This window comes from Durio zibethinus, chromosome 9 (assembly GCF_047325235.1).
Source record: "Durio zibethinus cultivar Kanyao isolate XHJ-2024 chromosome 9, ASM4732523v1, whole genome shotgun sequence".
NCBI classification, from domain to species: Eukaryota; Viridiplantae; Streptophyta; class Magnoliopsida; order Malvales; family Malvaceae; genus Durio; species Durio zibethinus.
Window position 1 is genome coordinate 26692538 of NC_143170.1, and position 117210 is coordinate 26809747.

Below are 117210 nucleotides of genomic sequence, written 5' to 3' on the forward strand. Positions count from 1 at the left end.
GGTAAGAATCGGATGCGTTTACTCTTATTAGGACTAGATTACAGTTCAAAAACATTCAGCTAGCAATCGCTTTATATGCAAGCATTTAATCGATTTATGGGCTTCTATTCTTGTCAAACAATTTACTTGCCGCTGAGTCTACTAATTCTTCTTTAATTTCTTCGTCTCTTTGCTTATCGATTGGTTTATAACTTTATATGCGAGCATTTAAATGTTTGATAAGCTCTCCTTTTGATTTGTGTTAGGCTTTATATGTATCGGATTTATATCGTATTAAATATATGTTAAAATATAAAAATTATCATGTTAAATTAATATCGATCTATCAAATATAAAATATATTTTTTGATTTTATTAAATTCATACAGTTTTAATTTTTATTAAAATTTTAAAACGTATTACTTCCGTTTTTTTCATATTATTTTTATATTATATTATTATATCGTATTTAAAATTATTAAATTTATTCATTTATGTCCATGCTTTAAGTGGGAAAAAATGCTCCCATGACAAGCGCCCTGTTAAAGAAGATGATAATAGATTATAAATCCAATTCCACAACTACTGCATGACAATGATCTTCTCTATTAGGTTAATCATGCTAATCAACTTATATTTTTCAAGGGTTGGAATTTTTCTCTTGTTTACATTTATAAAGACAACAATTTTTATGAAGATTTTTTTAACAAATTATGCTCACGATAGTGAATTTAATGTTGGTAAGTTATTTTATCCTCCTCTACCTTAGATAGACTGTTTAAAAGAATACTTCAAGATGTTGCATGGATAGGGCCCATGTAGTATCTGCAACGAAAAAATTATATATCTAACTAATATAATAATAATAATAATATTATGGGTCAAAATAGAAAGTTTAACAAGCTTAATTAATTAAATGACTGATGATGTAATTTATTTTATACATTACCATATAAACATAAACATAGAACTTGAATATTATAATTTTAAAGATTTGAATTTCAAAATAACTTTTTAAATTCTAAACTTAATAGATTTGGAATAACACTGTTAATTTAATAGTTGGAATGGTATTTAAATGAGTAAATAATAATTATTAGAGCTTTCTCAACATGGGATTTGTTGATTGTTGGTTTTTGTTTGTTTTGTGGTAAAAGCAAGAGTTTAAATGGTTTAGGCTATAGAAAAAAATGCAAGAAATGTTCTTTAATTTCTCAAGTCATACCCATAGTAGTTTTGGAGTTTATTCCAAAATCTGGTTTATAGTGCAAATGCATATGTTTATACTTAGCTTGTTGTAATTCCGATGAGAAATGATGGTTATAGGAGTAGAAGAGAGAACAATATACCATACCTTTTTATAGCTCTGAGGTCAATTTATTTGTTTGAAATATTAAACTGCAAAAATATTTTTCTATGAATATCACAGAAAAAAAAAAAACATGGAGATTATATATCTTTTTATAGGAGTAGTGATAATTAAATTTAACTTTTATTTCTCAAATGCACAAAGATTATTTGGTCTATATACATGATGAAGGAGATTATATTCTACTCTTCAAATTGTAATTGATGCTTTACGAACAGAGTATTTTGTAAGGCAAGATCCTTTGGAATTGACTGAGAGCATACATAATTCTTCAGCCAAAATGCAGCAGTCTGTTCCTAAGGCAAGTGGGTCAGGATTGCCCAAGCTGCGAAAGGAAGAAGAATGGGCAGCCACAGAGATCCATTTAACGGATGATAAACATAAAGTCTCTGAGCTACCAAAATCTCCAAGCTGCGCTTCATTGATTGCATTTGTATTTGAAAGGGAATTATGAGCTGACAGCTATTCCTCCCCTATTCTTTCAGCGCATGGCCCTTCTCCAAGTATTAGATTTGTCCCATACTAGCATCAAATCTTTGCCAAAATCTCTTCCCAAGTTGGTTTCGTTAAAAAAGCTCTTGCTAAGAGGTTGTGAACTCTTCATGGAACTATCACCTCAGGTTGGGAAACCCAAAAATCTCGAGGAGCTTGATCTTGATGAAACTCAGATCATACTTCTGCCAAGTGAAATTGGAAAGCTAGTCAAGTTAAGTCATTTGAGAGTATCATTTTATCATATCTGTGGCAAAAAGAATTCGAAATCAAACTTTGTGATTCACCCTGAGACAATATCAATTCCCACGCAACTTGCTGAATTAAGCATTGATGTGAATCAGGCAGACAAGAGTTGGGATGATTCTGTGGAAGCCGTTGTGAAGGAAGTATGCAACTCAAAAACATTGAAGACTCTTAGCTTGTACCTGCCTAAATTCCAACTTTTAGATAATTTATCATTGATATGTCCTTCATTGTCACACTTTAGTTTTACAGTTGGCCATCATAAAAGGAGAATCATATCTCGTGTACCTCATGAAGTTGAAGCAAAATTCAGAAATTGGGATAAATGCTTGAAGTTTGTGAATGGTGGAAACATTCCAATCGAAATAGAAGCGGTACTCAAATATTCTTCTTCATTTTTCTTGGACAACCATGCAACCGCTATGAATCTATCTGAATTTGGGATCGAGAATATGAAAAGGCTAAAATTTTGCTTGTTGGCAGAGTGTAATAACATGGAAACCCTTATTGATGGAGAGATGCATGACGAAAGAAATGAAGATGATCAATCTGAATCTGACGCTGGTTCTGCAGAGCATGTGCTTGAATCTCTAGAATATTTGAGCATTTATTACATGAAGAATTTATGGAGTATTTGGAGAGGACCAAATCGTTGTGGATGTATGTCCAGGTTGAAATTCCTCGCGCTGCATGCATGCTCCCAACTGAGACATATTTTCTCTCATACTTTGATTGAAAATTTTGTCAACTTGGAGGAGATTATTGTTGAGGACTGCCCCCAAGTCACCGGTCTGGTAAGCCATGCATCTGTCAAGCCAAAGATGTCAAATAAATTTCTCCCTAGTTTGAAAAGATTGCTGCTTCTTTACCTTCCTGGACTGGTCAGCATTTCTAATGGTCTATTAATAGCTCCAAAATTAGAAAGCATAGGCTTTTATAATTGCCCGAAGCTTAAAAGGTTATCAAAAATGGAATTGTCAAGCAAAACTTTGAAGATAATCAAAGGAGAATGTCAGTGGTGGGAAGATTTGAATTGGAATGAAACAGAGTGGGGAAATCGGCTAGATTATCTGATGCATATCTTTTCCCCTATCAGCAATGAGAAAGATGTTATGACCCAATTGACAGAAGACAGGGATCTGCTTGAAGCTACCATAGATAATGAAGGCCAACAAAAAGGTAATATATCTTTTGAACTTTTTTTTTTAATTTTTTATTAATCATCTAATTTATTAGCTTATGTGAACCTTTTTTTTTTTTTTCTTGTCTGGATAAAATGAGTCCTGAACATTTTTTTTTTTCTTGATAACATGAGTAAAATTTTATTATCCTAAAAAAATCTAATTGGAAGAGACCAAAGCCAAGTCACAACGTAAAAAAAATGTTTGCTAACATCTGATGAGAAGCGAAGATTTTAACATTGCTTATTTTGAATATTGGTAGATGATGAAAAGTAGCTCGAAGTTTCAACACAAGATCATAAAGGCCAGTGCTCAGGTAATTCTTCTTTACAACCCTTATGAGACGACTCTTCTAGTTTTTCGTGTCTAACTCTTTTATGTAATTACGGTTCATTACTGTTAGATTATAAGGAGGAGAAAATAACGGGGACAGATGTGACAGAGTTTCCTTCGTCATGCATGCTTCTACTCAATCCATTGATGGGGATAGACGTGACGTCGGCACGCATATTTCCATCCGATCCTTTGAGGACGTTGGATGTAAGTATATATCAATATACTGAGCAGCCAAAGACAACATTCATAGTTTTATCTTACAATCTTTTGTTTTGTTTGGGTTTTTAGTTTTACTATCTTGACGGTCCGTTATTCTGACCGGAAATGCTGGGTCTCCTTATACCACGAAATTAGAAGCCTTAACTTGACAATTTGCTTGGCCGGTTAAGAAATGAAACCCTAAATATTGTTTGTGTACAACTTATTCAAAATATTCAACTTAATTTAGCAATTGAACTATTTTGATTGTTTTTGTTTGTCCCATTGTAAATTTTTTGAATACTTTGGTCTTAATGACTTTCTTTTTTTTAAATGTAGATTACCTCTTTCTTTTAAACAGAAAAACTGTGTAAATGTTGGATATACATACCCATACAAGTATCATAGCCAAGCGGCCAGAATTTTGTTATATTTTGGTCCAAAGTCTAGATTTGATCTCTCATATTGAGGCCAATCTGGCCTACAAAAGGCGGATTGGCGCCGCATTCCCTTCCCCTTCTCAATTTCTCTCTTTCCTTCCTCTGTCTTTCTTTTTTTATTGCATTTTTTTAAATTTTACATATATTTTATGCTATTAAAAATTTTTGAACCCAAGACTTAATTCAATTGCTTCATGACTCTGGAACTTAAATTCTTTTTTGTGCCATTTTTTGTGTGTTGTGGGGCAAAAAATTTTTCAAGATAGCATGGCATGTCAGCGTCAAATCGACCAAATCAACAAGTTAAGGCCTTTCCTTAATAGTGTTAAGGATTTAACTGTAATCAACATTTTATATAAGTAAATACTTGCAATTGAAGCAGAGGACTAAATTTAACAAAAATAGAGGAATCAGAATGGGGATGTTAATAGTGATGTTTTGTTTGCTATGATGGCAATTGGAGTTTCTGGATTGATACAATTTTTTATCCATGGTTTTAATTACGCACAGGTAGTTATATCTAATTACAACTCTAAAAAATAAATTATAGCAAAATTCTCTGATTTTATAAACAATCCTTATAGTGACGAGCTTGATTATAATTTATAGTTATCCTCAAGGATATCTTAACCTTCAACAACCATAATTTGAAGTGTATGTAATTTGATTTTATTAATTTGAGTTAAATCTTATTTGTCAGCCTTGATTTTCCATTATCATTACACTTAATTTGTTCTAATTGCAGGCACCAAAACAAGCATTGAACTTTTTTTCATCAGAGAAGAACAAGAGGCTAGAAGATGGTTACTTTGATCAGGCTTCAGAAATTTGTGAAGTAGACGTTGATGAAGATGAACTTAAGGCCAAAAGAAGGTCAGTTAAGCATTTCTATTGATGTACTCTGTGAAGTAGACATTGCTGTTCTCTAGTGTTACTTATACCTATTACTATTTAAACATTTTTATCCAACAGTAGTGCCCTTCACTTCCTTAACCAGAAGGGTTACTTTGCTCTGTTTGTAGTCCACGTTCCTCCAATGTAAAACGCCTTTAAATGTCTTTCAGTCCTCACACCTAGGATGAAATTGAACTTATGGAAGTCTATTATGCAAGTGGTTGGTCAAATATAATTAAGCTTATGGGCAAGGTTTTATGAAGGAGAATTTTAATGGAGTGGTTTAACATGTTGCAGCAACTGTACTGAGAATGAAAACAAGGGTGTCATAGGTTCTGTGAGCAAAACCACGAGAGGGCATAGAGTTGCAGTTCGAACCAAAGAGGTACTTGATAATGGTTATAGATCGAGGAAATATGGAATGGCATTTGGGAAGGGAAGTCCCCATCCAAGGTGATTACTTCACCTAATATTGTTAAGGAAGTTCTGAAGTTGCTAAACAGTTTTGTTGATTTAATTATTACTTTTTCCGTGCCTTTATCCACTCTGTATAGGTTCTACTACAAATGTTTGACAAAGGGTTGTTCAGGGAAGAAATGGGTTCAGCGAGACTACCAAGATACAAGATTTTTGATCACCACCTATGAAGGGGTACATGTCCATGGCTGTTATAACATGGGAGTGTATAATTTGCACACTCCACTTTGTAATGATCATATGCCCAATTACGTGGAAGACGCTGCTGATTTAGCTAAGACTATCAGCCCTACAAAAGGTGGGGAGGCAGTATCCTTCCTTGATCATCATATAATCAATTTTGATGCATATTAGAGATCAATGATGTTCATTGAACCTCGAATCCTACATTACTAGGGATGATTTTATCCTTTCTGTTTTGTAATTATAAGTTGATGGTTAATACCTAAATCGGAAAATTTCACAGGCATATCCTAAATCATGGAGTTTACAATTTTTGCGACCTGATACATCATTTCTTGCTAGTGTGTGCATATAAATGCTTAGGGAGAAATTAAATGTAAATCTGAAAAAAGAATAAAATATCGTAAATTGTATCATAAAGAAGATAGTGGTGGAGGAATGTGCTCAACTGTTCTGTTTCTCTCATCTGGTTGCGCTCGAAATTATATCAGAAACATTACATATTCAATGCCTAAAAAAACGGTTGTTTGAGAAAAACTGTTAGTAATGTCCGGCGCATTTGAAATTGGCAGGATATGAAGATGTATTTGAAGCATCAATACAAGATATGGTTGCACAACCAGGTAACTAATTCCTCTGAACTTTAAGGTTTCTAATTTTTTGTTTTTTGCTGTCAAATAAGTCTAGATGCAGATAGAGAAACACAGCTATATCTGAATGATGAACATTTCTTGAAATATGAATCTCGCATGTCATATTACAAGTTGAGGGTTAATATTAAATAACAAACCAAAAGGATTGCATGCACTTGAATTTGTGTAGGGCCTCGATAATCCAATCCACATATTGACACTTGCTAGATTTATTTATCCTTATTTTGTTGTTTATTTGGAAAGCCAGTGTGCTTCTACTGATGCATTTGAAATTGGTAGAATATGAAGGTATTCCCGAAGCTTCGATTCGAGATGAATCCCAACAATCAGGTAATCGTTCAATTCAAGCCTTTGAGAGGATGTTTTATTAGCATTTCCTAGTTTTATCCAAAGGTACTCTCATTTAGTCAAAAGCAGAAAATCAGCCGATGCATATTCCGCCATTTTAGAAAGTTTATGCTACACATTTTAGGAAGTATTGCTGACTAAATTATAAAACAACATCCTATGCATGTATGTATGCCTGCCGTTAGCACCAGTGGAGTCTGTACACTACAATTGTCTCGCTAAATAGTTGGTACCTTTGCTTTTTCTTGTTTCTTGATTGCTAATCTTAGTGTTGTGCCTTCGTCTTTTCTTTCTCTCCGGTGATTTTCCTTCTTTCTCAACATTGATTCAGATATGTTTTCTCTCTACTTACTTTTTGGAGATTGAAGTTTGTTTATAGCACTTTCGTAAGTAGTGTAATGCCTAAAATAAATGATTGTTTCCAAGGTCCAAAACGTAGCACTACAACTCCATCTCCATCGACCACTCCAAGCGACTATGAGAGCCAGAAAAGAAGAGATTGGAACACTTTTTGCCAATACCTGAGAAACCATAGGCCTCCACTGTCTCTTTCAATGTGTGGTGGTGATCATGTCCTTGAGTTTCTTAGGTACCTCGATCAATTTGGCGAGACCAAAGTTCATATCAGGATTTGCCCTTTCTTTGGCCTCCCTAACCCTCCCGCTCCTTGCTATTGCCCTCTTGGACAATTCTGGGGTAGCCTTAATGCACTCATTGATCGACTCCAGGCTGCTTACAAGGAACATGGAGGTAGGCCAGAAGTGAATCCTTTTGCAGCTCCAGCTGTCAGGATTTACTTAAGGGAAGTTAGGGATTCACAGGCCAAAGCTAGAGGGGTTAGCTATGAGAAGAAAAGAAAGAAGTCTAAGCAGAAGGTAGCACCATCAGCAAAATCACTGGCTCCACCACCAGCTACACTTGCCGTGATGCCACTATTGCAAGTGAGTGACAAAGAAGTTTAATTATCTTGATTGAAAAATGAATCAAATATATGGTGAAAATGATCAGTATAAACATGTTATATTATTCTCTTTTTTCTTGTTGGTAACTTTATTTGTATAGGAATGGTAATTACTTACTAGTACTGATTAATTTTATGTTGTTTTTTGTACTTTGGGCTGTACCCTCTCTGTATTTTTGCTTTGGTTTGAAAACAAGGTAAGTGGGTACTCTTCAAATTGCTCTTTTAGGGGACAGTTTGGAATGGTAGTGACTGGATGATCAGTTACTAGGAAGCAGAGGTAATTGGGAAGGAATATTAGTACCAAAAAGAAAATGATGGTAGCAAAAGTGATGCTATTATATGTAATATATACCCAACCAGTAATCAACTTGTTATGTACTTTGAATTATGTGTGTAACTAAGTTAGTGCTTTAGGATTTCTGATTCATATTTCTTATCTATTCATCTTTCTGATTAATATATATGCTTCTTTCTATTTTTGCTACCTGCTTTTTCTTTGGACATTTTTTATCACAATTTTTCTTTTTTGGCTTGATGCTAATGTATACATTTTTTTCTTTTACAGAAAGTACTATAGAACTGGATGAAGGATAGGGTCCTTTTGCAATCAACAAATTGTCTGCATGATGTGGTATTATGGTTTTTGTTTTTGTAAAGTATTACCACTTTGATATTTCAATGGCTTAGTTGATAATTATATATATATATATATATATATATATATGTGATGGTATAAGCCAATGCCTATACTAGTAGTTTTTGTAATGTAATGATCTCTATGTTGTTTCATATATAAATATGAAATCTATTAAAATCATTTTTCTCTTTCTCTCTTTTCTATCATGAAGCAAGCATTTCCCTATGCTTAAATAATATCTAGATAATTCATTCTAATTAAAAAAAAGTGTTTTTATTGAAAGACAAGGCATTGGGGAGGTTAGCTATATTAGTTTATATATATATATATATATATATATGTATATATGATCGTTATAGCCCATGGAAGAAGGGGAGGGGGTTTTGGTTCGAAACCAAGGCCCGTGTCCTCTTTAAGAACTCCTTATATAAGGAACTGAGAACACCTATTATAAGGCAAAAAGGCAACCTAGATTCATCTTCTCTAATATTAGTGACAGCTAAAACAAAACACCCACGTCATATAAAGTACTATTAGATATACAAAAAATTAGACTAATAAAACAGATGGAATATTGAGGGTTGAAGCCTAATTGAAGGGCACTATTTGCTAGTCCACTTGGCAGACAAACTTTTTGAATATTATTAAGGATAATACTTCTTTGCCACTTGGCTGATGTTTGATTTGTCCTTTTGATTATCTGATTTGGTGTCATCCTTTTGAAGGATTATGAAATTACTATTTTCAAAGCCTGAAGAAGGAAGCCTCCCTAAAATCTAAGTTAATTTAATCATTCAATATTGTGTGTATTTTTGGACTGCTGACATAAGCTAGAGTATAGTGCTACAGCTCTTGTTTCTCTAGACTGAATCTTGTGGATTATTACAGTCTGCAAAGAAAATATAACAAATATTGGTTCAAGCTACACTAATTAAGTGGGAAATGATTGAAGATTGGATGGATATCAAATTTAATCTGATTTATTTGCTTACATCTTTTACATTTTGTATCCATATACTTAAGTAGGCTAGCTGTTGCCATAATCATCACCAGCAAACTTTATAGGCGAAGTCTTCCGTCATGACTTTCCAACTTTCCTCAAACTCCTTACCTCATGACCTGTGGCTAAATATTATGCCATGAATATCTTCAAATCCCTTTCTTCGCAAGCCTTTCTTCTCAGCTTCATATTTTGGGAGAATGACAAATAGAGGGGTCTACTACAAATTTTTGTTAATTGGTACTAGGTGAAGAAATTATTACTTGGAAGGAAATGACAAGTTTTAAATTACTTGGAAGGAATTACAATGTTGGCTTTGTTGTCTTAATGTTCCAGGCTTCCCTTTTTAACTTTGATTATTATTGCATCTTTTCAAAAAAACTAACTTCTTGATCATGGGTGCTTGCAGATTGCAGGTGGACTTACTTAACAAGTGTAAGGATTAAGTGCAAGTGGATCTCACTTTAATAAGTTAAACCTTACAAGGTTTACTGGCCACTATAGTTTTATATAAGGTATTTAAAGGTTGAGTTTGTTTTTATAAGTACTAATAGGGTACTCGTGCTTTCGCTGCGAGTTTAATATGTTTTTTTGTAATTGACAGTTGAATAATAAGATATTTGATAATAAATTTATAGTTGAGTAAATTTAGGATTCTGACTAGAAAAAAGTAATAATCCTATCCACATATTCTTAAAACATATGAGCATTTTTTATCATTGACAGAATTGTTTATTTTTCCACAAGTAGAAATAAACTGAAACATAGAGTTATAAACTCAATTCATTAAGATTGATTCTAAAGAGTAATAATAAAAAACATTTAAGCTCAATAACCCACATATTTACAACCCATAAAGCCCCCAAAAAAAAAAAATAGCTGTCAACATATAACACATTATGGGATACTTTTTATATAGTGTTGTATATGTTGGGAATATTGACCCAAATCCCATAAGAGATTTGTTTGAGATTTGTTAGAGATTTGTTTGAGATTTGTTTGAGATTTGTCAGATATTGCTTGATGGACAAGAAGACTTGCAAAAGAAGAATTCCAAGAGAAAGAGAATTCTTAATAGGTAAGTTTGACTTGTAAGAGAAGAATTCTAAAAGGAAAGGGATTCTTAATAGGTAAGTTTGACTTACAAGAGAAGAATTCTAAGAGGAAAGAAATTCTTAATGGACAAGTTTGTATGGTTATAAATAGGTGAAGTCTCTACAGGGTTAGATATGAGAAAAAAATGTAAGAGAGTTGTAGGGTTTTATAGGATAGACACCCCATAGGAGTATTGGGGCTCTACGTCTTATGGGTGTGTATGTTTGTTTGTGAGTGGACTAGAGGAAATTGAGAGGGTTCACATATAGGTATGATGTATGAGAGTATATGGGTATGTGTTTGGTTGTGTTGAAAAGGTGCACAAGAGTTTGTGTTTGTGTTTGTTTGGGTAGAGAATACTTCATAGGACTAGAGGAGATTGAGAGTGTCTTATGAGTATTGATTGTTGAGTGAGGTTGATGATTTGATGTATGTTTGTAATTCTCTACAACTAGTGGATCTTGTTTCTCATCCGTGGATGTAGGTCAGTTGGACTGAACCACGTTAAATTGTTGTCTCTTATGTGTTTGATTTATTGTTTGATTTTGCTTTCGCTTGTGCAATTGGATTGGAGGCTTCTAGCCCAACAAATAGTATCAGAGCTGTGGTGTTCCCCAACAAGTGGTATCAGAGCTGAAGGTTCGAAACGTGAGAAGAGTTGAAGATTCAAGATGTGGGAAGAGCCGATGGTTCGAGACATGGGAAGAGTTGACAGTTCGAGATATGGGAAGAGCTTAGTTTGAGACATGGGAAGAAGTAAGCTTAAAAGAGCTCAATTCAAGAGAAGAGTTCGAGTTCAAGTTTTGAAGATTGAGGATTGGTTTGTATGAAGCGTGAAGACACAAGAGAAAAGAAGATGATTGTAAGACTTCCATTGCAAGTGGAGCCAAGCATGTCTAGCATGGAGACAGATGATTGATGAAATTTGAGTCAAGGTGGAGATTGTTAGGAATATTGACCCAAATCCCATAAGAGATTTGTTTGAGATTTGTTAGAGATTTGTTTGAGATTTGTCAGATATTGTTTGATGGACAAGAAGACTTGCAAAAGAAGAATTTCAAGAGAAAGAGCATTCTTAATAGGTAAGTTTGACTTGCAAGAGAAGAAGAATTTTAAAAGGAAAGGGATTCTTAATAGGCAAGTTTGACTTACAAGAGAAGAATTCTAAGAGGAAAGAGATTCTTAATGGACAAGTTTGTATGATTATAAATAGGTGAAGTCTCTACAGGGTTAGATATAAGAAAAAGATGTAAGAGAGTTGTAGGGTTTTATGGGATAGACACCCCATAGGAGTATTGGGGCTCTACGTCTTATGGGTGTGTATGTTTATTTGTGAGTGGACTAGAGGAAACTGAGAGGGTTCACATATAGGTATGATGTATGAGAGTAAATGGGTATGTGTTTGGTTGTGTTGAAAAGGTGCACAAGAGTTTGGGTTTGTGTTTGTTTGGGTAGAGAATACTTCATAGGACTAGAGGAGATTGAGAGTGTCTTATGAGTATTGATTGTTGAGCGAGGTTGATGATTTGATGTATGTTTGTAATTCTCTACAACTAGTGGATCTTGTTTCTCATCCGTGGATGTAGGTCAGTTGGATCGAACCACGTTAAATTGTTGTCTCTTATGTGTTTGATTTATTGTTTGATTTCGCTTTCGCTTGTGCAATTGGATTGGAGGCTTTTAGCCCAACAATATAGATGTATAAAAAATAAAAATACATGTAAACTAGTTTATGATTCATACGGTACACTAATTAATTTTATTTATTTACATTATCTAAAAAATAAATCATTTAACTTATTGGAACCATATATATTTTTCTATAGTTTGTGACTTTTTCCTTTATCCTTTGTTTCGATAATTAAAATTAATAAAGGAAAGGAAAGAAAAAGATCTCTAACAACCATTATTTGGATAAATAGTGAAAAAGAAAGAAAATTATTTATTATAATAATTTTTTTCAATTATACCATTTCATTGTCTGTGATTTTAGAGCATTTTTAGACTATAATATGTTTGCTATCTTATCTCGTCTCACAATTACTTTTATATTAATGGTTTTTAATCAAGTGAAATAAGAATATGTTTTACAAACATGCATTGATGAGTTTTTTTGCTATTGCCAAAATTTTAGCACACTATCACTTTAATGATGGATTCATGTAAAAGCAATTATATATAAAAAAAATGCAATCACAAAAAAATATTACATACTAGCGAATTATTTGTCCTTTTTGCAAAACAAAAAGTAATAACATATCACTATATAGTTGTCCAACATAAATTTATTTACCAAAATAAAAAGAAAATATTTCTATCCTAACAAAATTAAACCTTTTTCAACGAATTAAAAACTTATGTAGTAAAAACATTTTTGACATCTTTAATGATTAGATGAACCAAACACCAACCTTTCAACGAACTCCTTTCTTTTATCCCATGGGCATCCAAGTATTACTCTTTTATTTTCTTAGGATTATCAATAAAATATAAGTAAGCAGTAGTGATTCATTGTAAGTCAATTCCTATCTCCTCCAATAGCTTCCATATTTTATTTTCTAAAATTCGATCAACACGAGTGTTGAGCTTTTCATAAATAGCATTTCTGACAGTAAGTGCATTAGCAACCATTTCAAACCCCTTTCGAATAAATTCATCATCTTTGCAACAAGTAGACAACTGTCCTTCACCAATTTTTTCTCTAAAACACTCAATCATTGTCTCATTTCTTTGTTTATCTATCGATACAACAAAATATTATCAATAATTATTATTATCATAAAAATAAATACACTAACACTTGTATGAAAGAAAATAATATTAAAACAAAATTACATTAGAAAATTTTGAGACATGAGGTATTTGACAATAAATCATACATACTACTAATAATAACACTAATATTTATCAATTACTCACATATATTAATTATTATAATACTAATATTACCAATTAAGTTTGTGTGGAAAACGTATTAATATGTTTATAATCATAGCCAAGTTAATTGTATTTTAATGAAACATCTCCCTTTTCCCACTTTTCTTTGTATAATGTCCTAGAATTTCCATATTATTCTTTTGATGCCCTCGTAGAGAAATCCAAATTTACTTATTATTATATTTTAACTTATCACCCACATTTCAGTTGCTATATTTGGTTCTTAGGCTCAGTAAATTGTTGGACTCTGTTAAAGATATATAATAGTTTTTGCAATTGATGATTAATGCAATGTAGTTGTAATTAACTGTTCTGTACACTTATTTATAGATGACCCAAGAAATCAGTATAATGCCACCACTTTTTGACCAAAGAAATCAATATGATGGAGTTGTCTTGTGCATAATAAGAACTCTAGTCAAAATAGTACTTTTTGACAAGAAAGTATGTATATCTTTTGACTGAAAAGCATGTATATTTTTTGTATCATCTTATGGACTAATCAAACTCAAATTATAATATACTATGTAGACACCCTAATTGGTCTAGGCCTAAGTTCATTGGGCGTGGTTCAATAGGATCTAGGTTTCCAAGTCTAGTTATTATTTTACATCTTATTTATTTATTTATTATTTATCTATTTACTTATTTATTTATGGGTTTATCTTTTTGGTTGATTATTATTATTATTATTATTATTATTATCTCTGATTTTTTGTTGATTTTTCTTACCTGATTTATCTTCAATTTTTCTAGTGTTAAGATAATAGGATAGTAGAAAAAATAAAAATAAAAATAATGAGGATTTTGGCCTTGAATTGGGGTTGATAGAGTTTTAGGTGGATTCAATATGTATGGGATAAAGTTTATGTTTATGATAATATTGAAACCCTATCAACAGTGGATTTATAGTTAATCAAAAACTCTTATGACTACACTTTATAAATACGAGGTTGAATCCAATAGAGGGGATATACCAAAAATACAAAGAAAAATATAGCAATATAGATACAAAAAAGCAGAAAGCAAAACACTAACAAAAGCAGTAAAAAATTTGTTAGGGAATTTTTGGAGAGAAAAAAGTTTTTTTCTAGGAATTTTTTAGAAAATTTTCAGATTCCGACGAAATTTTTTAGCACAATTTGAATTTTCTAGCAATTTTTTGGTGAGATCCCTAATTTTCGATAAGGTTCCCAGTTTTCAATGTTCCTTTTCCAGAAATCGATGAACTTTTGACCACATTCCGATGAACTAACCCAGATTTTGACAAAAATCTTAGAATTCGATGAAGATTCAACCGATGTTCTTAGGGAGTTTAAAAGGAAAGAGAGAGAGAGAGAGAGAGAGAGAGAGAGAGAGAGAGAAAAGGGGAAAAGAGAGAGGAAATAAAGGAAGTTTGGTGAAAAAAATTGAGTTCGGGCTTTTACCCCCTCACAAAAATGACGTTGTTTTGGCCTTAACAAACCCACAAGGATCCGTATGTTTGTATTTGGATGACTCGACCCGAGCGTAACCCACTTCTACCGACCCGCATTCTAGTTGATTTTTTAGGCTGAGCCAAGTTGATTCGAGCCTTCAAGCCGAGTCATTGAGCCACTTTTTATGCTTGGAGTCGAGCTATTCCAGCTGAACCTTTTTTTTAGTTTTTATTTTATTTAGTTATTTATTTATGTATTTGTTTATTTTTAGGGGTATTTTTGCATGATTAAGTTTAGGAAAAATAGAAAATATAAAAAAAGAATAAATTTTTTTTAGAATAAATAATAATTATCCAACGATGAAATTTTTAGAAATTTCAAATGGTAAGTTTCTAAAAAATTCCTAGGTGAAAAATTTTCTCTAAATTTATCCTAATAGTGAAATAATTTGGAGAAAGTTTCAATATCAATAATTAATATTTATTTTTAATTAAAAATAAAAAATTAATAAATTAATAAATTTTTTGGAATTAAATAGTAATTACCAAATGATAAGATTCTTAGTACTCGCAAATGGTAAATTTTTTAAGAAATCTTTAGGTAAGAAATTTATCTAAATTTGTCATAAATAGTAGAATAATTTAAATGAAACTTCAATAAAAGTAATTATATTTTGTCCCAAAAATAAAAAAAATAAAAAAAAAATTTCTAAATTCGTCCAAATGGTGGAAAATTTAGAAAATAATAAATAAAAATAAATTTTGAGGATGAAATTCTTAGTAATAGGAAATAGTTGATTATCTAATAAATTTTTAGATGGAAAGATATTTTTAATTTGCCTCAAATGGTAAAATAATTAGATATATTTTTAATAAAATTCTTAAATATAAAAATGATTGAACCTTTTTTCGACGATGGAGCCTCTTTAAGAAAACAAATAGGATTCTTGAATACTCTTGAGGTGATGAAATATTTTTAAGAATTTTACTAGATTGATGGAAGAATCTTAAAAGTTATTTTTAATATTTAACATTAAATTTTAAGACCATTAGAATCGAGAACATATGATGAAATTAAAATAAAATGGTACCATTCTTTGGATGAGCATATGGGGGTGCTATAACTTTTCTCATACATAACCGAACTCTCGAACCTTGTTTTGATTAGTAGATCAAACATATTCTTTTAGAAACCTTTAGTCAAGCTTAGAAACTCCTTAAAATGATAGATTCTTTAAGTAGCCAATCACACCTAATTAAAAAAGATTTGTGGTGACTCCATTTGTTAAGTCTAGCTATAGATTTACATATTTATATGTTATGACAGTTTGGCTACTCTACTGAGGATATTATAGAAAGTTAGGCTATAATATTTTAAATATATCCTATCTTTTGATCTAATGGTTTTAAATTGTAATTATTAGTTTACTAACATTTTTCTTTTTTTGTCTCTCATGTGATTTATGAGGTTGTTGAAATTATATGTTCCTTCACACATACTATCACATACATTTACATCACTTGGGCTCTATACCCAGCCTTCATCCCTCTTAAGAGGGAGTAAAATACCTACGCTCTTGTAAGATGATAATCTCCATAATGGCTAACAAAATATTCCTATTCAAATTGAATCTTTTTTGCTAGTAGCCTATAATGGGTGAGGATTGGAATGCCTTACTAGTTTATGATAAACCATGATGTAAGGAATAATTTAAGAACCTTTAGTGGTCAAAGTCACTTAACCCAGCATATAATATACACTTAAGAGGCTAACCTTAAGATAGAGCTCTTCCTATTTATTGATAAATGTAACCCAAAGTTAGGACACAAGAAGAAATAGTTTATAATCTGATCATTTTGTTTGTTTGACTTTATGCATGCATCATTTTCATTGTTATGTGTAACATTGTGCATTTGCATCATTTTCATATAGAAAATATTTGTCACATAGTAGTTATTGATAACTTAGATCTCATACCTACATCCATGAAAATGTATGTTACATGCATTACACATAAAACATATCATTTTTTTTTATCATAATTGTGGTATTCAAGGTTTAAAGATAGCTTCACCAACTAAGAATCTCATACAATCAATTCACTAATACAATATAAGAGCTCAAACCAGATAAATGAAATAAGAAAATTTTAATCTTTTTGAGAGGATAAAGAAAGTTCAAAAGAAGCTGGAAAGGGAGTTGAGTGAGATTTTGGATGCTCTGAATAAGTTAAACAAAGAAAAAAGAATAGAAAGAAATACTAGCTAATAGGACCATTAATCACGAAAGGTGGATGGCCCTCTATACCCTATTAGTTTTGGGCTGCATCAAGCCCAATCCACACAAGACCCACCATCATAGCAGTTCACATATCTTAGAGGGTATACATACCCTAGAATGCCATCAACTTCAAACCCAAAGTAGTACTAGAGTTATGTAAATCATGTTTTTACTAAGAAAGAAGTAGAACCAGTACCAATCCCTAACTTGAATGATCTAGAAGAGAAAGAAAAATTAAGGCCTAAAGAGAAAGAGATTTTAGAAGGTTCAAAAGCTAAACAAAAGATGAACTTGTTAGAGGAAAAGTTACGAGCCATAGAGAGAATTGGTTTTTATAGTTATGTAAATGCTACCGGGCTTTATTTAGTCTTGGACATCATTATCCCTCTAAAGTTTAAAGTTTCAGAGTTTGAAAAGTATGATGGTACAAAGTGTCTAAAGACCCACATTACTATATGCTGTTAAAAAATAGATGAAAAACTATTAATGCACGCTTTTCAAGATAACCTTACGGGCTCTGCCGCTAGGTGGTATGTTCAACTGGACAATACCCACATTCAATCCTAAAGTGATATGGCCTATGTCTTTATTAGTTAGTATCAGCATATCATAAACTTAGCCTCTGATCATTTATCTTTGTAGAATATGAAAAAAAATTGAATCATTCAAAGAGTATGCCCAAAAATGGAGGTACATAGTTACTAAGGTACAGCCTCTTTTGACTAAGAAAGAAACCATATGTTATTTGTTAGCATTTTAAAATCTTTTTATTATGAAAAAATGATAGGAAATGCCACAAAAAATTTTGTTGACATAGTAATCTCTGATGAAATCATTGAGAATGTCATTAAAAATGACAAGTTGAAATGAAGAAAAACCAAGAAGGTGCCAAAAAAAAAAAGAGACTGAAGCTCAAGTTGTGAGCCTTGACAGACAGTTTAGGGGATATCAACCTTATCCATCACAAGGTTATTCCCCATACTATCCTGCTATGAACAATATCTCACTCTACCGATATTAACCTTTTCTACAGCTATTTTACCCATCAACATATCAGCCTACTCTCATATATAGCCTAAACATTCAACTTCTTGTAAAACCTCATATTCGTTTTGCTAAGCTAACGAGTGATTCATGAGAGTTACAAACTACCTAAGAAAAATTGATATTTGACCTAACCTCATGACTTATACGGAGTTATATTGAAAGCTCTATAACAATCACTTGATTGCCCCTAGTCATTTAGAGTTGCTCAAGCCACTCCCAAGTGATATGATCTTATAGCTCACTATGACTACTATTATGGAGTTGATCATTTTATTGAAAATTGCACTACTCTAAAGCACAGGGTGCCATGTTTGATCAAGGATAAAATAATAAATTTTGATACATGAAAGATAATAACACCTAATGTTAGTGGCAATTCATTGCCTAATCACAATGTCAGTGCTTCGAGTGAAGATCGATAATGAGTGTGATTTGAAAAGACTTGGAGAGCTATAATGAATCAAAGGGCTAGATTGTGTGAAGGCATAATTTTGGAAAGGAAAAGGTTGTTAAAGCTAGTTGGATGTTGCTTGTCATTCTAAGGTTTCTTTCAAAGTAATGTTAAAAATTCTTTTATGCAATAAGGTTTTATTTTTTTATCATTTCAATAAGAAGCAAGGATGATGTATTTCATTACATTTTCTCTTTCATCCCAACCGCTATTCCACGTTTACTTTTTTTTTTTCACATGTCTTTTTATTCCCATTCTTAATTATGAATGTTTAGACAATGATGACAATAATTCTGGAATTTAATTTTGAAAACTCATTCATATTGATCTAAAGAGATCGTTTGAGCAAAAGAAGCAAGCTGCTAGTAGATGTGAAATAGATATGTCTTGAAGATATATAGTCCTTTTATAAAGATTCATGAGTTTATTTTTGTTTAATAGATGATTTTCAAGAAAAGCATTCACATTTGAGATGAAAAATTGTCATTTTCCTTTTACCATTTGAAAAATCATTCATTACTACCCTTTTAAGCCTATTATAATTTTTTTCTAAAGAACCCCCAACCAATGATCACCTTTTATATTGGGAGACAAATTTGGAGAAAAACATACTTGAAAAAGGAAAGACGTAAAAGATTGCAAAAGGTCTCAAAGACAGAAAGTAAAAAAAAAGGAAAAAAAACCATTTTAAAAAAAATGAATGTCATAAATGAGTGGGGACAAAGTAATAAGACTCATTTTGTGAGGAATAAGATGAATGAAAAAAGAAAAGATAGGGAATGGGGGCAAACTACCAAGTATCAAATGATGGGAAGTGATCATTTGGTTTTGAACCTTTCAAACATATGTTTTTAGCCTATTTTATTTATTTCTTTCATGACCCCTCGCTATGGTCTACGTTACAACCTTTAAAAGTTTGTTTTGATTAAGTGTGAATGCTTGAATTGAATGATCATATATTAGGCTAAGGCATGCTTATGATGGAGTAATGAAATTGTGCTATGCTATGTGTTTTAGAGATTGATGTGTGAGAGATATCAATAATGAAAAAAAAATGAAAAAATAAAAAAAATGAAAAAAAAAATAAATGAAAAAAAAGAAGAGAAAAAGAAAAAATGAAAGAATGGAAAAATGTAAAAATGTAAAAAGAGATAAAAGAAAAACCCAAATTGAAAACCTGAAAGGGCGATTTGGATAGAAAAATCTCTAAACTAAAAGTTGGATGAATAGTTTAAATATATCAAAGATTAAAGACATTTAAAGATCCCTCAAAGTTGGGACAAAGTTCAATAAGCTCAAAATGATCTTAAAAGTTAAAGGAATGAGTTTTTCAAAAAGAAATCTAGATTAATGTTAAAAATTGTCTAAGTATTCATTGTTTGAACATTGTTGTACCATTCAATACCATCTCTAATGACATGCTTTGATTTTTTTCCTTTGCCCTTTTATTTTTGTATCAAACTCGTTCTTCATTGATTACCTTTCTCCTAATTCACTTTGTGCTCTCTTATTTTTGCATCCGTAGAATAAATCAAGGAAATATATGATTGCATTTTATTCGTCATGATTTTAACTGATAATGAATAAATGATAATGTGCATAAAAGATTCTTGTATTCCTTTTGAAAAGAAATCCAAGGTGATAAAGGGCAAAAAAAAAAAAAATGAAGAGATGGCAAAAACTTGAAAAGATGACACATGGTGTAACCAAATGAATATAGTGATAGAATGGTAGATATAACTTGTGAAATGTGATCAAATGATGGAAATAATATGGATCAGTGGATGAAATTCATGGTTAGTACTGAAAAGCCTATGAATGGTGATCAAATGATGGAAATAATGTGGATCAGTGGATGAAATTCATGGTTAATGTTGAGAAGCCTATGAATGGTGATCAAATGATGAATATAATGTGGATCATTAGATGAAACACATGACTTGTGAGGGGTGATCAAATATTAGGGATCAATTGATAGAATTTATTCTGAGATAGCTAATGCTAAACAGTTGAAAGGAAATATGGGATGGGAGAGTCTTAAGTACCATATTACCACAATTAATTAGAATTTCATGACATTTATCTACATTACATATATGTAACTTGGTTTGGACATGCATCAGCCAGAAACATTTGAATTATGACTTAGAGTATGACATCTACATTATTATAAAAATCTAAATTGTTGCATTTGCATCATTGATCATGACATTCATTACATACAAAATTTTAACTTTGATAAAAGTTTGAAAGTCATCTGAAAAATAAATTTTGAATCTTTTGATGAAGTCTCTTAAGATAAAATTATGAGTTTTCAAATAAGAATCTCTGAGATGTGACAACCTGAAATTTGTCGGATGTGAGTTTTCAAACTCGAATAAGAAACTTTGAACTCTTGGATGCAAATTTTTAAATTTTTGGATGAGAACCTTTAAACTTAGATGTGAAACTTTAAGATTTATTGAATCTATGAACTCAAATGAAGAGTTTTGAAATTTTGGATGAAATCTTGAAGTTTTTAAATGAGAAATTTTTGAATCAAAATCTTTGAAATTTGGGAAGTGAATCCATGAAGTTTTTCCAAAAAAAAAAAAAACTTAAACTTTTGGGTGTGAATCACTAGAATTCGAATATGAATCTCCAGAATTCAAATCTGTAAATGTTGGATGTGAGTTTTGCAATTTTCATGTGAATCCCTGAATTAAAATTTTGGATATGAATCTCACAAATGCGAATTTTAAAATCTTATGAATCTGAATTCTTGTGAAGTTGAAAAATCTTGCAGGTCTGAAGTTTTACAAATCTTTAATTTTTATAAAACTAAAATTTTGATAATCAAATTTTGGTGAATTCTTACGAAGCTAAGGAGTTCTTGTGAATTTGAAAATTCTTGTGAATATTTGAATTGCGAACATTTGAATTTCAAACTCAAATTGTGAATTTTTGAGTTTCCATTACAAATTTCATCAAACATGATCTATGACTCTTTTGGACATGATTATCGAAGAGCTTTATTTATTTTTTCAAAGTTGTTGAGCCTTCATTTAGAGAAACCTTTATTTTTCTAAAGTTTTTTAGACTCTGTTTATAGGAGCTTTGTTTATTTTTCAAAAGTTGTGAGCCTCTGCTTAGAGGAGTTTATATTATTCAACAAGTTTGAGTGTCCAACTTAAAACAAAAACAAAAAAGAAAATAGAAAAAAATGATGAATATGTTAGGATGATTATTCGAATATGAATGGCGTCTACATCGTTGCACAATTTTTGTTACACAGAAAATGTGCAAAGAGGGGCAGTTGTAGACACCCTAATTGGTCTAAGCCTAAACCCATTGTGTCTGGTTCAATAAGGTCTAGATTTTCAAGTATAGTAATTATTTTACATTTTATTTATTTATTTATCTATTTACTTATTTATTTATTTATTTTTGGGCTTATCTTTTTGGTTGATTATTATTATTATTATATCTAATTTTTAGTCGATTTTTCTTATCTGATTTATCTTTAATTTTTCTGGTGTTAAGATAATGGGATAATAGAAAAATTAAAAATAAAAATAAAAATAATGAGGATTTTGGCCGTGAATTGGGGTTGAAAGAGTTTTAGGTGGATTTAATCTATATGGGATAAATTTATATTTATGATAATCTTGAAACCCTATCAACAGTGGATTTATAGTTAATCAGAAACTCTTCTAATTACATTTTATAAATACAGGGTTGAATCCAATAAAGGAGATATACAAAAAACACAAAGAGAAATACAGCAACATAGATACAAAAAAATAGAAAGCAAAACACTTACAAAAGCAGTCAGAAATTTATTATGGAATTTTTGGGGAAAAAATAAAGTTTTTTTCAAAGAATTTTTTGGAAAATTTTCAGATTTTGAGAAAATTTTTTTGTGCCGTTTGATTTTTCGATGACTTTCCGACGAGATCCTTAGTTTCTGACAAGGTTCTTAGTTTTTAACATCCTTTTTCCAGAAACTGGTGAACTTTCAGCTAGATTTTGGAGAACCAACCCAGATTTTGACATAAATCTCAAAATCTGATGAAGATTCAACCGGTGTTCTTAAGAAGTTTAAAGATAGAGGGAGAGAAATGAGAGAGAAGAGAGAGAGAGAGTAAATGAAATATGGTTAAAAAAATTGAGTTTAGGCTTTTATACCCTTACCAAAACGTCATCGTTTTGGCTTTAACAAACCCACTAGGATCTGCGTGTTTGTACTCGGGTGACATGACCCAAGCATAACCCGTTTCTGTCGACCTGTATTCCAATTGATTCTTAGGCTGAGCCAAGTCGAGCCGAGTCACTAAGCCATTTTCTGTGCCTAGAGTCGAGTTGTGCCAAGCCATTCCAATCGAGCCCTTTTGTTTGGTATTTTTATTTTTTTAGTTACTTTATTTATGTGTTTGTTTATTTTTAGGGGTATTTTTTGCATGATTAAGTTTAGGAAAAATAGAAATATAAAATAAGAATAAAAATGTTTTTTGAGAATAAATAATAATTATCCAATGATGAAATTTTTAGAAATTTTAAATGACAAATTTCTAAGAAATTTTTAGGTGAGAAATTTTTTCTAAATTTATTTCAAATGGTAGAGTAATTTAGAGAAAGTTTCAATATCAATAATTAATACTTGTTTTCAATTTGAAAAAACAAAAATTAAAAAATTAAAAATTAAAATTTAATAAAAATTTTAAAATTAAATAGTAATTACCCAATGATGAGATTCTTAGTAATCGCAAATGATAAATTTTCTAAAAAAATTTTAGGTGAGAAATTTCTCTAAATTTATCTCAAATGGTGAAATAATTTAGATGAAACTTCAATAAAAATAATTGTATTTTATCCTAAAAATTAAAAAAATAAAAAAAAATTTTAAATTATCCCAAATGGTGAAAGATTTAGAAAATAATAAATAAAAATAACTTTTGATGATAAAATTCTTAATAATCGCAAATGATTGATTATTTAAAAAATTTTTAGGTGAAAAGATATTTCTAATTTGGCCAAAATGGTGAAATAATTAGATATATTTTTAATAAAATTCTTAAATATAAAAATGATTAAATCTTTTTTCGATGACAGAGCCTCTTCAAGAAAGCAAATAAATTTCTTGAATACTCTTGATGTGAGAAAATATTTTTAAGAATTCTACTAGATTGATGGAAGAATCTTAAAAGTTATTTTCAATATTTAACATTAAAATTTAAAACCATTAGAATCGAGATTTTAGGATAAATTTAAAATAAAATGATACAATCCTTTGGATGAGCATGTGGGGGTGATATAACATTTCTCATATGTAACCGAACTTTTGAACCATGTTTTGGCCCGAACTTTTTTTTTTTTTTGAGACCTTTACTTAAGTTTAGAAACTCCTTAAAATGATAAATGCTTTAGGTGACCAATCACACCTAATTAAGAAAGATTGGTGATGATTTTATTTGTTAAGTCTAACTATAGATTTACAGATTTATATATTATGACATATTACATATAAAAATAAAGAAATTTGAGTTAGTCCAATATCTCATAAACTCAAAAAATATGTTTATTCATATTCAATAATTCATCAAAATCAAATAATCAAAAAATTATAAAAAAATTTTTATATTAGAAAAGACATATGAAACTTGAAAAAAGAGATGACTTTGAAAAAATTACAGAAAATTGTGATATAGTTAGGTTTTTTTGTTTTTTTTTTTACTAGGTTTTAATATTAATAAAAAGATAAATATAATAGTCTTTTTATAAAAATAAAATTTTTTCAAACTTTCCTTTTTATAGTTTTCCCTCCAAATTGGGATATTAAAAAAGTGAGGATTACAAAAGAAATCAAAGGTTAATAAGTTTCCATTTCTTTTCTTTCTTTTAAATTAAAAATTTATCCAATAAAAAAAAAGGTTTTTCTATTTCTATTACTTTCTTTTATTTTCTTTTCCTTTTCTTCCCCTCCTCTCAATCCAAACATAGTGTTAGTATCTAGACTTATACTTTATGGATTTTCCATAGAAAGCAATATGCATTATGTGGTGAAAAAAAAAAAAAAAAACTGATGTCAGAATGCAGGCCTGATAAAACCAATCAAAATTAGCGAGATAAAATACAGGAACCAGATCAATCTTGGATATGTGCCATCTCACATCTCATTTAGTACTCGTCATGGTTCAGCCTATTATCTTCAGAATTGACATAATATGCTATAAATTTGGTATATGAAGCGAACTACAAAAACTTGTTGCATGAGAATAATTAAACTAAGCAGAATCATTTAAACTCTAAAACCCAACACCCTATATATTCAGAATATTCTTAATTTTCTTTTTGTAATTTCCCAGATTGTTGCATATAGATAAACAATTAGTAAAAGATGCAACAAACTAACATATTTCAATAGGCTTTACCTGCTTAAATGTAGCCGATTGGTAAACCGGTGTGCTTGTATTTATATAGACTTATATATGTGTTAAAGTATGGATGCAAAATTACATTCATTGAATTATAAATATTTGTTCAATATAAAAGTAAAATTATATGTTTAAAGTTGTGAAAGAAAATATATTTTTAAATTTTTTATTCTTTAAAAATATTATTTGCTTTTTATTTCTCAATGCTTATTTTGATTTTAATTTTAGAAAAAAAAAGTAAGTATAAAAGTAATTATCAAAGATCTTCAAAAAAAATAAAATTATCGATGAAATTCGCTAAGATTTTTATGTCTCTTAAGCTAAAAAATTGCTAGATTTCATGATTTATAAATTTGCATGATTATAATATGTTAATTAATACAAAATTAAAAAAAAAAAAAAAAACTTTCATCACACATTTGGCATTTTCCTAGCATGCTATAAGTTCGGTATATGAATAGAAATACAAAAGCTTGTTGCATGAGAATCATTAAACTAAGCAGAATCATTTAAACTCTAAAACCTAAAATCCTATATATTCAGAAAGTTCTTAAATTTTCTTTTCGTAATTTCCCAGAATGTTGCATATAGATAAACAATTAGTAAAAGATGCAACAAGCTAGCATATTTCAATTGGCTTTACCTGCTTAAATGTAGCTGATCGGTAAACCGGGGTACTCATTGCACCGTAGGGATCAAACTTACTATCAAAATTCATCAATAATGTCGAAATGCTAGGCTTCTCCTCAACATCCAGTATAAATAAATAAAATAACAATTATATGCACCAAGATAACCATAAATTTAGAAACCATAAAAGAATAGCACAAGCCGGTTGAACCCTTTGTTACATAATCAACGAAAACTAAAGCACTCATATTGACACAAACCCCGAGCTTAAATCTTTTTTTGTGCCATTTTAAGTGTGTTGCGGGCAAAAAAAATTTATGGCATGGCATGTCTGGTCAAATTGACCACATCGACAAGTTAAGGCCATTTCTTAACAATTTTAAGGATTTAACTGTAATTAACATTTTATGAAAGTAATGAATACTTGTAATTGAAAGTAGAGAGACTAAATCTAGCAAAAATTGAGGAATAAAAAATGGGATGTCAACCGTGATGTTTTGTTTACTATGATAGCAATTGGCGTTACTGGATTGATATAATTTTTTATACTTAATTGTTAGTTTTCCTCATGCCAGTAAGACTAATTTCTTTGAGTGAAGATTGTGATAAATAAAAATTAAAATTAAAAGTTAAAATTAGACATGAAAAAGTTTGGATGAAATTATTTTGAATTCAAATTATTTTATATTTAGATTTTTTTTTTAATAACAGTGTCTTTGAATTCAACTTAAAATAACTTTGTCAACTAATAAAAACGAAAATCCCTATGTTGATTTTGTCAATCTCCAATCAAATCAAATTGATAAATGAGAAAAACTTATTAAGTAAATCAATCATATGTAAGAATTAATTACACATAAAATTAATCAATAATTGATTAACAATAAAAATATAGCTACATCATTAATTTTTAAAAAAATATTAAAATTTGTTAAGAAATCTTTTGAATTTTAACATACGTGATTTATTAATTGAATCTTATAATTAATCCATATATGGGTTTTGATCTTGACTTTTTATTTTGATTTTACCACTTGTAATTGAGAAGTTCACAAATTCTTTGGTGCTCTTCCAACTAAAAATCAACGATGATGGACGTCATGCATGTGGAAACAGTGGAAGTCATGGTGAACTGTTGAATGTTAAGTTAATTTAAACGGTGGATATAGAAATTGTAATGTGAAATTGAATTAATGTGTGAACAAAATTAATTGTGTATGATATAGATGTTAGATTAATCAACTCACATAAAATTTCTACATTTTAACGTGATAAATGTGTTAACATCATCATCACACAATTACGATTGGACATAAATTCAAATCCACTTAATTCCATAAGGCGTTGATATTTGTGTCCAAAATTGTCCGTGAAGGAAGGAATGACCAAATAATAATAGCAATTGAAATCCCCTTAATGACAGGTGTTGGTTGGAAGGAGGTTTTTGGGCTGCAAGAACCACTGTCTTCTACTGCATCTTAAACCACTGTCTTCTACTGCATCTTAAACTCTAATGGCAGCTGTTTCACTGGCAAGGCTTTCTTCTTGCCTGCCGCTGGAGGTTGCAGCTCACCATCAGTCATGTGACCAATTAAACGTTTTGAGGGAGTGATGATCAATTGCTTTTAGTTGCAACCTGAAAAGTTCTCAAACATTTGTGTCCTGTGAAGCATAAAACCTAGACAAGAATGTTTACATTAAAACAAACTATCAAATGCCTCTAATTGTCCACGTAGTGTTTGACGAATAACCCTAGAGAAGATCAAGTTAAAAGTAAGAGTGAGTTACTTGGTGGTGACACAACGATGGGCAAGGATGTTGAGCAAGAAGAAACTAGAGAAGAAAAGAGACAGTGGTGGGATTAAAGAGGGGAGAGCCATTTCTGTGAACTCTCGTTTTGGATAAGCACTTACTCCAGAGCAAACAATCAGGTTTTGGATTCGAACATTCTCTCTCTTCTTTCTTTTTAGTTTTGCCATATCATGTTCGATGCCAACTTGGCGTGTGGGATGATATCACCGTACCTGGGACAAATGAAAGTCACCTCCATCAATTCGTAAGAGTTAATAAAAAATTAAATTTTATAAATTAAATAATGTTTTTTCACAATTGAACTAATCAAAATAAAAATCACAAAAATCGATATGTAGTTCTTAAATTTCTAATTTTTGACACTCTATTGTTTCTCTTAATTAAACTTTATAACATAAAGTCATTGAAACTGTCATATTTGCATCTTTTTCCCTACTAATTTGATGCTAACATACAAGAAAATAAAAAAAGTTAACCTTTGCAAATTAGAAAAGATGAAAGCAAAGAAAATCAGGAAAATTAATACAAAAATCATTTATAATTTCTTTAAGAGGGAAAAAATGCTTACATGACAGGTGCCCTGTTAGAGAAGATGGTAATAGATTATATATCTAATTCCACAACCACTGCATGATAATGATCTTCTCTATTAGGTTATTCATGCTTATTTATGTCTATTCTTCATGGGTTGGAATTTTTCTCTTGTTTACATTTATAAAGATAACAATTTTTATGAAGATTTTTTAGCAAGTTATGCTCAAGAAAGTGAATTTACTGTTGTTAAGTTATTTGATTCTCCCTCTACCTTAGATAAATTGTTTAAAAGCAGACTTCCCGGATGTTTCAAGGATAAGGCCTATGTAGCACATGCACCAAAAATTATATATCTAACATAATAATATTATCGGTAAAAATAGAAAGTTTAACAAACTTAATTAAACGACTAATGATGTAATTTACTTTATACATTACCATATATTTAAAAATTGATAGAACTTGAATATTATAACTACTAAGATTTGAATTCCAAAATAAGTCTTTAAATTTTGAACTTTAATAGATTTAGGATAACACCATTAATTTAATAGTTCGAGTCGTATTTAAACGGGTAAATAATAATGATTAAGGCCTTCTCAACCTGAGATTTGCTGATTGTGGGGTTTTGTTCGTTTGCTAGTAAAAGGAAATATTTAAATAGTTTAGGCTAAAAAATATGCAAGAACTGTTCTTTAATTTCTCAAGTCATACTCCATAGTAGTTTTGGAGTTTACTCCAATTTCTGGTTTATAGTGCAAATGCATATGTTTATACTTAGCTTGTTGTAATTACAATAAGAAATGATCGTGATAGGTGTGGAATAAAGAAAAATATACCATACCTTTTTATTTCTCTTAGGTCAATCTATTTGTTTGAAATATTGAACTGCAAAAATATTTTTCTATGATTATCACAGAAAAATATACATGGAGATTACATGTCTTTTTGTAGGAGTAATGGTATTTAACTAAACTTTTATTTCTCAATTGCTCAAAGATTATTTGGTCTATATACATAATGAAGGAGAACATATTCTATTTTTCAAATTGTAATTATTGCTTTACGAACAGGGTCTTTTGTGAGGCAAGATCCTTTGGAATTGACTGAGAGCATACATCATACTTCAGCCAAAATGCAGCAGTCTTTTCCTAAGGCAAGTGGGTCAAGATTGCCCGAACTGCGAAAGAAGGAAGAATGGGCAGCCAAAGAGATCCATTTAGCGGATGATAAGCATAAAGTGTCTGAGCTCCCAAAATCTCCAAATTACTCTTCATTGATTGCGTTGTATTTGCAAGGGAATTATGAGCGGACAGCTGTTCCTCCCCTATTCTTTCGGCGCATGGCCCTTCTCCAAGTATTAGATTTGTCCCATACTAGCATCAAATCTTTGCCAAAATCTCTCCCCAAGTTGGTTTCACTAAAAAAACTCTCGTTACGAGGTTGTGAACTCTTCATGGAACTATCACCTCAGGTTGGGAAACTCAAAAATCTCGAGGAGCTTGATCTTGATGAAACTCAGATCATTGATCTGCCAAGTGAGATTGGGAGGCTAGTCAAGTTAAGTCATTTGAGAGTATCATTTTATCATATCTGTGGCAAAAAGAAGTCGAAATCAAACTTTGTGATTCACCCTGAGGCAATATCAGTTCTCTCGCAACTTGCTGAATTAAGCATTGATGTGAATCCGGCAGACAAGAGGTGGGATGATTCGGTGGAAGCCGTTGTGAAGGAAGCATGCAACTCAAAAACATTGAAGACTCTTAGCTTGTACCTGCCAAAATTCCAACTTTTAGATAATATATCATTGATATATCCTTCATTGCCACACTTTAAATTTACAGTTGGCCATCATAAAAGGAGAATCATATCTCGTGTACCTCATGAAGTTGAGGCAGAATTCAGAAATTGGGATAAATGCTTGAAGTTTGTGAATGGTGAAAGCATCCCAATTGAAATAGAAGCGGTACTCAAATATTCTTCTTCATTTTTCTTGGACAACCATGCAACCGCTATGAATCTATCTGAATTTGGGATCGAGAATATGAAGAGGCTAAAATTTTGCTTGTTGGCAGAGTGTAATAAGATGGAAACCCTTATTGATGGACAGATGCATGACGAAAGAAATGAAGATGATCAATCTGAATCTGACACTGGTTCTGCAGAACATGTGCTTGAATCTCTAGAATATTTGAGCATTTATTACATGGAGAATTTATGGAGTCTTTGGAGAGGACCAAATCGTTGTGGATGTATGTCTAGGTTGAAATTCCTAGCGCTGCATACGTGCCCCCAGCTGAGACATATTTTCTCTCGTACTTTGTTTGAAAATTTTGTCAACTTGGAGGAGATTATTGTTGAGGACTGCCCCCAAGTCACCAGTCTGGTAAGCCGTGCATCTGTCAAGCCAATGATGTCAAATAAATTTTTTCCTAGTTTGAAAAGATTGCTGCTTCTTTACCTTCCTAGACTGGTCAGCATTTCTAATGGTCTATTAATAACACCAAAATTAGAAAGCATAGGCTTTTATAATTGCCCGAAGCTTAAAAGCATATCAAAAGTGGAATTGTCAAGCAAAACTTTGAAGATAATCAAAGGAGAACGTCAATGGTGGGAAGATTTGAATTGGAATGAAACAGAGTGGGGAAATCGGCCAGATTATCTGATGCATATGTTTTCCCCTATCAGTAATGAGAAAGATGTTATGACCCAATTGACAGAAGATAGGGATCTACTAGAAGCTACCATACAAAATGTAGGCCAACAACAAGGTAATATATCTTTTGACCTTAGTTTTTTTTTTTTTTAATTAAAGCAAGAACTGTTCTTTAATTTCTCAAGTCATACTCCGTAGTCAATGGTAGTTTTGGAGGTTATTGCAATTTCTGCTTTACAATGCAAATGCATAGGTTTATACTTAGCTTGTTGTAATTCCGATAGGAAATAATGGTGATAGGTGTGGAAGAAAGAAAAATGTACCATACCTTTTTATTTCTCTTAGGTCAATTTATTTGTTTGAAATATTGAACTGCAAAAATATTTTTCTATGAATATTACAGAAAAAAAATTTACATGGAGATTATACTCTTTATAGGGGTAGTGGTAATTAACTAAACTTTTATTTCTTAATCGCTCAAAAGATTATTTGGTCTATATGCATGATGAAGGAGATTATATTCTACTCTTCAAATTGTAATTGATGCTTTACAAACAGAGTATTTTGTGAGGCAAGATCTTTTGGATTTGACTGAGAGCGTGCATCATAATTCAGCCAAAATGCAGCAGTCTGTTCCTATGGCAAGTGGGTCAGGATTGCCCAAGCTGCGAAAGGAAGAAGAATGGGCTGCCAAAGAGATCCATTTAACGGATGATAAACATAATGTGTTTGAACTACCAAAATCTCCAAATTGCTCTTCATTGATTGCATTGTATTTGCAAGGGAATTATAAGCTGACAGCTATTCCTCCCCAATTCTTTCGGCGCATGGCCCTTCTCCAAGTATTAGATTTGTCCCATACTAGCATCAAATCTTTGCCAAAATCTCTTCCCAAGTTGGTTTCACTGAAAAAGCTCTGGTTACGAGGTTGTGAACTCTTCATGGAACTATCACCTCAGGTTGGGAAACTCAAAAATCTCGAGGAGCTTTATCTTGATGAAACTCAGATCATGGATCTGCCAAGTGAGATTGGAAAGCTAGTCAAGTTAAGTCATTTGAGAGTATCATTTTATCATAGCTGTGGCAAAAAGAAGTCGAAATCAAACTTTGTGATTCACCCTGAGACAATATCAGTTCTCTCGCAACTTGCTGAATTAAGCATTGAAGTGAATCCGGCAGACAAGAGGTGGGATGATTTGGTGGAAGCCGTTGTGAAGGAAGTATGCAACTCAAAAACATTGAAGACTCTTAGCTTGCACCTGCCAAAATTCCAACTTTTGGATAATTTATCATTGATATATCCTTCATTGTCCCACTTTAGTTTTACTGTTGGCCATCGTAAAAATAGAATCGTGTCTCGTGTACCTTATGAAGTTGAAGCAGAATTCAGAAATTGGGATAAATGCTTGAAGTTTGTGAATGGTGAAAACATCCCAATTGAAATAGAAGCGGTACTCAAATATTCTTCTTCATTTTTCTTGGACAACCATGCAACCGCTATGAATCTATCTGAATTTGGGATCAAGAATATGAAGGGGCTAAAATTTTGCTTGTTGGCAGAGTGTAATAAGATGGAAACCCTTATTGATGGAGAGATTAATGATGAAAGAAATGAAGATGATCAATCTAAATCTGACCTTGGTTCTGCAGAACATTTGCTTGAATCTCTAGAATATTTGAGGATTTATTACATGGAGAATTTATGGAGTATTTGGAGAGGACGAAATCGTTATGGATGTATGTCTAAGTTGAAATTCCTAGCCCTGCATACATGCCCCCAGCTGAGAAATATTTTCTCTCATACTTTGCTTGAAAATTTTGTCAACTTGGAGGAGATTATCGTAGAGGACTGCCCGCAAGTCACCAGCCTGGTAAGCCATGCATCTGTCAAGCCAATGATGTCAAATAAATTTCTCCCTAGTTTGAAAAGATTGCTGCTTCTCTACCTTCCTGGATTGATCAGCATTTCTAATGGTCTATTAATAGCACCAAAATTAGAAAGCATAGGATTTTATAATTGCCCGAAGCTTAAAAGCCTATCAAAAATGGAATTGTCAAGCAAAACTTTGAAGATAATCAAAGGAGAATGTCAGTGGTGGGAAGATTTGAATTGGAATGAAACAGAGCGGGGAACTCGGCCAGATTATCTGATGCGTATCTTTACCCCTATCAGTAATGAGAAAGATGTTATGACTCAATTGACTGAAGACAGGGATCTACTTGATGCTACCATACAAAATGAAGGCCAACAACAAGGTAATATATCTTTTAATCTCAGTTTTATTTTTTTTTATTTTATTAATCATTAGCTTATGTGTGAGAGCAATTTAATTAGTGCATGAACTTTTTATTTTCTGGATAACATGAGTCCCCAACTTTTTTTTTTTTTTCATGATAACATGAGTAAAATTTTATTATCATCCTAAAAAAACTAATTGGAAGAGACCAAAGCCGAGTCATAACGTAAAAGAAAAAGTTTGCTAACAACTGATGAGAAGCGAAGATTTTAACATTGCTCATTTTGAATATTGGTAGATGATGAAAAGTTGCTTGAAGTTTCAACAGAAGATCATAAACACCAGTGCTCAGGTAATTTTTCTTTGCAACCCTTATGAGACTGACTCTTCTTATTTTTGGTGTCCTTAACCGTTTTAGGTAATTGCGGTTCATTACTGTTAGATTATAAGGAGGAGAGAATACCGGGAACAGACGTGACAAAGTCCCCTTCGTCATGCATACTTCCATCCAATCCATTGACTGGAACAAACGTGACAAAGTGTCCTTCGGCATGCATACTTCCATCCAATTCATGGACGGGGACGGACTTGACAAATTCTTCTTCGTCATGTATACTTCCATTCAATCCTTTGAGGACGTTTGATGTAAGTATATATCAATATACAGAGCAACCAAACACAACATACATTGTTTTATCTTACAATCTTTTGTTTTATATGGGTTTTTAGTTTTACTATCTTGACGGTCCGTCATTCTGACTGGAAATGCTGGATCTTCTTAAACCATGAAATTAGAAGCTTTAACTTGACAATTTGCTTGGCCGGTTAAGAAATGAAACCCTAAATATTGTTGTGTACAACTTATTCAAAATATTAAACTTAATTTAGCAATTGAACTATCTTGATTGTTTTTGTTTGTCATTGTAATTTTTTTGAATACTTGTGTCTTAATGATTTTTTTTATTTATTTTTTATCTAGATTACCTTTTTCTTTTAAACAGAAAAACTGTGTAAATCTTGGATATGCATAACCATACAAGTATATATAGCCAAGTGGTCCGAATTTTGTTATATTTTGGTCCAAGTCTAGGTTTGATCCCTCATATTGAAGTCAGTCTGGGCGACATAAGTCAGATTTGTACCGCATCCCCTTCCCCTTCTGAATTTCTCTCTTTCCTTCTCCTCTCTTTGTTTGTTTGTTTTTATTGCAACTTTTTAAAATTTTACATATATTTTGTGCTATTAAATTCTTTTTGAACCCGAGACTTATCTCAATTGCTTCAAGAATTTGGAACTTAAATTCTTTTTTGTGCCATTTTTTGTGTGTTGTGGGGCAAAAAATTTTTCAAGATGGCATGGCATGTCAGAGTCAAATTGATCAACTTAACGAGTTAAGGCCTATCCTTAATAGTGTTAAGGATTTAACTGTAATCAACTTTTTATGAAAGTAAAAGGATATTTGCAATTGAAGCAGAGGGACTAAATTTAACAAAAATAGAGAAATCAGAACGTGGATGTTAATAGTGATGTTTTGTTTACAATGATGGCAATAGGCTTTACTGGATTGATTAAATTTTTTATCCATTGTTTTAATTACATACAGGTAGGTATATCTAATTACAATTTAAAAAAAAATTATAGCAGAATTCTCTGATTTTATAAACAATCCTCGTAGTGACAAGCATGATTATAATTTATAGTCATCCCCACAAGGATATCTTAACCTTCAACAACCATAATTTAAAGTGTATGTAATTTGATTTTGTTAATTTGAAACAAATCTTACTTTTCAGCCTTGATTCTCCATTATCATTACACTGAATTTGTTCAAATTTCAGGCACCAAAACAAGCATTGAGCTTTTTTTCATCAGAGAAGAACAAGAGGCTAGAAGATTGTTACTTTGATCAGGCTGCAGAAATTTGTGAAGTAGACGTTGATGAAGATGAACCTAAGGCCAAAAGAAGGTCAGTTAAGCATTTTTATTGATGTACTCTGTGAAGTAGACATTGCTGTTCTCTAGTGTTACTTATACGTATTACTATTTAACCATTTTTATCCAACAGTAGTGCCCTTCACTTCCTTAAACCAGAAGGGTTATTTTGCTCTGTTTGCAGTCCCTGTTCCTCCAATGTAAAACACCTTTAAATGTCTTTCAGTCCTCACACCAAGGATGAAATTGAACATATGGAAGTCAATTATGCAAGTGGTTTGGTTAAATATAATTAAGCTTGTGGGTAAGGTTTTATGAAGGAGAATTTTAATGGCGTGGTTTAACATTTTGCAGCAACTGTACTGAGAATGAAAACAAGGGTGTCATAGGTCCTGTGAGCAAAACTACAAGAGGGCATAGAGTTGCAGTTCGAACCAGAAGCAACAGTGTGGTACTTGATGATGGCTATAGATGGAGGAAATATGGAAAGAAAAAGAAATCTGTCCAGGGAAATCCCCATCCAAGGTGATTACTTCACCTAATATTGTTAAGGAAGTTCTGAAGTTGCTAAACAGTTTTGTTGATATAATTATTACTTTTTCCGTGCCTTTATTCACTCTGTATAGGTGCTACTACAAATGTTCGACAATGGGTTGTCCAGCGAAGAAAAGGTTTGAGCGAGACTACCAAGATACAAGCTTTTTGATCACCACCTATGAAGGGGTACATAACCATGGCTGTTATAACATGAGATTGTATAATTTGCACACTCGACTTTGTAATGATCATAGGGCGAATTACATGGAAGATGCTGCTGATTCAGCTAAGACTATCAGCCCTACAAAAGGTAGGGAGGCAGTATCCTTCCTTGATCATCATATGATCAATTTTGATGCAAATTAGAGAGCAATGATGTTCATTGAATCTCGAATCCTGCATTAATAGGAATGATTTTATCCTCTCTGTTTTGTAATTATAAGTTGATGGTTAATACCTAAATCAGAAATTTTCACTGGCATATCCTAAATCATGTTGGAGTTTGCAACATTTATGCAACCTGATACATCATTTCTCGCAAGTGTGTGTATATAAATGCTTAGGGAGAAATTAAATGTAAATCTGAAAAAAGAATAAAATGAGTTATCTCATAAATTGTACCATAAAGAGGGTAGCAGTGGAGGAATGTGCTCAACTGTTCTGTTTCTCTCATTTGGTTGCACTAGAAATTATGTCAGAAACATTACACATTCAATGCCTAAAAAAACGGTTGTTTGAGAAAAACTGTTAGTAATGTCTGGTGCATTTGAAATTGGCAGGTTATGAAGATGTATTTGAAGCACCAATACAAGATATAGGTGTACAACCAGGTAATTAATTCTTCTGAACTTTAAGGTTTCTAATTTTTTTTTCCTGTCAACTAAGTCTAGATGCAGATAGAGAAAGACAGCTATATCTAAATGATGAACATTTCTTGAAATATGAATCACCCTTGTCATATTACAAGTTGAGGGTTAATATTAAATAAAAAACCAAAAGGATTGCATGCACTTGAATTTGTGCAGGGCCTGGATAATCCAATCCATTTATTGACACTTGCCAGATTTATTTATCCCTATTTTGCTGTTTATTTGGAAAGCCAGTGTGCTTCTATTGATGCATTTGAAATTGGCAGAATATGAAGGTATTCCTGAAGCTTTGATTCGAGATGAATCTCAACAATCAGGTAATTATTCAATTCGAGTCTTTGGGAGGATATTTTATCAGCATTTCCTAGTTTAATCCAAAGGTACTCTCATTTAGTCAAGAGCAGAAAATCAGCTGATGCATATTCTGCCATTTTAGAAAGTTCATGCTAAACATTTTAGGAGTATTGCTGACTAAATTATAAAACAACATGCTATGCATGCATGTATGCCTGCCAAACATTTTAAAGTATTCATAAAACTTGTTCTCATGAAACTTATGAATTCTTAGTCCAATACCTCTTTGGCAGCAGACCCACAACCCTCAGAACTAGCAATCAGAATGTCAGAGTCACCACCTTCTCCTATTGGAAGTACTCCCTGGAGTGAGGTCTATGACTGTGATTTCAAGGAACAAGAGCTCAAAGATGATTCCGATAAAAGGTATAGATAAAACACAAGCACTTTATAATACAACTCAACTCAACTCGTTAATCAAGCGTTGTCCCAACTCCCAATTCATTTCATGCAATAGATTGTTATGTTGCAGAAGAAATCTGTCAAGATGGAAGGAGCTAATCCGAGTTCCGTCTACAGGCTTGGAGGTACCTCCAGACGATGGCTTCTCTTGGAGAAAATGTGGACAAAAAGAAATTCTTGGTTCAAAATATCCAAGGTTTGAGAATTTTCCCTTTGTAATGAATAAGAACAAAAGCATGATGCATATCTATGCTCTATATATGTATATAAATTAACTAATACTCCAGGAGAATAATAGCAATTGATATTTGGTCCATTTCAATTCTAAAGCATGCAGAGCCTTTTACCTGAGTCCTAAGTCATAAAGCCTGACCTTATCTGTTGTCAACATGTCACTGATTAAAGCTTTCCTGCCTGCAATATATAAATGTTCTGCATATTCGTGCCATTGAGCTTTGCCTGACGTCATATATACTAGAGCATGATGACATATTTAGCTGGATTTACATATTCTTTTCTTCTTCTATCATTGAACGGTTAGATGTATGACCATTATTATACATGTAAAATCCTAGGTTAACCAATAACCATCCTTTTTTTATTACAGAGCCTATTACAGGTGCACCCACCGAAATGTACAAGATTGTATGGCTACAAAGCAAGTACAGCGATCAGATGATGACCCAACAATATTTGAGATCACTTACCACGGAAGGCATACTTGTACTCTAGCCTCACATGTAGTGCCTTCCCCAGGACCATTGGAAAATCAAGACCATGGAACCTCTTCTGTACGGTCCACGTATTGGAAAGTATTTTCAATGCTGAACTGCAATACCTCTTTGGTGGCAGAGCCACAGCCCTCAGAACAAGCAATCAGAATGTCAGACTCACAACCTCCTCGTATTGGAAGTACTCCCCGGAGTGAGGTCCATGACTGTGATTTCGAGGAACAGGAGCTCAAAGGTGACTCCAAGAAAAGGTATAGATAAAACACAAGCACTTTACAATACAACTCAACTCAACTCAACTCAACTCAACTCGTTAATCAAGCCTTGTCCCAACTTCCAAGTCATTTCATGCAATAGATTGTTATGTTGCAGAAAAACTCCGTCAAGATGGACGGAACTAATCCGAGTTCCGTCTACAGGCTTGGAGGTACCTCCAGACGATGGCTTCTCTTGGAGAAAATGTGGACAAAAAGAAGTTCTCGGCACAAAATATCCAAGGTTTGAGAATTTTCCCTTTGTAATGAATAAGAACAAAAGCATAATGCATATCTATACTCTGTCTACATATATATATATATATATTAACTAATTCTCCAGGAGAATAATAGCAATTGATATTTGGTCCATTTCAATTCTAAAGCATGCAGAGCCTTTTACCAGAGTCCTAAGTCATAAAGCCTGACCTTATCTGTTGTCAACATGTCACTGATTAAAGCTTTCCTGCCCGCAACATATAAATGTTTCTGCATAGTAGTGCCATTGAGCTTTGCCTGACGTCATATACTAGAGCATGATGACAAATTTAGCTGGATTTACATATTCTTTTCTTCTTCTATCATTGAAGAGTTAGATGTGTGACCATTATTAAACATGTAAAATCCTAGCTTAACCAATAACCGTCCTTTTTTTATTACAGAGCCTACTACAGGTGCACCCACCGAAATGTACAAAATTGTTGGGCTACAAAGCAAGTAAAGCGATCAGATGATGACCCAACAATATTTGAGATCACTTACTGTGGAAGGCATACTTGTACTCTAGCCTCACATGTAGTGCCTTCCCCAGGACCATTGAAAAATCAAGACCAAGGAACCTGTTCTGTATTGTCCACGTATTGTAAAGCATTTTCAATGCTGAACTGCAATACCTCTTTGGTGGCAGAGGCACAGCCCTCAGAACAAGCAATCAGAATGTCAGAGTCACAACCTCCTCGTATTGGAAGTACTCCCCAGAGTGAGGTCCATGACTGTGATTTCGAGGAACAGGAGCTCGAAGATGACTCCAAGAAAAGGTATAGATAAAACACAAGCACTTTACAACACAACTCAACTCAACTCAACTCGTTAATCAAGCCTTGTCCCAACTTCCAAGTCATTTCATGCAATAGATTGCTATGTTGCAGAAAAACTCTGTCAAGATGGACGGAACTAATCCGAGTTCCATCTACGGGCTTGGAGGTACCTCCAGACGATGGCTTCTCTTGGAGGAAATATGAACAGAAAGAAATTCTCGGATCAAAATATACAAGGTTTGAGAATTTTCCTTTTGTAATGCATAAGAACAAAAGCATAATGCAAATCTATACTCTATATATGTATATATATTAAGTAATGCTCCACGAGAATAATTAGCAATTGACATTTGGTCCATTTCAATTCTAAAACATGCAGAGTCTTTTGGCAGTCCTAAAAGCCTGACCTTATCTGTTGTCAACATGTCACTGGTTAAAGCTTTCCTGCCTGTAATTCATAAATTTTTCCTCATATTCTTGCCATTGAGCTTTGCCTGAACTCATATATACTAGAGCATGATGACAAATTTAACTGGATTTAGCTGTTCTTTTCTTCTTCTATCATTGAACAGTTAGCTGTATAACCACTATTCTACATGTAAAATCATAGCTTAACCAATGACCATCCTTTTTTTTTCTTTATTACAGAAGCTATTAGTGGTGCATATCCGGAAATGTACAAGGTTGTCTGGCTCAAAAGCAAGTTCAGCGATCTGATGACGATCCAACAATCTTTGAGATCACTTACCACGGAAGGCACACTTGTACTCTAGGCTCACATTTAGTGCCTTTTCTAGGACCGTTGGAAAATCAAGACCAAGAAACCCTTTATGCTTCGCCCACGATATCTGGTATTACATATTGCTCCACGAGCCCAACTCCAAATCCGAGCTGGATGAGCCCTATCATGCAGGAAAACATTGACTTTTGAACCTCCGAGCCTAAGGTCATTTAGTGGCGTTTCACTTGCTAAAATATCTGTTTTAGATTTGGATATTTTTTAGTCGGATTGTCTTGAATTTGACTTAAATCAAATTTGGCAATTAATAAAAGTCGATAATTCTAATTTAGATCATTGCATGTTTTGGTCAAATCAATGTTATGGTGCAGATTGTTTTGAATTTGAGTTACATATAATTTTGAATATTTTAGATTTTTGAATCAAGTGAATTCAAGTTTTATTAGGTTCGAATTGTTTTGGTTGAGTTTTTTTTTTCTTGTATGTTCATTTTGGCATTTCTAACCAAAATTGATAGATTAGTAAAACTTATTAAGTAAATCAATCATATTTGAAAATTAATTAAACAAAAATTTAAAAAAAGTTAATCAATAATTGATTAACAATAAAAAAAATTTACCATAACTTATAGCTACATCACAAATTTAAATAAAAATATCAAAGTTTATTAAGAAATCTTTTGAACTTTAACACCTATGGTGAATTAATTGGATCTTATAATTAATTTATGTGGGTTTTTTTATTTTTTATTTTGATTTGACTTTACAAATTTTATCTTGCTGTTCCTGTTAATAACTAACCCATAATGAACGTTTTGCATGTAGAACAATGAAAGTCACGATGAGATGTGAATGTCATGTTTAAGTGTCAGATATAAAAATCATTATATAAATTAACATATATACAAATAAGATTAATTTTGTGTGATGTATATGTTAAATTGGTCAAACTCACATCAAATTCAAACATTTTTATGTGATAAATGTGTCGATATGATTATAACACAAATACAATTGGATCAAAATTCAAATATTCCACATGATTCGTATTTACGTTTCAAATTGCTCATTAAAAAAGGAAATATTTTGATTATTTATTGTATCAGGACGAAATTTATAAGTTAAATTTTATCGATTTTGATTAATTTTGAACATTTTTAAAGCCATTAAGTAAGCATTATCAGCTTCTTTCTTTCATTTGTTTTAACTTTCTTCATTAAAAAATATAAAAAATAAAGGAGTTTTTTTTATTAAAACTCCTTTTAAGGTGGTGGGATGCTCAGTCACAATGTACCTTTTCTTCCACTTTGGGTTTTTCCACGGTTTTCCAGAGCCATGCTACCCAGATCTATCTCAGAAACTTTCTCAACATTTTCCACATCTTCTTCTATCCAAGTCCCATTTTGGATTTCAGCCCAACACTCCTTGCTATTTTCTGATTTATGCTGGCCCGCATCATTCTCTTTGCCTAATTCAAGCCCAAAACTAGCATGTGACCCAGTTGTGGAATCTGGGTCATGAGCAGACCTATGATCATTACCTATTTAGACTTTAACAGGAGAATGTATGTTCTCATCAGAGCATAATCTTTCTTCACCAATTATTTACTTATCATTGGCATTGATAATCCACCCAACCACTTCAGCCTTGTCTTGGGCATATGACTTGTTTGAATTTGACTGCTTCTGACCGTCAACCACAGCTGTGTCATCCATTCCCAAGGTTTCATTATCTTTTCGTTTTCTCAGGCCAACGAGTTTCGAAGCAAGTTGATTCGAGAATGCATTCACGTTTTGTCTGTTCGGAGCCCCATGCTCCCAACCTGACCATTCTTCTTCTTCACGGAAACCTGTCACTGTGTTATTTTCAAAAGAACTGGAGCTTGATGATGATGATGCACTAGATTTTAGTTGAACAGTTTGTTTCACCCCCGAATTCCGTAGGAAATCGTAACATCCTTCCAACGTGACTTTAACTTTATAAGAGCTTCCTTTTAACAGAATTGTGAATAAGTTTGGGATGAAAACATCTTTCCTAACAAGGGTTAAAACTCTAGCAACATTAAAATGCCTTCTCCTCATGGTACTATCATCTACTGTGATGAAAGTGCCCCACTTATTCCTTACCTTCTTGAAGAATTCATAGCACCATGCATAGAACGGAATGTTTTCCAGCTTGAGCCAAATAAATTTATCATAGCTTATTAAGTCATGGCTCCAAGGCACTGTCCAAAAGAACCATTCTTCAAGCCATATTCTGCCACCCTCAAGCATGCTGAACATATCTTCTTTGGATTCAAACTGTAAAAGTACCATACTTCCTCCCGTCAATGTGATTGAAAAGGAGTTTTTTCCAACGGCAAGGTTTTTTAAAATCTTTATTCTTTAACAAGAGTACTTTTAACTTATTTCTTTAAGAAAGATATTTATGCCATGTCAATGACATGTCAGCTTCATATCATATTTTTTTAAATAACAATTTAAATAAAAAATATATTTTTTAAAATTGAAACATTGAACGTGTAAGGTTTTTTTTTTATTAAATTATAATCTCTTATAAACCCTAAATCTATTTTCTCCCTATATTTTACATTTTTATTAAACATAATTTTCTCTACAAAATTTTGGAGCACAAAGGTTTGCAAAGGGAATTATATTTGGCAGTATTGTTCTTGATCTCAAAAATTTTTTCGATCATGTAATAATCCTAAACCTTGCAGTTAAGGTGTTGAATTGTAATATAATCTCTATGTTAATTAGGCAAGCAAAATTAGTAGAATTCATACCAATAGACTTTGTTTTTACATGTATAGACGATAATTTATTGAGTTATTTTAATTTAAAATATTTTTGTTATCAATTTTTTTCTTGATAGAAAGAAATTTGTTTGTCATTATTGCATCATTGTCCCTTTTTTTTTTTTTTTGTTTTTGGTGAGAATTTCATACATTTTGATGAACTCAAAATTTGAACTTGAGCTAAGATAAACCATATAATTAAGGACATAATTGCTTATGTAGCTTTCTTCATGATCAGGCCATACAAGGCTTAAGACCAGAGTTTAATATTTCATAAAGTTTACAATGAGCATTAATCAACATGTGAATATTGCTTGTTTATGGACTTCTTTCATAAATGAATGAAAAATCATACTTTTAGCTTATATTTTTGTTTACAATTTCTAATTATAGGTAGAATCTCTAGTCAAAGATATATGCAATACAACTTTAATTGCATTGTTTGAATTAAAAGTAAGTTGATTTTAAATTTTTTATGTCGTAAATAGCTTGGCAAAGTGAATGGCTTTTCTACTTGAATTGTTTACTTTTGTATCCAAAGCAATTGCAAATGGCATATTTTATATATTATTGAATTCTTATTATTTATGATATTGAGCTAATAATTATTTTTTTATTATTTAATGCTAGATGGTAATGTCTGGAAGAGAAATTCTAAATTTTTGTTATTGGAATGGTAGCTTCATTGAAGGATCAGATGGCTTGTGTCATGATGGTCCTTTTTTAAGAGCAATTAAATTGAAGCAAAAAACAAAATTCAACACATTGATGGACAAGATGTATTGTATTACAAGATTTGATAGAGAGCGAGCACGACTAAATTTGGTTTTTCGGTATCCAATAATAGTGCAATCATCAATGATTAAATATATTCGTTTACCTATTATGGATGATGCCAACATAGATATCATGTTGGAAATTCCATTTATTCATCCTTCTATTAGCAATGTTGAATTGTATTTAGAAATGGAATCAATTTTTATTGGACCTGCCAAATATAAGGATCAATCCATAAGTTTTGTTCCATTTGCTCAATTGCCAACACAAGACAATGACACTTCATTAGATCATGCTAATGCCCACCATGCTAATCATCCAATTTTGCCAAGTTGTAGTGAACCTACCATGGAAAGGCAAGTATCAGTCATAAGTAATATTTTTGGATTTTTAAATTACAAATGTATTAGCCAATATGACAAAGATACAAGTGTAAATATAACTACAGTGGAACAATTGATTTATTCTAAATCTAACGATATATTCAAGGATATGAATGTGAATAATGAAGTACTTGAAGAAGAAAATGAGGAACGTGAAGAGTAAAAAGATTTTGAAGATGTCAACCTATAAGTTGATAGTACCACTATAGAGGTGCCATTTCATGAGCCAAACATGTCATTTTTCACCAATATTATCAAGCTGATGATGGTATTACTAGTAATTGGACACCACAAAGCCAAAGTTTTATTTGGAATCTTGATCTTGAGTTGAGGAAAGGTTTAATTTTCCAAGATAAGGCAGAATTGAAAAGAGCTGTACAATTGTACTCCATCAAGAGACACCAAAAGTATGAAGTGGTGGAAACAAAAAAAAAAAGATATGGTCATTGAGGTGTAAAAAACATCGGAACAATGGATGCAAATGGAAGATTCATGCGTATCAACATAAAAGTCATGGACTTTTTAAGATTACTCAATATGATGGCCCTCACACATGTGTCTACCTAAGGTTAAGTCGTGATCACCCATAACTAGACTCAAATTTGTTAGCACATGAGATTAAAAGTTAAGTGAAAGTTGAACTTTCGATTACAGTTGTAACTTTGAATGCGAAGGTAAGAGACAAATTTTGTTATGATGTTTCATACAAGAAGATGTGGCATGCAAAACAAAAAGCCTATACAAATGTTTTTGGTGATTGGGACACATATTATCGGGTATTACCTAAATTTATTGCTGCACTTGAAAAGTATAATGGAATGATTGTTATATGGCAATTTAAGCAGTTGCGTGATTCTACTGTTAGAGTATTTGAACTATTCCACCGTCTCTTTTGGGCTTTTTCACCTTTCATTGAAGGGTTCAAGTATTGTAGACCAATTATAAGTATTGATGCTACTCATTTGTATGGAAGATATAAAGGTAAAATGCTTATTGCAATTAGAGTTGATGCTAATAACTAGTTTTTGCCACTTGCATTTGTTATTGCTGAGAAAGAATCTTTTGATAGTTAGATATGATTTTTTACTTGCATTAGAGAGAAGGTGACTCAACAGAAAGAGATCTATTTGATATCTTATCATCATTGCGATATCCGTGCAGCAGTGAATGAGCCTGGCTCTAGATGGCAAGAACTATGGGCTTATCATCGATTTTGCTTATGACATATATGTAGTAATTTCAATGATAAGTTTCATAATAAAAACTTGAAAATACTTATGTATAAAGCTGGAAATGCACGTCAATTATGAAAGTTTGATACCATAATGAAAGAGATAGAAAAAGATTAATCTTAAAGCTTGAAAATGGTTAGATGAGATACCGGTGCAACAATGGGCATTGGCACATGATGGTGGTCGACGTTATGAAATAATGACAACTAATTTATTTGAGGTGTTCAATAGCGTGCTAAAAGGGGCTCGAAATTAATCTATCACAGCACGTGTACAATTAACCTTTTATCGATTAGTTAATTTTTTTAGCACCAAGCGGGGCTTTGCACTGGAGGCATTGACAAAAAGAGACTTGTACACTCCTCATGTTATAGCTAAACTTCAAGGTTATCTGGCAAAGGCCAACACACATGATCTTGTTCCATTTGATATACAAAAAAGAGTATTCGAAATAATAATTGCATCTTACGGTGAGAGAATGCAACGAGGTCATAACAAACAAGTTGTTTAACTTGATAAAAGAACATGTACATGGGGAAAATGTCAAATTTATAAGTTTTCCTATTTACATGTGATGGCTGTATGTGAAAGGTTCCCTATTCAACAGTAATGTTAATCATGAAGCAACACTATCCTACCTACCAAGCATAAAACAATGGAGTTTTTTCCTACACTAAGATAGAATAGAATCTTTATTCCCTAATAAAAGCATTTTAAGCTTATTTTCTTAATAAAGGTATTTTATGACACATCACCATTTTGATTTTTTTCTTTTTCATTATCATTGTTGCTCATATCTCTCTATAACAAAAATGAAAATCTTTTATAAAAAATGGAAATTAAAAAAAAAACTTTAAAACTCATATCTTTTTTAACAATGTTAATCCATTTATTGAGAATAAACTCAATTTCTATTTAGAAAACAAACTTAAAAGAAGCTCTGCAAATTTTAGGTTATATTTTGGAGTTGAACTGTAGAGCAAAGAAGGGTACAAAATATTAAAAAAGTATTTGATACAATAATACAATAAAAAATGTTGAAACTAAATTTTATTTATAACGAACAACATGAATGTAATCTATCCATATATAAGCAAAACTTGAAAACAAGGGTTTAAACGTGAGAATAATAAAGCAAAACGTCTACCTGACAATCTTCTCAAGAATTGCATAGTTATCTAATTGATAGCCATCTGTTGACTCAACAATAGCATGATAAAGTCTTTGAAGTTCTATTGAACTGCCTACCTGCAACAATACTATCACTCTGTCAAAATAACTTCACAGCCCTAGACCTAAAAATTGCCTAACACAATGCTGGTAGAACCCACTTAATCACAAAATTTTCATATAGTTACAAAGCAAATCAAATGAAATTCCCTTTCAACTTTTAGCATGTGTACATAATTTCATGAATATGAAGCTATATTCAAAGTTGTGCATTGCTTTCGATTAATGAAAGATCAGTTCACACAAACAACATTTAAAATAACATCAACTATAATACCCTTTTTTAATAAAAAGAAAGGTTACCCCGTCAAATCATCCCCTAAAGCAGATCTTTCTCAATCCCATGTTCTAATAATAGAGTCGAGCCTTAAACAACATATGCTTGAGTATGCATTGGAAATTCTTACAAATTAATTGATTTTTTTAAAATGGCACAATGGAAACAAAAGCAAATATACCAAAAAAAAAAAAAAAACAAGATATAGTAATGAGTCAGAGTCAAAGTAAGAGCAGTACCAATTATGGAGGATGATTCCCCATTCTGTAATCGGGATTTACCTTGCCCATTAAGACTATGCACTCTTGAATGCCACCCATCTTTCTTCTCAGAAATCAATTTCTCCGAACTTGACTATTATTGGCACTACTACCACTGCAATTTGAACCTCCAAACCTGGACAAGTCGCACTTTTCCTTCAAAAATTGAAAAAACTCTTTTGCAACAGAAGGCTGTAATGGGTTTTCATCTGAATCAACCCCAAGGAAAAGGCTAATAAGGAAACACAGAAGGTTCGTTCTGGGCATCAGCTTCTTGAGAGGTAGAAGAATAGAGCTGCAGGGGTTTAAGGTTTTGTTTTAATTTGTTTATTTTTTACATATTTTTCTTACTGACATGGAAATTTTTTTATTTTATAAAAAATGACATGGAAATGATGTGGCTTAGACAACCTTATTTAGAGAAATAAATTTAAAATAACTTTCATTAAAGAATAAAGAGTTTGAAGGACACCATCTTGAGAAAAAACTCGATTGAAAAGTGCATAACTCCTTCACTAAGAATGTACTGCTAAAGCCTGTTAATAGCGTGAGGGTTTTTGACTTCTGCCACTGCACACTTTTCCAACCATGCTGTATCTAGTTCTTTCTCTTCCACAACAATCTTGTTTTGTGTTTGAGTCTTGTCACCTAGTACCGGTTGTACAATCCCTTTTGGCTCGTTGCATTGGCATTGCCTACCATCAGTGTTTTCTGCTGGGTTGGAGAATGCCTTTTTGTTACTCTTGCATAGGTAGGTCTCGCATCCTCCTTTAACTTCATACGCGAGATAGGTCGAGTAAGGAATGTTTTTCGTTGCACATGTTTTGTTGCTGGGGTGCCATTGTAACCTTTCTCATATTTGGCCAGGCTCACCCTTAGCCTCCATCCATTCCACGCTGAACCATCCAAAGCCCTTATGACTAAGAGAGTCTCACGCAAATCTTTAAAGCGAAAAAAGCTAAATTTGCTACGCCTAAACATTTTCCTCGAGGAGAATGTAGAAGTCAAGGATTCTCCTGGGTTGCATGATCTTGCCCCACAGTTCTGTTTCCCTGCCATCAGGGTGGATATTATCAACAAAAACTGTTACCAACTTCCTTTTTCACTAATCTAACTCTGAACGTGATTGCCTGTTCTCCATTGATCGGTGCCATACCCATTCATTTTCTCTCTCTACCTTTCATCTCTCTAATTTTTTTTTTTTAGCTTCATTGTTGATTCAATTGTTATACATAAAGTTCAAATTGAAAAAGTTTCAAAGTTCATGGGAAAATGTTTATTTCATTATTCATCATAGATTCTTTTAAGAAATAATGATCTAATGCATAATTTTTTCGTATAATAATAATAATAATAATAATAATTATTATTATTATTATTATTATTATTATTATTATTATTATTATTATTATTATTATTGTTATTGTTATTATTATTATTATTACCAATTGGTTTATTTGAATTTGGTAGAATTTTTATTTAAGTTGTATGTATCAAATTTTATGTGATTAAATATTATATTGTTTTGCATTGCATTTTCTAACATTAATGATATGCAAATGATATATCAATTAAATCGTTAACCAAACATTTAGATCATGCATTTTTATTAAAAAAAAAAAAGCAACCTAAAAATATGGATGCATGAATTCCTTCCAGCATATGTCCCTCTTTCAAAACAACAATAGACGTCCACCATTTCTTATGTTTTTTTTTTTTGCTTTGGATATTATGACTTTATTATTTTTTTTGGATAAACTGAATTTTTATTCATCTAAAGTCAGCAAAAATCTGCTACAATATAACTATTCTACAACTCAACAAATAGAGGAAAAACAATTTCGCTAACAGCTTATTTTAAAAATTCTACATTCAGATTCCAATCTTCACTAAGTTTTTTGCTTATCATATCTCTTACAATATGTTTTATCCATGCAGCCTGTATTTTACAAATTCCTTGACTTTGTCCACCATTTGTGCAGTCGTCATCTCCCTTTGCTTGAATATTCTCTTATTCCTTTTCCCTTATATGAAATATATACATGCATTCCAAGCAATTCTCAATAGAATTGATATCAAAACTTTTCCTTTTAATCTGTTTTCTGTTGGGCTAAAAGCCTCCAATCCAATCACACCAGTGGAAGCGAAATCAAACACACAAGAGACAACAATTTGACGTGGTTCGGTCCAATTAACCTACATCCACGGACGAGAAACAAGATTCACTAGTTGTAGAGAATTACAAACATACATCAAATCATCAACCTCACTTAACAATTAATACTCATAAGACACTCTCAATCTCCTCTAGTCCTATGGAGTATTCTCAATCCAAACAAACACAAACCCAAACCCTTGTGCACCCTTTCAACATAACGAAACACATACCCCATATGCCCCAATACATCATATCTATGTGGACCCTCTCAATCTCCTCTAGTCCACTTACAAACAAACATACACACCCATAAGACGTAGAGCCCCAATACTCCTATAGGGTGTCTATCCCACAAAACCCTACAACTCTCAGTAGAGACTTCACCTATTTATAACCATATAAACTTGCCCATTAAGAATCTCTCTCATCTTAGAACTCTTTTCTTGTAAATTAAACTTGTCTATTAAAAATCTCTTTCTTTTTAGAATTCTTCTCTTGCAAGTCAAACTTATCTATTAAGAATCCTCTTTCTCTTAGAATTCTTTTTTTGCAAGTCTTCTTGTCCATCAAGCAATATTTGAAAAATCACAAACAAATCTCTAACAAATCCCAAACAAATCTTTTATGGGATTTAAGTCAATATTCTTAACATTTTCTGCCAGTTCAATTCTGTGTCCTAACTTCCTACTTTATTTTTATGTCTTAAAGACCTTTAATCAATGTAATATAGATGCATTTTTTTTTAATCAATGGTCAAATCAAATAGATTTGATATTATATTAACTTTTTTATCATCTTACTTATGCTTTTTCAGTTATAATTAAGTATGCTTGCAATCTTCATTAGATATTAAAATAATTGTGACATTATTCATTTAATAATGAATCAAATGGATTCTCGACCACAACAAAGTTAGCTGGAGACTTATTTCATTTTGTTTATTGGAGGTGTAATTGAGATTTCAAGGTATCAAGAGGATTTAGTTTGTCATTCTTTGTATGCATGTAGATTTTGTTGTTGGATTTTATTTTTTATTTTTCTTTATGCTTAATGTGAAGTTTATTGTACCTTTTGCTATGTTTCAATGACTTTGCTCCGATTTAGTTTTAGTTTGTTCTTTTTTCCTTACTTTTGTCATGCTTTTTGAATAACATTTTTAAGGTAGGGCATCGTATTGGATTATTGTGAGTTTGGAAAATATCTAAAATGGATTACGAAGAGCAAAGAAAAAAATGCCAAGAAAGTCGTGGAACAAATTTTTAGAGTTATGGTTTTAGATATTGGTGATTACTTTAAGCTTAAGTTGCTCTCAATTAAAGGTATTATTTTCTTGTCTCTATTAATTTTCGTAAATAGGAGTTAATTCAGTCATTCTTGATAAAAAATAATTTCATTTACGAAATTATTTCATGCACAACAATTTACATGTCTCTACTCCAAGCTAATATATTTTCGTAGTTGATTTAAACTTTATAATACTCTATTTTATTTTATTTTATTCATTAATGTTTTTAATTATTATATTATAATTTTAAATATTTTATTATTTTTAAATTAAATATCTCAAAATGAAAAACATGTACCCTCAGCAAAGCACAGGTATTTTTCTAGTATATATATATAATAGAGCTTTTTCTTTTTATTGAATTCAAATTTATCAAAAGATTGTTAAAAAAAAAAATTTGAGGAATGTAATTTTCCAACAAATTTTTACTATTGTCTCAGCAGTCTACGCTGGATATTAACAATCATAAATGATTGAATAGCATCCAACCCTGGGGCGAAGCCAAGGCCTTATTTTTCACAACTAGCAATATCATTTTCATTTTAATTTTTAATAAAAATTGAATCATGTTGCAGTCAATATATAAAATTACTATAACTCATAGCTACATTACTAATTTAAATAAAATATTGAAATTTGTTAAGAAATCTTTTGAATTTTAACATATATGATTTATTAATTGAATCTTATAATTAATCTATATATGGAATTTTATTTTAATTTTCTATTTTCATTTGACCACTTCTAAATAAGAATATCATAAATTCACTTTTGTTCTTCCTACTAATTATTTTTGTGAAGATATTTTCTTTTCTTTTTTCTTTTAAAGAAAACAGAATTATGCAAATGGGGTATTCTTTCATACCCCAACTGCGGCTTGCATTATAAACGGAAGTTGGATCTAGGGATCATCTATTCTTTACATGTATGTTCCCTAGACCAATTGGGCTGCAAGTACTTAAGTTCTGTGGGATTCAAAGGTCAGTGCATGAGTGGCAAAATAAATTCAATTGGATCAAAATTAATTTCAAAGCTAAATCCCTCCTGCCTGTTATCTTTAAAATAGCCTGGAATGCGTTTATCTATGGTGTGTGAAACGAAAGAAACAAGAGAGTTTTCTGTCGACATAAAGACTGCAGTAGCTTCATTTCGCAGTTTGTCAACATAATGACGTGTTTAAATTCTCTCAAATCTGCAATCTCCAAAAATTTGTTCAATCCTTTTGTTATCTAAACTAATACTCAATACATTTAATAGGTCATTTTAAAACTTGAAATTTGAACTCTTCATAAAACAAACTTGAAACTTGAACTTTCTTCTTGATACGATCATACGAACTAAACAACTCTGCTTGGGACCCAAAATTTGGGATGAATATAATGCATGAAACAAAACAAGCTTCGATAGAGGAATAATTCTACACTTCAACAACAAATAGGATAGGATAGGATCTTGGGAACATACCTTGGCTTACATCCCCATCTTCATGAATTATATCGAAGATCTCCATGATCTTCACCTTGGCCCTGATAAGATAGAGGGTAAAGTTGTTGAAGCAACAGACTCCACAGCTTCAGGTACTGTCAATTCATTTAGAAAATTTTCGTTCAAGGTACCAACAAAATCAACTGAACCCTCAAAAATCTTCACCACTGTGGACATGGAAGGCCTCCTGACATGTTCATTTTGTAAACACCATGTAGCAACCTTCATCATCTCCATGACTTCGGCTGCATTTGCCTGCATATCTTCGCTGCACTTATCGATTAGATCCACAAGTTGCCCTTCTTCTTGCTTTCTCCTAAAAAGCCTCAGTAAATGCCTATCTTCCTCCTGTAGAGATCCATCCACATTTTTTCGCCCACACAGAATCTCTAGGACCACAATACCAAAGCTATAAACATCTGCTTTCTCAGTGATGACAGAGCTTAACCATTCAGGAGCCATATAGCCAGGGGTTCCCCTCATGGTTGTTATGACTTGGCTTTGGTCTCTTCCAATTAGCTTAGATAATCCAAAATCGGAAACTTTGGCATTGAAATTCTCATCTAAAAGGATGTTTTGTGGTTTGATGTCTAAGTGGATTATCTTTTGGTTGCAGTCTTCATGAAGATAAGCTAGTCCCTTGGCTATATCTAAAATGATTTTCTTTCTAGTTTCCCAACCAAGAGCAAGCTCTTGATTTTTGTGGAAGATCCATTGATCCAGTGACCCTTTACACATGTACTCGTAGACTAAAAGCCTGGTAAATTTTTCAGCACAAAATCCAACCAAACTTACCAAATTGAAATGGTGAATGTTTCCTATAGTCTGAACTTCTGCTATGAAAGATTTCTTGACTGGACCACAGCCATCAAGATACTTCACTGCAACTTCAGAACCCGAAGGTAATGTTCCTTGAAAAACAGACCCAAATCCTCCTTCACCGAGCTTGTTGCTAAAATTCTTCGTGACACTCTTCAACTCTTCAAAAGAAAATCTAGTTGGCATTCCCGATATGCCGTCCAGATAATCCTCCTCAACCTCTTTGAACCCTTTCTTAATTCGTAGAAAACAGAAAGTGCATATAAGCAACACACCAGAGATACCTCCAAGAGTTGAACCCAGAATAACTGCCATATCCTGCCTTTTCCTTTGAGAGAACTTCTGTGATAAAGGATTGTTAGGATTCTCTGCACTTGGAAAATTCTGCACCTTTATAAAAACAGAGGTGTTGTAAGAATCATAAAAACTAGACGTCTTGAGGGACAATACTTCAGATAGAAAATGGCAGTAACCATCTATCTGTATCACAGCTTTGCAAGAACAGTTCTTTAAACAGACTTCCTTACAATCTTCTATACTCTTGTTGTTATCATTACTCGTGAAAAGAAATGCGTCATACTCATAGATGCCCTGGAGTTCGAGAAGACTCTGATGAACAGAAAGCTCACAAGAAATTGGTAAAATTGCAGAACACCCAAGATCCCGTCTATTATAATTTATTGGCTTAAAATAAGTTATTTGGCTTTGATTTGAAGCTTCAGGGCAATCGCATCCCACTTCTAAACAAACGCCATATTTTCCACATGCCAATGGATAACTACATCGACTAATTCCAAATAGATCAATCCCTACCCATTTCGATCCTCTCCATTCATATGCCCTCAAGTAACCGTCACTTCCCAACTGTATAAAATTAGCCGAGTCTGGCACGGAAAGACTCCTAACCTTTAAAGTCTGGTTGTATTCAACAGAAGATGTTCCTGAATTGTTTTCTTCCAAGAAAAGTGTTCTGTAATAGATTTGGGAAGGATATACATCCATGTAAGCAGTGAATCGACCATCAATGATTGCAAATGCATACAAACCTTCACTTGAATTGAATGGCGATACACTTGCCCTCAATGTCTGCCCAGGCACTAGCCTTTGACCAAGAACTAAAGAGTCTGTTGGGTAGTCAAATGACTGCCAAACCATCTTGTTGGTTTTGTCAAACAGCATGAGGTTTCCCTCTGCACTTAAGTTTAACCTTGAAACAGACTTACCTGATGCGTTTGGGGACCAAACCACAGCACCATCTCCATCTTTCAAGATAAGACTACCTTCTGGAGTGAGCTGCAATAGTGCCTGATGCTCAAGTGGATTGTTTCGATTAGCGGACCACACCACTTGCACAGAAAAGCTGGAGGAACTATCACCACCATAACTGGTCTTGAAGATGGAAACAGCAAATAGGCAACTCTCACCCACCAAGCTGCAGTGAAAGCCACAGACAAACATCCCATTGACAAGGATCGGCTTCACACCGGCGAACTCCCAGGAACTGAAGTCAGATGAGAAATTGCTTCTCCAGGAATTCGGTTCATTGACATATGATGGGTAGTTTATGATTTCAGCGTTGATCAAAAGTGATGATGGAATGATCAGTAGAATCCGAAGTATGATCAGAAAGTAGCTACAGGTATTCCCATTCATGGTCATTGCTCGGAGGAGGCCAATGGCTTTCTAGGGAAGAGTAAATTAGCTTCAGAAATGGCGTCAACTCAAGCTTGACTAAACTAAACAAAACAATACAATTCATGCTATCAAATTTCTTAATAAAGCACCTAGAAAGAGAACGAAAGTTTGAATAACTACTAGTAATTTTGTTTGGAAAATTCATAGAAACGAGAAGAATGCTGTTACTATCTTCATGAATTGGAAAAGAAAGGAAAATGACATTGATCTGCAAAACGTGTACGTTGTGTTGAAAGAAAAAAATCCCTTCTTTTCTGGCCAAAAGGAGTTAAGGAAAAACTAGAATTGCCACTTCAAGAACGCTTGGATAAATCCTTTTGACTACGGATGGATGTTTTACTATGGACCAGAAGAAATGATATATGTAACTAAACATACACCTATGAATAAAATTTAAATTAACTAAAATTTTATGAAAGAAGACTAAACATGTTTTTTTTTTTAATGATAAATAAGAGGAAAAAAATATTAGAATGTTAGATCTCAAAATTCATGTATTTACATTGTTTTTATAATTTGTGTATTTGTATTTTTAAAACACCAAAATTATCATTTCAAAATTTCATTAACAAGCTAAATGTAATATTTTTTATTTTTATTAAAATTATAAATCATAATTCTGTTGTGACTATTTCTAATATTTTAATAAATTTTTTTGAAACATTTTCGTGTTTATTACATTGTGCTTAAAAATATTGGTCGATAATTCCAGGCCAGCTGCGTATGCATCAAGCAAAGAGATATTAGGATGATGAAGCATTAAAAGTACTAAAAACTTCGGTCGGGTCCACCATTGTGAGCATTAATATTCGGACGGGATAAATCTTTTTTTGTGCCATTTTATGTGTGTTGCCGGGAAAAAATTTGTATGGCATGGCATGTCTGGTCAAATTGACCACATCGACAAGTTAAGGCCATTTCTTAACAATTTTAAGGATTTAACTGTAATTAACATTTTATGAAAGTAATGAATACTTGTAATTGAAAGTAGAGAGACTAAATTTAGCAAAAATCGAGGAATAAAAAATGGGATGTCAACCGTGATGTTTTGTTTACTATGATAGCAATTGGCGTTACTGGATTGATATAATTTTTTATACTTAATTGTTAGTTTTCCTCATACCAGTAAGACTAATTTCTTTGAGTGAAGATTGTGATAAATAAAAATTAAAATTAAAAGTTAAAATTAGACATGAAAAAGTTTGGATGAAATTATTTTGAATTCAGATTATTTTATATTTAGATTTTTTTTAATAACAGTGTCTTTGAATTCAACTTAAAATAACTTTGTCAACTAATAAAAACGAAAATCCTTATGTTGATTTTGTCAATCTCTAATCAAATCAAAATTGATAGATGAGAAAAACTTATTACACATAAAATTAATAAAAAATTAATCAATAATTGATTAACAATAAAAATATAGCTACACCATTAATTTAAATAAAAATATTGAAATTTGTTAAGAAATCTTTTGAATTTTAACATACGTGATTTATTAATTGGATCTTATAATTAATCTATACATGGGTTTTGATCTTGACTTTTTATTTTGATTTGACCACTTGTAATTGAGAAGTTCACAAATTCTTTGGTGCTCTTCCAACTAAAAATCAACGACAATGGACGTCATGCATGTGGAACAGTGGAAGTGATGGTGAACTGTTGAATGTTGAGTTAATTTAAACGGTGGATATAGAAATTGTAATGTGAAATTGAATTGATATTTGAGCAAAATTAATTGTCTGATGTATATGTTAGATTAGATAATTCACGTAAAATTCCAATATTTTTGCGTGTTAAATGTGTTAACATCATCATCACACAATTACGATTGGACACAAATTCAAATCCACTTAATTCCATAAGGCGTTAATATTTGTCCGAAATTATCCGTGAAGGAAGGAAATGACCAAATAATAATAGCAATTGAAATCCCCTTAATGACGGATGTTGGTTGAATTAGCAAATGTGTTTTTGTTTTATTGTTTTGAGTTCGAATTTATTGAAAAATTATAAAAAAATAATATTTTATAGATTCATTAAACATGATTTAAATAAATTTATTTATATCAATTTAAAAAATACATTAAATAAAACTTAAAAATTGAAGGGGTTTTCAATTGTTATTGTTATTACTGGGTTACCCCACTCCGCCTGGATGCAGGGTATTTTTCAGAAGTGCCGTAATTGATCGGGTTCCTTGACCTATGAGAATGAAAGATTGACTCGGCATTGTTACGAGCAAGACGTGAGGAAATAGGTCTTGACAAAGCTAAACAGTTAATAAATGTTGTTTTCTTGTCTATTTTTTCTTCTTCTTTCTTCCCAATCTTATGTATTCCTTCCATTAAAAATTTTCTTCTTAAATTCCAGCTTATAAACGAATAATATATAGAGAAACAAAGGCGTGATTAAAGTTAATCCTACTATGGCTTTACAATGGGAAATTAGAGCTGCAACCATACTAAAATCTCTTTTAAGAAAGCATGGGAAGGAGAAGAAATGATTAAGGAGTAATTTTTGTTATGAAAAATGAGAAAGAATCCCATTTTTTATAAATAAAAAAATTATAAACGGTTATTTAAACCAAAATTTCACTTTTTAGCGCATGCCATTGAAGTTATCATTTCGATTATTTTTTGAATTACATACAGAAATCAGCATCAGGGTCATATCGTCATGCAATCACTTGGTGGTTGACACGGATGGTGAAATGGTGTGTGGGTATTGCTTGGTAGTTTCTGATATTTCATTTTTCGAACGTTGGCTAATAAGATGTTTCATGACAAGTACACGTGCATGTATAAATGTATTCATGTATTCATGTATGTATATTATTTTGTTGCTCATAATTCTGTACGAGCATATTAAACACATAATTAAGGTTGGAATTTGGAGTTGTCTGCTTGTCGTTGGTTCCTTCTTGGAGATATCAGAATCACACTCACTTTCCTGGATACATGGAGGATCCTAGAGAAGAAATTTCCTAACCATCTAACTGAAACGAAGTTATGGTTTTAACCAACGTGACAGAAACAAATTACTTAATTTTTTGTATATTTTATTTTCATCATTCAATTATAAAAAAATTATAATTTAATCATCAATATTTATAAAATTTTAATTTTTATTCAATTATTAAAAACTATAAAAACTAATTGAATGACTTTTCACATCTAATATATTTTACCAAAAAACATTCATATAATTTCACATGTCAAAGGACATGGACATGTGGCATTATCAAATTAAAACAAAAATTTTGAATTTTATCAAAGAAAAAAAAAGTTTAAAGGGAATATCCTCTTGCAATTTTTCCTCACTCCTCTCACTAGAGAAATTTGCCCAAATGACTATATCAAACATTTTAGCTACTTCATCATGGTTATTTAAGTTCTGCATTCTTGTTGTTTTCCCAACCCCCAACGTGCCCCAAATCCCAATTCCTTTCAATATGTCATTTCTCAACAGCTCCATTAATACTTGCTCCAATGGCCTCTGAAGGCTAGGAAATCCTTTGATCTCCGGCGCATTCACCTTCAAGAAGGGTTCTATAGGTTTATCAACCAAAAAATCTCCTGTAAATTCCCCCTTTTCCACAAGCTCTTGAATTTCTTCACGCATTTTCACCAGTTTTGCACTATAATTTGATCGTTGCTTCACATGTATGTATCTGGATGATAGCCTTCTATGATCTTCTTCAATTCGAACTTCTAATTCTTTTGCATTGTGAAGAATCTTGTTAACACTCCGTAGCCATACATCATAACAGCAAGTAGTTGTCTTCATTTTATGTTTCTTGACTTCCCTTTCATAATCATCCCTAAGAGCCTGCAGCCTTTCTACTTCATGTCTCAACATTTCGTAGTTGTTCTCCATAGTCTGTGATAAACTGACTTTGCTTTTAGCATAATCAGTTAAATCTGCCCCAGCTTGGCTGATAGCTCCCACGAGACAAGAAGATATTATGTTATCGGCCATGAGGAAATTAACTTGATCCTGTAAGAGCAACAAGGAATTCACATGGTAATAAAGTTAGATCAAGATGGACAAGTGTTACTTTCATAAGAAGTTTTGTTTGGTCCTGCACACCTATATTGATATTTGCTATTCCTTTAACTCCCTACCTCCAACCAGGTTTTCAGCCTATGTACGCATTACTCCAAATATATATAATTCAGGGATGGAAACTGATTCATGCACCTTTTTACTTCCTTCCATAGTTTTGCTGTTAGTTTTATTTCCTTTTAATTTCTCATTTTCATTTATTGATATGAAACTACTATGTTCAATATATTCCCTGTAAAATTTGCTAATAATATAATTAGATTAACCTATAGGACCAAACAAAAAGCAACACCTCATGGCTTAATTATTGCAGTAACTTTTAAAATTGCAAGCAGCATCTCCACAGAAAACAGATGCAACCTAGAACAGAGTTGAGATAGATTAAGGATGCAGCTAACCACCTAAGGCTGGAAGACTCAACAATTGGAAACTATATATACTTGCTTGCCATACTCTCTTCTTCCTTCCGCCTTGAAAAGCTGCAAAATATGAATCCAACAATTACAAGGGTTACAAATTTGAAGCCTTTTCCAGCTCTAAATATCTTCCATTCAAGAAGCCTAGAGAGACAAGATGCCACTAACTTGTTGAATTTTTGTTCTTGTTCAAAAACTGAGTTAACACTGAATCAGAATAACAGTGACTCAAAGAAAAAAACCTAGAGAAGAAAGAAGGTTGGTTTCACAGACATGCATAGAGAAAGAGATGAGTGAAGTAAAATCACCTGAAAATCGTCGTGGGAACTGTTGTAAGTTCTGCTCAGCGATCAAGTCACTGTTGTGAGAGATGAGAAGGTACTGTAATTGGTCCAGACTGCCAGAGTTGACTTGGAGGTTGGCACGGATGGTGGGATGGTGTGTGGATAGTGCTTGGTAGTTTCTGATATTTCATTTAAATGCATGTATTAATTTCTTCTAAGGATCCACCATGTCTGCTTGTCGACTCGTTGGTCCTTTTACGGAGATATCAAAATCACAATCAGTTCCCTGGAGACATGGTGGATCCTTAAAAGAAATTTCTTGACTATCTTACTAAAAGGAAATAGAAAGGAAGCGAAGGCTTTTTTATTAAAGAAAAAAAAAAAAAAACACTCCAAATCTAAAGAGGTTCTATTCGCATTTCCTTTTTTTTTTTTTTTTTGTCTCTATGTCTTTTTTTTCTTTTTAATTTTTTTTAGGTAAAATTATTTAATGATTTCTAGTATAATATTTTTTGAAAAAACCTTTTAAAAGTGTTTGAATCAAAATTTATGAAAAATTATAAAAAGATATTATTAAAATTTTTATGAATTAAAAAAGTTATTATTAAAAAAATTATATTTTTAAAATTAATAAAAAAAGTATTTTTATTATTTTGATTTTAGAGAAAAATAAAATATTATGAAATCCTAATTAAATATTTTATCTTTTGATATTATGAAAGGCAATGAAAAAATATCAAGTTTGATCAACACATAAAAGCTAAAACTCTTTAAAATTGTACAAATAATACAATTGAGTACTACATAATTTTGTTAAAATTTAATATGTTAATTGAAAAAATCTATCATGATATGTAAATGAAGAGACTTTTTCAATAAATTCAATTTAGTTAAAACTAGTATAAAACTTTAATTATCGATAAAAAATATTTATTAAAAAATAATAAATTTTAAATTTATAAAAAATTATATTTATTATTATTTATTTAATTTAATTAGAGTCTTATAAAATTTTATTTTTTAAAAAATAAAAATAATAAAAATAATTTTTATATTAATTTTAAAATTTATAATTTTTTAAATAATTTTTTCATTACATTAATTCATAAAAGAATTTAATAAAATTACTATAAAATTTAATAAAATTTCTTTTTTTTTTTATTTTTTTATAAAGGTTTAACTTTTCGATGATAAATTTTTGAAAACGTTTGAAAAAGACATTTAAATAATTTTATTTGTAAAAAATTTTGAAAAAAAAAAAAAAGAAATTTGAAGTGCATTTAAAACCCCTCCTAACCTAAACCAACCTAAGGGACCCCCAACTTGTTAAAAGTCAAATTAATTATTGTTACGACTAAAAGAACCCTTCAATTCTTGGGCTATATTTTTATATACCCCAGTTTCAGAGTTTGAGGATAGGAATTGGATTCTCTTCCATGAAGTTCAAAAACATTCAGCTAGCAGTCTCGACTTCAACTCCGCTCGCATCTTCTACTTATCTCTTCGACAACAACCAAGACCCAATTGCTTTATATGCGAGCATTTAATCGATTTATGGGCTTCTATTCTTGCAGGTGAGTTTACTAATTCTTCTTTAATTTCTTCATCTCTTTGCTTATCCATCGGTTTATAACTTTAAATGCGAGCATTTAAATGCTTGATAAGCTCTCCTTCTGATTTATGTGTTAGGCTTTATAATCTATTCATCTTTATCCTTGTTGAAGATAAAACAGTTCAAATTTACAAACAAAAAACAAAGTGCAAGACATAAAAAAGAAAAAAAGAAAGATGCATGCATATATGTATGTTATGCATTCAATTTTTAATCATCATAATTATTTTAAAAAATTATTAGATAGATTGAGAAGTTTTAATTCTACGAGAGAGATTTAAATTATGACATATATCTTTTTTTTAAAATTAATTTTTTATTTATTTTTTTAAATATATATTAAGGAATATGTGTTATTATCTTAATTTTATAGGTGAAATTAAAAAGCTTTACTATCAATGTATTTGATAAAATTTTAATTATTTAAATAAATATAATAATTCATTTATTTGTATCATATTTATTTCGTATTAAATATGTCTTAAAATATGAAAATTATAGGTTAAATTAATATCAACATGTTAAATATCAACCTTTTTTTTTTTAGATTTTGCTAAATCCATATATAATTTTAATTTTTATTAAAATTTTAAACTGTATCATTTTTTTATTTTTTTTCATATTATTTTTATATTTTATTTTTATATCATATTTAAAATTATTAAATCTATTCATTTATGTCCATGCTTTAAGTGGGAAAAAATGCTCACAAGACAGGTGCCCTGTTAGAGAAGATGATAATATATTTTATATCTAATTCCACAACTACTGCATGACAATGATCTTCTCTATTACGTTATTCATGCTTATCGACGTATATTTTTCAAGGGTTGGAATTTTTCTCTTGTTTACATTTATAAAGACAACAATTTTTATGAAGATTTTTTTAACAAATTATGCTTACGATAGTGAATTTAATGTTGGTAAGTTATTTTATCCTCCTCTACCTTAGATAGACTGTTTAAAAGAATACTTCAAGATGTTGCATGGATAGGGCCCATGTAGTATCTGCAACGAAAAAATTATATATCTAATATAATAATATTATTATTGGTCAAAACAGAAAGTTTAACAAGCCTAATTAAATGACTGATGATGTAATTTATTTTATACATTACTATATATTTACAAACTGATAGAACTTGAATATTATAATTTTAAAGATTTGAATTTCAAAATAACTTTTTAAATTCTAAACTTAATAAATTTAGAATAACACTATTAATTTAATATTTCGATGGGTATTTAAATGGGTAAATAATAATAATTAGAGCCTTCTCAACCTGTGATTTGTTGATTGTCGATTTTTATTTGTTTGCTGGTAAAAGGAAATGTTTCTCAAGTCATACCCATAGTAGTTTTGGAGTTTATTCCAATTTCTGGTTTATAGTGCAAATGCACATGTTTATGCTTAGCTTGTTGTAATTCTGATGAGAAATGATGGTGATAGGTGTGGAAGAAAGAAAAATATACCATACCTTTTTATTGCTCTGAGGTCAATTTATTTGTTTGAAATATTAAACTGCAAAAATATTTTTCTATGAATATCACAGAAAAAAAAAATACATGGAGATTATATATCTTTTTATAGGAGTAGTGGTAATTAAATTTAACTTTTATTTCTCAATTGCTCAAAGTTTATTTGGTCTATATACATGATGAAGGAGATTACATTCTACTCTTCAAATTGTAATTGATGCTTTATGAACAGAGTATTTTGTTAGGCAAGATCCTTTGGAATTGACTGAGAGCATACATAATACTTCAGTCAAAATGCAGCAGTCTGTTCCTAAGGCAAGTGGGTCAGGATTGCCTAAGCTGCGAAAGGAAGAAGAATGGGCTGCCAAAGAGATCCATTTAACGGATGATAAACATAAAGTGTCTGAGCTACCAAAATCTCCAAACTGCTCTTCATTGATTGCATTGTATTTGCAAGGGAATTATGAGCTGACAGCTATTCCTGCCCTATTCTTTCAGCGCATGGCCCTTCTCCAAGTATTAGATTTGTCCCATACTTGCATAAAATCTTTGCCAAAATCTCTTCCCAAGTTGGTTTCATTAAAAAAGCTTTTGCTACGAGGTTGTGAACTCTTCATGGAACTATCACCTCAGGTTGGGAAACTTAAAAATCTTGAGGAGCTTGATCTTGATGAAACTCAGATCATGCATCTGCCAAGTGAGATTGGAAAGCTAGTCAAGTCATTTGAGAGTATCATTTTATCATATCTGTGGCAAAAAGAAGTCGAAATCAAACTTTGTGATTCACCCTGAGATAATATCAATTCTCTCGCAACTTGCTGAATTAAGCATTGATGTGAATCCTGCAGATAAGAGGTGGGATGATTCGGTGGAAGCTGTTGTGAAGGAAGTATGCAACTCAAAAACATTGAAGACTCTTAGCTTGAACCTGCCTAAATTCCAACTTTTAGATTATTTATCATTGATATATCCTTCATTGTCACACTTTAGTTTTACGGTTGGCCATCATAAAAGGAGAATCATATCTCGTGTACCTCATGAAGTTGAAGCAGAATTCAGAAATTGGGATAAATGCTTGAAGTTTGTGAATGGTGGAAACATCCCAATCGAAATAGAAGCAGTACTCAAATATTCGTCTTCGTTTTTCTTGGACAACCATGCAACCGCTATGAATCTATCTGAATTTGGGATCGAGAATATGAAAAGGCTAAAATTTTGCTTGTTGGCAGAGTATAATAACATGGAAACCCTTATTGATGGAGAAATGCATGACGAAAGAAATGAAGATGATCAATCTGAATCTGACACTGGTTCTGCAGAACACGTGCTTGAATCTCTAGAATATTTGAGCATTTATTACATGAAGAATTTATGGAGTATTTGGAGAGGACCAAATTGTTGTGGATGTATGTCTAGGTTGAAATTCCTTGCGCTGCATACATGCCCGCAGCTGAGACATATTTTCTCTCGTACTTTGATTGAAAATTTTGTCAACTTGGAGGAGATTATTGTTGAGGACTGCCCCCAAGTCACCAGTCTGGTAAGCCGTGCGTCTGTCAAGCCAATGATGTCAAATAAATTTCTCCCCAGTTTGAAAAGATTGCTGCTTCTTTACCTTCCAGGACTGGTCAGCATTTCTAATGGTCTATTAATAGCACCAAAATTAGAAAGCATAGGCTTTTATAATTGCCCGAAGCTTAAAAGCTTATCAAAAATGGAATTGTCAAGCAAAACTTTGAAGATAATCAAAGGAGAATGTCAGTGGTGGGAAGATTTGAATTGGAATGAAACAGAGTGGGGAAATCGGCCAGATTATCTGATGCGTATCTTTTCCCCTATCAGTAATGAGAAAGATGTTATGACCCAATTGATAGAAGACAGGGATCTACTTGAAGCTACCATAGAAAATGAAGGCCAACAACAAGGTAATGTATCTTTTGAACTTAGTTTTATTTTTTTTATTAATCATCTAATTTATTAGCTTATTTGTGAGATCAATTAAATTAGTACATGAACTTTTTATTTTCTGGATAACATGAGTCCTGAACTTTTTTGTTTTCATGATAACAAGTAAAATTTTATTATCGTCCTAAAAATACTAATTGGAAGAGACCAAAGCCAAGTCATAACGTAAAAGAAAAGTTTGCTAACATCTGATGAGAAGCGAAGATTTTAACATTGCTTATTTTGAATATTGGTAGATGATGAAAAGTTGCTCGAAGTTTCAACACAAGATCAAAAAGGCCAGTGCTCAGGTAATTCTTCTTTGCAACCCTTATGAGACGACTCTTCTTGTTTTTGATGTCCTTTAACTCTTTTAGGTAATTACGGTTCATTACTGTTAGATTATAAGGAGAGAATAACGGGGACAGACGTGACAAAGTCTCCTTCGTCATGCATACTTCCATCCAATCCATTGACTGGACAGACGTGACAAACTCTCCTTCGGCATGCATACTTCCATCCAATTCATGGAGTGGAACAGACTTGACAAAGACTCCTTCGTCATGCATACTTCCATGCAATCCTTTGAGGACGTTTGATGTAAGTATCTATCAATATACAAAGCAATCAACACAACATACATTGTTTTATCTTACAATCTTTTGTTTAATTTGGGTTTTTAGTTTTACTGTCTTAACGGTCCATTATTCTGACTGGAAATGCTGGATCTCCTTAAACCACGAAATTAGAAGCCTTAACTTGACAATTTGTTTGGCCAGTTAAGAAGTGAAACCCTATTGTTTGTGTACAACTTATTCAAAATATTCAACTTAATTTAGCAATTGAACTATTTTGATTGTTTTTGCTTGTTTCATTGTAAAATTTTTCAATACTTGGGTCCTAATGACTTTATTATTTTATTTTATTTTATCTAGATTACCTTTTTCTTTTAAACGGAAAAACTGTGTAAATCTTGGATATACATACCCACACAAGTATCATAGCCAAGCGGCCAGAATTTTGTTACATTTTGGTCCAAAGTCTAGATTTGATCCTCATATTGAGGCCAATCTGGCCGAAATAAGGCGGATTGGTGCCGCATTCCCTTCCCGTTCTCAATTTCTCTCTTTCCTTCCTCTGTCTTTCTTTTTTTTATTGCATTTTTTAAAATTTTACATATATTTTATGCTACTAAAATTTTTTGAATCGGAGACTTAATTCAATTGCTTCATGAATCTGGAACTTAAATTCTTTTTTGTGTGTTGTGGGGCAAAAAAATTTTCAAGATAGCATGGCATGTCAAGGTCAAATTGACCAAATCAACAAGTTCAGGCCTTTCCTTAATAGTGTTAAGGATTTAACTGTAATCAACATTTTATGCAAGTAAAGGATACTTGCAATTGAAGCAGAGGACTAAATTTAACAAAAATAGAGGAAACAGAATGGGGATGTTAATAGTGATGTTTTGTTTGCTATGATGGCAATTGGCGTTTCTGGATTGATACAATTTTTTATCCATAGTTTTAATTACGCACAGGTAGTTATATCTAATTACAACTCTAAAAAATAAATTATAGCAGAATTCTCTGATTTTATAGACAATCCTTATAGTGACGAGCATGATTATAATTTATAGTTATCCTCAAGGATACCTTAACCTTGAACAACCGTAATTTGAAGTGTATGTAATTTGATTTTATTAATTTGAGTTAAATCTTATTTGTCAGCCTTGATTTTCCATTATCATTACACTTAATTGTTCTAATTGCAGGCACCAAAACAAGCATTGAGCTTTTTTCATCAGAGAAGAACAAGAGGCTAGAAGATGGTTACTTTGATCAGGCTTGAGAAATTTGTGAAATAGACGTTGATGAAGATGAACCTAAGGCCAAAAGAAGGTCAGTTAAGCTTTTGTATTGATGTACTCTGTGAAGTAGACATTGCTGTTCTCTAGTGTTACTTATACCTATTACCTTTTAAGCATTTTTATCCAATAGTAGTGCCCTTCACTTCCTTAAACCGGAAGGGTTACTTTGCTCTGTTTGCAGTCCACGTTCCTCCAATGTAAAACGCCTTTAAATGTCTTTCAGTCCTCACACCTAGGATGAAATTGAACTTATGGAAGTCAATTATGCAAGTGTTGGTTAAATACAATTAAGGTTATGGGTAAGGTTTTATGAAGGAAAATTTTAATGGAGTGGTTTAACATTTTGCAGCAACTGTACTGAGAATGAAAACAAGGGTGTCATAGGTTCTGTGAGCGAAACCACGAGAGGGCGTAGAGTTGAAGATCGAACCAGAACCAACAGTGAGGTATCTGATGATTGTTATGGATGGAGAAAATAAGGAAAGAAATTTATCGAAAGTCCCCATCCAAGGTGATTACTTCACCTAATATTGTTAAGGAAGTTCTGAAGTTGCTAAACAGTTTTGTTGATTTAATTATTACTTTTTCCGTGCCTTTATCTACTCTGTATAGGAACTACTTCAAATGTTCGATGATGGGTTGTCCAGTGAAAAAAAGGGTGAAGCGAGACTACCAAGATACGAGGTTTTTGATCACCTCCTATGGAGGGGTACGTAACCGTGGCTGTCATAACATGGAATTGTATAATTTGTACACTCGACTTTGTAATGATCATAGGGCCAATTACGTGGAAGACACTGCTGAATCAGCTAAGACGATCGGCCCTACAAAAGGTGGGGAGGCGGTATCCTTCCTTGATCATCATATGATCAATTTTGATGCAAATTAGAGAGCAATGATGTTCATTGAATCTCGAATCCTACATTAATAGGAATGATTTTATCCTCTCTGTTTTGTAATTATAAGTTGATGGTTAAGACCTAAATCAGAAAAGTTCACGGTCATATCCTAAATCATGTTGGAGTTTACAACTATTTTTGCAGCCTGATACATCATTTCTCGTGAGTGTGTGTATATAAATGCTTAGGGAGAAATAAAATGTGAATCTGAAAAAAGAATAAATGAGTTATATCATAAATTGTATCATAAAGAGCGTAGTGGTGGAGGAATGTCCTCAACTGTTCTGTTTCTCTCATTTGGTTGCACTGGAAATTATGTCAGAAACATTAAATATTCAATGCCTAAAAAAACGATTGTTTGAGAAAAACTGTTAGTAATGTCTGGTGCATTTGAAATTGACAGGACCCGAAGATGTATTTGAAGCATCAATACAAGATATAGGTGTACAACCAGGTAATTAATTCTTCTGAACTTTTAAGGTTTCTAATTTTTTTTTTCCTGTCAACTAAGTCTAGATGCAGATAGAGAAACACAGCTATATCTGAATGATGAATTTTTCTTGAAATATGAATCTCCCTAGTCATACTACAAGTTGAGGGTTAATATTAAATAACAAACCAAAAGGATTGCATGCACTTGAATTTGTGTGGGGCCTGGATAATCCAATCCATGTATTGACACTTGCTAGATTTATTTATCCTCATTTTGCTGTTTATTTGGAAAACCAGTGTGCTTCTATTGATGCATTTGAAATTGGCAGAATATGAAGGTATTCCTGAAGCTTTGATTCGAGATGAATCCCAACAATCAGGTAATTATTCAATTCGGGTCTTTGAGAGGATGTTTTATTAGCATTTCCTAGTTTAATCCAAAGTTACTGCCATTTAGTCAAGAGCAGAAAATCAGCTGATGTATATTCTGCCATTATAGAAAGTTTATGCTACACATTTTAGGAGTATTGGTGACTAAATTATAAAACAACATGCTATGCATGCATGTATGCCTGCCAAACATTTTTAAGTATTCATAAAACTTGTTCTCATGAAACTTACGAATTCTTAGTCCAATACCTCTTTGGCAGCAGAGCCACAACCCTCAGAACTAGCAATCAGAATGTCAGAGTCACCACCTCCTTGTATTGGAGGTACTCCCTTGAGTGAGATCCATGACTGTGATTTCAAGGAACAGGAGCTCAAAGATGACTCCAAGAAAAGGTATAGATAAAACACTAGCACTTTACAATACAAGTCAACTCAACTCGTTAATCAAGCCTTGTCCCAACTCCCAAGTCATTTCATGCAATAGATTGTTATGTTGCAGAAAAACTCTGTCAAGATTGAAGGAACTAATCCGAGTTAGGCATGGTACACGCGTGAAGGGACCTCCAGACGATCATGGCTTCTTTTGGAGGAAATATGGACTAAAAGAAATCCTCGGCTCAAAATATCCAAGGTTTGAGAATTTTCCTTTTGTAATGAATAAGAACAAAAGCATAATGCAAATCTATAATCTATATATGTATACATATTAAGTAATGCTCCACGAGAATAATTAGCAATTGATATTTGGTCCATTTCAATTCTAAAGCATGCAGTCTTTTGGAAGAGTCCTAAAGGCCTGACCTTATCTGTTGTCAACATGTCACTGGTTAAAGCTTTCCTGCCTGCAATTCATAAATTTTCCGCATATTCTTGCCATTGAGCTTTGCCTGACCTCATATATACTAGAGCATGATGACAAATTTAACTGGATTTAGCTGTTCTTTTCTTCTTCTATCATTGAACGGTTAGCTGTATGACCACTATTAAACATGTAAAATCCTAGCTTAACCAATAACCGTCCTTTTTTTCATTACAGAATCTATTACAGGTGCACCTACGGAGATGTGCAAGGTTGTCCGGCTAAAAAGCAAGTTCAGCGATCTAATGACGACCCAACAATCTTTGAGATCGCTTACCACGGAAGGCACACTTGTACTCTAGGCTCACATGTGGTGCCTTCTCTGGGACCCTTGAAAAATCAAGACCAAGGAACCTTTCCTGCTTCGTCAACGACATCCGGTATTACATACATATTGCCCCAGGAGCCCAACTCCAAGTCCAAGCAGGATGAACCCTATCGTGCGGTGAAACATTGACAATTGAACCTCCGTGCCTAAGGTCATTTAGTGGCGTTCAACTTGCTACAATATCTGTTTTAGATTTGGATTTTTTTTGCTCGGTTTGTCTTTTGAATCTCCGAACCCAAAGTCATTTAATTTGACTTAAATTAAATCTGGCAACTAATAAAAGTGGATAATTCTAAATTTTAGTATAAAATTTAGGTCATTACATGTTTTGATAAAATCAATGTTACGATGCGGATTATTTTGAATTTGAGTTATATATAATTTTGGATATTTTAGATTTTTGAATCAAGTCAATTTAGGTTTAGTTAGGTTCAAAATTTTTTTTTGTTGAGCTTTTTATTTTTATTATTATTTTTTGTAATGTTCATTTTGTCATCTCTAACCAAAATTGATAGATTAGTAAAACTTATTAAATAAATCAATCATATTTGAAAATTAATTGATAAAAATTTATAAAAAAGTTAATCAATAATTGATTAACAATAAAAAAAAAAAAAAGTTTACCATAACTTATAGCTACATCACAAATTTAAATAAAAATATCGAAATTTATTAAGAAATCTTTTGAACTTTAACATATATTTGATATATTAATTGAATCTTATAGTTAATTTATAAGTGGGTTTTTTTTTTTTTTTTACTTTTTATTTTGATTTCACCTCGCAAATTTTCTCTTACTCTTACTACTAATAAGTAACTCATAATGGACGTTTTGCATGTGAAACAGTGAAAGTCACGATGAAATATGAATGTTAAGTTTTAAGTGTCAAATATGGATATCCTTAAGAAAATCGACATATATATGAATAAAATTAATTGTGTGTGATATGTATGTTAAATTAGTCAAATTCACATAAAATTCAAACTTTTTTACGTGATAAATGTGTTGACATGATCATCACACAAATACAATTGAATCAAAATTCAAATATTTCACATCATTCGTATTTGTGTTCTAAATTGCCCATTGAAAAAGAAAATACTTGGTTGTTTATTGTGTCAGGACAAAATCCATTCATTCATAAGTTTTACTCATTTTGATCAGTTTTGACTATTTTTAAAACCATTAAAATGGCATTATCAACTTCTTTCTTTCCTTTGTTTTGACTTTCTTCATTAAAAAATATAAAAAATAAAGGAGTTTTTTTTATTATTAAAACTCCTTTTAAGGTGGTGGGATGCTCGGTCACAATGTATCTTTTCTTCCCACTTTGGGTTTTTCCACGGTTTTCCAGAGCCATGCTGCTCAGTTCTATCTCAGAAACTTCGTCAATATTTTCCGCATCTTTTTCTATCCAAGTCCCATTTTGGATTTCAGCCCAACACGCTTCACTATTTACTGATTTATCTAGGCCTGCTTTCAAGCCCAAAATTAAAATGTGAGCCAGTTGTGGAATCTGGGTCATGGGTAGACCTACAATCATTGCCAATTTGGACTTTAGCTGGAGAATACCTTAACCCCGAGCAACTGACCCCGCCCACCTGTATGTCCTCATCAGAGCATAATCTTTCTTCACCAATTATTTCCTTATCATTGGCATTGATAATCCACCCAACCACTTCAGCCTTGTCTAGGGCACGCGACTTGTTTGAATTTGGCTGCTCCTGAGCCTTAACCACAGCTGTGTCATCCATTCCCAAGGTTTCATTAACTTTTCGTCTTCTCAGGCCAACGAGTTTCGAAGCAAGCTGATTCGAGGCTGCATTCACACTTTGCCTGTTCGGATCCCCATGCTCCCAACCTGACCATTCTTCTTCTTCATCGAAACCTGTCACTGTGTTATTCTCAAAAGAACTGGAGCTTGATGATGATGCACTGGATTTTACTTGAACAGTTTGTTTCACCCCCGAATTCCATAGGAAATCGTAACATCCTTCCAACGTGACTTAACTTTATAAGAGCTTCCTTTTAACAGAATAGTGAATAAGTTTGGGATAAAAGCATCTTTCCTAAAAAGGGTTAAAACTCTAGCAACATCAAGACGCCTTCTCTTCATAGTACTATGATCTACTGTGATGAAAGTGCCCCACTTATTCCCTACCTTCTTGAAGAATTCATAGCACCACGCATGGAACAGATTGTTTTCCAGCTTAAGCCAGATAAATTTATCATAGCTTATTGAGTCATAACTGCAAGGCACTGTCCAAAAGAACCCTTCTTTAAGCCACGTTCTGCCACCCTCAAGCATGCTGAACATATCTTCTTTGGATTCAAAGTACTGTAAAAGTACCATACTTCCTCCCATCAATGAGATTGAAAAGTGCATAACTCCTTCACTAAGAATGCACCGCTAAAGTATGTTAATAGCCTGAGGGTTTTTGACTTCTGCAACTGCACACTTCTCCAACCATTCTGTCTCTAGTTCTTCCTCTTCCACAACAATCTTGTTTTGTGTTTGAGTCTTGTCATCTAGTACCGGTTGTACAATCCCCTTTGGCTCTGTTGCATTGGCATTGCCTACCATCAGTGTTTCCTGCCGCGTTGGAGCATGCCTTTTTGTTACTTTTGCATAGGTAGGTCTCGCATCCTCCTTAGGTGGAGTAAGGAATGCTTTTCGTTGCACATGTTTTGTTGCAGGGGTGCCATTGTAACCTTTCTCATATTTGGCCAAGCTCGCCCTTAATCTCCATCCATTCCACGCTGAACCATCCAAAGCCCTTATGACTGAGAGAGTCTCACGCAAATCTTTGAAGCAAAAAAAGCCAAATTTGCTACGCCTAGACAGTATCCTCCTGAGGGAAATGTAGAAGACAAGGATTCTCCCGGGTTGCATGATCTTGTCCCACAGTTCTGCTTCCCGGCCATCCGGGTGGATATTATCAACAAAAACTGTTACCAACTTCCTTTTTCACTAATCTAACTCTGAACGTGATTGCCTGTCCTCCATTGATCGGTTACGGCTGCTTCTCCTGCCATACCCATTCCACTTTCTCTCTCTACCTTTCATCTCTCTAATTTTTTTTTAGCTTCATTGTTGATTCAATTGTTATTCACAAGGTTCAAATTGAAAAAGTTTCAAAGTTCATGGGAAAATGTTTATTTCATTATTCATCATAGATTCTTTTATGAAATAATGATCTAATGTATAAGTTTTCAGAATAATAATAATAATTTATTATTATTATTATTATTATTATCATCAATTGGTCTATTTGAATTTGGTAGAATTTCTATTTAAGTTGTATGTATCAAATTTCATGTGATTAAATATTATATTGTTTTGCATTGCATTTTCTTACATTAATGATGTGCAAATGATATATCAATTAAATCGTTAACCAAACATTTAGATCATGCATGTTATATATATATAAGCAACCTAATAATATGGATGCATGAATTCCCTCCAGCATATGTCCCTCTTTCAAAACAACAATAGATGTCCAGCATTTCTTATGGTTTTTTTTTTTCTTTTTTTTTTTTTTTACTTTGGATATTATGACTTTATTTTTATGTCTTAAAGACTTTTAATCAATGTAATATAGATGCATTTACTTTTTTTAATCAATGGTCAAATCAAATAGATTTGGTATTATATTAACTTTTTGATCATCTTACTTGCGCTTTTCCAGTTATAATTAAGTATGCTTGCAATCCTCATTAGATATTGAAAAAATTGTGACATTATACATTTAACAATGAATCAAATGTATTCTCACAGCAAAGTTAGCTGGTGACTTATTTCATTTTGTTTATTGGAGGCATATTTGAGATTTCAAGGCATCAAGAGGATTTAGTTTGTCGTATTTTGTATGCATGTAGATTTTGTTGTTGGTTTTTATTTTTTGTTTTTCTTTATGCTTTATGTGAAGTTTATTGTTTGTTATGTTTCGGTTAGTGTGACGTTATCTCACGTCTAATAAATATATAATTTTTTATGATTTTATATTTAAATTGGATCTTTTTATTCATTAATTGACTTTAAGTTAAATGCTTAATAGTTTCATTGACTTTACTCTGATTTAATTTTAGTTTGTTCTTTTTTCCTTACTTTTGTCATGCTTTTTGAATAACATTTTTAAAGTAGGGCATCATATTGGATTATTGTGAGTTTGGGAAATATCTAAAATGGATTACGAAGAGCAAAGAAAAAAATGCCAAGAAAGTCGTGGAACAAGTTTTTAGAGTTATGGTTTTAGATGTTGGTCATTACTCTAAGCTTAAGTTGCCCTCAATTAAAGATATTATTTTCTTCTCTCTATTAATTTTCATAAATAGGAGTTAATTCAGTCCCTCTTGATAAAAAAGTAATTTTATTTATGAAATTATTTCATGCACAAAAATTTACATGTCTCTACTCCAAGCTAATGCATTTTCATAGATGATTTAAACTTTATAACACTCTAATTTTATTTTATTTTATTCATTAAATTTTTAAATTTATTATATTATATTTTTTAAATATTTTATTATTTTTAAATTAAATATATCAAAATGAAAAACATGTACCCGCAGCAAAGCATGGGTAGCTTTCTAGCATATAATTGCAATTGAAAAACCCTGTAATCGATTGATGTTGGCTTTATAGACATTTTTTTTTGTCTTGAGTTCAAATTTATTGAAAGATTGTAAAAAAAAAAAGAAAAAAAATTGAGGAATGTAATTGTCCAAAAACTTTCTACTATTGTCTTGGCAGTCTACATTGGATATTATACAAACATACGAACTAAATAACTCTGCTTGGGACCCACAATTAAGTTAATACATGAAACAAACCAAGCTTCGGCTTCAATAACAAATAGGATACGAAAGGAGCTCGGACATGAATAATTTCCTTCAAACAAAAAAAGCCATGAATAATTGAATAGGGCCATGGACAATGAAGAAAATCAACAGATTTTAATCGGAGGGCGTTCAACGCCTCAGTCCACCCAATATTCAATAGGTCCAGACGTATTGGGCTTCGAAAGGTGCCCCTATACTTACATATGCATCCCTGACATTGGCTTGAGCTGAAATTACGAACATTATATATATATATATATATACAAAAGGGCAGTTTTAAAAAAAAAAATTATAGATTTTAAATTTTGAATTTTAAATTTATTAGATATTATCTTTTAAAATAATTTTTATGATTGTATAAATAAAGTTATTAAGCTTGAGATTCTAATATCCTTATATTGTTGATTCATCAAAAGTAAAGAATGGAATTTTTTATCCTTAATTTTGAGTAGAAATAAATGATTAAAGAGCATCCAACCCTGGGGCATAGCTGATTTAATTGTCCAAGGCCTTATTTTTCACAACTATCAATATCATTTTCATTTTAATTTTTAATAAAAATTAAGTCATGTTGCAGTCAATATATAAAATTACTGTAACTCATAGCTACATTACTGATTTAAATAAAATATTGAAATTTGTTAAGAAATCTTTTGAATTTTCACATATATGATTTATTAATTGAATCTTATAATTAATCTATATATGGAATTTTATTTTAATTTTCTATTTTCATTTGACCACTTCTAATTAATAACATCATAAATTCACTCTTGCTCTTCTTACTAATTATTCAACCCATAATGGACGTTATGAATGTGCAAATAGTAGAAGTCACATTGAAATGTGAATGTGAACAAAATTCTGTGTGTGATGTACATGTTAAATTGGTCAATCAACTAGCATAAAATTCAAATATTTTTACGTGATAAATGTGTTAACATAGTTATCAAACAAATACAATTGGACAAATATTCAAATCCACTTAAAGGCGTTGCTATTTGTGTTCGAAATTGCCCATAGAAGAAGAAAATGCTTTGGTTGGTCATTGTGTCGGGACCAAATAAATATATTGCAACATTTGAAATCCTTTTAATCTTGGGTCAAGTGATAAAAAAAATTATTTTTTAAATTATTTTAAATTTAAATTTTTAACAATTTGTAAAAAATAAAAAATAATTAATTTATTAAATTTCATATAAATAAATTTATTTGAGCCAATAAAAAAAAAAATACTGAATGACATCTAAAAGCACATGTCATTGATGTCAAAATCACAAACAACCAATGAGGCCTTGGGGGGGGGGGGGGGGGGGGGGGTGGGAATTACGTTCTTGGAATGGTATTAGAAAGAAAATCAACTTCTTCACTTCATCCCACCTTCCCTTCGGAATTGGTGTTTTGCTATCCCATCTAATATTTTTGTGAAGATAGTTTCTTTCTTTTTTCTTATAAAGAAAACAGAATTATGCAAATGGGGTATTCTTTCATACCCCAACAGCTTGCTTTATAAAAGGAAGTTTAATTCAAAGGTCAGTGCATGAGTGGCAAAATGAATTCAATTGGATCAAAATTAATTTCAAAGGTAAATCCCTCCTGCCGGTTATCTTTAAAATAGCCTGGAATGCGTTTATCTATGGTGTGTGAAAGGAATGAAACAAGAGAGTTTTCTGTCAGCGTAATGACTGCAGTAGCTCCATTTTGCAGTTTGTGAAGGATGCAGTACGATACAGGCAACATGGTACTCACCCTACATCTGCCACTTCTATCAACATACTTCTTTATCGTAATTGGGGTCTTGATGATACATTATTCGGTTAATTCGTTTTGATGCTTTTCTTATTCATTGTGATCTTTAAATTTCTTGTAGTAGACTCGCTATTTTTTTTTGGATGAATAAAATTTAACTTATCCAAAAATAGAAAATTGAATTTCCGCATTTGGACATTTAATTCAGTAGTTCAAAAAGAATAACAGTTTTAATCAAATTTAACCGTTTGGTAAATTGAGGTGTTATCAATTTTTTTAATTGCACAATCCATGAATCCATAATAATTATAATAATTAAATTAATAAAATTATTTGGAAGAGACTACAGTGAATATTTAACCATAGTATAGGAATTATTTGTCATTTATTTATTTACATTTTCAATTACAAAGTTATATATATATATATTAAATTTTAATCCTTTAATTCTTATATATTTAATGCACAAAAAAAAATATTATGTGTTTAAATTCTTTCAAATCTGCAGTTTCTAAAAATTTATTCAATATTTGTGCTATCTAAACTAATATTCGATACATTTAATAGGTCATTTTAAAACTTGAAATTTGAACTCTTGCTAAAAAAAACTTGAAACTTGAACTCTCTTCTAGATATGATCATACGAACTAAACAACTCTGCTTGGGACCCAAAATTTGGGATGAATATAATACATAAAACAAAGCAAGCTTCGATAAAGGATCGGAAAGGAGCTTGGGAACATACCTTGGCTTACATCCCCATCTTCATGAATTATATTGAAGATCTCCATGATCTTCACCTTGGCCCAGATAAGATTGAAGGTAAAGCTGTTGAAGCAAAAGTCTCCACAGCTTCAGGTACTGTCAATTCATTTAGAAATTTGTCGTTCAAGGTACAAACAAAATCTACTGAACCCTCAAAAATCTTCACCACTGTGGACATGGAAGGCCTCCTGGCATATTCATTTTGTAAACACCATGTAGCAACCTTCATCATCTCCATGACTTCGGCTGCATTTGCCTGCATATCTTCGCTGCCCTTATCGATAAGATCCACAAGTTGCCCTTCTTCTTGCTTTCTCCTGAAAAGACTCAGTAAATGCCTATCTTCCTCCTGTTGAGATACATCCACATTTTTTCGCCCACACAGAATCTCGAGGACCACAATACCGAAGCTATAGACATCTGCTTTCTCAGTGATGACTGAGCTTAACCATTCAGGAGCCATATAACCAGGCGTTCACCTCATGGTTGTTATGACTTGACTTTGGTCTCTTCCAATTAGCTTAGATAATCCAAAATCGGAAACTTTGGCATTGAAATTCTCATCTAGAAGGATGTTTTGTGGTTTGATGTCTAAGTGAATTATCTTTTGGTTGCATTCTTCATGAAGATAAGCTAGTCCCTTGGCTATATCTAAAATGATTTTCTTTCTAATTTTCCAACCAAGAGCGAGCTCTTGATTTTTGTGGAAGATCCATTGATCCAGTGACCCTTTGCACATGTACTCGTAGACTAAAAGCCAGGTAAATTTTTCAGCACAAAATCCAACCAAACTTACCAAATTGAAATGGTGGATGCTTCCTATAGTCTGAACTTCTGCTATGAAAGATTTCTTGGCTGGACCAAAGCCATCAAGATGCTTCACTGCAACTTCAGAACCCGAAGGTAATGTTCCTTGAAAAACAGACCCAAATCCTCCTTCACCGAGCTTGTTGCTAAAATTCTTAGTCACATTCTTCAACTCTTCAAAAGAAAATCTAGTTGGCATTCCCGATGTGTTGTCCAGATAATCCTCCTCAACCTCTTTGAACCCTTTTTTAATTCTTATAAAACAGAAAGTGCATATAAGAAACACACCAGAGATACCTCCAAGAGTTGAGCCTAGAATAACTGCCATATCCTGACTTTTCCTTTGAGGGAACTCCAGTGATGAAAGATTGTTGTTAGGATTCTGTGCACTTGGAAAATTCTGCACCTTTATAAAAACAGAGGTGTTGTAAGAATCATAATCACTAGAATTATACTTCTTGAGGGACAATACTTCAGATAGAAAATAGCAGTAACCTTCTATATGTATCACAGCTTTGCAAGAACAGTTCTTTAAACAGACTTCCTTACAATCTTCTATACTCTTGTTGTTATCATTACTCGTGAAAAGAAATGCGTCATACTCATAGATGCCCTGGAGTTCGAGAAGACTCTGATGAACAGAAAGCTCACAAGAAATTGGTAAAATTGCGGAACACCCAAGATCCCGTCTATTATAATTTATTGGCTTAAAATAAGTTATTTGGCTTTGATTTGCAGCTTCAGGGCAATCGCATCCCACTTCTAAACAAACGCCATATTTTCCACATGCCAATGGATAACTACATCGACTAATTCCAAATAGATCAATCCCTACCCATTTCGATTCTCTCCATTCATATGCCCTCAAGTAACCGTCACTTCCCAACTGTATAAAATTAGCCGAGTCTGGCACGGAGAGAATCCCATCCCCACTATTCAGGTAGTATTCAACATTAGGTTGCCCTGTATTACTTGCTTCCATCCAACGTGATCTGTAATAGTTTTGGGAAGGATATGCATCCATGTAAGCAGTGAATAGACCATCAATGATTGCAAATGCATACAAACCTTCGCTTGAATTGAATTCCGATGCATTTGCCCTCAACTTCTGCCCAGATGCTAGCCTTTGACCACGAACTAAAGAGTCTGTTGGGTAGTCAAATGACTGCCAAACCATCTTGTTTGTTTTGTCAAACAGCATGAGGTTTCCCTCAGCATTTAAGTTTAACCTTGAAACAGACTTACCTAATGTGTTGGGGGACCAAACCACAACACCATCTCCATCTTTCAAGATAAGACCACCTTCTGGAGTGAGCTGCAATAGTGCCTGATACTTAACTGGATTGTTTCGATTAGCGGACCAAACCACTTTCGGAGAAAAGCTGGAGTTATTATCACCAAAACTGTTGTTGAAGATGGAAACAGCAAATAGGCAACTCTCACCCACCAAGCTGCAGTGAAAGCCACAGACAAACATCCCATTGACAAGGATCGGCTTCACACCGGCTACCTCCCAGAAATTGAAGTCATATGAGAGGTTGTTTCTCCAGGAATTCGGGGCATTGACATATGATGGGTAGTCTATGATTTCAGCGTTGATCAAAAGTGATGATGGAATGGTCAGTAGACTCCAGAATATGTTCAGAAAATAGCTACAGGTATTCATATTCGTGATCATTGCTCTGGGACGGGAAATGGCTTTCCAGGGAAGAGTAAATTAGCTGCAAGAATGGCATCAAGCTTGACTAAACTAAACAAAACAATACAATTCATGCTATCATATTTCTTAAGAAAGCACCTAGTAAGAGAAAAAAGTTTGACTAACTACCTACTAGTTTCGTTTGGAAAATTCATAGAAATGAGAAGAATGCTATTACCATCTTCATTAATTTTCGACAGAGGACAATTGGAAAGAGAGGAAAATGACATTGGTCTGCAAAACGTGTCCGTTGTGTTGAAAGAAAAAATCCCTTTTATTGGCCAAAAGGAGCTAAGGAAGAGCTAGAGTTGCCACTTCAAGAACGCTTGGACAAATCCTTTTGACTACCCATGGATATTTTACTATCCACCGGAAGAAATGATATATGTAACTAAACATACACCTATGAATAAAATTTAAATTAACTAAAATTTTATGAAAGAAGACTAAACATGTTTTTTTTAATGATAATTATGAGGAAAAAAAATGTTAGAATGTTAGATCTCACAATTCAGGTATTTACATTGTTTTTATAATTTGTGTATTTGTATTTTTAAAACACGAAAATTATCATTTCAAATTTTCATTAACAAACTAAATGTAATTTTTTTATTTTTGTTGAAATTTATATGCGATTTTTATTAAAATTATAAATGTGTGACTATTTCTAATATTTTAATAATTTTTTGTAACATTGTCGTGTTTTTTACATTGTGCTTAAAAATATAGGTCATAACATTCGAATATTTCAATCCTGCAGCAAGTCAAGTTCTTCCAGTATTTTCAATACAACTGCGTATGCATCAAGCAAAGAGACATCAGGATGAAGCATGAAAGGTACTAAAGACTTCGGTCAAATCAACCATTGTAAGCTTTAATATTCAGACGGAATAAAAGTGAACTCAGTCCGTGCATAAATTTGAGGCAGTCGTTACCTACTTTTTCAGAAAAATGTGAAACAATTTCACCAGAAAAAGGAAAGTTTATGGTTGATCTTTCTATAACTTGAATGTGAAACATAGTTCTCCATAGCTGTAAGGAACTGAAAATGGTTAACAAAAGAGCAACCTCCTCCTATGAAGAACTAAATTACCATGTCTATCACCAGACGCCTAAAAGAATCCATCTAAACATAGACTCAAAACAGTCTCTTGAAAATTACTATAAAAAGGGACCAAAAAAGGGGGAAAAAAAGACGAGGCAAATTGTTTAAGATCAAAGTGAACTGAGGTAATCTTTTATCAAAATGAAGAGTGGGGTAGCATTAGAAAATCCCTCCAATCTCTGGAACATGATTCCATCCATCCGGGCCTGAATGAGCCCGGTAAGGCATTGGTGCAATAGTGTTCATTGCAGAGTAGTAAACAAGATGATAAAGTGATGGATATGAAGCATAACTTTTGAATTGTTACCCCCCAAAACTCACCGCTTGCGCTTGAGCTATTTTCTTCTTAGACATCCCACCCTTTTTGGCATTGCTAGCCTCTCCTTCTTCAAACTTGCTATTTTTGATGGCATTTTCAATAATTTCCCCTGAGATCATTATATCAATAAAATTCTTTGTTGCATTCTGTAATACCCCAACCCAAATAATAATTGGGCTAGACTAATTCCAAAGCCCATCAGTTTATTAAGAGATTCATTAGTAAAAGAAAAAAGGGGTTGTAGTATTATATGAAAGAAAACCTAGCCATCGTGAAACAGAAAGGAAATAGAGTTTTTCTTCCTCATCTTCCTTAAGGTTAGAGAATATGAAAAATTAAGTTAGAGATTCACAATCAGAGGCTACAATCAAGTTAATCCCTTAAAGGTGAGTATATGATTTCTTTTTATTTAAGAAGAAATATCAAGTTGATTGCTATTATTTAGAATTGAAGTTTTGAGAGCAAAACCAAGAAAAATTATGAAATCTTTCATTAATCTTGATGATCTATTTGGGTAAATTACTGGGCTTTGTTTATTTCATGTTCTTAAGATTTATTGATGATTATTGAATGGAGTTTAAAGGTTGAAAGTAGGGATTTGAGTTTTCTAAAGATTGAAGGAGAAATTCTATTTTTGAATGAGATTTTGTGATCTGTAATAATGAATTAAAATAAAATTTTGTATTAATGGATAAATTATTGCTATGATTATTATATATTGTTGGAAAGCATGTTGAATCTACTTTCTAATGAAATAAACAGAAGTTGAACATAGTTCTCTATGAAGAGTTGTCTAATTTCTACTTAAGGATATGCAAGCTGTAATGCAGGAGCATCAGGGTGGAATTTCAAAAATTGTGTTAATTTTTATACAAGGAATTACGGATTAAGCCATATATGTATGAGAATCTTATTGAGTCTACTTTCCAACAGAACAAGCGGAATTGAATTTGGAGTTTCTTGTGAATAAATACATAATTTTTATTGGAAGGTATACGGGCTTTCTGGCAGCAGCATATGACGTGGATTGCAAAAATTGTTATAATTAATCTATAAGGAATCACAAAGTGGATCATATATGGTTAGAAAGCTTATCAAGTCTAGTTTCTAATGCATTAAAGAAATCTTAATTCTGATTTGGCTATATTGAGTTTTGACTATTTTAATGAAAAGAGGTCAGGTTGCCAGTATTAATTAGTTAAGTTAACCCCTGTGTAACTTAGTTGATTTTTGTATAAATGGTCTCAAAAAGGGTTGATTAAATTCTGATTTGTTGAAATGATCTTGGATAAGCCATTAATTATTTTGGGGAAAAATTAAGTGGTGGAATCGAATGGAGGTAAGTAGAATCTCACACACTTTGCTTGTTTTCGAAACTATGTATATATATATGTTTCTAAATGAATGAATATTTTATTTCATTATTTTCGGTGTATGAAAATAGGATTAAGCGTATGATTATTTTGTATTTTTCTATATAAATGATGGATCATGCTTATGAATGAAATGAGAAAATGATTTATGTTTAAAGAATGATTTTGTGATGGCTACATTTTTACATCCTTGGGAAGTGGGATCATTGACACCAGAACTAGTTCTACGACCTTGGCTAATAGGTTATAGTAGTTAGCATAGACATGATCATATAGCCCTACTAACGAGTTATAGTAGTTAGTGTAAGGCCCTAGCTAGCGGGTTATAATAGTTAGCAATGATCATGATGATGAAATTATCTATACGGCCAATGTCACGGGTTATAGCAGTGACCGTAGCTAATGATAAACTAATGATAATGATGATTTATGATGATTTTAAAGATTGATCTATGATTTATATATAAAAATGATTTATGATGATTTTTAGTGATTGATCCATGATTTGGTTTGATTACGATATTTGAATAGTAGCATATTTTGCAATGATTTATGAATTGACATGTTTTTAGATTGATTTATGAATTTACGAAATGTTTGATAGAAAGATGACCTTTGAAATATTTTGACATTATGATTTGACGAATGTTTTGAATGATCTATATAACATTTATGAAAACGATGCCTGATTTGGTAAGGTGTGTGAGCCTATACTTACGGAGTTGTGGTTTGCCTATTTCCCTTTTACTTTTTCTTTACAGATGACTAGGTGATAAGTTTGGTTAGTCTTATGGGAAGCTAGAAGATGAAATGAGTAAGATTACTTAATCGTCGGAGAATATGTTAGCCAATGAGATTTTAAGAGACAATTTTGTATTTTATATAGTTTGTATTTGGATATATAAAGATGTATCATCGGTTGGATTAAAGATATGGATTTTACTTGGTAGATTGTTTTATTGAAGAATTTTAGAATGATTAAGAAAAAAGGTTTCGTATTACTTTAGGGTTTTCTTCAAGGTAATACGATCATGTTGCGTCTTGGTCTCGGGGCGTGATACATTCTCTATCGTCTTCTCATAATAAGGTGCTTTTAAAGTGTTTACAAATAAGATTATTGTTTCTTTCTTAGTAAAAAAAAGTTGAACTTGAATAACCATATCCCTCTACCATTAGACATATTTTTTGAAGGACACTATTGCCTTCTTCTTTATGCTTTGTAAAGAAAAACAATTAGGATCCATGTTTATAATATATCGGTATTGATTGATGAAAGAATGGGTCAAATCCTTCCATGATCAAATATGGGTCCTGTCCAACTGAACATACCACATTGCAGTAGAACTAGTTAAACTGTCTTAGAATACATGCATGAGTAACTTCTCATTGCTGGCGTAAGCTACCATCTTTTGACAATATATGGTAACATGAGTTATCGGATACTTAGTACCGTTGTACTTTTCAAACTCCAAAACTTTAAATTTTGAAGGAATTGCAACATTTGGGATAAAACAAAGATTGGCAGCATCCATGGAGCCATAAAAATCTATTTCTTCAACAGCTCGTAACCTTTCCTAGAGCATAATCATCTTGTTTTTGAATCTTCCAAAGCCTCAACCATTTTCAATTTCTCTTTAAAGATGTCTAAATTAGGAACTTGGACCAATTCAACTACCTTTTCAATAAAGCTAGTGTTGTTATAACTTTGGACATTCCCTTTTTTGGTTGTGGATGGCATTTTTATGTAAGTATAGCCTGTCAAAAATGCAAATTATTGTAATGGTAGGCTTGGAGTGGACTAGGCTTGAGGTGGGCCATAACCTGGAGGATACAGTGGATAAAAAAGTTCATGCTAAACATCTTCTTCTATCACATTTCCCTTATTCAGCTTACCCAAAGCTTTAAGGATCTTACTAAGTTCTCCTTTGATTTTCTCCTAAGCTTTTTCCAATTTCTCAACATGGCCTGCATTATCTTATTCCATTCTTTTAGCTTGAGCTCAAGTATTGTATTTGTGATAAGTTGGTCGAGCTATCCATGAACATTAATTTTTCACAATTTGGGTACAGATTTAAAGTGATGTTTATATGACCATCAAATTATGTGTGAGATTAAATGCAGAATGCATAAATGCAATAAAGAAGATTTAATGATGTCAATGCCAGCATATACAATTAAAGAAAAGGGTTAGTTAAAAAATGATATATACAAAGAATAATATATACAAAAAATAAAGGTTAGTATACAAATGCAAAGAAAAATATAAATTTACATGCAGAATAACTGTCACAACATATGTCTTATTTGAGATTTTCTAAAACAAGGAAAAGAATGGCTCTAACCTAAGTCCAGACCTTTAGGGTTTATTTACATGCTAGGTTTAAAGGTTTGACAATTTAAGGGTTCTTAAATTGTTCCTTACATCATTGTCTATTATAGACTAATAAGACACCCCGATCCTCACTCATTATAGGTTACAAATGAAAAAGATTCAATTTGAGTAAGAGTTTTTGGCTAGCCCATGTGAAGACATAAAATCTCATCAAGGCATAGGTACTTTACTCCCTCATAAGGGACATAACTTAGGTGTAGAGCTTATGTTATGTATATGCAAATGAATAATAGAAATATAAAATGAATAAATGAAACAATAAATAAAATACAAGTAGGAGAAAAAAAATCTTAACTTTATTGGGTTAGGCTTGGATAATAAGAAATCATTTATTGGTTTGACTCTCGAATAATCCCCAGTGAAGTTTCCAAATTATCATAATCCGTGGACTTATCACTACACATGGACTTTAGGAGTTGCCATTAATCTTTTTCGTTTAGGTGTGATTGATCACTTGACTGAATCTGTTTCATTTTAAAGATGAGTCTCAAAATTGACTTAGGTATTTTTAAATAGTAGATTCTAATCAATAAAATCAGATTTAAAGTTCGAAGGTACAATTATGCATGAAAAAGGTTATAAAACTCTCATAGCTCCCATTCCAAGGAAGGTATCAATTTGATTTGAAATTATTCATGCTTTAACCACATTTATGATTTACCAAAAATATTTGATATTGAAAATTGATCTTAAAATTACTTCAATAGTTTGATAGCAATTTAAGATAATTCTCTTATCTCAGGAGTATTTATGGAAACTAGTATCTTACTCTGAGGAGGCTCTGTCGTCGGATTCATTTAAATTTCATTTAAAGAAATAATTAGTAAAATCTTTCAATAGTTTGGTAAGATTTACTTTGATATAGATCTCCCAATAGTTTGGTGATATTTTATTGTAAAATTATTTTTAAAAATGCATTAAATCTTTCAATAGTTGGGTAAGATTTAATTTAAGATATAAATCTTCCAATAGTTTGGTAGAATCGAAAAATCAATTAAAACAAATGAAAAATCATCATGCAATAATATAATATATCATGCAATTAAAGAATCATGTGATCACATAAACAAATACACAAATAAATATATTAATCCTATACCAATGATGGAAATAAATATTAATAATTATGTAATTAAATTCATGCAAAAATAAATACCAAATAAAATTTTTAGATTTTTTATTTTTTTCATTTTTGAATTTAACCACTTAATTAGAATAATAAGCAAAAATAAAACATAAAAAATAAATAAAATAAAAAGATGAAAAAACAAAACAAAAGTAAAATCAAATAAAATAAAAAATAAAAAATAAAAAGAAATATGAAATATGAAATATGAAAACTTGCACTGCAGGTTGGTTCAAAAGTAAGTAGGCACCCAGGTCAATCGAATTAACACCAAGTCAAAAGGTGGCAAAAATGGCATCGTTTGGATCATTATAAAAGTAAAAAAAAAAAAAATTTAACTTATACAAATGGCTCTAGTGCCTCTCTCTCTCTAGCTAGAGTTTTCTTTGGCTTCTCTCTAGATATTCAATAAAAAATTCATCCGACCAAGAATATTGGCCAAATTTTTCGGATTTCGGCACCAAAAAATTCAATTGGTTGCTAGAATCTTCAAAGTTTTTCAAAAATAGTGATGAACCCAGAATTTGGCCACCTTAGTCATCCTCTGGTTGTCGTGATATTGGTCGAGAAATTTAATTTTAAACATAAAATCCTAAAAAAAGCCTAATAAACTCTAGAAATATCAAAAACTACAAACAAAGGAAATAAAGCCCATAAGAGCACCCAGACAACCTAGAAATCAACTTATACTTAAGCTTGAACCTCCGTCCAAAAATTCTTAGAGAACCAAACCCTAGAAAAAAAATAATAAAAAATGAAAACCCAGAAACCGAATTGAATTCCCAAAAAACAAAATGTAAAGAATCTTTTATCCTTTTTGCATGTTTCTTCCCTGTATTCTCTCCATTTTAAAAAATCTTAAAAAATTCAATCTTGATTCCAGAAACCTTAAAGAATGAATCCAACCCAAAAATCACCCAACCAGAACCTCGGTTACCTAAGCAACTTTTATTTTTCTGTAAAACCTTTCCTCCAAAGTTTCTATCCCCCCCTCGGCTGCATGTGTCTTGGAATGTGATTTATAGAACTTTTGACAATAATTTTAGAGATTTGCATTGAATGGTTGAGATTTGATCTGTCACCAACAGATTCGATCTTAACTTTCTTTGATTTAGGGATTTTGATTTCATTTGATTAAGGCTAATTTTGTTTCCAATTCCACACATACATGATTTCTAGAAAAGTTTTTTGATTTCGTTTCCTTTTTTTTTATTCTTTTTTACTTTTGACTTTTTTTTTAACTTTCTAAAACAGAAATAATAATAATAATAATAATAATAATAATAATAATAATAATAATAATGAAATAAAATTAAAAATTTTTTATTTGGCCCAAAGCTTCTCAATCGAGCCTAATATTTGATCGAAGCCTGTTTTCGTCTCAAAAAAATCTTAGACAAAATAATGTGTCTACAAATATAAATATATAAATTATCAATTTTAATTTTAATTTTTTAAGAAAAAGCTTCTTTTAGGTATGGATGCTAATGGATTGGATTGATCCATATTAAATTCAACTATTTTGATTAATGCATAATATTATAAATTTTTAAAACCCGATCCAAATCCAAACCGATCTCTCTAAAAAATAGAATTGATATGAATCGATAACTTTTTGTTATTATTTTCATACTAATTTAAATATATTTAAATAAATGTAATTATAAAATAAATATTTTATTTTAAAAAATTAAAATATATGAAAATTAATAAAAATATTAATTTGATAATATTTTTGTTTTTTTTTTACTTTTTATTTAAACATGAATTGAATTGAATTAAAACATTCAATATTTAAACTTAAACCAAACTGAATAAAAAAAATTCAAATCTATTTTCAATTTTCTCAAATTTTTTTTCTTACCTCTACATTTTAGGTACCTAACCTTAGGGATTCCAAGGAAGGAAGATGGAAAATGAGTGAATTAACACTTTCTTAAAGTCAAATTATTATTGGGACGAAAGGGTCCCCTTCAATTATTGGAATATATTCACATAACCCAGTTTTAGAGTTTGAAGGTAAGAATCGGATGCGTTTACTTTTATTAGGACTAGATTACCGTTCAAAAACATTCAGCTAGCAATCGCTTTATATGCAAGCATTTAATCGATATATGGGCTTCTATTCTTGTCAAACAATTTACTTGCCGCTGAGTCTACTAATTCTTCTTTAATTTCTTCGTCTCTTTGCTTATCGATTGGTTTATAACTTTATATGCGAGCATTTAAATGTTTGATAAGCTCTCCTTTTGATTTGTGTTAGGCTTTATATGTATCGGATTTATATCGTATTAAATATATGTTAAAATATAAAAATTATCATGTTAAATTAATATCGATCTATCAAATATAAAATATATTTTTTGATTTTATTAAATTCATACAGTTTTAATTTTTATTAAAATTTTAAAACGTATTACTTCCGTTTTTTTTCATATTATTTTTATATTATATTATTATATCGTATTTAAAATTATTAAATTTATTCATTTATGTCCATGCTTTAAGTGGGAAAAAATGCTCCCATGACAAGCGCCCTGTTAAAGAAGATGATAATAGATTATAAATCCAATTCCACAACTACTGCATGACAATGATCTTCTCTATTAGGTTAATCATGCTAATCAACTTATATTTTTCAAGGGTTGGAATTTTTCTCTTGTTTACATTTATAAAGACAACAATTTTTATGAAGATTTTTTTAACAAATTATGCTCACGGTAGTGAGTTTAATGTTGGTAAGTTATTTTATCCTACTCTACCTTAGATACTGTTTAAAAGAATACTTCATGATGTTGCATGGATAGGGCCCATGTAGTATCTGCAACGAAAAAATTATATATCTAATATAATAATAATAATAATAATATTATGGGTCAAAATAGAAAGTTTAACAAGCTTAATTAATTAAATGACTGATGATGTAATTTATTTTATACATTACCATATAAATATAAACATAGAACTTGAGTATTATAATTTTAAAGATTTGAATTTCAAAATAACTTTTTAAATTTTAAACTTAATAGATTTGAAATAACACTGTTAATTTAAGAGTTCGAGTGGTATTTAAATGGGTAAATAATAATTATTAGAGCTTTCTCAACGTGGGATTTGTTAATTGTTGGTTTTTATTTGTTTTCTGGTAAAAGGAAATGTTTAAATGGTTTAGGCTATAGAAAAAAAATAAGCAAGAAATGTTCTTTAATTTCTCAAGTCATACCCATAGTAGTTTTGGAGTTTATTCCAAAATCTGGTTTATAGTGCAAATGCATATGTTTATACTTAGCTTGTTGTAATTCTGATAAGAAATGATGGTGATAGGTGTGGAAGAGAGAACAATATACCATACCTTTTTGTAGCTCTGAGGTCAATTTATTTGTTTGAAATATTAAACTGCAAAAATATTTTTCTATGAATATCACAGAAAAAAAATATACATGGAGATTATTTATCTTTTTATAGGAGTAGTGGTAATTAAATTTAACTTTTATTTCTCAAATGTTCAAAGATTATTTGATCTATATACATGATGAAGGAGATTATATTCTACTCTTCAAATTGTAATTGATGCTTTACGAACAGAGTATTTTGTAAGGCAAGATCCTTTGGAATTGACTGAGAGCATACATAATACTTCAGCCAAAATGCAGCAGTCTGTTCCTAAGGCAAGTGGGTCAGGATTGCCCAAGCTGCGGAAGGAAGAAGAATGGGCTGCCAAAGAGATCCATTTAACGGATGATAAACATAAAGTGTCTGAGCTACCAAAGTCTCCGAACTGCTCTTCATTGATTGCATTGCCTTTGCAAGGGAATTATGAGCTGACAGCAGTTCCTCCCCTATTCTTTCAGCACATGGTCCTGCTCCAAGTATTAGATTTGTCCCATACTAGCATCAAATCTTTGCCAGAATCTCTTCCCAAGTTGGTTTCATTAAAAAAGCTGTTGCTAAGAGGTTGTGAACTCTTCATGGAACTATCACCTCAGGTTGGGAAACTCAAAAATCTCGAGGAGCTTGATCTTGATGAAACTCAGATCTTGCATCTGCCAAGTGAGATTGGAAAGCTAGTCAAGTTAAGTCATTTGAGAGTATCATTTTATCATATCTGTGGCAAAAAGAATTCGAAATCAAACTTTGTGATTCACCCTCAGACAATATCAATTCTCTCACAACTTGCTGAATTAAGCATTGATGTGAATCCGGCAGACAAGAGGTGGGATGATTCTGTGGATGCCGTTGTGAAGGACGTATGCAACTCAAAAACATTGAAGACTCTTAGCTTGTACCTGCCTAAATTCCAACTTTTAGATAATTTATCATCGATATATCCTTCATTGTCACACTTTAGTTTTACGGTTGGCCATCATAAAAGGAGAATCATATCTCGGGTACCTCATGAAGTTGAAGCAGAATTCAGAAATTGGGATAAATGCTTGAAGTTTGTGAATGGTGGAAACATCCCAATCGAAATAGAAGCGGTACTCAAATATTCTTCTTCATTTTTCTTGGACAACCATGCAAGCGCTATGAATCTATCTGAATTTGGGATCGAGAATATGAAAAGGCTAAAATTTTGCTTGTTGGCAGAATGTAATAAGATGGAAACCCTTATTGATGGAGAGATGCAAGACGAAAGAAATGAAGATGATCAATCTGAATCTGACACTGGTTCTGCAGAACATGTGCTTGAATCTCTAGAATATTTGAGCATTTATTACATGAAGAATTTATGGAGTATTTGGAGAGGACCGAATCGTTATGGGTGTATGTCTAGGTTGAAATTCCTAGCGTTGCATACATGCCCCCAACTGAGACATATTTTCTCTCGTACTTTGCTTGAAACTTTTGTCAACTTAGAGGAGATTATTGTTGAGGACTGCCCCCAAGTCACCAGCCTGGTAAGCCATGCATCTGTCAAGCCAATGTTGCCAAATAAATTTCTCCCTAGTTTGAAAAGATTGCTGCTTCTCTACCTTCCTGGACTGGTCAGCATTTCTAATGGTCTATTAATAGCACCAAAATTAGAAAGCATAGGCTTTTATAATTGCCCAAAGCTTAAAAGCATATCAAAAATGGACTTGTCAAGCAAAACTTTGAAGATAATCAAAGGAGAATGTCAGTGGTGGGAAGATTTGAATTGGAATGAAACAGAGTGGGTAAATCGGCCAGATTATCTGATGCGTAACTTTTGCCCTATCAGTAATGAGAAAGATGTTATGACCCAATTGACAGAAGACAGGGATCTACTTGACGCTACCACACAAAATGAAGGCCAACAAAAAGGTAATATATCTTTTAATCTTAGTTTTTTTTTTTTATTAATCATTAGCTTATGTGTGAGATCAATTTAATTAGTACATGAACTTTTTATTTTTTGGATAACATGAGTCCTGAACTTTTTTTTTTTCATGATAACGAGTAAAATTTTATTATCGTCCTAAAAAAACTAATTGGAAGAGACCAAAGCCAATTCATAACGTTAAAAAAAAAGTTTGCTAACAACTTATGAGAAGTGAAGATTTTAACATTGCTCATTTTGAATATTGGTAGATGATGAAAAGTTGCTCGAAGTTTCAACAAAAGATCATAAAGGCCGGATCTTAGGTAATTTTTCTTTGCAACCCTTGTAAGACGACTCTTCCTATTTTTGGTGTCTTTAACTCTTTTAGGTAATTACCGTTCATGACTGTTAGATTATACGGAGGAGAGAATAACGGGGACAGACGTGACAAAGTCTCCTTCGTCATGTGTACTTCCATCCAATCCCTTGACTGGGACAGACGTGACAAAGTCTCCTTCGACATGCATACTTCCATCCAATTCATGGACGGGAACAGACTTGACTAAGTCTCCTTCGTCATGCATACTTCCATCCAATCCTTTGAGGACGTTTGATGTAAGTATCTATCAATATACAAAGCAACCAACACAACATGCATTGTTTTATCTTACAATATTTTGTTTTATTTGGGTTTTTAGTTTTACTGTCTTGAGGGTCCGTTATTCTGACTGGAAATGCTAGATCTCCTTAAACTACAAAATTAGAAGCCTTAACTTGACAATTTTCTTGGCCGGTTAAGAAATGAAGCCCTATTGTTTGTGTACAACTTATTCAAAATATTCAACTTGATTTAGCAATTGAACTATTTTGATTGTTTTTGTTTGCCTCAATGTAATTTTTTTGAATACTTGTGTCTTAATGGCTTTTTTTTTTTTAATCTAGATTGCCTTTTTCTTTTAAACAGAAAAACTGTGTAAATCTTGAATATACATACCCATACAAGTATCATAGCCAAGCGGCCAGGATTTTGTTATATTTTGGTCCAAAGTGTAGATTTGATCTCCCATATTGAGGCCAATCTGGCCAATATAAGGCGGATTAGTGCAGCATTCCCTTCCCCTTCTCAATTTCTCTCTTTCTTTCCTCTGTCTTTCTTTTTTTTATTGCAATATTTTAAATTTTACAGATATTTTATGCTATTAAAATTTTTTGAACCTGAGACTTAACTCAATTGCTTCATGAATCTGGAACCTAAAATCTTTTTTGTGCCATTTTTTGTGTGTTGTAGGGCAAAAAATTTTTCAAGATAGCATGGCATGTCAGGGTCAAACTGACCAAACCAACAAGTTAAGGCCTTTCCTTAATACTGTTAAGGATTTAACTGTAATCAACATTTTATGAAAGTAAAGGATACTTGCAATTGAAGCAGAGGGACTAAATTTAACAAAAATAGAGGAATCAGAACGGGGATGTTAATAGTGATGTTTTGTTTACTATGATGGCAATAGGCATTACTGGATTGATTCAATTTTTTATCCATTGTTTTAATTTACAACTCCAAAAAAGAAAAAAAAATTATAGCCGAATTCTCCGATTTTATAAACAATCCTTGTTGTGACGAGCATGATTATAATTTATAGTCATCCCCACAAGGATATCTTAGCCTTCAACAACCATTATTCAAAGTGTATGTGATTTGATTTTGTTAATTTGAGTCAAATCTTATTTCTCAGCCTTGATTCTTTATTATCATTGCACTGAATTTGTTCAAATTTCAGGCACCAAAACAAGCATTGAGCTTTTTTTCATCAGAGAAGAACAAGAGGCTAGAAGATGATTACTTTGATCAGGCTTCAGAAATTTGTGAAGTAGACGTTGATGAAGATGAACCTAAGGCCAAAAGAAGGTCAGTTAAGCATTTTTTTTTTTATGTACTCTGTGAAGTAGACATTGCTGTTCTCTAGTGTTACTTAACCTATTACTATTTAAACATTTTTATCCTACAGTAGTGCCCTTCACTTCCTTAAACCAGAAGGGTTACTTTATTCTGTTTGCAGTCCCCGTTCCTCCAATGTAAAACACCTTTAAATTTCTTTCAGTCCTCACACCATGGATGAAATTGAACTTATGGAAGTCAATTATGCAAGTGGTTTGGTCAAATATAATTAAGCTTATGGGTAAGGTTTTATGAAGGAGAATTTAAATGGGGTGGTTTAACATTTTGCAGCAACTGTACTGAGAATGAAAACAAGGGTGTCATAGGTTCTGTGAGCAAAACCACGAAAGGGCATAGAGTTGCAGTTCGAACCAGAAGCAACAGTGAGTTACTTGATGATGGTTATAGATGGACGAAAAATGGAAAGAAATCTGTCCAGGGAAATCCCCATCCAAGGTGATTACTTCACCTAATATTGTTAAGGAAGTTCTGAAGTTGCTAAACAGTTTTGTTGATTTAATTATTACCTTTTCCGTGCCTTTATCCACTCTGTATAGGGGCTACTACAAATGCTCGACAATGGGTTGTCCAGCGAAGAAAAGGGTTCAGCGAGACTACCAAGATACAAGCTTTTTGATCACCACCTATGAATGGATACATAACCATCGCTGTTATAACATGGGATTGTATGATTTGCACACTCGACTTTGTAATGATCATAGGGCCAATTACGTGGAAGATGCTGCTGATTCAGCTAAGACTATCAGCCCTACAAAAGGTGGGCAGTATCCTTCCTTGATCATCATATGATCAATTTTGATGCAAATTAAAGAGCAATGATGTTCATTGAATCTCGAATCCTTCATTAATAGGAATGATTTTATCCTTTCTGTTTTGTAATTATAAGTTGATGGTTAATACCTAAATCATGTTGGAGTTTACAACAATTTTTGCAACCTGATACATCATTTCTGGCGAGTGTGTGTATATAAATGCTTAGGGAGAAATTAAATGTAAATCTGAAAAAAGAATAAAATGAGTTATATCATAAATTGTATCATAAAGAGGGTAGTAGTGGAGGAATGTGCTCAACTGTTCTGTTTCTCTCATTTGGTTGCACTAGAAATTATGTCAGGTAGCATTACATATTCAATGCCTAAAAAACCGGTTGTTTGAGAAAAACTGTTAGTAATGTCTGGTGCATTTGAAATTGGCAGGATATGAAGATGTATTTGAAGCATCAATACAAGATATAGGTGTACAACAAGATATAGGTGTACAACAAGATAATTAATTCTTCTGAACTTTAAGGTTTCTAATTTTTTTTTTTTTTTCCTGTCAACTAAGTCTAGATGCAGATAGAGAAATACAGCTATATCTAAATGATGAACATTTATTGAAATATGAATCTCCCTTGTCATATTACAAGTTGAGGTTTAATATTAAATAAAAACCCAAAAGGATTGCATGCAGTTGAATTTGTGTAGGGCCTGGATAATCCAGTCCATTTATTGACACTTGCCAGATTTATTTATCCTCATTTTGCTGTTTATTTGGAAAGCCAGTATGCTTCTATTGATGCATTTGAAATTGGCAGAATATGAAGGTATTCCTGAAGCTTTGATTCGAGATGAATCCCAACAATCAGGTAATTATTCAATTCGAGTCTTTGGGAGGATGTTTTATCAGCATTTCGTAGTTTAATCCAAAGGTACTCTCATTTAGTCAAGAGCAGAAAATCAGCTGATGCATATTCTGCCATTTTAGAAAGTTCATGCTACACATTTCAGGAGTATTGCTGACTAAATTATAAAACAACATGCTATGGATGCATGTATGCATGTATGCCTGCCAAACATTTTTAAGTATTCATAAAACTTGTTCTCACGAAACTAATGAATTCTTAGTCCAATACCTCTTTGGCAGCAGACCCACAACCCTCAGAACTAGCAATCAGAACGTCAGAGTCACCACCTTCTCCTATTGGAAGTACTCCCTGGAGTGAGGTCTATGACTGTGATTTCAACGAACAGGAGCTCAAAGATGATTCCGATAATAGGTATAGATAAAACACAAGCACTTCATAATACAACTCAACTCAACTCGTTAATCAAGCCTTGTCCCAACTCCCAACTCATTTCATGCAATAGATTGCTCTGTTGCAGAAGAACTCTGTCAAGATGGACGGAACTAATCCGAGTTCCGTCTACAGGCTTGAAGGTACCTCCAGACGATGGCTTCTCTTGGAGAAAATATGGACAAAAAGAAATTCTCGGTTCAAAATATCCAAGGTCAAAATATCCAAGGTTTGAGAATTTCCCTTTGTAATGAATAAGAACAAAAGCATAATGCATATCTATACTCTATATACGTATATATATTAACTAATACTCCAGGAGAAAAATAGCAATTGATATTTGGTCCGTTTCAATTCTAAAGCATGCAGAGCCTTTTACCAGAGTCCTAAGTCATAAAGCCTGACCTTATCTGTTGTCAACATGTCACTGATTAAAGCTTTCCTGCCTGCAATATATAAATGTTTCCGCATGTTAGTGCCATTGAGCTTTGCCTGACCTCATATATACTAGAGCATGATGACAAATTTAGCTGGATTTAGCTGTTCTTTTCTTCTTCTATCATTGAACAGTTAGATGTATGACCATTATTATACATGTAAAATCCTAGCTTAACCAATAACCATCCTTTTTTTTTTATTATTACAGAGCCTATTACAGGTGCACCCACCGACATGAACAAGGTTGTAAGGCTACAAAGCAAGTAATGCGATCAGATGATGACCCAACAATATTTGAGATCACTTACCAAGGAAGGCATACTTGTACTCTTGCCTCACATGGAGTGCCTTCCCCAGGACCATTGGAAAATCAAGACCAAGGAACCTCTTCTGTATGTTCCACGTATTGGAAAGCGTTTCAATGCTGAACTGCAATACTCTTTGGTGGCAAAGCCACAGCCCTCTGAACAAGCAATCAGAATGCCAGAGTCGCAACCTCCTCGTGTTGGAAGTACTCCTCGGAGTGAGGTCCATGACTGTGATTTCGAGGAACAGGAGCTCAAAGATGACTCTAAGAAAAGGCATAGATAAAACACAAGCACTTTACAATAAAACTCAACTCAACTCAACTCGTTAATAAAGCCTTGTCCCAACTTCCAAGTCATTTCATGCAATAGATTGTTATGTTGCAGAAAAACTCTGTTAAGATTGGCGGAACTAATCCGAGTTCCGTCTACAAGCTTGGAGGTATCTCCAGACGATGGCTTCTCTTGGAGGAAATATGAGCAAAAAGAAAATCTCGGATCAAAATATCCAAGGTTTGAGAATTTTCCTTTTGTAATGAATAAGAACAAAAGCATAAAGCAAATCAATACTCTATATATGTATATATATTAAGTAATGCTCCACGAGAATAATTAGCAATTGATAGTTGGTCCATTTCAATTCTAAAGCATGCAGAGTTTTTTGGCAGAGTCCTAAAAGCCTGACCGTATCTGTTGTCAACATGTCACTGGTTAAAGCTTTCCTGCCGGTAATTCATAAATTTTTCCGCATACTCTTGCCATTGAGCTTTGCCTGACCTCATATATACTAGAGCATGATAACAAATTTAACTGGATTTAGCTGTTCTTTTCTTCTTCTATCATTGAACAGTTAGCTGTATAACCACCATTATACATGTAAAATCATAGCTTAACCAATAACCATCCTCTTTTTTTTTTTTTTTTTTTTTTAATTACAGAAGCTATTACTGGTGCATCTCCGGAAATGCACAAGGTTGTCTGGCTCAAAAGCAAGTTCAGCGATCTGATGACGACCCAACAATCTTTGAGATCACTTACCACGGATGGCACACTTGTACTCTAGGCTCACATGTAGTACCTTTTCTAGGAACCTTGGAAAATCAAGACCAAGAAACCTTTTATGCTTCGCCCACGATATCCGGTATTACATATTGCTCCACGAGCCCATCTCCAAGTCCGAGCGGGATGAACCCTATCATGCAGGAAGACATTGACTTTTGAACCTCCGAGCCAAGGTCATTTAGTGGCGTTTCACTTGCTAAAATATCTGTTTTAGATTTGGATTTTTTTAGTCAGATTGTTTTGAATTTGACTTAAATTAAATTTGACAATTAATAAAAATCGATAATTCTAAATCATTACATGTTTTGATCAAATCAATGTTATAGTACAGATTGTTTTGAATTTGAATTATATATAATTTTGAATATTTTGAATTTCGAATCAAATCAATTTAAGTTTAGTTAGGTTTGAATTTTTTTGGTTAAGTTTTTTTTCCTTTATGTTCATTTTGTCATTTCTAACCAAAATTGACAGATTAGTAAAACTTATTGAGTAAATCAATCATATTTGAAAATTAATTAAACAAAAATTTATAAAAAAGGTTAATCAATAATTGATTAACATTAAAAAAAAGTTTACCATAACTTATAGCTACATCACAAATTTAAATAAAAATATCAAAATTTATTAAGAAATCTTTTGAACTTTAACATGATTTATTAATTGAATCTCATAATTAATTTACATGTGGGTTTTTTTTTTTTTACTTTTTATTTTGATTTGACCTTACAAATTTTTTTTTTGCTGTTCCTACTAATAATTAACCCATAATGGATATTTTGCATGTGGAACAATAAAAGTCACGATGAAATGTGAATATTAAATGTAAGATATGAAAACATAAATTAACATACATACGAAAATGATTAATTATGTATGATGTATATGTTAGATTGGTCAAACTCATACAAAATTTAAACATTTTTATGTGATAAATGTGTTCACATGATCATCACATAAATATAATTTGATCAAAATTCAAATATTCCAATATGACTCGTATTTGTGTTTTAAATTGTCCAAGCAAATGCTTTTGTTGTTTATTGTGTCAGGACGAAATCTATTCATCCATTAGTTAAATTCTACTCATTTTGATCAGTTTTGACTATTTTTAAATCCATTAACGTGGCATCATCAGCTTCTTTCTTTCCTTCGCTTTAACTTTCTTCATTAAAGAATATAAAAACTAAAGGAGTTTTATTATTAAAACTCCTGTTAAGGTGGTGGGATGCTCGGTCACAGTATATATTTTCTTCCCACTCTCGGTTGTTCCAGGGTTTTCCAGAGCCATGCTACCCAGTTCTATCTCGGAAACTTTGTCAACATTCTCCACATCTTCTTCTACCCTAGTTGCATTTTTTTTTTTGGCCCAATACTTTTCCTATTTACTGATTTTCCAGGCTCACATCATTCTCTTTTCCTAATTCAAGCCCAAAATTAGCATGTGACCCAGTTGTGGTATCTGGGTCATGAGTAGACCCACAACCATTGCCTATTTGGACTTTAATAGGAGAATACCTTAAACCCAAGCAACTGAGCCAGCCCACCTGCATGTCCTTATCAGAGCATAATCTTTCTTGACCGATTATTTACTTATCATTGGCATTGATAATACACCCAACCGCTGCAGCCTTGTCTTTGGCACGCGACTTGTTTGAATTTGGCTGCTCCTGAGCCTTAATCACAGCCTTGTCATCCATTCCCAAGGTTTCATTATCTTTTCGTCTTCTTAGGCTAATAAATTTCGAAGCAAGTTAATTCGAGGCTGCATTCACACTTTGTCTGTTCGGATCCTCATGCTCCCAACCCGACTGTTCTTCTTCACGGAAACTTGTCACTTTGTTATTCTCAAAAGAACTGGAGCTTGATGATGATGCACTCGATTTTACTTAAACAATTTTTTTCATCCCCGAATTCCCCCGAATTCCACAGGAAATCGTAACTTCCTTCCAACGTGACTTTAACTTAATAAGACCTTCCTCGTAACAGAATTGTGAATAGGTTTGGGATAAAAGCATCTTTCCTAACAAGGGTTAAAACTCTAGCAACATCAAGACGCATTCTCCTCATAGTACTATCATCTACTGTGATGAAAGTGCCCCACTTGTTCCTTACCTTCTTGAAGAATTCATAACACCACGCATGGAACGGAATGTTTTCTAGCTTGAGCCAGATAAATTTATTATAGCTTATTGAGTCACGGCTCCAAGACACAGTCCAAAAGAACCATTGTTCACGCCACGCTCTGCCACCCTCAAGCATGCTGAACATATCTTCTTTGGATTCAAACTGTAGAAGTACCATACTTCCTCCCATCAATGTGATTGAAAGGTGCATAACTCCTTCACTAAGAATGTACTGCTAAAGCATGTTAATAGCATGAGGGTTTTTGACTGCCGCCACCTCACACTTCTCCAACCATGCTGTCGCCAGTTCTTCCTCTTCCACAACAATCTTGTTTTGTGTTTGAGTCTTGTCACCTAGTACCGGTTGTACAATCCCCTTTGGCTCTGTTGCATTGGCATTGCCTACCATCAGTGTTTCCTGCTGAGGTGGAGCATGCCTTTTTGTTACTTTTGCATAGGTAGGTCTCGCATCCTCCTTTAACTCCATACGCGAGATAGGTGGAGTAAGGAATGTTTTTCGTTGCACATGTTTTGTTGCAGGGGTGCTATTGTAACCTTTCTCATATTTGGCCAGGCTCACCCTTAGTCTCCATCCATTCCACGCTGAACCATCCAAAGCCCTTATGACTGAGAGAGTCTCACACAAATCTTTGAAGCAAAAAAAGCTAATTTGCTACGCCTAGACAGTTTCCTCTTGAGGGGAATGTAGAAGTCAAGGATTCTCCCGGGTTGCATGATCTTGCCCCACAGTTCTGCTTCCCTGCCAGCAGGGTGGATATTATCAACAAAAACTGTTATCAAATTCCTTTTTCACTAATCTAACACTGAACGTGATTGCCTGGTCTCCATTGATCGGATACGGCTGCTTCTCCTGCCATACCCATTCCACTTTCTCTCTCTACCTGTCATCTCTCTAAATTTTTTTTTAGCTTCATTGTTGATTCAATTGTTATACATAAAGTTCAAATTGAAAAAGTTTCAAAGTTCAGGGGAAAATGTTTATTTCATTATTCATCATAGATTCTTTTGTGAAATAATGATCTAATGTATAATTTTTCTGTATAACAATAATAATAATAATAATATTATTATTATTATCAATTGGTCTATTTGAATTTGGTAGAATTTCTATTTAAGTTGTATGTATCAAATTTCATGTGATTAAATATTATATTGTTTTGCATTGCATTGTCTTACATTAATGTTATGCAAATGATATATCAATTAAATCATTAACCAAACATTTAGATCATGCATTTTTTATAAAAAAGAAAGCAACCTAAAAATATGGATGCATGAATTCCTTCCAGCATATGTCCCTCTTTCAAAACAACAATAGACGTCCAGCATTTCTTATGGTTTTTTTTTTTTTTTTAACTTTGGATATTATGATTTTATTTTTATGTTTTAAATACTTTTAATCAATGTAATATAGATGCATTTACTTTTTTTAATCAATGGTCAAATCAAATAGATTTGATATTATATTAACCTTTTTATTATCTTATGCTTTTCCGATTATAATTGTGTGCTTGCAATCTTCATTAGATATTAAAAAAAAATTGTGACATTATACATTTAATAATGAATCAAATGGATTCCCACAACAAAGTTAGTTGGGAACTTATTTCATATTGTTTACTGGAGGTGTATTTGACATTTCAAGGTATCAAGAGGATTTAGTTTGTCATTCTTTGTATGCATGTAGATTTTGTTGTTGGATTTTATTTTTTATTTTTCTTTATGCTTAATGTGAAGTTTATTGTACCTTTTGCTATGTTTCAATGACTTTGCTTCACCAACAAATGGTTGGTTCAATTGATTAAGGTTATTTTTCTTAACGAAGAGGTCTTAGATTCGAGTCTTGTCAGTGATCATTTGTTGGGGTACCTCGAATGCACGACCTACAGCCACATATCTTAGGCTGTCAGGTACGACACATCTTGTCTTGACCTGGAGGATTGAACAGTCTATTTACCCTCGAATTTTTTTTTACCAAAAAAAGAAAATGACTTTGCTCCAATTTAGTATTAATTTGTTCTTTTCTCCTTACTTTTGTCATGCTTTTTGAATAACATTTTTAAAGTAGGGAACCATATTGGATTATTGTGAGTTTGGAAATATAAAAAATGGATTACAAAGAGCAAAGAAAAATATACCAAGAAAGTCGTGGAACAAATTTTTAGAGTTGTGGTTGTAGACACTGGTCATTACTCTAAGCTTAAGTTGCCCTCAATTAAAGGTATTACTTTCTTCTCTCTATTAATTTTCGTAAATAGGAGTTAATTCAGTCAATGTTGATAAAAATAATTTCATTTATGAAATTATTTCATGCACATCAATTTACATGTCTCTACTCCAAGCTAATGCATTTTCATAGTTGATTTAAACTTTATAATACTCTATTTTATTTTATTTTATTTATTTATTTATTAATTTATTATATTATAATTTTAATCTAACACTGAACGTGATTGCCTGGTCTCCATTGATCCGTTACGGCAGCTTCTCCTGCCATACCCATTCCACTTTCTCTCTCTACCTTTCATCTCTCTAATTGTTTTTTAGCTTCATTGTTGATTCAATTGTTATTCATAAGGTTCAAATTGAAAAGGTTTCAAAGTTCATGGGAAAATGTTTATTTCATTATTCATCATAGATTCTTTTATGAAATAATGATCTAATGTATAAGTTTTCCGAATAATAATAATAATAATAATAATAATAATAATAATAATAATAATAATAATTATTATTATTATTATTATTATTATTATTATTATTATTATTATCATCATCATCATCATCATCAATTGGTCTATTTGAATTTGGTAGAATTTCTATTTAAGTTGTATGTATCAAATTTCATGTGATTAAATATTATATTGTTTTGCATTGCATTGCATTTTCTTACATTAATGAAGTGCAAATGATATATCAATTAAATCGTTAACCAAACATTTAGATCATGCATTATATATATATTTATATATATATATATAAAAGCAACCTAAAAATATGGATGCATGAATTCCTTCCAGCATGTGTCCCTCTTTCAAAACAACAATAGATGTCCAGCATTTCTTATGGTTTTTTTTTTCTTTTTTTCTTTTACTTTGGATATTATGACTTTATTTTTATGTCTTAAAGACTTTTAATCAATGTAATATAGATGCATTTACTTTTTTTTAATCAATGGTCAAATCAAATAGATTTGGTATTATATTAACTTTTTTATCATCTTACTTGCGCTTTTCCGGTTATAATTAAGTATGCTTGCAATCCTCATTAGATATTGAAAAAATTGTGACATTATACATTTAACAATGAATCAAATGTATTCTCACAGCAAAGTTAGCTGGGGACTTATTTCATTTTGTTTATTGGAGGCATATTTGAGATTTCAAGGCATCAAGAGGATTTAGTTTGTCGTATTTTGTATGCATGTAGATTTTGTTGTTGGTTTTTATTTTTTGTTTTTCTTTATGCTTTGTGTGAAGTTTATTGTTCGTTATGTTTCTATTAGTGTGATGTTATCTCACGTCTAATAAATATATAATTTTTTATAATTTTATATTTAAATTGGATCTTTTTATTGATCAATTGACTTTAAATTAAATGTTTAATAGTTTTATTGACTTTACTTTGATTTAATTTTAGTTTGTTCTTTTTTCCTTACTTTTGTCATGCTTTTTGAATAACATTTTTAAAGTAGGGCATCATATTGGATTATTGTGAGTTTGGAAAATATCTAAAATGGATTATGAAGAGCAAAGAAAAAAAAATGCCAAGAAAGTCGTGGAACAAGTTTTTCGAGCAATAGTTTTAGATGTTGGTCATTACTCTAAGCATAAGTTGCCCTCAATTAAAGGTATTGTTTTCTTCTCTTTATTAATTTTTGTAGATAAGAGTTAATTCAGTCCCTCTTAATAAAAAATAATTTCATTTATGAAATTATTTCATGCACATCAATTTACATGTCTCTACTCCAAGCTAATTCATTTTCATAGTTGATTTAAACTTTATAATACTCTATTTTATTTTATTTTATTCATTAATTTTTTAAATTTATTATATTATAATTTTTAAATATTTTATTATTTTTAAATTAAATATGTCAAAATGAAAAACATGTACCCCAGCAAAGCACAGGTATATTTCTAGTATATAATAGAGTTTTTTTTTTCTTGAATTCATATTTATCAAAAGATTGTAAAAAAAATTTAAAAAATTGAGGAATGTAATTGTCCAACAAATTTTTACTATTGTCTCGGCAGTCTACACTGGATATTAACAATCATAAATGATTGAATAGCATCCAACCCTGGGGCGAAGCCAAGGCCTTATTTATCACAACTAGCATATCATTTTCATTTTCATTTTAATTTTTAACAAAAATTGAGTAAAGTTGCAGTCCATATATAAAATTATTATAACTCATAGCTACATTACTAATTTAAATAAAATATTGAAATTTGTTAAGAAATCTTTTGAATTTTAACATATATGATTTATTAATTGAATCTAATAATTAATCTACATATGAAAATTTATTTTTATTTTTTATTTTCATTTGACCACTTCTAATTGAGAACATCATAAATTCACTCTTGTTCTTCTTACTAATTATTCAACCCATAATAGACATTATGAATGTGGAAACAGTGGAAGTCATGTTGAAATGTGAATGTAAACAAAATTCTTTGTGTGTGATGTACATGTTAAATTGGTCAGTCAACTAGCATAAAATTCAAACATTTTTACATGATAAATGTGTTGACATAATCATCACACAAATAGAATTGGCCAAAAATTCAAATCCACTTAAAGCATTGATATTTGTGCTCGAAATTGCCCATAGAAGAAGAAAATGCTTTGGTCGGTCATTGTGTCGGGACCAACGGGACCAAATAAATATATAGCAGCATTTGAAATCCTTTTAATCTTGGGTCAAGTGAAAAAAAAATATTTTTTAAGTTATTTTAAATTTAAATTTATTAACAATTTGTAAAAAAAAAAATTATTAATTTATTAAATTTCATATAAATAAATTTATTTGAGCCAATAAAAAAAAATATTGAATGACATCTAAAAGCACATGTCATTGATGTCAAACTCACAAACGGCCAATGAGGCCTGTGGGGGGAAATTACGTTCTTGGGATGGTATTAGAAAGAAAATCAACTTCTTCACTTCATCCCACCTTCCCTTCGGAATTGGTGTTTTGCTATCCCATCTAATATTTTTGTGAAGATAGTTTCTTTCTTTTTTCTTATAAAGAAAACAGAATTATGCAAATGGGGTATTCTTTCATACCCCAACAGCTTGCTTTATAAAAGGAAGTTTAATTCAAAGGTCAGTGCATGAGTGGCAAAATGAATTCAATTGGATCAAAATTAATTTCAAAGGTAAATCCCTCCTGCCTGTTATCTTTAAAATAGCCTGGAATGCGTTTATCTAGGGTGTGTGAAAGGAATGAAACGAGAGTTTTCTGTCAGCATAATGACTGCAGTAGCTCCATTTTGCAGTTTGGCAACATAACGACGTGTTTAAATTCTCTAAACTCTGCAATCTCCCAAATTTTGTTCAATACTTTTGTTATCTAAACTAATACTCAATACATTTAATAGGTCATTTTAAAACTTGAAAGTTTAACTCTTAAAACAAACTTGAACTTTCTTCTTGATACGATCATACGAACTAAACAACTCTGCTTGGGACCCAAAATTTGGGACGAGTATAATGCATGAAACAAAACAAGCTTCGATAGAGGAATAATTCTACACTTCAACAACAAATAGGATAGGATAGGAGCTTGGGAACATACCTTGGCTTACATCCCCATCTTCATGAATTATATCGAAGATCTCCATGATCTTCACCTTGGCCCAGATAAGATAGAGGGTAAAGCTGTTGAAGCAACAGTCTCCACAACTTCAGGTACTGTCAATTCATTTAGAAATTTGTCGTTCAAGGTACCAACAAAATCAACTGAACCCTCAAAAATCTTCACTACTGTGGACATGGAAGGCCTCCTGGCATGTTCATTTTGTAAACACCATGTAGCAACCTTCATCATCTCCATGACTTCAGCTGCATTTGCCTGCATATCTTCGCTGCACTTATCGATTAGATCCACAAGTTGCCCTTCTTCTTGCTTTCTCCTGAAAAGACTCAGTAAATGCCTATCTTCCTCCTGTTGAGATCCATCCACATTTTTTCGCCCACACAGAATCTCTAGGACCACAATACCAAAGCTATAGACATCTGCTTTCTCAGTGATGACCGAGCTTAACCATTCAGGAGCCATATAACCAGGCGTTCCCCTCATGGTTGTTATGACTTCGCTTTGGTCTCTTCCAATTAGCTTAGATAATCCGAAATCGGAAACTTTGGCATTGAAATTCTCATCTAAAAGGATGTTTTGTGGTTTGATGTCTAAGTGAATTATCTTTTGGTTGCAGTCTTCATGAAGATAAGCTAGTCCCTTGGCTATATCTAAAATGATTTTCTTTCTAGTTTTCCAACCAAGAGCAAGCTCTTGATTTTTGTGGAAGATCCATTGATCCAGTGACCCTTTACACATGTACTCGTAGACTAAAAGCCTGGTAAATTTTTCAGCACAAAATCCAACCAAATTTACCAGATTGAAATGGTGAATGTTTCCTATAGTCTGAACTTCTGCTATGAAAGATTTCTTGACTGGACCACAGCCATCAAGATACTTCACTGCAACTTCAGAACCCGAAGGTAATGTTCCTTGAAAAACAGAACCAAATCCTCCTTCACCGAGCTTGTTGCTAAAATTCTTCGTGACATTCTTCAACTCTTCAAAAGAAAATCTAGTTGGCATTCCCGATGTGTTGTCCAGATAATCCTCCTCAACCTCTTTGGGCCCTTTTTTAGTTCTTAGAAAACAGAAAGTGCATATAAGAAACACACCAGATATACCTCCAAGAGTTGAGCCTAGAATAACTGCCATATCCTGCCTTTTCCTTTGAGGGAACTTCAGTGATGAAAGATTGTTGTTAGGATTCTGTGCACTTGGAAAATTCTGCACCTTTATAAAAACAGAGGTGTTGTAAGAACCATAATCACTATAATTATACTTCTTGAGGGACAATACTTCAGATAGAAAATAGCAGTAACCATCTATATGTATCACAGCTTTGCAATAACAGTTCTTTAAACAGACTTCCTTACAATCTTCTATACTCTTGTTGTTATCATTACTGGTGAAAAGAAATGAATCATACTCATAGATGACCTGGAGTTCGAGAAGACTCTGATGAACAGAAAGCTCACAAGAAATTGGTAAAATTGCAGAACACCCAAGATCCCGTCTATTATAATTTATTGGCTTGAAATAAGTTATTTCGCTTTGAGTTGCAGCTTCAGGGCAATCGCATCCCACTTCTAAACAAACGCCATATTTTCCACATGCCAATGGATAATTACATCGACTAATTCCGAATAGATCAATCACCACCCATTTCGATTCTCTCCACTCATATGCCTTCAAGTAGCCGTCACTTCCCAACTGCATAAAATTAGCCGAGTCTGGCACGGAGAGACTCCTAACCTTTAAAGTCTGGTTGTATTCAACATAAGATGTTCCTGAATTGTTTTCTTCCAAGAAAAATTTTCTGTAATAGATTTGGGAAGGATATACATCCATGTAAGCAGTGAATCGACCATCAATGATTGCAAATGCATACAAACCTTCACTTGAATTGAATGGCGATACACTTGCCCTCAACGTCTGCCCAGGCACTAGCCTTTGACCAAGAACTAAAGAGTCTGTTGGGTAGTCAAATGACTGCCAAACCATCTTGTTGGTTTTGTCAAACAGCATGAGGTTTCCCTCTGCACTTAAGTTTAACCTTGAAACAGACTTACCTGATGTGTTTGGGGACCAAACCACAGCACCATCTCCATCTTTCAAGATAAGAATACCTTCTGGATTGAGCTGCAATAGTGCCTGATGCTCAATTGGATTGTTTCGATTAGCGGACCACACCACTTGCACAAAAAAGCTGGAGGAACTATCACCACCAGAACTAGTCTTGAAGATGGAAACAGCAAATAGGCAACTCTCACCCACCAAGCTGCAGTGAAAGCCACAGACAAACATCCCATTGACAAGGATCGGCTTCACACCGGCTAACTCCCAGAAACTGAAGTCATATGAGAAAGTGCTTCTCCAGGAATTCGGGGCAGTGACAAATGATGGGTAGTTTATGTTTTCAGCGTTGATCAAATGTGATGATGGAATGATCAGTAGAATCCGGAGTATGATCAGAAAGTAGCTACAGGTATTCCCATTCATGGTCATTGCTCGGAGAAGGCCAATGGCTTATTAGGGAAGAGTATATTAGCTTCAAGAATGGCGTCAACTCAAGCTTGACTAAACTAAACAAAACAATATAATTCATGCTATCAAATTTCTTAAGAAAGCACCTAGAAAGAGAACGAAAGTTTTGACTAACTACTACCAATTTTGTTTGGAAAATTCATAGAAATGAGAAGAATGCTGTTAATATCTTCATGAATTGGAAAGAAAGGAAAATGACATTGACCTGCAAAACGTGTACGTTGTGTTGAAAGAAAAAATCCCTTTTTTTCTGGCCAAAAGGAGTAAAGGAAAAGCTAGAATTGCCACTTCAAGAACGCTTGGATAAATCCTTGACTACGGATGGATGTTTTACTATCCACCAGAAGAAATGATATATGTAACTAAACATACACCTATGAATAAAATTTAAATTAACTAAAATTTTATGAAAGAAGACTAAACATGTTTTTTTTTTTTTTAATGATAATTATGAGGAAAAAAATATTATAGTGTTAGATCTCACAAGTCATATATTTAAATTGTTTTTATAGTTTGTGTATTTGTATTTTTAAAACATCAAAATTATCATTTCAAAATTTCATTAACAAGCTAAATGTAATATTTTTTATTTTTATTAAAATTTATATACGATTTTTATTAAAATTATAAATCACAAATTCTTTTGTGACTATTTCTAATATTTTAATAATTTTTTTGAAACATTTCCGTGTTTATTACATTGTGCTTAAAAATATAGGTTGATAATTCCAGGTCAACTGCGTATGCATCATGCAAAGGGCTATTAGGATGACGAAGCATTAAAAGTACTAAAAACTTCGGTCGGGTCCACCATCTTAAGCATTAATATTCAGACGGGATAAAGGTAAACTCGGTCAGCCCATAAAGGTACGTTCTGAGCACTATCTCCTTGTTTATTTTCTCTTCATATTTCTTTTTAATTTTTTAGATGAAATTATTTAATTATTTTTTTATTTTAATTTTAAAACTTACATAGTCGCATTTTTATATAATTTATTAAATATATATTTTTGATAAGTTATGTAACTTATCACGAATGCATATCCAAAAATTTTTAAAAAAATTACATTTAAGTTTTAAAATATTTAATTAAAAAAATATCTTACAAAATTTTTAAATTTCATGATATTTAAATTTGAAAATTTTAATTCGAAGATTTTTAAAATATTCAAAAGCTTTTTAAAGATTACGTATTTGTAAATCCGAAAATTTTTAAAAGTTTTTGAATTTGTAAATATAAAAACTTAAAAGTGCAAAAAAGTTAAAAAATAATAATTAAAATATTTTATTTAAAAATAATTTTGAAGCAAAGTACCAATGGTAAAAAAAGAAGTGTGAATAGTAAAAAAAAAGAAGTGTGAATAGACTTAAAAAAGAAGCGAGGCAATTGTTAATTCCTCATCAAAATATGACTTACAATTCCAACATAAAATGGTAACATTATAATTGATCTTTCTATAAAGTGAGTGTGAAACATAGTTCTCCGTAGCTGTAATTAAGTATCTGAAAATGGTTAACAAAAGAGCAACCTCCTCCTATGAAGAACCAAATTGCCATGTCTACGGCCAAATGCCCAAAAGAATCCATCTAAATCATAGACTCAAGACAGTCTCTTGTAGATTACAATAAAAAGGGACCAAAAATAGAGGAAAAAAAATGCAATTGTTTAAGATCGAAGTGAACTGAGGTAATCTTTTATCAAACTGAAGAGTGGGGTAGCATTAGGAAATCCCTTCAATCTCTGGAACATGATTCCATCCATCCGGGCCTGAACCCCGTCGGAAAAAGTCAAGTCTTGTAGCAGTTCTTTTAGTGTTCTGTCTACTCCAACTAGGGAGTTCCCTATGACACTTAAGAGCTCTGGTAGTGTTGGAGAAGGTCTCCACAACTCAACGAGTGTAACCTAATCCATTATATCACATACTTCAATTTTTGAGAAAGCATAATTTTCCAAAATGATATATGACGTACAATTAATTTTGGATGAAGAACAAAAATCTGGCATTGACATGAGCAAGACAAAAAGAGACACACTCCTGTATATAAACATAGCTTGTCCACAAAGCATTGAGAGCATAAGTTTCAACATGACATGAGTCATAATGTATTATGGATGCAGAATACCATAAATGTGTCATTCTATTATATAGCAGGATGCAGTTCTATCATATAGAAATTTGTATCAAACCTCAATGGATATACAGTTGCCAAGAAACAAAATTCCAAATTTGTAAGAGAAACTTTTATAAATGTCAAGTGTCATCAAATTACAGGGTTCACCAACGATTTTGGAGTAGTGCCTATTGCAAATGATATGATAAACAATAGTAATACCCATCCTAGGAAAAAGTGTCTTAAAATGAAGAGTAAACAACTAACCTGCCTGTCTCGGGGTATATTGGCCTTATGTTTTGCAATGGCAATAGCCCGAGAAAGTCCCCCAATAGCATCAACCAAACCCCATGAAGCTGCATCTTTACCTGCCCATACTCTGCCTTGTGCAACCTCCTCCATTGTTTCTACCTGTTGAATGATTCAAATTCAGAGGTTTTTTTTTCTTCTTTTCCCCTTTTCCGTTTTAAAAGAAGGATAAAGAGGAAACTTGGCATTACATCTAAAACTGGAGATAAAAAGATAAACATACAGGCATTGATCTCGAAAAAGCAGCCTTGTCTCGAAATTGTATGTAAGCATTCTGTGCAGATATTGCAAAAAGCTCGACTTCATCCGGTCTGGTATATATTAAACTTAGTACTCTTTTAGTCTATTAAAAAGAGAATCCAAACAGAAAAGCAGCAGTTTTTGTGTGATCCAAACCCCACCAAAGAAGAGAAGACCAGCGGGAAATAGGACAAAGAATAATTACTAGGTAAGGGCCAATAATTGGCTTTTCACTCAAATATCAAATCATACTGTAATCTTGATATCTTTTCACCATCTGATTGAAATATGCAACCAAGGCATTCACCTTAAAGGCCGCTGCTCAGCTGCAAAAAGTTCGTATATCTTCCCCTTGATATGACCTGCTTATTGAAGCCGATTTTTTCATATAAATTAACCAAATTAAACTTCCCTGCAAGCAAGGGAAAAGGGAAAACAAAATCAAATTGACTTTATGACTTGCAAAAATAAAAAAAGGCTTATGTATGAAGCCAACATCTTTGGTTTTCAGCAACAAAAGCAATTTGTTCGTAAGAACAAGGGGCAATTAAGATCCACAAAAGCATTTTACTATCATCTTTCCTTTTATTTTGTTAATTAGAAATGCATGATGAAGATGGCAGCATAAAAAAGGATCAATTCCTGCATGAGAGTATATTGGTGTACATTGACAAGAACTCATGACCCAAGACCGGCCCTGCTAAACTGAGTCAGGTTTGACCCCGGAACATTGCTACTGGACCACTGGCAACACAGAGCCAAGTAACTGTTCCCTCCCTGTTAATGTTATGAGTTTATATTTGATAAATTATCGATACATAAATTTTATACACTTTCAGTAAATTAAATAATAATATTTCATTAATAATTAAATATCAATTATTAAAATAAATATAATATTTTTTTAGAAAAATTTATTAATTAATGAGATGATATTATTTGATTTACTTTATCAATAAAATAATATTATTTAATTCACTGACAATATATAAAATCTATAAAATAACAGTATATCAAATATAAATCCTAATATTATTTACCAAAGAGCAACTGCTTCAACTTAAAATATTCATACGTTATTATCTATTTTAAAATAAATTCCAATGTTTATTAGAACCTCATGAAATATAGTTAGACCAATAAGATTACATTAGTAGTGGGGTGGTCCATGGAGGTTACAGGACTAACCTCTTGTCCAGCGTCACGCACCAGAAAGTTCATGGTAAACTTTCATAGAAGCTTATTTGCAATGCCAAAGGCAAAGAGCTTATAAAATTGATCCAAACTAAACCCACAAACTTTCATTTACAACAAAATGTTCGAGGACTAAAGATTAAAAGTGCAATCTGTGAATTTCAGAATGAATTAATCACACAGAACATCAAATATTACTTCACAGGGAAACAAGACATTGCAGAGATAACAAAAGCTTACACATTTTTAATCGTTTTTACAATAATTTGATCATTAAAATGACAATTCATTAGAAAGAGTCAAACTTTAGAAGCATTTACAAATATGAAGCAAGAGCATCACCTCCAGCGCTGTCAATTCGAATTATAGCGGCCTTGTATATGTAGAAAAGATATCACTCTTACATATATTTGATATACAAGTGAAGCCTTATGTACAATTTACAAAAGGTTATCCTAGGAAAACTAAAACAATTACACAAATCTAGCCTAGAATAATGGTAAATTAAATATTAAATATCTAATTTAAATTTCTTTATAATCTATCCTTCAATATTCTGTTTACAGCTCATGCTAATAACACCCCCCCCCCCCCCCCCCCATGTTGGTGCATAGATGTCTCCAATGCCCAACTTGACCGGTGAGTTATGAAACACCTTGCTTGAGACAGCCTTTGTAAGGACATCCGCCAATTGATCTTCTGATTTTACAAATGGAAATTGAACTATTTTAGCCTCAAACTTTACCTTGATAAAATGCTGGTCCACTTCAACATGTTTTGTTCTATCATGTTGGACTGGGTTTTGTGCAATCTCTATGGTCAATTTATTATCACAAAATAGATTCATTGTGGAACCGAATGGATAGCCAATTTCTTCCAATAACCTCTTAAGCTAAAGAAGTTCACAAAGTTCCTTAGCCATGCTTTTGAACTCAGCTTCTGCACTAGATAATGCAATCACCTTTTGTTTCTTGCTTCTTCAAGTCACTAGATTTGCCCACACAAAGGTGAAATAACTTGATGTAGACTTTCTGTCAGCAATATTTTTGGCCCAATTTGCATCCGTATAACCATTAATATTTAAATGGTTATATTTCCTGAACATAAGTCCTTTTCCTGGGGAAGACTTCAGGTATCTTAAAATTTGAAACACAGCATTCATATGATCTTCACTAGGATTATACATGAACTGACCCACCAAACTCACAGCATAAGCAACATCTGGTCGTGTGTGAGACAAGTAAATTAATTTTCCCACGAGTCGTTGGTACTTTTTTCTATTTATGGATATTTGGTTCAGGTGTTCTCCCAATCCATGATTTTGAACCATTGGTGTGTCTGCAAGCTTACAATCAAGCATTCTTACTTCGGCCAGCAAATCAAGTATGTATTTCCTTTATGATAGAAATATACCTTGATTTGATTGAGCTACTTCAATTCTCAGGAAATGTTTTAATCCCCCAAGGTTTTTCATTTCAAACTCAGTTGCTAGATGTTCTTGCAAGCTAGTAATCTCCTTTTCGTCATTGCCTATAATTATCATATCATCAACATAAATTATTAGAGCTGTTACCATCCCTCGTTCGATGCTTCAAAAAGAGAGTATGATCTAAATTGCTCTGCTTAAAGTCATGCTTCTTCATTGCCAAACAAAATCCTCCAAACCATGCTCTAGGAGACTATTGTAATCCATAAAGAGCTTTCTGTAACTTGCATACAACTCTAGTTTGTGATGAAGTAGTAAAGCCTAAAGGAATATCTATGTAAACTTGTTCTGCTAGATTCCCGTGAAGAAAAGCATTTTTGACATCGAACTAATACAATGGCCAATCCAAATTTGCAGCAAGAGATAACAAAACTCTGACAGTGTTTAAATTTGCTACTGGTGAGAATGCTTCCTGGTAATCTATACCATATGTCTTGAGTATATCCTTTCGCCATAAGTCTTACCTTCTATCTCTCTATTGACCCATCTGCCCTGTGTTTAATAGAAAAAACCCATCTACATCTCACTGTTTTCTTCCCTTTAGGTAGTGGCATGAGTTTCCACGTGTCATTCTTTTCCAATGCTGTCATCTCGTCAGTTATTAGTTGGATCCATTTAGGATCATTCAAGGTTTCTTGTACAGTATTTGAAACATGCTCAAAAGATAGTTTGTGGATAGGTTTTGAGGGGAAACGACAATCTCCGGGTGCAGACATAATTTGTGATTGGATACTTCATCTTCTTTTCTCTAATTTCTGGTGAGTGCCGATTTAATGGTTGCCCATAGTTATGTCTAGAAGGTAATTTATAGCCAATACAATCATCAACAGTATTATTGGGAGAATAGTTTAGAGATTGTGCCTCAGGAATATTCTTAAGAAAGTGGTCGTGTACTAAAATGTGAGAAGTAAGATGTTCTTGCTTAGTTGGAAACTACTCTTGTTCACATCTAGTATCAAAGTCATCATTTTTTTCTTCCTGGCCTGTTGGCGTCATTATCTGTTCCATAGGAGCCTCTTGATCGCCTTGAATATCATCATGCCTTGGTTCAGTTCTAACCGAAATAGGTAATGATTGGGTTATCTCAAAGTTAGTATCCTAAAAACCTGGCCAGTTTTCCCAATTGCTCACATGCTGTTCTTCACAAAATACCTCTTTCGGAAGAGAAGGATGAGAAACTGACTTTTGAAAGAAGTTTTTAGATTCTAAAAAAGTGATATCCATTATAGTATAAAAATGCCTAGTAATGGAATCATAGCACCGATTGCCTTTCTTATGTACCGCATATCCTAGGAAAACACAACGAACAGCACATGGATCCAATTTTGTTCAATGGTTTTTATGAAGGTGAACATAAGCAACACAGCTAAAAAGTCTAAGTGGAAGCATCAAGATGGAAGGTAATGGGCACAGGATGAGCAAGAGCTTGTCGTGGAGTTTTAAAATTCAAAACCCGAGATGGCATTTGGTTTAACAAGTAAACAGCAATAACAACTACATCTGCCCAATATCGTTGGGGTGCATTTGTTGATGTTAAAAGAGCTTGGGCTATTTCAAGGATGTGTCTTTTTTGGCTCTCGACAATGCCATTTTGTTGTGGTGTTTGAGTACAAGTGGTTTCATGAAACAGATCATGTTCTTAGAAATATTCCTGTAACTCCTTATTGTCATATTCTTCATCATTATCACATCTAAGAAGTTGGAGGTTAGTAGAAAATTGTGTCTTGATCATATAATGAAAAGAATGAAAAGTTCCAAACACCTCATTCTTGTTTTTTAACACATAAAGCCATGTCATACGTGTGCAATCATCTACAAAGGATATAAACCATCTAACTCTTGAAGAAATTAGAATAGGTGCCAGACCCTAAACATCTGAATGAATTAATGTGAATGGTGTTTTACATCTTTTCAAACTTATTGGATAAGATATACGATTACTCTTGACTAAAATACAAGTCTCACATTTAAAAGCAGATTCATGTAGATTAGAGAACAAACTTGGAAACGAATGCTTCAAGTAAGAAAAAGATGGATGTCCCAATCAATGAGGCCACAACCAAATTTGTCATTCTTGGTCACTAGTTCAACCCACAATATTTGCCCGACCAGGATTGAAATTGTGCATGTAGTACAGCCCTTCTCTTTTAGTACCACGACCAATGATCTCCATGGTAAGAATATCCTGAAATAGGCAGAAACTCAAATACATTAGGACACAACAATTTAAATCTTTGGTAACTTGGACTTTAGATAATAACTTACTCGAAAGGGATGGGACCAATAAAGTATTTGGTAGAGTAAAAAAAGGTGAAAGTGCCACTCTTCCAGCCCCTGTAACTGGGTATGCCACTCCGTTAGCATTAGCAACATATGTCCGTTTTGGTTGAGTAGTGTAGACATCAAATTTGTCCAAATTTTAATTAATAATTCTCGGACTATCGGACTGATACCCGATTTCAATTTAATTGGGCTTCAGGCTCGATTTCAATTTTACTGGATCTAAAGTCTAATTTCGATTGAGCCTGAAGCCTATTTTGTTTTTTAAGCTCAGCTTGCCTTTTATTTTCTTTGTTTTATTAAATTAAACCAAAATACAGAATACCAAAATACAAAATAGCAAAAAAATATAAAAATACTAAATACAAAAAATAAAAAAAAAAGAAGGGGCTGATGGCAGTGGTGCCTTGCCCGGCATCACTCGCTACCATACCCTACCCTTTAATCACCCATCCCATGATAACCCATATCCTACAAATCTTATCTACCCCATCTATACTCTTAACTATCAAATAAAACAGAAGTAATAAAAGGGGCAAGGAGTTCGTGCTTGCACTCTATATTATGTCCTGTGCCACTCACTCAGGCACAGGACACGACCGGAGCTCTAATGGCCGAACCTAAAAAAGGAAGAGGGGAATAGATCCTACCAAAAAAAAAAAAGGAAAGAGAAAAGCTTTTTGCCAAAAAAAAAATCAACACAGCTCTCTCTGCAGGGAGGAACCTAGGGTCAAGAGCTCTCTGTGTGCAAAAAAGAAGAAAAGTCAATAAAAAAAATCGAAAGTCAGAAATAATATAAAAAAAAATTTGACCGAAAATTTAAAAGCCGATCTAGGCTATTTGAGACACTTTCAGGTGAAACTAAACTCAGATCTGTGCTCAAGGGGAGAAAGAAAATTTTTTATGAGTTTTTGAGATTTTTCGACAATTGACGATCGTCGACCGGAGCGACTGACAGTCACCAGCCAACCGTTCTAGAGAGAGACGGTCTGAAGGTGAAGAGAGAGGGGGGAGAAGAGAAAAAGAAAAAAAAATTTGGCTTTTATAGAAAGCTAAAAGCCAAAACGACGATGTTTCATTAAACGGTCAAAACGTCGTTTTAAGCCCTTGAGGATCCTCGCATCAACTCATGACCTGACCCGCTGACTCGCATCTCCTTCAGCCTTTGACCGATCCAGCCAAACCACTGAACCTGAGCCAAACGGGCCTTGAACCGTTGAACGCGACCAGACTGTCAGATCGGTATTGACTGGATCGTTGACCGGTTCGATTCAAGTAAAAAAAATTTTTTTTTTGAATTTTCTCATTTTTTAAAAATGTTATTTTAAATTTTTTTATTAATATTTATGCATGCTAAATATTTAAATTTGCTAGAATAAATTTTTGTTGTTTTATAATATTAACAAATAAAAATAAATAATGAAATTTGTGATAATTTTGTTATTTTTAAAATAAATCTTATAAAATAAAAAAATAAAAAAAAAAAATTTATTTGACGATGAGATTCAAAGATCTTTCGAGTAGTGATATCTACGAAATCTTTAGGTGAGAAAATTTTTTTAAATATTATCAGTGTATTGAAGTATTTATAAAAAAATTTTCAATACAATAAAAATTTTCTTTTTTGGTTATAAACTAATAAATAAAAACTAATTAATAAATTAAGAATATGTAATAATATAAATAAATAAAATAAAATTTTATCCAATGATGAGATTCTAAAAGTATTTCGAGTAGTGATACTTTACGAAATCTCTAGGTGAGAAATTTTTTTTAAATATTACCAGTGTATTAGAATTTTATATAAAAACTTCAATATAATAAAAATTATTTTTTCCTTCAAAAATTTAAATTAATAAATATTAATAAAATTTTTAAAAAAAAGAATAAAATGTGTGCATCAACATGGTAATATTCTGCATTGCATGCACGACATAATTTTTACGAAAAGTAAATTTGAGCCTCAAATGATGTAATTGTAAGGTATTTCGAGAAGTGATGCCTAAAATATTTCTAGGTGAAAAAAATTCTTCTAATGCTACTAACATATAGGAATATTTTAAGAATTATTTCAATAAAAAAGTTTTAATTTATTTTTCTCGAATAAAAAATGAAACAATAAACAATAAATAATAAATAATTTCTAATAAAAAAACTAATCAAGAAAATTATTTTTTAAACACCAAAAATAGGACTGTTTTTCATCAAAATCAAAGAATAACACGTAATTAATTGGTACCGTTTTAAACGTGCGTTGTAGGGGTGCTAATCTTTCCCCACGCATAACCGACTCCCGAATTCAGACTGTTACGCAAACCCTAAAATTATCCTTTTAATTAATTTTAATTAATGTTGAGATTTCATTAAAAAGATATGTTTTGATATGTGGCTAATCACACCTAACCAAAAAATATTTGTGACGACTCTATTTTTCGTTCTTTTATTTTTTTTTTTCAAATTCGTTGGACGATTCTAAAACTGTTACGACAAGTAATTTTAGCAAAATCTTGCGGATTGAATGTCATGTGATCAGTTGCCCTTGAATCAATAATCCAATCACAAGTACTTGAGTCATTTAAAGCTACAGATTTGTTTGCAACAGCAGTAGAGATGTCCCTTTGTGAAAAAGAGTTCCCTTCTGGTATAATGGATAGTTGAGATTCAATGTTCATGAATGCGGCTCAACCATTATTTTTCTTACACCAGCTTTACCTTTCTTTCTTGCCTTGAGTTCATGCCACCACTCTGGATATCCATGTAGTTTAAAACACGTCTTTGGTATGTTTCATATTTTCATAGTATGTGCAACCTCCTCCTTCTCCTTGTGACTTTGACTTTGTTAGTGCATTAGACTTTTCATTCTGAAGTGAGAAATAGTGTTTTTTGTCTGCCTTTTGATAGCATAATTGCACTAGATGTGGTATCTCTATCTCTTTTTGTTAACATCACTGCTTGCTGTAGATAATCCCTACATATAAGTGCATAAGCCTGCTCTACCGTAGGAAATGGTTGAATTTGAAGTACATCTCCTCAAATTTTGTCAAGTCGATCATCCAGTCTATCTAGAAA

General features: G+C 32.3%; 8 protein-coding genes and 4 pseudogenes across 23 annotated transcripts; 8 read left to right on the top strand and 4 right to left on the bottom strand.

Annotated features, from left to right (window-relative positions):
* The first annotated feature begins 1524 nt into the window (after window positions 1–1524).
* On the top strand, window positions 1525–6819 carry LOC111303635 (disease resistance protein At4g27190-like; annotated as a pseudogene). The gene is made up of 8 exons (XR_016344902.1): window positions 1525–3265; window positions 3530–3583; window positions 3671–3759; window positions 4987–5114; window positions 5433–5588; window positions 5690–5910; window positions 6368–6418; window positions 6737–6819. The product of XR_016344902.1 is annotated as a disease resistance protein At4g27190-like (transcript).
* A 375-nt stretch (window positions 6820–7194) lies between these two features.
* LOC111303641 (protein LIGHT-DEPENDENT SHORT HYPOCOTYLS 2-like) lies at window positions 7195–7796 on the top strand. The gene has a single exon (XM_089765229.1). The coding sequence runs from the start codon at window positions 7195–7197 to the stop codon at window positions 7756–7758; it is 564 nt and encodes a 187-aa protein (XP_089621355.1). The 3' UTR covers window positions 7759–7796.
* A 19164-nt stretch (window positions 7797–26960) lies between these two features.
* Window positions 26961–40098, top strand: LOC111313193 (uncharacterized). 14 transcript variants are annotated; one of them, XM_089766022.1, is made up of 17 exons: window positions 27017–27599; window positions 29088–30785; window positions 31229–32926; window positions 33206–33259; window positions 33350–33552; window positions 34746–34873; window positions 35194–35364; window positions 35466–35686; window positions 36156–36206; window positions 36512–36562; window positions 36833–36965; window positions 37057–37197; window positions 37621–37983; window positions 38105–38230; window positions 38649–39023; window positions 39135–39260; window positions 39672–40098. In XM_089766022.1, exons 2-17 carry the CDS (start codon window positions 29150–29152, stop codon window positions 39679–39681), a joined length of 5487 nt encoding a protein of 1828 aa, XP_089622148.1. In that variant the 5' UTR covers window positions 27017–27599; window positions 29088–29149; the 3' UTR covers window positions 39682–40098. The 14 variants fall into 14 exon arrangements, with proteins under 14 accessions (XP_089622158.1, XP_089622157.1, XP_089622148.1 ...); XM_089766029.1 differs by having other exon boundaries at window positions 37075–37197; XM_089766028.1 differs by having other exon boundaries at window positions 27018–27599; window positions 37072–37197.
* Window positions 40099–44189: 4091 nt separating this feature from the next.
* LOC149516912 (uncharacterized) lies at window positions 44190–44740 on the top strand. The gene is made up of 2 exons (XM_089765230.1): window positions 44190–44273; window positions 44393–44740. The coding sequence occupies exons 1-2, from the start codon at window positions 44190–44192 to the stop codon at window positions 44738–44740; spliced, it is 432 nt and encodes a 143-aa protein (XP_089621356.1).
* Window positions 44741–51432: 6692 nt separating this feature from the next.
* Window positions 51433–54291, bottom strand: LOC111313244 (G-type lectin S-receptor-like serine/threonine-protein kinase SD2-5). Its single transcript, XM_022913911.2, has one exon. The coding sequence runs from the start codon at window positions 54121–54123 to the stop codon at window positions 51676–51678; it is 2448 nt and encodes an 815-aa protein (XP_022769646.2). The 5' UTR covers window positions 54124–54291; the 3' UTR covers window positions 51433–51675.
* Window positions 54292–60357: 6066 nt separating this feature from the next.
* LOC111303594 (uncharacterized) lies at window positions 60358–69139 on the top strand (annotated as a pseudogene). Its single transcript, XR_016345258.1, has 12 exons — window positions 60358–60504; window positions 62254–63946; window positions 64223–64276; window positions 64367–64451; window positions 65750–65863; window positions 66182–66343; window positions 66445–66665; window positions 67135–67185; window positions 67493–67543; window positions 67814–67946; window positions 68053–68184; window positions 68590–69139. The product of XR_016345258.1 is annotated as an uncharacterized LOC111303594 (transcript).
* A 6960-nt stretch (window positions 69140–76099) lies between these two features.
* On the bottom strand, window positions 76100–78585 carry LOC149516913 (G-type lectin S-receptor-like serine/threonine-protein kinase SD2-5; annotated as a pseudogene).
* A 9866-nt stretch (window positions 78586–88451) lies between these two features.
* Window positions 88452–92963, top strand: LOC111303600 (uncharacterized). Its single transcript, XM_022899989.2, has 6 exons — window positions 88452–90204; window positions 90472–90525; window positions 90615–90817; window positions 91981–92108; window positions 92430–92594; window positions 92696–92963. The coding sequence occupies exons 1-6, from the start codon at window positions 88569–88571 to the stop codon at window positions 92946–92948; spliced, it is 2439 nt and encodes an 812-aa protein (XP_022755724.2). The 5' UTR covers window positions 88452–88568; the 3' UTR covers window positions 92949–92963.
* A 132-nt stretch (window positions 92964–93095) lies between these two features.
* Window positions 93096–96438, top strand: LOC149516914 (putative WRKY transcription factor 41). Its single transcript, XM_089766044.1, has 6 exons — window positions 93096–93786; window positions 94068–94197; window positions 94304–94429; window positions 94862–95471; window positions 95627–95686; window positions 95897–96438. The coding sequence occupies exons 1-4, from the start codon at window positions 93705–93707 to the stop codon at window positions 95079–95081; spliced, it is 558 nt and encodes a 185-aa protein (XP_089622170.1). The 5' UTR covers window positions 93096–93704; the 3' UTR covers window positions 95082–95471; window positions 95627–95686; window positions 95897–96438.
* On the top strand, window positions 95134–97095 carry LOC111303647 (putative WRKY transcription factor 41). The gene is made up of 6 exons (XM_089765231.1): window positions 95134–95234; window positions 95346–95471; window positions 95614–95686; window positions 95779–95807; window positions 95897–96099; window positions 97073–97095. Exons 1-6 carry the CDS (start codon window positions 95134–95136, stop codon window positions 97093–97095), a joined length of 555 nt encoding a protein of 184 aa, XP_089621357.1.
* Window positions 97096–103824: 6729 nt separating this feature from the next.
* Window positions 103825–106715, bottom strand: LOC111317733 (G-type lectin S-receptor-like serine/threonine-protein kinase SD2-5). Its single transcript, XM_022920150.2, has one exon. It carries the CDS (start codon window positions 106479–106481, stop codon window positions 104025–104027), a length of 2457 nt encoding a protein of 818 aa, XP_022775885.2. The 5' UTR covers window positions 106482–106715; the 3' UTR covers window positions 103825–104024.
* A 1471-nt stretch (window positions 106716–108186) lies between these two features.
* On the bottom strand, window positions 108187–109034 carry LOC111303653 (serine protease SPPA, chloroplastic pseudogene; annotated as a pseudogene).
* Window positions 109035–117210: the final 8176 nt, after the last annotated feature.

Coding starts and splice junctions, on each gene's coding strand:
- LOC111303641 (XM_089765229.1), top strand. CDS start 7,195: ATGCCTAAAATAAATGATTGTTTCCAAGGTCCAAAACGTAGCACTACA.
- LOC111313193 (XM_022913890.2), top strand. CDS start 29,150: ATGCAGCAGTCTTTTCCTAAGGCAAGTGGGTCAAGATTGCCCGAACTG. Junction 35,687..36,155: donor GACTATCAGCCCTACAAAAG/GTAGGGAGGCAG, acceptor TGAAATTGGCAG/GTTATGAAGATGTATTTGAA. Junction 36,563..36,832: donor AGATGAATCTCAACAATCAG/GTAATTATTCAA, acceptor CCTCTTTGGCAG/CAGACCCACAACCCTCAGAA.
- LOC149516912 (XM_089765230.1), top strand. CDS start 44,190: ATGGATGCAAATGGAAGATTCATGCGTATCAACATAAAAGTCATGGAC. Junction 44,274..44,392: donor ATATGATGGCCCTCACACAT/GTGTCTACCTAA, acceptor TTGAATGCGAAG/GTAAGAGACAAATTTTGTTA.
- LOC111313244 (XM_022913911.2), bottom strand. CDS start 54,123: ATGACCATGAATGGGAATACCTGTAGCTACTTTCTGATCATACTTCGG.
- LOC111303600 (XM_022899989.2), top strand. CDS start 88,569: ATGCAGCAGTCTGTTCCTAAGGCAAGTGGGTCAGGATTGCCCAAGCTG. Junction 90,818..91,980: donor ATCCTTTGAGGACGTTTGAT/GTAAGTATCTAT, acceptor TTCAAATTTCAG/GCACCAAAACAAGCATTGAG. Junction 92,595..92,695: donor CAGGGAAATCCCCATCCAAG/GTGATTACTTCA, acceptor CACTCTGTATAG/GGGCTACTACAAATGCTCGA.
- LOC149516914 (XM_089766044.1), top strand. CDS start 93,705: ATGCTTCTATTGATGCATTTGAAATTGGCAGAATATGAAGGTATTCCT. Junction 93,787..94,067: donor AGATGAATCCCAACAATCAG/GTAATTATTCAA, acceptor CTTTGGCAGCAG/ACCCACAACCCTCAGAACTA. Junction 94,198..94,303: donor AAAGATGATTCCGATAATAG/GTATAGATAAAA, acceptor GCTCTGTTGCAG/AAGAACTCTGTCAAGATGGA.
- LOC111303647 (XM_089765231.1), top strand. CDS start 95,134: ATGCCAGAGTCGCAACCTCCTCGTGTTGGAAGTACTCCTCGGAGTGAG. Junction 95,808..95,896: donor TCTTCTTCTATCATTGAACA/GTTAGCTGTATA, acceptor TTTTAATTACAG/AAGCTATTACTGGTGCATCT. Junction 96,100..97,072: donor TGCTTCGCCCACGATATCCG/GTATTACATATT, acceptor TTATTGTGTCAG/GACGAAATCTATTCATCCAT.
- LOC111317733 (XM_022920150.2), bottom strand. CDS start 106,481: ATGACCATGAATGGGAATACCTGTAGCTACTTTCTGATCATACTCCGG.